The sequence below is a fragment of the Canis lupus genome, chromosome 26 (assembly GCF_011100685.1).
Source record: "Canis lupus familiaris isolate Mischka breed German Shepherd chromosome 26, alternate assembly UU_Cfam_GSD_1.0, whole genome shotgun sequence".
In the NCBI taxonomy this organism is placed as follows: domain Eukaryota; kingdom Metazoa; phylum Chordata; class Mammalia; order Carnivora; family Canidae; genus Canis; species Canis lupus.
The window spans coordinates 26,384,077-26,528,255 of NC_049247.1; the positions used below are offsets into that span (position 1 = coordinate 26,384,077).

Below are 144,179 nucleotides of genomic sequence, written 5' to 3' on the forward strand. Positions count from 1 at the left end.
TCTTGGGGCTCACACTGAGGCCCAGACCTGTGAAAATGGGGAGCACACCCTTTCTCATCTGTTGGGAGCGGGAACCCATGATCTGTTCAGGCTCAGCCTGTGGCTTCTGCTTCTCCTACTCCCGCTGCTGCCACCTTGGGGCCAGGTCCATCCGGGCACTGCCCCGGAGGGAGGGCTTCCTCCTTCCCTTCTATTCTCAAGTGACTCACAACAACCCATTCTAGACCAAGATTCCAAAAATACATAGAAAGGACATCCCCCATTAGGTTGGGACACAGAGTGTCTGCACTGAAGTTCGTGACTGGGACTGGCAGGTGCGGATCTGACTCCTGACATCTCAGGATTCCTGGGTTTTCATTTAATTATTCATAGAAGTTTCCAGAATTATGCCATCCCCTCATTAGTCATCAGTAGGAACACATATTGTTCATAAAATTGGGGAGATTTCTTCTGTTATGGCTGCACCAGGACTGGAGTATATTTGCTGAATTCTGTATTTGTATCTTTTAGAATGACTACTTGCCCATTTCCATTCATGCTAAGATGCAACCAGGGATTTTTCTTGTGTCCTTGCATTATACAATACCTGCAGAATTGGGTTGAGTAATGATGGAGTTGAAGGTCACATCAGTCTGTTACTTAGGAAATATTCTCTTTCTGCACCCCGTTAGCTAAGGTCCTGGCTGTGGCACTAAATACATGCACGTGGGAAAGAAAGGGATACCATATTGCAAATGTATTCGACAGTTTCTATTTTATATGTTTTTATGAGGAATTTGTTTTAGATTTTGTCAAAGGCTCTTTCAAGTTCTTTTGAGAAAATATGATGCTATCCATTTATGTATTACTATGAAGTCTTCTATTAAAAGGCCTGTCAATATGGAAATGAACTTGCGTCCCTGAAACAAGTCAGTCCTGGTGTACAATATACTGATGTGATGTTCAATCTCTTTTTTGATATTTAATTCAGAAGGTTTACAGCAACATTTCATAAGATTAGTCTGCAGTTTCCTTTTCTGTATTCTATTTTTCAGGTGTAAATATTACCATTACAACTGCTTTCTACAACAATTTAACTTTCCAGATCTCTCAGTGTTTGGGGAAAAAATACATAAATAAGAACCTAGCAAATGGCTTCATTTGATCTCTGAAGACTTATGTGTGTGTGTGTGTGTGTGTGTGTGAAAGTAATTGGAGCTTTTCCCTTTTTTTGGAAGAAGTTCTCAGTAATATTCCATTAGAAATTGGTCTCTTTATTCATTTCTTTTTTTAATAATAAATTTATTTTTTAAATTTATTTTTTATTGGTGTTCAATTTGCCAAACATACAGAATAACACCCAGTGCTCATCCCGTCAGGTGCCTCCCCTCAGTGTTTATTCATTTCTTTCGTGTGGAGTAGTCTTTATCTAACTGGGACATGTGCTTTTTTATCTATTATTAATAGCAGTGAACAGTAACATTTTTTGTCATTTTTCATCCATCCACACATCATTTTTTATTTTCTCTATATGTGCATCATCCTCTTTTCATCAAAAGTTAGTAACTGGCGGGAATCCCTGGGTGGTGCAGCGGTTTGGCGCCTGCCTTTGGCCCAGGGCGCGATCCTGGAGACCTGGGATTGAATCCCACGTCAGGCTCCCGGTGCATGGAGCCTGCTTCTCCCTCTGCCTGTCTTTGCCTCTCTCTCTCTCTCTCTCTCTCTCTCTCTCTCCCTGTGTGTGTGTGTGTGTGACTATCATAAATAAATAAAATAAAAAAGTTAGTAACTGGCTGACCTGTTCTATCATCTGTCATTCTATCCAGGAGTTGATGTCCATGTTGGAGCACACACTGTAACATCATCCCATTCACTGCTGTACAAAGATATGAACCCATCCCACTGAAGGTCTGGGGAAGAAAGCTTCTGACCTAAGAACCTTTGAATAAAGGGGGAGCCTCTAAGTCCAGAGACAACAGAAACCACGCATGAGCACCTCATACCAGTGAATTGCTCTGTGTCCCATGGGGTGGACGGTCAGCTGGTAATTGTGATGTTTCTGGACCAAGCCTGGAATTGAACCTAGAAGTCCATGGTGACAGAAGGTGGGACCCAGCATTCTTCCTTCAGGAACAGAAGGTCATGTTTTGTGAAGTTCTCAGCCTACCCATAACCAATGTCCTAGTCAGATTTCCCTCATTACTGCAAGATGCCTTCAGGAACAACAAAGGAATCTTTTAAAAATAAAGGTTTATTATTCACAAGACTTGGAAGTTACACAGGACCCCTTGGGCAACAGATAGAGGTCATGGATAGAGAAAGAGGGAGCTTGTGCCTTCCCCCACCAGGAGTGTAAACAGAGGCTCAGCTGACAGAGGAAGGAGTTGCAGATGAGAGATAGAAACAAAGACACAGAGAAGCAGAGAAAGACATACTTTCTTGAGTTCCAGTCTGAGTCCATGGGGGCAGGTGCACTGGGTCCTTTGTCCTTTTGCTCCCTGCTGTGGGGATCCTACTGACACCTTGCTTCACGGGAATAGTGAAAGACCCCCAAAAATCAGCTAAGAGGCTGGAACTGGCGTGAGTGACCACAGGCAGAGGGGCCAGGGGCCTGTGGTCACCGCAGGGTGTCAGCAGGGCAGTGAGGACGCAGGAGGGGGAGACAGGAAGAGGAGCGGTCTAGGAGGGTCAAACCCAGAGAGTTAGGAGCACCATGTGGCCAGGCCCCCACCCCACACCCACACCCACCCAGCCCCCATTCCTGGGCCCATGTGTGGTCTGGTCCTCCGTGTAGAGTGCCCCCTCCTCCAGGGTCAGAGCGGTCAGATCCCAGGACGCCTTGTCCTCGCTGAGGCTCTCCACAGCGTCTGCAGTTGATGGACTGTTGAGCTCCAAACATCCCTGCACAGTGACACGTGGTGTTAGCATCGGACCTGCTGTCTGCCCGGCCCCTAACCTCCCGGCCACTCGGGGCACCAAGTGTTGGGCACCATGATAGTCAGCGGCCTCTGTGCTGCCGCAGGGCCCCAGCAGCTGTCTGTCTGCCTCACCCCATCACCCCAGTCGGCTGGTCGCTGACTCCTTCCACTCCACACCACCACCTGCTTTGGGGTGACAGCTCAGCCACCTCCCAGGAGCCCCCCCTTCCTCAGCCAATGCTGGCAAAGCTGCGGGAGGCACCAGCGAACAGCCCCCTCCCCATGGACACTGCCGCAGTTGGAGAAGACCTAGGGAAACTATCTCCTTGGGAACTAAGGAAACGACACCCCACGTATCAGGATAACAGGTCGCACTTTGAAGGGGGCCCCCAGTGCCCCCAGGTTATTGTCAGCCCAGGCAGGAGCAGCCCCCCAGCCTTCCCGCCAATGAAGCTGAGTAGGGGCTGCAGCCCCCTGCCACCTCCCCGTCCTGGCCATACTCTGACCCCACCCCCACCCTCTCGTCTTCCCAACCAACCACAAGGACTGGTTCTGCTCCCAGTCAGCCTCTTTCCCTCGAAGAAGGTCAGGTCCTGCTGCGTCTGCCCACCCGGCCTGGTCTGTGCTCTGCCCTGACCTCGACGGAGTCCCCCACCTCCAAATCCAGACACAGGGCGCCCTTTTGACCCAGCGGCAGTCAGGCTGCTCCACAGGGCCTCACCCAGTGTTAGCAGGAATCCTCCCTCCTTGATATCTGCCCCTAGAGACTTCCCAGCCACGGACCCCACTCTGCTTCCTGGCAGTGGCCTGGTTGACTCTGCTGGATTCTCTCTCCCCTCCTGCAATAGTCATGAATAATAAAGTCTTTCACTTTCATTTAAAAAAAAAAGAACAGGGATCCCTGGGTGGCACAGCGGTTTAGCGCCTGCTTTTGGCCCATGGCGTGATCCTGGAGACCCGGGATCGAATCCCACGTCAGGCTCCCAGTGCATGAAGCCTGCTTCTCCCTCTGCCTATGTCTCTGCCTCTCTCTCTCTCTCTTTCTCTCTCTCTCTCTCTGTGACTATCATAAATAAATAAGAAATTTAAAAAAAGAACATTCTGAGACTTTTGAAGCCAAGACACTCTAGCCAGATTAAAGCCTGGGTGTGGTCAGTCCTCCATGGCTAGGGGACAGCAGACCCACAGCACTCTGGCAGGGGGTTTTGCTCTGGGCTTGCGTCCCCACATCTCAGTCAGGAGGGACCAGGGCTGGGGCAGCAGAGGACTGGGATCCTGTCCCTGGGGTTCATGGGGGTACTGGCAGCTGGGAAGACAGCCCCTGCCTGAGTCTGGGTCCAGGGCACACCTGCTGTCAGCCTCAGGCCCCCAGACCTCAGGGGGGTCTGCCCAGCCTACTTCCCATTACAGACACCATAAGAAGTTTGGGGTGGACAGCAGTGACCAGAATGAAGTGCTCCTCCCCTGGGGGCTGAAGGGATGAGAGAGAGCCCCCAGCTCTGCCTTTCTGTGGCTGGGGTCCTGAGGTGTGAAGGTGGTGACAGAGGTTGGGGTTCATCTCCATCTCCACTTCTTCATGAAATCCACTGTCCAGGGCACTGCAGCCTGACCTTGGACATTGAGCTCATGCTCCTCCCTGACTTCACCTCCCCCTGGGGTGTGAAGGTCTGCAAACATCCCCCCCAACACATGCTCACTGTCCTCAGCACCTTCTGTAATATTTCAAAGGGACGATGAAGAGGCACAGGTCTCACTTCATCCAATACCCATCTCACCTCTGAGGACCTTCAGCAGAGGGGAGGACTCATTTCCTCACATGCTGCCAGGATGCTGCAGGGACAGCCCCAGGGAGCTAGCCTGGACTGAGGGACACTGCCTCCAGGACTCTTCTTTCCCCTCCTATAGCTGGGGAGGTGGCCCATAGTTCTCCCCCAGGCTCCTGTCCCCCTAGACAGCCATACCCACCCCGGGGTGTGCTCACCAGGCCTGGACACCAACCTCAGGCCATCGGCATTGGTCCTGCCACTCAGGGTCAGGGTCCACCAATGCTGAGCTAGGAAATCAGTGTTTGTGCTCCTTTCCCAGATTTTCTACTCCTTCATGCACAGAGAAACCTCTCCCTACCTGAGGATCTCCTGCAGTGACAGCAGTACCCTCTGATGGGGCCCATCAAACCAGGGACTCCAGTTGCCACATTCCTCTTCCCCTTTCTCTCCTAACCTTCCTCCTCTTGCACAGGCTTGATCAGCTCCGGGGAGCACAGCCACCTCCATCCCTGCCTGCTCTGTTCCTGCTGCAATTGCTCTGCCCCAACCACATGGATTACTCAGAGCTGACCTGTCCTGTCCCCCTCCTATCCTCGGGCCACATCATCACCAGGTGGTGTTGCTTCTGTGAAATCACTGCCTGCCAGCTTGGTGGGAGCATCTTCATGCTGTGTTTTGTTTTTTTCTTCTATGACTTGATGTGCAGGACATGGTCACTCCTCTCTTGAGATAAACTGAAAGGCCCTCCTTGGAGGAGCCCCATAAATGTCCCATGTGGTGGGATAGGCTGTCTATTCCATGATTTATGTTTTGTAGACATTCCCCCTCTCACAGGAGTGCTTATTTCTGGATGACTCTTCCCTCCATGTGGGATGCTCTCAAATCACAGACACTGTATCCATGTTCTTTACATCAGACCCCGCAGGGTGCTTCACACAGTCCTTCAGGTCACTGCTGAGTGCTGGTGTCACAGCTCTGGTTATGGTTATAAACCTAGGACACTGAGGCCCCTGAGAGGGACATGTAACCAGCAGGGGGCACTGTGTATCCTCCTGGGCCTGCAAGGGGACCCTCCCAGCTGGGGGAGCCCCCCTGGCCTGAGGGCTGGGCAGAGGCTGAGCTGCCCCTTGTGCCCCCTGGTGAGACCCAGGAGCCTGGTGCCCTCAGGGCCTGGCAGAGGCTCATGCACAGTGTCTTATGTGAGTTTTCACTTCTGCTCCCTCCACTCCCTCCTGAGTCCCACTCAGAGCAGGTCATGTCATCACACTCCTCTGTGTCCTGGTCTCCTGAATCACTGATCAGATGGAGTCTGAGAGAATCTGTAAGGGGTGATAATTTTCATAATGAGCACACTTATTTGCTTGGAGACAGTGGAGAGTATACGACAAGCCTGGGAGAGAAGGGCTCGACTCTGGGGACCAGGGGCTTGTGTCACCATGGTGGCCCGGACTCCTCTCCTCCTGTTCCTCTCTCTCTGCTCAGATGGGGGTAGCATGTGACTTCTGTGGGAGCTTCCCATGTGTTATCAGCCTCTAAGAAACTCCCACCATCGATGCCCATCACTGTCCATGTCTGTGTTGGTAGATTTCCTGTTCCAGTCTGTGCTGACCCAGCCCCCCTCCCTCTCTGCATTCCTGGGAACAACATCCAGATTTTCCTGCACCCTGAGTAGTGATCTCAGTGTTGGTGTCTTGGATTTAAGAGAACTTGAATTCACACTGATTTTACTTGGAGGTAGCTTCTGGATCACAGCGTCCTTCCTCCTAGTTTTGTATTCACCTTTTTGAACACTCTGAAGAAATAAAAACTGACAAGAAAAAGATACTGAAATATTCCCAGTGATCCAAATTGAAAAATTAGCGCCTCTTGACATGGTGGTACTTTTCTCTTCCCAATATTATCTACATCAAGGTCAGAGAGTGGGCCCATTCCAGCAGGTGGAATGTTCTCCTCAGCTTGGCTCTGCCCTTCTAGGTGACAAAGCAGAAACCTTTTCTTCCTTTCCAGGCCCCTGTTCTCAGGATTGGCCAAGGTTCACTGATTCCCAGGGATGAGGCATTAGGATGTGAGATGCTGCATGAGAACCAGGCCCAAGGGGAATTCCTGGCCCATAGTGGGTATTTGAGCCATCATTTGTGGGGGCATTGGGGTCCTGAAATGTTGCAAAATCCCTGAAACTGCCCCAGGGATATTGGGTGAAGTAGTCCTGTGGATGTGACTTCCTACAGCTGACACCACTCAGGACCATGGGCAACCTTGTGAAGGCCTGTTCCTTATCCTCAGCAACCTGCCAGCACCCTCCTCACCTCTGGTACAAACTGATGCTTTGCAACAGTTGGGTGGAGGGAGATGTATTGGATGTCCAGGAAGGAGAAATCACAACATTTGCTGGAAATCCCTTTGCCAATGAAGCTGTCATGAATACTCAAAACTAGGATTTCACTTCTTCAGAGGGAAGAACAGTGAAATGGGTATTACCATAGTATGAGCTCTCTGGGAGAAGCCCTGAGTTGAGAGCTAGCACAGCCCTGACTGAACTTACTGTCTACAGCCTGATTTTCTGCCATGGGGTTGGTCAACCTGCTCTCCTTGACCATCACTGGGTTCCAGGATGAGGACAATTTATCAGTGTTGCTCAGTTGGCTTGAACCACCATGTCCCCAAGAGCGACTGCTACATGGGTAAAAGAGATAAATGTCTCCCTTCCACTCCTGTCTGACTCCATCCTCCCCTGTCCCCACCCAAGTCCCATGCCATCTCAAGTTCCACCTTCCTCCAACACTGCTACTGAAAGTCAGATAGAGGCTTTATGACAATCACCCCCTTTCTTGCTTATCTCGATACAAGCCTGATTGGTCTGATTTCAGGAGCAAATAGCTGCTCCATCATGGTGGTGTCGGTGAGGAGGGGATGCCAAGAAGAACAGAAGTCTAGCCTGTGTCACCTACAATCCAGTTAGATTCCTGCCACCCCCCCTTGGATCAACCCTCCTGTGACCCAGGATTTGCCAGTCATTCCCTGAGCTCCAGAACCTTTGGTGAGATGGGTTGATCCCTTTCTTCTCAACTTATATTCTCCCTTTAGCCCATTATTTGGGATGACATTGGATAAGCCTTATTTTTGGTAGTACCTATGGTCTCTGGTCCTATATTCACAAATCATCTCAATATTCTAGGACAATTTCCACAGAGTCCCACTTTTCTTCAGGGACAGTGCATGAAGCCCTTACCAACGCAATGAGTCAGGGCCCAGGATGTTGGAGATAGCAGATCACTAATATTTTTTTTCATATCAGCCCTCATATGCAGGACAATTTTAAAGTTGACTAAACAGTTATACATATGATGTTGAATAAGAAGAAAATAACGAGCTGCCAAGAATACAACAAATCTAAAATTAAAACATAGAGAGAGATGCAAGATAAACCCTTTCCCTACCCTCGTTATATTCTCAAGGCAGAGACAGACAGGAGAGCCTAAGGCCTGTCCCCTGTGGCTGAGGGAACCTATCAGGAGACCCTCACACAACTAGAGCAGCAACAAAGAACACAGGAACATACATGTAAGAGGATCTCTGTGATGACTTGGGACCTTAGAGCCCTCAGAACAATTATATACTTAATGTTGGTTTAGATAATCCTAGATGGATAATCACCCAGGGCAGTTGGCAGAGGCCAGCTCAGGGCCAGGTTGTGCTGAGATATCTGCAGAGGTAACAAGTAAATGTGAGGAATTGGGACCGAAACATCTTGGTTGTGTCCTCACTCCCTTGGGTATAAATAAATGTCTTCTTTGGAAGATGGGTTTGCAATTGAGGAGTGTTGGGCACGAGAGCCCCCTCCCCCATTGGTTTGTGGACTCCATTCCAAAGAGATTTTCCGTTTAATTAATTTCACAGATATTGGCATAGATCAGGATCCCTTCGAGAGTGAGACTCAGCAGTATTATGGGCAGGACTAAACGATCCAGGTACCTAGAAATGAGATGTAGTGAGGTGGAGACACCAGCTCACCCTCGGGGCTTTGGGTCATGGTGAGGTGTGTGCCCTGGACCAGCACGGGGCGCTGTGGGACTGCCATGTGGGCCCTAAGCAGCTCATTAGTGAGAAGCATTCAAACAGCCTGGGCCTTCAGGCCTGGCATAGTGCTCCCTGATGGGACTCAGCAGTTGTGTCCCCTCTGTTCTGGCAGAGACTCCCCAGGGGACTTATGTGTTGTCTCAGCAGGTGCTTCCTCCCGGAGCTCTCCCTGGGGCTGAAGCCACCTCCATCCTCCTCAGTGTGTGGTGTGAGCCAAGCTCAAGCACCAGGGCCCAGGGAGGGGCTGGGCAGTAAGTGGGTGGAGTGTATTTACATGGGCAGCCCCTCCTGTGGCAGAGGGTGGGGGAGAAAAGGAGGCATGTGGCAGCCCAGTCCACTGTGGGGACCTTGGGGCTCTGGCACCATGGCCTGAAAGCCTGTTCTCTTTGTGTTCCTCTCTTACTGCACAGGTAGGGTCAGACCTCGGGGATTATCCTGAATCACCTCTCTGTTTCAGAACCTAGAGAAAATTTACTCTATCTCTATGTAAAGGGGATCCCTGGGTGGCTCAGCAGTTGAGCGCCTGCCTTCAGCCCAGGGAGTGATCCTGGAGTCCCGGGATCAAGTCCCACATCAGGCTCCCTGCATGGATCCTCCTTCTTCTCCTTCCGCTGTGTCTCTGTCTCTCTCTTTGTGTCTCTCATGAATAAATAAATAAAATCTTAAAAAAATAAACCTATGTAAAATCCCATGTGTGTCTGTATCTGCAGCTTCCTGGTCCCAGCCAGTGCAGACCCAGCTGCCCTCCTTCTCTGTACCTCTGGGAACAACAGCCAGACTCACCTGCACCCTGAGCAGTGTTGGCGGCCAGTAAACATCCTTTTCAAGGAGAAACCAAGGAGCCCCCCAGTCTCTCCTGTACTATTACCCAGACTCAGATAAACCCCAGGTCTCTGGGGTCCCCAGCCACTTCTCTGAATCCAAAGACTCCTAGGCCAATGCAGGGCTCCTGCTCGCCTCTGGGCTGCAGCCTGAGGACGAGGCTGACTATCACTGTGCTGTAAATCATGACAGTGGGAGCAGCTCCGGATACTCACAGTGTCTCAGATAGGTTTAGAAGTGAGACAAATCTCTGGGCCCAAGGATCTTGTCTCTGAGCCTCTGTTCAGTAAAAAATAGTAATATAATTATCTGGAGATACAGAGCAGGGTGTTCTCTTCCCCATGATGATCTATCCTTCCACAGGAAAGAGAAACAGTCCTGTAATGCACATAGAGTGAGTGAAAATGGGATATCGCAGGAGACAGAGAGATGAGGTAACAGACCAGGGGCACATCGCCACTCTGTGGAGAAGATGAACAGGAATAACTACCGTGTCTCCAGGTGAACCTGAAGCCCAGTAAATGTTCATCCGCACATCAGTTTTATCATCTCATTCTATAAAATGGGACCTTTGTAGTGACCCAGTTGTGTTACTACTGATGTACCCACAGCTGGTACATTGACCATAGCCCTGGTCACAGACACAGTCTCCTCTCTGAACCATCTCCACGTGACCTTGAACCAGGTGCTGCAGACCTCCTGACAACACCCCCATCCCATCCCGCATCTTCTCCCCTCTGCTCCCCTGTCCCTCAGGCTTTGGTCTCTCTCTGGTTTTTCAGGTCTGAACCCTGTCTCCTCCTGAGGATTTCAGGAAAAAAAATGATTTTTCTGTAGTTGCCAGTCCCCAGGATCCACCTATGGAGAGCTGAATGACCAAAAATTCGGACTGCAGGAGAAACCCTTAGTGTCTCCCTCCTGTTTCTGTCTCCTGACAAGACCTGCACATCTGATAAACTCAAAATGGATAAAAGATCTAAATGTGAGATAAGAATACATCAAAATCCTAGAGGAGAACACAGGCAACACCCTTTTTGAACTTAGCCACAGCAACTTCTTCCAAGATACATCTCTGAAGGCAAGGGAAACAAAAGCAAAAATGAACTATTGGGACTTCATCAAGGTATTTATTTCATTGTATTTTGGAAGAGGCGGGAATCTAGAGGTGGTAAGGAGGCCAGTGATTGACAGCAGGTGGAGAAAGGAGGAGGGTGAGTGTGTGAGGTGACTGTATTCGTGGTGATGTCAGTCTCCTACACGGCAGTGTGATAGTGGCCACTCCACACTGCTGTGTTGTCACAGCTCAGTAAACTGTACCCGAGGGCGACAACACCATCATGCAGGCAGATTGTCATCTAGGAGTCTGGGGTCCTTGACGTGGCGCACAGTGTGACATCATCCCATCCACTTCTCCAAGGAGGTGTGACCTCGTACCTTAAATGGGGAGGACAGGAAGGTGGAGACCTGAGGGAATCTGAACAGGCAGTTTAGAAAGGGAGCAAAGAAACTGCAAAGGAGTCCCTTCATCCATTGTGATGTGTCGGAGCCTTGCCTGGAATTGTACCACAACCTCCATGGTCACAGATGATGGGAGCCAGCATTGTCCCTTCAGAAACAGAAGGTCCTGTGTTGTGAGGGTCTCAGCCTCTCTATAACCAATGTCAAGGTCGGACCTGCCCTTGTGGTTCTTGTGAAGACTGCAGGATGTCCAGCTACAACACAGGAAAATGAAAACAATAGGTTGATTATTTACCAATCTGGAAATTATAGAACACATCTGAGGCCACAAACAGGTCATCATAGTGACAGAGGTAGCCTATGGCCTCCCCACAAGGGGTGTGGACCGAGGCACATCTGACAGAGGAAGGAACTGGGGTCAGAAGCAGACACAGAGAGAGACAGAGAGACCAAACTTTTGGATCAACACTACAGTCTATTGGGGCATCATTGATTTCTTTGTCTATGTGCTCCTTGCCCTGGGGATCATGCTGACCCTGAGCCTCATTTTAATCCTGGAGAAGTATTAGAGCAGTGGGGACATTTGGAGACAGTCCCCAGGGAGAAGCCATTGAAGGGGATTCTGAACCATTTGGCCCCATGAGGTGCCGCCTCAGGAAGGCTGGCTGTGACCTGGGTGTGGCCTGTCTTCCATGCACAATGGGTGTGGGACTCACAGCACTGGGGCAGGTGGCTCTGCTCTGGGCTCCTGTCCTTTCATCTCAGTCAAGGGGGACCATGGCTGGGGCCATAGGGTGTTGGGAGCCTGTCCCTGGGGTCCATGGGGTGCTAGCAGCTGAGAAGGCAGCCCTTGCCTAACTCTGGACCCATGGCCCACCAGCTGTCAGCCCCAGGCCCCTTGCCATGACAGACACTAGGAAGAGAAAGTGGGAGTGGGGAGCTGTAACCAGGTAAGGTTTTCTCCCCCTGTGAGCTGAAGGGATGAGAGAGACCCCCAGCTCTGCCTACCTGTGGCTGGGGTCCTCGGGATGTTCAGGTGGCTAAAGAGGTTGGGGTTCATCTCCATCCCCACTTCTTCATGACACCTGATGTCCAGGGCACTGCAGTCTGACCTTGAATATTCACCTCATGCTTCTCCATGAATCCCCCTCCCCCTGGGGTGTGAAGGTCTGCAATATCCCCCCTAACAAATGCTCACTGTCCTCAGCCCTTCTGGAATGTTTCCTTGGGGAAACAAGGAGGGGCAAATGTCATGTTATCAATAACCCGCTCACACCTGGGGACCCGCAGCAGAGGGGAGGACTCACTACCACACACACTGCCAGGACGCTGCAGAGACGCCCCCAGGGAGCCAGCCTGGACTGAGGGATGCTGCCTCTAGGACCTTGTCCCCTGTCCTGCACCCAGGGAGTGGGCCCAGAGTTCAGTCCTAGGCTCCTGTCCCCCCCCCCCTACATGGCCACACCCGCCCTGGGGACTGCTCACCAGTCTTGCACACCAGCCCCTAGCCATAGGCACTGCTCCTGCTGCTCAAGGTCAGTGTCCCCATTTCTGAGCTTGGAATTCAGTGTTTGTGCTCGTTTTCCAGCTCTTCTACTCCTTCAAGAACAGAGAATCCTCTCCCTACCTGAGGTTCCCCTGAAATGACACCAACACCCTCTAATGGTGGAGGTCAGAGGACAAGGGGCTGGCCATACTGGTGGCAGGGAGGACCATGGTGGACATTTAGGGGTGCGGAGTTTGAATTTATGCCAACAACACTGAGGAACTGCCTTATCTCATTGAGGAAGACCCCACTCACTGCCTTGAGGACACCGTGTCTGAGGAAAGACTGTTCTGACTCAGATATTTAAGTGAAAAGGCTTTTGAGTCTAGATGTTTGGGGATCATTTGCACAGTGAAAGCTGAGGCGGATCTGTGGTGAGCGCTGAGGAAGGGATGGTTTGTGGAAGCAAATGCTAAGACATTGAACACGTCTGGAAAATACTAAAATCTCACATTTAACTGCTACTAAACTAAGACAACATGTAAAAAAGCAGGGAGGGAATCTTTTTTATAAATTTATTTTTTATTGGTGTTCAATTTGCCAACATATAGAATAACACCCAGTGCTCATCCAGTCAAGTGCCCATCTCAGTGCCCATCACCCAGTCACCACCATCCCCCGCACACCTCCCTTTCTACCACCCCTTGTTCATTTCCCAGAGTTAGGAGTCTCTCATGTTCTGTCTCCCTTTCTGATATTTCCCACTCCTTTTTTCTCCTTTCCCTTTTGTTCTCTTTCACTATTTTTTATATTCCCCAAATGAATGAGACCATATAATGTTTGTCCTTCTCTGATTGACTTATTTCACTCAACATAATACCCTCTATGTTTCACTGGGGTTCCCGAGGGCGCCGAAAGGGACAGAGGTCCAGAATATGTATTTGAACAAATCATAGCTGAAAACTTTCCTAATCTGGGAAAGAAAACAGGCATTCAGATGCAGGAAATAGAGAGATCGCCCCCTAAAATCAATAAAAGTCGCTCAACACCTCGACATTTAATAGTGAAGCTTGCAAATTCCAAAGATAAAGAGAAGATCCTCAAAGCAGCAAGAAACAAGAAATCTCTAACTTTTATGGGGAGAAATGTTAGATTAACAGCAGACCTCTCCACAGAGACCTGGCAGGCCAGAAAAGGATGGAAGGATATATTCAGGGTCCTAAATGAGAAGAACATGCAACCAAGAATACTTGATCCAGCAAGGCTCTCATTCAGAATAGGAGGAGAGATACAGAGCTTCCACAATAGGCAAAAACTGAAAGAATATGTGACCACGAAGCCAGCTCTGCAAGAAATTTTAAGGGGCACTCTTAAAATTCCTCTTTAAGAGGAAGTCCAATGAAACAATCCACAAAAACAGGGACCGAATAGGTATCATGACGACACTAAACTCATATCTTTCAATAGTAATGGGAGGGAATTTTTTAATATAAAAAATGTTATGGCACTTAAGACAAACTCCTGATAAGAAGTGCATGAAACAGAGATGCAGAACTGACAAATGTGGAAATATAAAGCCAATTCCCAGAGTTGATATAAGAATGTTACACTCTCCACTGGTAAATGCAAAGCTAACCTAAGTCATGGTTTTAATTTGTTTTTGTTTGACTTCTTCTTTGCCCATTTGAATGCCTTTTATTTCTTTTTGCTGCCTGATTGCTGAGGCTAGGACTTCTAGTACTATGTTGAATAGCAGTTGTGAGAGTGGACATTCCTGTCGTGTTCCTGATCATAGGGGAAATGCTCCCAGTGTTTCCTCATTGAGAATGATATTTGGGCTTTCCGTAGATGGCTTTTAAGATGATGATGAAGGTTCCCTCTATCCCTACACTCTGAAGAGTTTTGATCAGGAATGGATGCTGTATTTTTCCAATGCTTTCTCTGCATCTATTGAGAGGATACTATGGTTCTTGTTTTTTCTCTTGCTGATATGGTCAACCACATTGATTGCTTTAGGTGTTATGCTATGTGTTGGCAAATTGAACTCCAATAAAAAAATATGTAAAAAAATAAAAATAAAAATTGAAGTGAAAAATATTTGTTTTTGTTTTCCAACCATTAAATCAAATGTAATTTCCTATTTTTTTAAAAGAAGAATGCTGAGGGGAGCACTTGACGGGATCTGCACTGGGTGTTATTCTGTATGTTGGCAAATTGAACACCAATAAAAATAAATTTATAAAAAAAATAAAAGCATTCTTCTTTTTTTAAAAGCATTTTTCTTTTTTTAAATTTTTTATTAATAAATTTATTTTTATTGGTGTTCAATTTGCCAACAATATAGAATAACACCCAGTGCTCATCCCGTCAAGTGCCCCCTTCATTGCTTGTCACCCAGTCACCCCCACCCCCCGCCCACCTGCACTTCCACCACCCCTAGTTCATTTGCCAGAGTTAGGAGTCTTTCATGTTCTGTATCCCTATCTGATATTTCCATCAAAACTTTCACTGTAGTGTTTTGAAATGTTTGCTGTAATTTCCTCCTTGGAATATGTCAGTGAGTGAGTGTGTTCCTACACACTTCTCTGTCTCTGCACTTCCTAGAAACAGCCCCTATAGCTTCTTCAAAGCAGCTCCACTGTGCCCTCCTCTGTGATACCTGACCTGAAGCACACCTGGGCCCTTAAGCTTGTCTAGAACACCTTCTAATTAGAAATGCACATATTGCACATCCCATGGGGCAGGGCTCCTCCTGGATAAATCACCTTCACAACAGCAGTTAAGCAGGATCTCCACAATCCTAGCACTGGAGGAAACCATTTAGAGCAGCTGCATGAGGATCCCCAGTTCTGGACAATAGGAAATGTTCCTGTTCACCCCCCCCTTACTCCTAAAATGTCCTGTATCACTACAAATGTAGGAATACTCCAGAAGGTGGGCCAAAGAAGGAAGCCTTCCTACAAAACTCAACAGTTGAAGAAATCCCATCAGGGAGTTCCCTGGGTTCCTTCTCATCTATTATGTCCCCTAATGTAAGTCAAGATGCTGCAGCATCCTCCAAGAAAGAATCATCGAGAAGCACAGAGCCAGAAGAATGAAACAAAAACCATCAAAACTCCCAAATGTCAATTGCCATAGTCAGAAATCTGGAGTTAATTTGGCATAGGCAAGAAAATATTCTTGACAAACCTGACCACCACCCATGCATATTAATGAATCCCAGAACTGTGCCTCCATGTCAGGCTCTCAGCAGTGTTGAGCAGACACATGGTGTCTGTCCCCTTCTGGAAGAAGTAGGATTTGTCCTATTGCCCATCTGGGGTGGTCTCAGTGGTCCAGTGGAGAGCTGAGGCTCCATCCCATAGGAGCATCAACAAGCCTGAGACAGCCACTTCCAGTGGGAGAGTTAGACTCCAGTTCTTGCTGCCCCTTATTTCATCAGTCCCTGGAGGAGCTCACTTTAACCTCATCCCTCAACAGGGAGACTGAGTGGGTGGTACATGGCCGAGCTGGTCTGCACTCTTTTGCCACTGCAGGTGGCCACGGGGCCAGGGAACAGCTGAACCAAGACTCCCACCGGGCATTAACACACTGAATGAAGGATTGAGAGGCAGAGGACCTGGTCCTTCAGTTGACCTCTCGACTTGCTGGCCTCAGTGAAAACATGGATCCCAGTAGGGAGCAGAGTTTCCACCCATGCAGGAAGGCATCTCTATTCTGGGTTGTGTGTCCTCCCTGGAGTCAGCAGGAAGCTGATCCCACACTTGCACCTGTTGGGACCTAGGAGGTCCCACTTTCTCCAGCAAAGAATCAGCAGCTGAGTCCTGGGAGTGAGTGCTCCACTTCCCTGGGGCAACTGGAAAGCGGACACACACACACTCTTGGCCTTCTGTTGCACTTCCTAAGAGGATTGCCTGGTTGAAGAAAAATAGCTGGGGACCCAGAATCTCATTATATAATATCCAAAATATCCATGAACCCTTAAAAATGATCACTTATCAGGTCAGGAACCAGGAAAATCAAACCTTGAATGAGAAAAGAGACTGTACAATCGGAGAAGGACAAACATTATATGTTCTCATTCATTTGGGGAATATAAATAATAGTGAAAGAGAATAGAAGGGAAGGGAGAAGAAATGGGTAGGAAATATCAGAAAGGGAGACAGAACGTAAAGACTGCTAACTCTGGGAAATGAACTAGGGGTGGTGGAAGGGGAGGAGGGTGGGGGGTGGGGGTGAATGGGTGACAGGCACTGGGGGTTATTCTGTATGTTAGTAAATTGAACACCAATAAAAAGTAAATAAAAAAATCGGTGAATAGACAGGGACCTGGAAATTTGCAGAAACTAGCTGGACTCAGGTCTTTGTGCCAGGGTGAGTGTGTGCTTTGCAATCAGCAGGGGGCGATGTGGGACTGCCCTACTGTCCCTACTCAACTGTTTACTGAGAACTATTAACACTATGGAGCCTGGTCCTCGGGGCTGGGATCCGTGCTCTCTGCTGCGGACTCAGGCCTGGCAGAGATTTCTGAGGGATGTCCAGTGTATAATCCTCTACAATGCACATGACAGCTTCTACCCACAGCCTGGAAAGAGTGCTCCCCTGTCCTCAGTGCTGAAGGAACTTCTGGGAGAGGAGAAATGTGGAAACCAGAGAAGATTCAGGTAAGTGGAAAGAAATCAGTCCCCTGCAAAAAACCGGCCATGGGTCCATGTGGACTCCTTATTACTCTGGACTTGATCCTCATCTATGTGCTTCTACAAGAGACATCACCTCAGTCTTGTCCCATGAATACCCCAAGGATCTGTGGACAGAGTCACTATGTGGAGTGTGAATAGAGTAAAAATGTGTCCTGTGGGGATGAGAGGCCACAAAATGGGACACCAGGCCTGGCCCAAGGAAGTTGACAGTGGACAGTGTAGTTGGGGGGGAGGAGTTATCTCTAATGGACGAATTGTGTCACCACGTCGTACAATGCTGTGTCTAGGCCTGGACCCAGGGAGCACCCTTCACCTGTTTCTGAAGGATAAGGGTTGATCAGAGCAGGAAATTTGCCACCTGCTACTGCCTGTGTCAGGGCTCACGGTGGGACCTCCCCAACCCCTGGCCCATTCAGCACTGCCAGTCCCACTCCTTTAATATCCTCAGGTAGTCTTCCATGTTCCCAAATGAATGAAACCATATAATGTTTGTCCTTCTCTGATTGACTTATTTCACTCAGCATAATACCCTCCAGTTCCATCCACATTGAAGCAAATGGTGGGTATTTGTCGTTTCTAATGGCTGAGGAATATTCCATTGTATACATAGACCACATCTTCTCTATCCATTCATCTTTCTATGGACACCGAAGCTCCTTCCACAGTTTGGCTATTGCTATAAACATGGAAGACTCCTAACTCTGGGAAACAAACTAGCAGTAGTGGAAGGGGAGGAGGGCGGGGGGTGGGGGTGACTGGGTGGTGGACACTGAGGTGGGCACTTGACAGAATGAACACTGGGTGTTATTCTGTATGTTGGCAAATTGACACCAGTAAAAAATAAATTTATTATTAAAAAAACAGAAAAAATAATAATAACCTCTGGTAATGGGACCTGGGGTCTCATTTGCATACATGGCCCCTCCCTCTCTCAGAGGATGAAAAGGGGAAGGGAGAGATTAGAGGAGGTCTGCTCAGCTGTGGGGCCACTGAAGGCAGGATCAGTGATGACCTCCACCATGGCATGGTCCCCTCTCCTCCTCACCCTCCTCGCTCACTGCACAGGTGATTGGATATGGGGATGAGAGAAGGGGCCCTGGCAGGATACATGTGCCTGATTTCTCCTCTTGTCTAAAGAAAAGAACATCACTCTCTCTGTGTCTCTCCCCCTTTCAGGGTCCTGGGACCAGTCTGTGCTGACTCAGCCGCCCTCAGTGTCGGGATCTGTGGGCCAGAGAATCACCATCTCCTGCTCTGGAAGCACAAACAGCTACCAACAGCTCTCAGGAAAGGCCTCTAAACTCCTCGTAGATGGTACTGGGAACCGACCCTCAGGGGTCCCCGACCGATTTTCTGGCTCCAAATCTGGCAACTCAGGCACTCTGACCATCACTGGGCTTGGGACGAGGCTGAGGACGAGGCTGAGGACGAGGCTGATTATTATTGTTAGTCCACTGATCTCACGCTTGGTGCTCCCACAGTGCTCTGGGCCTACGGGGAAGTGAGACACAAACCTGCTGTCCCTAGAACAATGGCACTGCCTGTGCAACCCTGGCCTTAGGGCAAAGTCAGCTGCTTCTTTGATATGAACTGAGTTCTTAGATCCATCTCACTGAATTTGTTTACCCAACTCTTTTCACATTCTTTGACATTTCTCCTTGAAGCCTATCCTTGGGAGCTAGGTACTGTGTGATTTTCTTAAATTGAGCACAGATTCCTGGGTGCCAGGGTCAGCTGTCCTGAGGACAGATTCCATGACAGATCAGGGCAGAATCAGCGACCCTGAATACAGCTCTGTCTGAGTCAGGACACATCAGAAGTGTCCAGTATGTGTCCTAGTGCGAACAGCTCCATGAATGGGCAACCAAATCCTCATCTATTATGATGGTTAGACCTTCTGTGGACCCTGATCCATTCTTTGGCTCCATGTCTGGCGATATAATTCCCTGACCATCGCTGGGCTGAGGCCCGAGGAGGAGGCTGCTCCTCACAACCTCTCCTATGACAACATCTCAGGGCTCACACAGAGCTCCAGCCCTGTGGGAACTGAGATCAGAACCCCTTTCACATTTGTTCAGGCTCAGCCTGTAGCTTCTGTTTCTGCTGCTCCTGCTTCCCCCAACATGGGTCCAGGTCCTTCCAGGGGAACAACCTGAGAGGAAAGAATCCTTCTTCCCTCTGTCCCTAATGTCATTCAGCCATTTCCTAGACAAAGGGGCTAAAAGGACAAAGAAAGGTTATCTCCCACATCAGGTTGGTACACAGAGTTTCTTTGGACAGAAGTTTGTGGATTGGGGAATGAGAGATTCCAATCTCTCATCTCTCCCACCTGACTCTGATGAATCTAGGATCTTCATCCTTGGTCATTTATCTATTTCTGGAATTTTCCAGACCCATGTAATACTCTAGTAGTCTTCAATAGGAGGGTCTGTTCTTTTTGCTCATTGGGGTTATTTCTGCTGTCACTGCTGCACCAGTCCCAGAGAATATATGGCTGAATTACATATTTGGGTCTTTTGAAATAATTCTTGACCATTCCCTCAATGCTGTGATGTAACCAGTAATTTTTCTTTTTCACTTGTGTTGCTAATACTTGAAGAAAGATGTTGAATTGTAATGGCAATTAAGTTACACTTGCTAGTTTCTGAACTTATAGAAATGTACTCCACCTACCACCTCCCTGAATAATACCCTAGCTGTGGGTCTGAGTTCTTTGTGTGTAGGAGAGAGTGTATTATCACTGTATAAATATCTTTGTTTTTGTTATTTTTAGATTTTATTTATTCCTTTTACAGAGAGAGAGAGAGATAACAAGAGCAGGGAGTAGTAGATAGGGAGGGAGAGGGAGAGAATATGAAGCAGACTCCATGTGCAGTATGGAGCCCCACATGAGGCAGGTGGCCCACAGCCTGTGAGATCTTGACCTGAGACAAAACCATGAGCTGGATGCCTAACTGACTAAGCCACTCAGGTGCCCATCTCTGTTTCTATTTTGTGTGATTTTATTAAGACTTTTCTTTCAATTAGTCAAAGGATCTTTCAAGTTCCAATGAGATCATGTGATATTCATCAGTTGATTTACTAACATGATTTCTTATTTCAGAGGATTGATCATTATGCAACCTAAATCTATATCTAAAATAAATCACTATAGCCACAGGGTATGAATATATCAAGATGATAATGGAATCTCACTGTTGATATTTTGTTTAGCATCAATATTTCTTAATACTCTGCAATCTCCCTTTATCTGTATTTTATGTAACAAATATATGTGTAACTGCTACATTTATTCCCAGAAGAGTTTAAGCATTCCAAACGTTTTTTTATAAATTTTTTTTATCGGTGTTCAATTTGCCAACATACAGAATAACACCCAATGCTCATCTTATCAAGTGTCCCCTTCAGTGCCCATGACCCAGTCAACCCCATCCATGCCCACCTCCCTTTCTACCAGCCCTAGTTCTTATCACAGAGTGAGGAGTCTCGCATGTTTTGTCTCCCTCCCTGATATTTCCCACTCATTTTTTCTCCTTTCCCCTTCACCCCGATGTTTATAGCAGCAATGTCCACAATCGCCAAACTGTGGAAGGAGCCTCGGTTTCCATCGAAAGATGAATGGATAAAGAAGATGTGGTCTATGTATACAATGGAATATTCCTCAGCCATCAGAAACGAAATGTACCCACCATTTGCTTCAACGTGGATGGAACTGGAGGGTATTATGCTGAGTGAAATAAGTCAATCAGAGAAGCACAAACATTTTATGGTCTCATTCTTTTGGGGAAAATAAAAAATAGTGAAAGGGCCAGGATTACACTGTCTTGATGACCACCGCTTTGTAGTACAACCTGATATCTGGCATTGTGATGCCCCAAGCTATGGTTCTCTTTTTTAAAATTCCCCTGGATTTTCAGGGTCTTTTCTGATTCCACACAAATCTTAAAATAATTTGTTCTAAGTCTCTGAAGAAAGTCCATGGTATTTTGATAGGGATTGCATTAAATGCGTAAATTGCCCTGGGTAACATTGACATTTTCACAATTTTAATTCTGCCAGTCCATGAGCATGGAATATTTTTCCATCTCTTTGTGTCTTCCACAATGTCTTTCAGAAGTGTTCTGTAGTTTTTTTTAATTTTTATTTATTTATGATACTCACAGAGAGAGAGAGAGAGAGGCAGAGACATAGGCAGAGGGAGAAGCAGGCTCCATGCAGGGAGCCCGATGTGGGACTCGATCCGGGGTCTCCAGGATCGCGCCCTGGGCCAAAGGCAGGCGCCAAACCGCTGCGCCACCCAGGGATCCCCTAAAATAATTTTAGGTAAAGCAAGAGTGACTTCTATTTATTTAAAAAATAAGTCTTCATATATGTAGTAATGCAATATGGTATCATCATAGAACAAATAAATAGAAATAGTTTCTCTAAAATATATATATAACAAATGAAACTATGATCTCTGAAGTTTTCTTACTGTTATTTTTTGTTGTTAATTTTTATTTTTATTACATACTTTTTAATTGGAGTTCAATTTTCCAAATATAGCATAACACCCAGTGCTCATCCCATCAAGTGCCCCTTCAGTGCCTGTCACCCAGTCACCTCCACCCCCCACCCACCTCCCTTTCCACCACCCCTTGTTCATTTCCCAGAGTTTGGAGTCTCTCATGGTCTGTCTCCCTTTCTGATATTTCCCACTCATTTTTCTCCTTTCCCCTTTATTCCCTTTCAGTATTTTTCATATTTTTAATATATTTTAAATCAATTTCCAAACCTCTAAAGAGTTAACCAATAATGAATAAGCACACAAATACATATATAAGTATTATATACATATATAATAGATATATATGTTGCATAAATGAAAGAAAGAAAAAGAAAGAAAGAAAGAGAGAGAAAGAGAGAGAGAGAAAGAAAGAAAGAGAGAGAAAAAGATAAAAGAGAAAGGAGATAGAAAGTGAGAAAGGGGGAGGGAGGGAGAAAGGAAGGAAGGAAAGGAGGGAGGACTAGAAAATAAATTCATCAAACTAAGTAAAAGGAAACAAACCACCTGAACAAAAATTGGATCAAAGTCATTCCCAGACATTTCACAGGAGATGTGCAGATGGAAAGTAAACATGATCTTCTGTTCCATACAAAATATCATTTGGGAAAAGCAAATACAAACATCAAGGAGCTACCACCACACCCCTATCAGAATGGACAAAGTGTTGGTGGGAATGTGAACTGGTGCAGCCACTCTGGAAAACTGTGTGGAGCTTCCTCAAAGAGTTAAAAATAGACCTGCCCTACGACCCAGCAATTGCACTGTTGGGGATTTATCCCAAAGATTCAGATGCAATGAAACGCCGGGACACCTGTACTCCGATGTTTATAGCAGCAATGTCCACGATAGCCAAACAGTGCAAGGAGTCTCAGTGTCCATCGAAAGATGAATGGATAAAGATGTGGTTTATGTATACAATGGAATATTACTCAGCCATTAGAAACCACAAATGCCCACCATTTGCTTCAATGTGGATGGAACTGGAAGGTACTATGCTGAGTGAAGTAAGTCAATCGGAGAGGGACAAACATTGTTTGTTCTCATTCATTTGGGGAATATAAATAATAGTTAAAGGGAATATAAGGGAAGGGAGAAGAAATGTGTGGGAAATATCAGAAAGGGAGACAGAACATAAAGACTCCTTACTCTGGGAAACGAACTAGGGGTGATGGAAGGGGAGGAGGGCGGGGGGTGGGGGTGAATGGGTGATGGGCACTGAGGGGGCACTTGACGGGATGAGCACTGGGTGTAATTCTGTATGTTGGTAAATTGAACACCAATAAAAAATAAATTTATTATTAAAAAATTAAAAAAATAATAAGCACAGGGTTTTTTCTAGGGTGATGGCAATGTTCTAGAATTAGATAGCAGTGATGGTTACACAATACTGTGAAAATACTGAAAACCATCGAACTATATGGTGAATTTTGTGTTATTTGAATTTTATCTCAATAAAACAATTGCAAATTAAAAAAAAAAAAGAATGACCAAAGTGCAGTACACTGGGACGCTTGGGTGGCTCAGCAGTTTAGCACCTGTCTTTGGTGCAGGCGTGATCCTAGAGTCCTGGAATCAAGTCCTCAGTTGAGCTCCTTGCATGGAGCCTGCTTCTCCCTCTGCCTGTGTCTCTGCCTCTCTCTCTCTTTCTCTGTCTCCCTCTCTCATGAATGAATAAATAAAATCTTTCAAAAATCCAGTATACTGACACTAGCTGAAGTATGACACGAAAATGAACCATTCGTAATAGCCCCCAAATATATACCCTCTTCTCCATATGTTCCAGATTTATACCAGTCATAAATTGTGTTAGTATTATACATTTTCTCCTACAAAGCATTATAATAGACCAGTCCAACTCTGTGTTATATATCCCCAAAATCCACAACCTTAGTATGATCATGAGAAACATCTGATAACTTAAATTCTGAGACATAATACCCCACCAGGAATCTTCCACATACCCAAAGCCAAGAAGAACAAAGGAAGACTGGAAAACTCACACACCGTAGGATGTATGTTATGCAATGTGGCTACTTGACTTGGATCCCAGAAGAAAAGAATGACAATGGCAAAACCCCGTGAAACCTGCCTAAACTCTGCAATCTCATTAATATCAATGGACTGCAGTCCAGTTCTTTTTAAAATAGTACTACTGTGGTTATGCAAGGTATGAATAATCTGAGTGAAAGGTATGTGAGCATTCACTGTACTGGATTTATATTTTTTCCTGTAAATGTAAAATTATTACAGAATATAAGTTTCAACCACAAACACGTGAAAATAAAAGGATAAAAACATATCTTGTTCCCTTCTCTGTGTTTGCAAACCCCAAAGTTAACATTTGTGCTCTGATGAGTCCCAGCCCTGACTCTACAATTTTTCAAAACCAGTCCTTTGTCATTCAGTATTTTTTATTATTCTGTAAAGACAAGTATGAAAATAGTAATCACATGACCTGTCTTTCATGTAAATAGCTTATGGGTCTGGATGAATGATCTCCACAAGAGCAGCTAAGTAGGATCTCCAACATATCATTATTAGAGAAAACCATTCAGAGTAGGCACCATGATGATCTCCAGTTCTGTCCAACATGACGTGCTTCCATTCATCCTGGTCCTCTCTCTGACAACTGAAATTTCCTACACACCAGACAACAAGCAAGTAGAGACAGACTCCAGAAGGTATAAAAAGAAGGAAGACTTTCTACAAACCGCGACCATTGAAGAAAACACAGCAGTGAGTTTTCTGGGTTCCTTTTTATTCTCATTATGTCCCTTAATGTAAAACAGGATGCTATAGAAGCCTCCAACTTCCAGAATGGGGAAAAAAAACTCCCCCAAAATTAAAAAATGTCAATGATCAAGGTCAGAGAATCTGGAGATAAGTTAGCATGAGCAAAGGAAATATTTTGACAAACTTGCCCATCACCTACCCTCACACACTAATGAATTCCCCAACTGTGCAAATTTGCAGGGCTCTCAGCAGTGCTGAGCAAAGAGTTGGTGTTTATCTCCTTCTTACAGAAGCAAACAGTGCCTTACTACTCACTGCGTGTTGTGTTACTGGTTCAGGGGGAAGCTGAGCCTCAATCTCATGGGAGTATCAAGAAGTCTGGTCAAAGTGAGGCCAGTTGGAATAGTTAGCACTCCAGTTCTTCCCACCTATAATTATGGCAGTCCCTGGGAGAGTTCACTTCAACACCATCCTTTAGCCGGGAGACTGAATGGAGTTGTACCAGAGAAAACTGGTCTGCGCTCCTGTACTCAGTGCTGGTGTCAGTGGTGCCACAGAGCAGCTGAGCCTGGACACCCACCTGGCATTAACACACTGAATAAGGGACTGAGAGGGAGGGGAGCTATTCAAGTAGTTGACCCCTAGTGTCAACGAGACCAGGAAGCCCAGTGGGAAACTTAACATCTATTCTATGTAGCAGGGCTTCTCCATTCAGGCCTTTGCATCCCTCTGTGGGGTCAGCAGGGACCTTGTCCCACTCCCTCACCTGATGGGATGTAGGAGGTGATGCTCATTGCCCCATTTCCCTAAAGATGGAATCAGCAGCACAGAGAAGTGGAAATTAATGCTCCACATTCTCTGGGGCCACCGGGAAGCTGATATACACACTGCCTGGCCTCCTACTGTCCCCCAGTGGGAAGATTCAAAGATAGGATTCAAAGGAAGAGAACTGAGGACCCAGGATCTCACAATATAATACTCCCAATCTCCAGGATCCAGTGGAAATGATCAGATATCAAGTTGAGAACCAGGAAAATCTAATCCTGAATGAGGAAGAAGATCCACTGCCTTTACACAATGGCTCCTCAGTTGTTGAAATCATAGGATAGATATTTCTAGACAGCAATCATGGAATTCATCTGATGAGTGGCTACAAACACTCTTGGAACGAATGGAAAAGATAGAAATGCGGAATTGAAAGGGAAGTCATAAAAAACAATCTGAATGAAAAGTGTAGAACTAAAAAATACAATAGATGAAATGGATACAGAAAAGTCTGCACAAACTCAAGAATAGGTCACACTTATTTGTTGTTTGTTTATTGAAAGCACAAATAGGCTACATCCCTTATGCATAATTACTACCACCATGAATAGTCTCCTGAGGCTTTCACCAGGGGGAGTTGTGCACCTGCTCAGAGCTGGCAAGGCCTGAAACCAACTGAAATGGTTCCACGTGACTGTATTCTGCACCCTTGCTCACTGCCTAAGTGAGAGGTGAGAGCAGATGCTTCCTCCCTGGAGACAAACTCAGAGGCCTTACCAACCCCAAATGTCCTCTGGGAGGGAAAATACTAGCTGGGCTGAGGATCCAGAATCAAATGGAGTTAGGTGCCCATATTTGTGTAATGAATGATCAATCACATCCTTGGAGGATATCACATACTTTGTAAGGATCATTAACCAATATAAACATTTTGGAAAAGATTCTCCTTCTCTAACATTCTAGGTGAAATCATGTCACACCCAAAGAAGGTCTGTTGAGGTTCTAACCCACAGGAATCAAGAATATAACTTTATTTGAAAATAAGATTGTTACAGATGGAATTAGATATGATGAGGCCATCCTGGGGTGGACTGGCCTCCTAACCCAATATGAATGGTGTCATTCTAACAGGTCAGCCCTATGGAGACAAGGAGGTCTCCATGGGAAGAGGAAGGCCGAGGTTAAATTTTAGGGGTAAGCTAGGGAAAGGCTTCAAACCTCTAGTACACATGGAAAACACAAGAAAGAACTCCCATACTGGTTTCAGAAGGAAAATGGTCCTACCCTGTAAGTTTTGAACTTCCAGCTTCTAGGACTGGAAGATGATACATTTCTGCTGTTAGGACATCTAGTTGGTGCTGCTTTGTTATGGTACCACTAGGGCAGTAATAGCCCTAAACAATAAAATAAGTAAATATGGAAAATATCCATAATAAGTGCAGAAATACAAATTGAAAATGCAATTATTTCTCTGGAAAACTGTGTGGAGGTTTCTCAAAAAGTTAAAAATAGAACTGTCCTACAACCCAGCAATTGCACTACTGGGGATTTACCCCAAAGATACAGATACAGTGAAACAGCAGGACACCTGCACCCTGATGTTTCTAGCAGCAATGTCCTCAATGGCCAAACTGTGGAAGGAGCCTCGGTGTCCATTGAAAGATGAATGGATAAAGAAGATGTGGTCTATGTATACAATAGAATATTATTCAGCCATTAGAAAAGACAAATACCCATTTGCTTCGACGTGGAGGGACCTGGAGGGTATTATGCTGAGTGAAATAAGTCAATCAGAAAAGGACAAACACTATATGGTCTCATTCATTTGGGAAATACAAAAATTAGTGAAAGGGAATAAAGAGAAAGGAGAGAAAATGAGTGAAAATATCAGTGAGGGTGACAACACATGAGAGACACCTAACTCGGGGAAATGAACAAGGGATAGTGGAAGGGGAGGTGGCGGTTTAGGGTGACTGGGTGATGGGCACTGAGGGGGGGCACTTGGTGAGATGAACACTGGGTGTTATGCTATAAGTTGGCAAATTGAAATCCAATAAATAAAATTTTAAAAAGATGTGGTCTATGTATACAATGGAATATTACTCAGCCATCAGAAACAACAAATCCCCACCATTTGCTTCAACGTGGGTATTATGCTAGGTGAAGTAAGTCAGTTGGAGAAGTACAAACACTATATGGTTTCACTCATACGGGGAATATAAAAAATAGTGAAAGGGATTATAGCGGAAAGGAGAGAAAATGAGTGGGAATATCAGTGAGTGTGACAGATCATGAGAGACACCTAACTCTGGGAAACAAAAAAGGGGTAGTGGAAAGGGAGGTGGGTGTGGTGATGGGGTGACTGGGTGATGGACACTGAGGGGGGCACTAGACAATATGACCACTGGGTGTTACGCTATATGTTGGCAAACTGAACTCCAATAAAAAAATACAAAAAAGGTAAATATTAATATCAACATATTATCTGCTATCATCTGTGGTTAAGTAGGATGTCTTATACATTGAGGGTGAAATGACAAATTGGTGAAACAATTTTGGAACATAAATTCTAATTTCTATCAAAATATTAAATACATACATAGTTTACCTCAGTATTATATTTTCAGAATTCAATTATTAAAGAAATATTTCTACCTCACATTTAGAAATGAATATACAGGTATGTCAAGTTCAGAGTTCTTGACAATAAAAAATAATTAAAATCCAGATGAATATTTCTGAATAAAAAAGAGGCTAAATTGGGGCACCTGATTGGTGCAGTCTGTTGAACTCTGACTCTTGGTTTTCACTCAGGTCATGATCTCAGGGTCTTGAGATCAAGTGCCATGTTGGGCTCTGCACTCACTATGGAGTATTCTTAAGATTCTCTCTCCCTCAAAAAAATAAATAATAATTTTTTTAAAGTTGCCAAATATAGGATATTATCCTATGGAATAAAGATGAATCAAAATGAGAGACACCACATGTACTGGGAAAGAATGATCACCAATTATATTTTATATGTAAAACCTGGACATGGTGCAATGGAACACAAAAAGCAAGATATAACTATATAATAATGTGTGTTTGTGTGTGTTTAAAAATTATTACAGCACGTCATTTAGAGTTTTTAATTCAGAAAGGAAGTGGCACTCCTCTGTAGGAGTGAACTGTCAGTGGATGAAATATTAATTATATAGACAATTTATATAAATGTTATTTAATATGAAGGCTAGTACTGGGATGATTTACAGAACTAGACTAAAATATCTTAAATATAACAGAGAACCAATAAAAAATTGGGAGAATTAATATTGTGAAAAATGTCAATGTTACTCGGGGAAATTTACACATTTAATGCAATCCCTATTAAAATACCATGGACTTGGGATCCCTGGGTGGCGCAGCGGTTTGGCGCCTGCCTTTGGCCCAGGGCGCGGTCCTGGAGACCGGGGATCGAATCCCACGTCGGGCTCTCGGTGCATGGAGCCTGCTTCTTCCTCTGCCTGTGTCCCTGCCTCTCTCTCTCTCTGTGACTGTCATAAATAAATAAAAATGTTTAAAAAAAAATTTAAAAAAATACCATGGACTTTCTTCAGAGAGTTGGAACAAATCATCTTAAGATTTGTTTGGAATCAGAAAAAAACCCTGAATAGCCAGGGGGATATTAAAAAAGAAAACCATATCTGGGGGCATCACAACGCCAGATTTCAGGTTGTACTACAAAGCTGTGGTCATCAAGACAGTGTGGTACTGGCACAAAAACAGACCCACAGATCAATGGAACAGAATAGAGAATCCAGAAGTGGACCCTCAACTTTATGGTAACTAATATTCGACAAAGGAAAGACTATCCACTGGAAAAAAGACAGTCTCTTCAATAAATGGTGCTGGGAAAATTGGACACCCACATGCAGAAGAATGAAACTGAGCCATTCTCTTACACCATAAACAAAGATAAACTCAAAATGGATGAAAGATCTAAATGTGAGACAAGATTCCATCAAAATCCTAGACGAGAACACAGGCAACACCATTTTTGAACTTGGCCACAGCAACTTCTTGCAAGATACATCCATGAAGGCTAGAGAAACAAAAGCAAAAATGAATTATTGGGACTTCATCAAGATCAAAAACTTCTGCTCAGCAAAAGAAACAGTCAACCAAACTACAAGACAACCTACAGAATGGGAAAAGATATTTTCAAATAACCTATCAGATAAAGGGCTAGTATCCAAGATCTAAGATCTATAAAGAACTTCTTAAACTCAACAGCAAAGAAACAAATATTCCAATCATGAAATGGGCAAAAGACAGGAACAGAAATTTCACAGAGGAAGACATAGACATGGTCAACACGCACATGAGAAAATGGTCCTCATGACTTGCCATCAGGGAAATATAATTCAAAACTACAATGAGATACCACCTCACACCAGTTAGAATAGGGAAAATTAGCAAGACAGGAAACAACAAATGTTGGAGAGGATGTGGAGAAAGGGGAACTCTCTTGCACTGTTGGTGGGAATATGAAGTGGTATAGTCACTCCGGGAAACTGCGTGGAGGTACTTCAAAGAGTTAAATATAGACCTGCCCTACGACCCAGCAATTACACTGCTGAGAATTTACCCCAAAGATACAGATGCAGTGAAATGGCAGGACTCCTGCACCCCGATGTTTATAGCAGCAATGTCCACAATACCCAAACTGTGGAAGGAGCCTCAGTGTTCATCGAAAGATGAATGGATAGAGAAGATGTGTTCTATGTGTACCATGTAATATTACTCAGCCATTAGAAACGACAAATGCTCACCATTTGCTTCGATGTGGTTGGACCTGGAGGGTATTATGCTGAGTGAAATAACTCAATTGGAGAATGACAAACATTAAATGGTCTCATTCATTTGGGGAATATAAAAAAATAGTGAAAGGGAATGAAGGGAAGAAGAGAGAAATGAGTGAAAATATCAGAGAGGATGACAAAACATGAGAGACACCTAACTCTGGGAAACGAACAAGGGGTAATGGAAAGGGAGGTGGGTAGGGGGTTGGGATGATTGGGTGATGGGCACTGAGGGAGGCACTTGGCAGGATGAGCATTAGGTGATATGTTATAAGTTGACAAATTGAACTCCAATAAAAAAATTTTAATGTCATAATGCAGAAATAATTATTCAGGGGTAAATGAAAGTCCAGAGAAGTGATTAAGGACAAGACATGTTGTTCTGACAGTATGGTATTCTTTTGTCAAGGACAGAGATAAAAAGCCAAGATACATATCACAGGAGCTGGTCAACCTCACAGAAGCCCTTGACAATAATAAAAATAATCAAATAAGTCAACCTGTATGGTAACCTATGTAGAATAATTACCAGAGTTAAACCAATGACTTTTCTGGGATACTTCAAACCTTGAGCTGGGTTAAAGTGTATTATGTCCCATTAATGAAACCAGGGACAAGGTAGAAGTAAAGTTAGATAATCAGGAAATCCTGAAAAATCTCATAAAATAAAGGTCTTACTTAGTTGTCTGAGGGCATTGGTGACCTGGAAAAATGAGTGGCTCAACGCTAAACTCCACAGAGCTGACCTGCCCATTATGTTACCCTAGGTGGTGACATAAGAAAAGTCCAACTGCAAAGATCAGATACTCTTCTCGGAAGGCTGGGGAGTGACACAGACTGGGGGGCATGGAGTCTGAGGCTAGCATGGAGTCTGAGGCTAGCAGGGGGTGCAGGTGGGGTGCTCCCGAGAGTCAGGGTCTTGATCAGGAATACCAGGAAAATCTATAGCTGACTTCTGCACACTAGAGTAACCAGTGTCCTCACGATAGTTGACTATCCTGCACCTGGGTCCCCAGGAGCCACATGAGCCTTCAGCTCTGAATCACACAGGCCTCGTATTTCGTCCTCCACTGCATCTTGGAGGAAATCATCTAGACCTGATTTTCACAGAAAGATAGATGGACAGGATGATTCTACGACAAATATAAATTTGCTTCCTGAACTCAAGCTGCAGTGATCCCTGGCACCTTGTGCCTGGAACTGCCTGAGGCCTTCGCTCAGGGCTCAAAGCTGGGACTTCCCCAAGCCCTGGCCCCACATAACCCCTCCGCTGCCCACCCCCTGACTTCCTGAGGCAGAGGGACCTGACCCAGGACCAGGGAGGGGTCAGAGAGCTGAGGTCTCATTTGCATGGATGGGCCCTCCCTCTCTAAGAGGACGAAGAGGGGAAGGGAGACAGGAGAGAAGGCTCCGCTCAGCTGTGGGACCACAGAGGCAGGATCATTGATGACCTCTACCATGGCCTGGTTCCCTCTCCTCCTCACCCTCCTCGCTCACTGCACAGGTGAATGGATGTGGGGACAGGGGAAGGGGTCTTGGGAGTACATGTGGGGACATGCTTCCTCCTCTTTTTTCCAGACCCCAGCATCACCCTCTCTGTTTCTCTCCCCCTTGCAGGGTCCTGGGCCCAGTCTGTGCTGACTCAGCCAGCCTCAGTGTCTGGATCCCTGGGCCAAAGGGTCACCATCTCCTGCACTGGAAGCACAAACAACATCGGTGGTGATAATTATGTGCACTGGTACCAACAGCTCCCAGGAAAGGCACCCAGTCTCCTCATCTATGGTGATGATAACAGAGAATCTGGGGTCCCTGAACGATTCTCTGGCTCCAAGTCAGGCAGCTCAGCCACTCTGACCATCACTGGGCTCCAGGCTGAGGACGAGGCTGATTATTATTGCCAGTCCTACGATGACAGCCTCAATACTCACACAGTGCTCCAGTCCAATGGGGAAGTGAGACACAAATCTGTTGTCTCCACAACAATGGAGTTTCCTCTGCAGCCCCTACTCCTTGGCCTTCAGCTGGTTCTTTTGATTGTTTGGTATAAGCTGGAGTCTGAGATACACTCCAGGGAAGTTTGTCTACAAAACCTGACCCCACTCTCTTAAATTCAGATCCCAAAGCTTGTTCTTGGCATGAACACACGATACAATTTCACCAAATTGAGCAGACATGCCTCTGTGCCAGGGGCAAGCTGCCCCAGGGAGTGACTTCATGTAGGTCAAGCCAGAAACAAGCATGCAGGTTTTCTGAAACATGGAAACCGTTACTGTACACTGTGCCCTGGTTCCAATGCTCTCACAAATGGGTCCTGAAATTCTCCTCTATAATAATGGTTAGTCTGTTTGTGGACCCCAATCAATTCTCTGGCTCCATGTCTGGCAACTACAGATCTATGAACATCACTGGGCTAAGACCAGAGGGTGAGGCTGCCCTTCCCAGCTCCTCCTGTGACAGTATCTAAGGACTCACACAGAGCTCAAGGGATCTGAGACCAGAACCCCTTTCTCATCTGGTGGGAGAGAGGCCCCAGAATCTGCTCAGGCACAGCCTGTAGCTTGTTTTTGCTTCTCTCCTGCTGCCACCATGGACACAGTTCCATCCAGGGGCACCACCTGGGAGCAAGGGATCCTCCTTCCTTTCCATCCCCCAGTTACTCACAGTTGCCTTTTCCTTGACAAAGGGCTGCAGAGGACAGAAAGGACATCTTGCATTGGGTTGGTACACAGAGTATCTTTGCACTGATATCCATGGACTGGGACTGGCAGGTCCAGTGTACTGTCTCTCACCTGACATCTGAGGCATCCGGGGTCTCCACCCTTGCTCATTTACTGGCCTGTAGAAATTTCCACAGCACTGCCATTTTCTCATTAGTCTTAATAAGAATTTTCTGTTTTTGTGCAAACCCCCACCCCCGCCCTCCTCCCCTTCCACCACCCCTAGTTCGTTTCCCAGATTTAGGAGTCGATGTTCTGATTCCCTTTCTTTTTTTAAATAATAAATTTATTTTTTATTGGTGTTCAATTTGCCAACATACAGAATGACACCCAGTGCTCATCCTGTCAGGTGCACCCCTCAGTGCCCGTTACCCACTCACCCCCACCCTCCACCACCCTCCGCTTCCATCACGCCTAGTTCCTTTCCCACAGTTAGGAGTCTTTATGTTCTGTCTCCCTTTCTTATGTTTTCCACACATTTCTTCTCCCTTCCCCTGTATTCCCTTTCACTATTATTTATATTCCCCAAATGAATGAGAACATACAATGTTTCTCCCTCTCCGATTGACTGACGTGACTCAGCATAATACCCTCCAGTTCCATCCACATTGAAGAAAATGGTGGGTATTTGTCATTTCTAATGGCTGAGGAATATTCCATTGTATACATAAACCACATCTTCTTTATAAACCACATCTTCTTTATCCATTCATCTTTCCATGGACACCGAGACTCCTTCCACAGTTTGGGTATTGTGGACATTGCTGCTAGAAACATCGGGATACAGGTGTCCCGGCATTTCATTGCATCTGAATGTTTGGGGTAAATCCCCAACAGTGCAATTGCTGGGTCGTCAGGCAGGTCTATTTTTAACTCTTTGAGGAACCTCCACACAGTTTTCCAGAGTGGCTGCACCACTTCACATTCCCACCAACAGTGTAAGAGGGTTCCCTTTTCTCCGCATCCTCTCCAACATTTGTGGTTTCCTGCCTTGTTAATGTTCCCCATTCTCACTGGTGTGAGGTGGTATCTCATGGTGGTTTTGATTTGTATTTCCCTGATGGCAAATGAGGCAGAGCATTTTCTCATGTGCATGTTGGCCATGTCTATGTATTCCTCTATGAGATTTCTCTTCATGACTTTTGCCCATTTCATGATTGGATTGTTTGTTTCTTTAGTGTTGAGTTTAATAAGTTCTTTATAGATCTTGGAAACTAGCCCCTTATCTGATACGTCATTTGCAAATATCTTCTCCCATTCTGTAGGTTGTCTTTTAGTTTTGTTGACTGTATCCTTTGCTGTGTAAAAGCTTCTTATCTTCACGAAGTCCCCATAGTTTATATTTGCTTTTGTTTCTTTTGCCTTCATGGATGTATCTTGCAAGAAGTTACTGTGGGCGAATTCAAAAAAGGTGTTGCCTGTGTTCTCCTCTAGGGTTTTGATGGAATCTTGTCTCACATTTAGATCTTTTATCCATTTTGAGTTTATCTTTGTGTATGGTGAAAGAGAGTGGTCTAGTTTCATTCTTCTGCATGTGGATCTCCAATTTTCCCAGCACCATTTATTGAAGAGACTGTCTTTTTTTCCAATGGATAGTCTTTCCTCCTTTATCGAATATTAGTTGACCATAAAGTTCAGGGTCCACTTCTGGGTTCTCTATTCTGTTCCATTGATCTATGTGTCTGTTTTTGTGCCAGTACCACACTGTCTGGATGCCCACAGCTTTGTAGTACAACCTGAAATCTGGCATTGCGATGCCCCGAGATATGGTTTTCTTTTTTAAAATTCCCCTGGCTATTCGGGGTCTTTTCTGATTCCACACAAATCTTAAAATAATTTGTTTTAACTCTCTGAAGAAAGTCCATGGTATTTTGATAGTGATTGCATTAAACATGTAAATTTCCCTGGGTAACATTGATATTTTCACAATATTAATTCTTCCAATCCATAAGCATGTAATATTTTTCCATCTCTTTGTGTCTTCCTCAATTTCTTTCAGAAGTGTTCTATAGTTTTTAACGTATAGATCCTTTACGTCGTTCGTTAGGTTTATTCCTAGGTATCTTATGCTTTTGGGTGCAATTGTAATTGGGATTGATTCTTAATTTCTCTTTCTTCAGTCTCATTGTTAGTGTATAGAAATGCCATTGATTTCTGGGCATGTATTTTGTATCCTGCAACACTACCAAATTGCTGTATGAGTTCTAGCAATCATGGGGTGGAGGCTTTTGTGATTTTTATGTAGAGTATCATGTCATCGGTGAAGAGAGACAGTTTCACTTCTTCTTTGCCAATTTGAATGCCTTTAATGTCTCTTTCTTGTCTGACTGCTGGGGCTAGGACTTCCAGTACTATGTTGAACAGCAGTGGTGAGAGTGGACATCCCGGTCTTGTTCCTGATCTTAGGGGAAGGGCTCCCAGTGCTTCCCCAATGATAATGATATTTGCTGTGGGCTTTTTGTAGATGGCTTTTAAGATGTCGAGGAATGTTCCCTCTATCCGTACACTCTGAAGAGTTTTGATCAGGAATGGATGCTGTATTTTGTCAAATGTTTTCTCGGCATCTAATGAGAGGATCATATGGTTCTTTGTTTTTCTCTTGCTGATATGATGAATCACATTGATTGTTTACGAGTGTTGAACCAGCCTTGTGTCCCGGGGATAAATCCTACTTGATCATGGTGAATAATTTTCTTAATGTACAGTTGGATCCTATTTTCTAGTATCTTGTTGAGAATTTTTGCATCCATGTTCATCAGGGATATTGGTCTGTAATTTTCCATTTTGGTGGGGTCTTTGTCTGGTTTTGGAATTAAGGTGATGCTGGCCTCATAGAACAAATTTGGAAGTACTCCATCTCTTTCTATCTTTCCAAACAGCTTTAGTAGAATAGGTATGGTTTCTTTTTTAAACGTTTGATAGAATTCCCCTGAAAAGCCATCTGGCCCTGGACTCTTGTGCCTTGGGAGGGTTTGGTGACTGCTTCAATTTCCTCCCTGGTTATTGGCCTGATTAGGTTTTCTATGTCTTCCTGTTCCAGGTTTGGTACATTGCGGCTTTCCAGGAATGCGTCCATTTCTTCTGGATTGCCCTTTTTATTGGCGTATAGCTGTTCATAATATGTTATTAAACTCGTTTGTGTTTCCTTGGTGTTGGTAGTGATCTCTCCTTTCTCATTCATGATTTTATTAATTTGAGTCTTCTCTCTCTTCTTTTTAATAAGGTTGGCTAATGGTTTATCTATCTTATTAATTCTTTCGAAGAACCAACTCCTGGTTCTGTTAATCTGTTCCACAATTCTTCTGGTCTCGATTTCATTGAGTTCTGCTGGAATCTTAATTAACTCTCCTCTTCTGCTGGGTGTAGGATCTATCTACTCTTTTTTCTCCAGCTCCTTTAGGTGTAAGGTTAGCTATTGTATTAGAGTTCTTTCCAGGTTTTGAACGGATGCTTGTATTGCTATGTTTTTCCCCCATAGGCCTGCTTTTGCTGCAACCCAAAGATTTTGAATGGTTGTATCTTCATTCTCATTAGTTTCCATGAATCTTTTTATTTTATTTATTTATTTTTTATTGCTGTTCAATTTACTAACATACAGAATAACCCCCAGTGCCCGTCACCCATTCACTCCCACCCCCCGCCCTCCTCCCCTTCCAACACCCCTAGTTCGTTTCCCAGAGTTAGCAGTCTTTACGTTCTGTCTCCCTTTCTGATATTTTCCACACATTTCTTCCCCCTTCCCTTATATTCCCTTTCACTATTATTTATATTCCCCAAATGAATGAGAACATATAATGTTTGTCCTTCTCCGACTGGCTTACTTCACTCAGCATAATACCCTCCAGTTCCATCCACGTTGAAGCAAATGGTGGGTATTTGTCATTTCTAATAGCTGAGTAATATTCCATTGTATACATAACCACATCTTCTTTATCCATTCATCTTTCGTTGGACACCGAGGCTCCTTCCACAGTTTGGGTATTGTGGACATTGCTGCTATAAACATCGGGGTGCAGGTGTCCCGGCGTTTCACTGCATCTGTATCTTTGTGGTAAATCCCCAGCAGTGCAATTGCTGGGTCGTAGGGCAGGTATATTTTTAACTGTTTGAGGAACCTCCACACAGTTTTCCAGAGTGGCTGCACCAGTACACATTCCCACCAACAGTGTATGAGGGTTCCCTTTTCTCCACATCCTCTCCAACATTTGTTGTTTCCTGCCTTGTTAATTTTCCCCATTCTCACTGGTGTGAGGTGGTATCTCATTGTGGTTTTGATTTGTATTTCCCTGATGGCAAGTGATGCAGAACATTTTCTCATGTGCATGTTGGCCATGTTTATGTCTTCCTCTGTGAGATTTCTGTTCATGTCTTTTGCCCATTTCATGATTGGATTGTTTGTTTCTTTGGTGTTGAGTTTAAGAAGTTCTTTATAGATCTTGGAAACTAGCCCTTTATCTGATATGTCATTTGCAAATATCTTCTCCAATTTGTAGGTTGTCTTTGAGTTTTGTTGACTGTATCCTTTGCTGTGCAAAAGCTTCTTATCTTGATTAACTCCCAATAGTTCATTTTTGCTTGAATCTTTTAAATTCTTCCTTAATTTCCTGGTTGACCCTTTCATCTTTTAGCAGAATGGTCCTTAATGTTCACATGTTTGAGTTCCTTCCAAACTTCTTGTTGTGATTTAGTTCTGATTTCTAGGTATTATGGTCTGAGACTATGCACGTGATGATCCCAATCTTTTGGTATCCGTTCAGACCCGATTTGTGACCCAGTATGTGGCCTTTCTGGAGAAAGTTCCATGTGCACTTGAGAAGAATGTGTATTCAGTTGAGTTTGGATGTAAAGTTCTGTAGATATATTGTGAAATCCATCTGGTCCAGTGTATCATTTAAAGCTCTCATTTCTTTGGAGATGTTGTGCTTAGAAGAGCTATCGAGGGTAGAAAGAGCTAGATTGAAGTCACCGAGTATAAGTGTATTATGTAAGTATATCTTCACTTTGGTTATTAATTGATTTAAATATTTTGCAACTCCCACATTTGGGGCATATACATTGAGGATTGTTAAGTCCTCTTGTTGGATAGATCCTTTAACTATGATATAGTGTCCCTCTTCATCTCTCACTACAGTCTTCGAGGTAAATTTTTGTTTATCTGATATAAGGATGGCTACCCCTGCTTTCTTTTGGAGACCATTTAAATGGTAAATGCTTCTCTAACCTTTTATTTTCAGGTTGTAGGTGTCCTTATGTCTAAAATGAGTGTCCTGTAGACAGCAAATAGATGGGCCCTGCTTTTTTATCCAGTCTGAAACCCTGCGCCTTTTGATGGGGTCATTAAGCCCATTTATGTTCCGAGTTAGTATTGAAAGATATGAGTTTAGTGTCATCATGATATCTATTCAGTCCTTGCTTTTGTGGATTGTTCCACTGAACTTCTTCCTAAAGGGGAATTTTAAAAGTCCCCCTTAAAATTTCTTGCAGAGCTGGTTTGGAGGTCACATATTCTTTCAGTTCCTGCCTGTCTTGGAAGCTCTTTATCACTCCTTCTATTTTGAATGAGAGCCTTGCTGGATAAAGTATCCTTTTTTTTTTTTAAAGATTTTATTTATTTATTCATGATAGTCACACAGAGAGAGACAGAGAGGCAGAGACACAGGCAGAGGGAGAAGCAGGCTCCATGCACCGGGAGCCCGATGTGGGATTCGATCCCGGGTCTCCAGGATCACGCCCCGGGCCAAAGGCAGGCGCCAAACCGCTGCGCCACCCAGGGATCCCCTGGATAAAGTATTCTTGGTTGCATGTTCTTCTCATTTAGGACCCTGAATATATCCAGCCAGCCCTTTCTGGCCTGCCAGGTCTCTGTGGAGAGGTCTGCTGTTACCTTAATATTCCTCCCCATAAAAATCAGGGATTTCTTGTCTCTTGCTGCTTTAAGGATCTTCTCTTTATCTTTGGAATTTGCAAGCTTCACTATTAAATGTCGAGGTGTTGAACGGTTTTTATTGATTTTAGGGGGGGATCTCTCTATTTCCTGGATCTGAATGCCTGTTTCCCTTCCCAGATTAGGAAAGTTTTCAGCTATGATTTGTTCAAATACATATTCTGGCTCTCTGTCCCTTTCAGCGCCCTCGGGAACCCCAATTAAACGTAGGCTTTTCTTCCTCAGGCTGTCATTTATTTCCCTTCATCTGTCTTCATGCTCTTTTAATTGTTTGTCTCTTTTTTCCTCAGTTTTCCTCTTTGCCATCAACTTGTCTTCTATGTCACTCACTCGTTCTTCCACCTCATTAACCCTCATCGTTAGGACTTCTAGTTTGGATTGCATCTCATTCAATTGATTTTTAATTTCTGCCTGATTGGATCTAAATTCTGCAGTCATGAAGTCTCTTGAGTCCTTTATGCTTTTTTCTAGAGCCACCAGTAGCTGTATAATAGTGCTTCTGAATTGGCTTTCTGACATTGAATTGTAATCCAGATTTTGTAACTCTGTGGGAGAGGGGACTGTTTCTGATTCTTTCCTTTGATGTGAGGTTTTCCTTCTAGGCATTTTGCTCAGTGCTTAGTGACCAGAAACAAGTTGTATTGGGAAAAGGAGAAAAAGAGAGAAGAGAAAGAAGGAAAGAAAAGAGAAGGAGAAAAAAAGGAAAAAAGAGTATAAAAAGAGAAAGAAAAAGAAAGAAAGGGAAAAAAGGGTGGGGGAAGCAATCAGAAATGAAAAAGAAGAAAAAAAATACAAAAAACATGGGGGAGTATCTTCTGTTTCTGTATACTTTTAGTCCCTTGACTTCCCATCGAACTTGTTTCTAGTTGGTCTTCTGGTGGAGGGGCCTGTTGTGCTGATTTTCAGGTGTTAGCTCTTGGTGGAGCTGCTCTGTCTCCTGCCTGGTGTTGGTCTCAGCTGGGGTTGCTTACCCCGTGAGGCCCCAGGAGGAACAACCACAGTGGTGGGGCCAGCTCCAGAAACCTGGATTCAGCTCCCACAATAACTATGGAGCTCTCCATCTGCAGAGGCCTGGATGCTCCGGGGGCAAGACCGCTGATCTGCTCAGCTCGGGGCAGGAGCATCCTTGCTGTCCTAGGCTCTCCGGGCCTCTGCCTGTCCGTGGGGGAGGCTGGATTCTGGGCTGTGGCCGGGTGCCCCGGACCTGCGCTGTTGGATTCGCGCTCCAGGAGCCACGCAGCCCCCTCCACGGATCTGCTGCCCGAGCCCCTCCAAGCTGCTCTGGGTCCAGACTTGTGCACTGCAGCCCTTCAGGGAGCTCGGTGCACTCTCCTGGGTGCGCAGGTGTCTGTTAGTTTCCCAGGTAGCCTGAGGGCATCCCTGCCCTCCTGGGGTTCTGCTCTAACTCCCTGTGGGTGTTAGAAGGTTGGTGCAGCTCCTGCTTCTCTGGGATGGGGCTCTCCTGTCCTGGGGACACTCGCCCCAGCCTTAGCCAGGCTCCTCGCGGGGACCCTCCCCCTTGGATGCCTTTTGTTTCTTTATTTCTTTTTTCCCCGTCTTCCTACCTTGATAGAAGCGTGAACTCTTCTCACTGTAGCGTTCCAGCTGTTCTCTCTTTATTTATTTATTTTTTGTGGTTTTTTTTTTTTGTTCTCTCTTTAAATCTCAGGCTGAATTTGTAGATTTTCAGGATGATTTAAAGGTTATCTAGGTAATTTAGTGGGAACAGGTGATTTGGGGACCCTACTCTTCCGCCATCTTGCCTCTCCTCCCTGTTTGTTCATATCTGATAAGGAATCTACATGGGTTATCTTACCTGAGGGATCGGATATGCCAATTTTGATGGTGCTATTTTATGAGAGTCTCCAGTTATATCACGTGACCCCACAGGCAATGATGTCTGCATTTGTACACACTAAAATGATCTCAGCATGAAAGTGTCCACTATTCATGCTTCCCAGTCTGGGTTTTTATTTTCCCTTTGCAATGTGCCTGGTAATTCATTTTTTCTTGCATCTCTGATATACTTGCAATTCATTTTCTTTTTTTATTAGTCCAGATTCTAATTGTTTAGAGTATAAGGATTGAAAAAAATTTATATGATATGGAAACCTTAGAATTTCTTTCTCTACTCCGAAATCAAGTGACCCCATGGACCTGGTATCCACCTCCATTCAGCTTTGCACTTATTTGTTAAGTGCAGCAGTGATTGACAGTGAAAAGATCACAGAACCTTCTGATATTTTTTTCTGTTATATCAAGGCTCTCTATGACAATGATAGTTCTGTTCTCTAAAACACTGAGAAACCTTTTGCCATCATTCAACCAAAGTGTTGGAGGAAAACCAAAGGGAGAGAAAGATTGCATATGAGATTAAACCTTTCTGACCTCATCTGAGCTGATTACATCTGCAACATCCCCATTTCCTGATTCTGACACATCCTGAAACATGAGATGTTTAAGAACTTTTTATCACATGAATGAGTGGAGACTGGAATCAATCCACAACAATTTATATCCTCAGTTTATTCACATTTTCTAGTTTTTACCTAATGTCCCTTTTCTATTTTGAGATTCCAATCATTATTATTCATTACATTCCTCGTATCTCCTTAAGCTTCTCTTACTGTGACATTTTCTCAGGCTCTCCTTGTTTTCTGGTGTCTATGTCCACACTTACTGAGTATTATTCCTGACATCCTTCAGGACGAAGAGTTTACACCTGTTACTCAATATCCTCTGCACAGGAAAGCATCTCTTCTGTTTATGCATTTGTACAAGCAGTTAACAGTATGGTCCGTGGACATCTCCTATAGACTTGGAGTTAAAACTCAATACCATTATATTTATTTGGTCCTCAAATCTTTCCAGTTTTACTCAGTGAAAGCATTTTCAGTTGGCTCTTGAACTCCTTGACACACCCTGTCACTGTGTGTGTACCTGTGTATGCATGGTGGGAGTGCATTGATTTGCTTGTTTGTTCAGAAGGATTCTTCACTTTCTGACACTACAAGCTGATCCCTGTTCATCCTGCCTCTCCTCCTGAGAGAATGGGATTAGAGAGCATTATCTGGGGAAATGCACCATAGTGACATTATGGGACTTCACTGCATCTAATCCCTCACAGCGGAAACATGAAAGAATTCTATGTGGGAGTAAGTAACCCGAACATGCACATAGTGGTGACCTTTTCCACGTGTAATTATCTGTCTCCACCAAACTACACATGATTGCAAACTACCATCTCCAGCTAAAATCCATGACCACAGTCTTCACTCGGGCCTCCTTCCTTGATGAATCTCCATTCCTGAAGTGAGCAAGCAGCTTGCAGCAGTGCCCATCCATTTACTCAATTGTGCAATTTCAAGACACAGAGCAGCCCCAAAAAAACCATGCACCTTTTCCCCCCAGGACACACCCTTGTCTACTAGACACAGAGCTCTGTGCAGTCTCTCATGACTTTACACTTACAAGCTTCACTCACATTCAAAGTCTTGGTGGAGCAGCTTTCCCCCAAGCCCTGCACTGAGGTGGGCTCATAGGTTTGTCCTGCGGGTCCATGGGTTTGGTTACAGACTACATTCCTTCATGGGCCTCAAGCCTTATAATTGACCTTTATATGCAGACTTTAGGGCTCTGTCAAGTGTCTCTACACAGTTCAGTGAATTCTGACAGCACCATAGTGTCATTTAAGTACCATCACAGTAGCATATTGAATTGCTTTGCTCAAAAACAATTTTCTCTGTTCATGTGTACTTTTTCTTCTTTTAGCCTCTAAGAAACAGGAGATATTATTACACTCTCAAGATAATTGCTCTTCAAAAATGTAATAAAATAATCATAATACTATGAAAAATATCTGCGTATACAAATGTGCCACATATTGAAAGACATCTTAGTCAGGACCAACTGAGTGTTCATTAAATATAAACCTGTAATAAACCTCCAGGGGAAGATATCTGGTTATTATTAGTTTTTATTTATTTTTATCTTTTTAAAAATTATATTTATTTATTCATGAGAGACAGAGAGAGAGATAGAGAGAGAGAGAGAAGCAGAGACACAAGAAGAGGGAGAAACAGGCTCCATGTAGGAAGCCTGATGCAGGACTGAATTCAGGTATCCAAGATCATGCCCTGGGATGAGGGTGGTGCAAACCGCTGAGCCATCAGGGCTGCCCCCAGACCCTGAGGGCAGATGGATCAGCACAGGCTGAGACAGGGAACCTGCAAACAGAGACCCTCATTGGGGATGGGTCATTGAAGCTGGGAGTATCTCAGTTCTGGGGAATGATCAAGCCTGGGAGCTCATTCAGAAGACTGGCGCTGTTCCTGAGCAGAAAGAGCAGAGCGACACAACACCTGGACTCCACAGTTGGTTTGAGGTGACTCAGGCTTGTCTTATCCTCCCTACTGTCTCCTGGAAATGAAGGGCTGTTTATGGAAACTTTCACCCTCTTCCTGACTCTCTCACACTCCATCTGACAGTGTTCAGGAGAAGAGAGGACAGAGGAGGCTGAGGGCAGGATCTGCTCTGAGCAGACCCAAGAAGGGTGGAGGGAGGATCTGTGGGAACCCCCACAGGACTCTGCCCAGGAGCCTTTGCCAGGCCCTGACGGCACCAGGCTGCTGGGTCTCACCAGGGGCACAGGGGGCAGCTCAGCCTCTGACCTCCCTGAGGCCAGGGGTCTCCCCCAGCTGGGAGGGTCACTTGAAGGGCCCAGGGAGGTGCACAGTGCCCCCTGCTGGTCACATGTCCCTCTCAAGATCCTCAGAGTCCTGAGGTTAACATCCAGAGCTCTGTCACCAGCACTCAGCAGTGACCTGAAGGACTGTGTGAAGTACCCTGTGGGGTCGGATGTAAAGAACATGGATATGGTATCTGTGATTTGGAAGCTTCCCACATGGAGAGAAGAGTCATCCAGAAAGAAGCACTCCTGTGGGTATAAGAATTTTTTTTTAATAATAAATTTACTTTTATTGGTGTTCAATTTGCCAATTTGCTTCTTCTTTCTAGTCATTTTTCTCAGTGCAGAGTTGCTAAAAAGTTGTACTTAAAAAAGGAAGGAGGGATCCCTGGGTGGCGCAGCGGTTTGGCGCCTGCCTTTGGCCCAGGGCGTGATCCGGGAGACCCTGGATCGAATCCCACGTCGGGCTCCCGGTGCATGGAGCCTCCTTCTCCCTCTGCCTGTGTCTCTGCCTCTCTCTCTCTGTGTGTGACTATCATAAATAAATAAAAATTAAAAAAAAAGGAAGGAAAAAATGAGGGAAAAAAGGAAATCAAACGAGGAACAAAAAACAAAAACAAAAACAAAAGCAAAGCAAAACAAAAACAAGGAGGGGTATCCCCTGATTCTATATACTGTAAGTCCCTAGACTTCCCTGGGAGCTTTTCAGTGCTGCTCAGTTAAGAACTTTCTCTTCCCCTATCCTTCCAACTGGTCTTCTGGGGGAGGGGCTTCTGTACATTTTCTCAGGTTGTGCACCTTGGGAGTTGACCCACCCCCTGCCAGGTACATGGCTCAGTGGGAGCTGGTTATTCTATGAGGATCCCATTCCCTGGTGGCCCCATTCTGTCTTAGGCACAAGGTGACACAGGAAGGAACAAAAGACCGGCGGCGGCCAGCTCCCCAGCCCTGGAGCCAGCTCCAGCAGTAACTACCACAGCACCCAGTCCACACTGGGCTGGATGCTCCCGGTGCAGGGGGCACTGATCTGAACAGCTCAGGGACCCCCAGTGGCAGGAGCATCCTCGCTGTCCTGAGCCCTCCCAGGACAAGGGGAGTGCTGATTCTGGGCTGTGTCCCCTGGCTCCTTGGACTCTGGAGTCTGAGCTGCTGGAATCGTGCTCTTGGGGCCACACAGCCCCCTCCTCGTGGAGCCGCAGCCCTAGCCGCTGCCTGACCTCCCTGATGGGGACTCCCCTGGGGCTCCGTCAGTCTGCCTTCCATCCCATTAGGGAGCTCGGCCAGTGGAGTGTGATGCACTCTCCCCCAGGGCGCACTTCCTCTGTTAGTGCCCCTGGGAACCTGGGGGTTCCTCTGCACCTCCTGGGATCCTGCCTGAGTTCCCTACCTGTACACATTATGTAGCAGGGGAAGAACAAAATGGGAGACTGACACTTGTTAATTTGAGACCTATTATAAAGCTACAGTAAACAGGACAGAAGACAAATAGAGAAATACATACCACAATGTGTTACACTGTGTGTCCTCCCTGCTTTCAACAGAAGCTCAAAGTTGTCAACATGTGGGCTTCTACCATCATCTTAAGGTGAAGCCCACCTCCTTCCAACAGACAGACAGGAGCTGGTGTGGTTAATGGGGGAGGGAATGAGCTTAGAGAGACCAAGGACAGAGAGGGATGAGGCTGGGGTAGGGGACAAGGGGAAGGCAGGGCTACAAAGTGGGAGTGGGAGTGGGTGGGACCAAATCCTAGAGGATCCTCAGGGGTGAGAGGGGCTTGGGTGTGGAGCAAATAGCAGGGAGGAGTCACTGAAGGGTTTGAAGCAAGGGGGTGACCTGCCTGAGCTGAAGGAGAATCACTCTGAATATGTTGTGGAAAGGGTGTCTGGGGAATGGGGTGATAATGGTCATAGACCTTCTAAACTCTGGTCATCGTGAGTCTAGAGATTTCGTGACTATGTGCACATATATCAGGTTGGTTTGGGGACCAGTGAGAACATGATTTCTGCAACCCCATTCCAGGCATATAGAAACAACAATGAAACATCCCACTCATCTTCCAACTGAAGGAAAGCAATGGGTACAAAATTACAAGTGAAAATAATTGGGTACAATATAAACAATGTGTGAAGCAAGAAAGTAACCTGAGAGGAATTGGCAAACACAAATGCACAGAAACCATGAATTTAGGAGATACGTCTTACTTCCAAACCTAAAGAGCTATGTCTAATATTCACCAGTAAATGTTCCATCAGGCAAAGCTGTTCGTTTTTCACAAATCACTTGGTTGTCTCTGATCCCGATCAAGTTCTCACAGTATCACTTGACTTTTGAAATGGTTGCTGATCTGATGTCTTGGGAATAAGCCAAGGAGCTTACTTCCTGGACAATGTCTCAAGATCAGCAATCCCTCAAGATCCCCTACAAGCCCCTCTAACCAGCTCCACTGTCCTCTGATCAGTGATGTTTGACAGGATACACGCTTAGCTTTCATCTTTTATGGTAACTTCTCTGGTGACACATTAATAGGTTATTTGTGCACATGTTTGTCCTTAAGATAGAGAAGCATCACTTCAGAGAATGAGACCAGAGTAATCGTGTGCAGTGTATACCAATCATGGTATCTAGAGAACAGACATGGGGATATGGACAGGGGCCTGGTGCTCCCAGAGCTTTGGTCCCAGATGGGGTGGGTGCCTGTGACCAGCAGGGGGAAGTGTGGGCCCGTGAGCCCTACATATCTCGTCCATGAGGACCCTTCACTCATGGGATCCTAAGCCTGTGTGCTGGGCCCTGTGCTCCCTGATGGGGACTCAGCAGCTGTGTCCTCTCAGGCCTGGGGGAGTCCCTTGAGCAGGGACCTGTGTGTGGTCTCAGCAGATGCTTCCTCCAGGGCTCTCCCCATGGGGGAAGCCAACTCCCAACCTCTACAGTGTGGTGTGAGCTGAGGTCCAGCACCAGTGCTCAGGGAGGGGCTGGGAAATCACTAGATGGACTTCATTTGCATGGATATCTCTCTTGTAGAAAAAAAGTGGAGGACAAAAAGAGGTCTGGGGCAGCCCATCTGATGTGGGGATGGTCATCATCGCCTGTACTCCTGTCTCCTGATGTACTTCTCTCAGTGCACAGGTACGGTACAGACAGTCCTCACATACCACATCCCAGTTCCTAGGCTCCATCAGCCCCTCAGGCTCAGCTACTGGGAATCTGTAATCTGGTCGCTGCTCCATTACCCATCAATGTCTGTGTTTGCAGGTCCCTGTCCCAGCCTTTGCTGACCCAGCGCCCTCCCTCTCTGCATCTCCTGGAACAAAAGTCAGACTCACCTGCATCCAGAGCAGTGGATCCAGCGTTGGCAGCTACTACATACACTGGTTCCAGTAGAAGCCATGGAGCCCTCCCCAGTATCTCCTGTACTACTACTTAGACTCAGATAAGCACTAGGCCTATGGGGAACCCAGATCCTTCCCCTGATCCAAGGATGCCTCAGTCAATGCAGGGTCAAAGAGAGGGGATTATTTAGAGTGGACAATTGGGGCCTTTGGCCAGGAGAACAAACAAATTAAAACAAAATACTTCAATGCCATAATACTCATGTTACCTGGGTTCCCGAGTGTCATAAATCCAGAGTATGTGCTTCTGCTTTTTTTTTCTCCCGAAATGAGGACAATGATCCTTTTTTTTTTTTCAACTTTATCCCCCTCACAAGCCCAGGACCACTTCAGCAGGGGGGCAGTACTCCCCAGAATGAATTCAGCACTTCTGGAGCTCCAAGCACAGCCCAACTTTCCCTCCAAGGCTCCAGTGCTCAGGAGTGGCCAAGGTTCTCTGTGTCTTAGGTCTGAGCACTAGGATGTGGGATGTTGTGTGAGGACACAGGCCCTGGGCAATTCTAGGCCCAGAGCTTGACAGGAGCCCTTGCTCAGCCCCTAAGGCTTCCATTGCACAGTCGAGGAGAGGGGATTATTTAGAGTGGACAATTGGGGCCTTTGGCCAGGAGCTTTTTTATGGGCCATGATATTTGGGGGATGTTACACAGTTATTGGGAAAATGCTGAGCCTGTATCAGTGAAGTTGGCTGATGTGGGTGCATGAATGATCCTCTGCTACAGCTGCCACCAGGTGAGTGGGTGCCCTGAACTCACAGGTACTGAGTCTGGCTCCCTCTTCCCTTAGTCCGTATTGGAGCTTTTCCATAATCCAGGGATGTGAGAGCTGTAGACATCAAGACTAAGAACTCTCCCATGTGTACATGTGAACCCTAGAGAACCTAGGGAACCTCTTGATGAACCCAGATCCAAGGTCACCTTCTCCTGCACAAGAGTAGTAGAAACACAGGGGTTACTATGGCAATGGTATCACAACAGAGATCCTACATTGTGACCCAAGACAGCATTGAGAGACCAACCAGGGGTTCAAGCCTGAGTGTTCGGATCCTAGTGTGTTGACAGATCTTTTTCAACCACATTAGGCTGTAGCCTGAGGAGAGATTGTTCATTTACATAGAGATGCATACAACCAGGTATCATGAAGAGAACTTCTTTCCCAGGTACATGTGATAACTTTCACCCTCCACATCTTGTTCACCATTCCCCTGTCCCTGCCTATGACCAACACAGGCTCAGAATCTGGCTTCTAATGTTATGTATCTTACTAGAAAAATAATTCTTCTATTTCAGGACTTGCTTAAAATTAGATGGTCAATGAAGATACCTCCTTTTGAAGATACTCATCTCCCAATAAGAAAATAATTACATAAATTTCAGAAGATATGACTCCCACCATTGCTGGCTTGGAATTACAAGAAGGGCAGTTGTGCTAGATATATGATCCAGGAGAACCAGGTGGCCTTCATCCCAGCTCCTTCCTGTCCCTTGGTGCAATCCTAGGGGTTCAGTGATAGGTACCTGAGTTCTGGCATCTTGGTGATACTCATTTCCTCTCCTTCTTTTGAGATTGGAGCTTTGCTGAGCTCCTGAATTCCTGGGTGCTGGGTTGTATTTTCCCTGTGACCACGTTTGAACAGACCCCTTACCAAAAATGTACACAGAGAACTATTGCAATGTGAAAAGATTTCCCACATAATATGCTACTGGGAGTTTACACACTGAAAGAGTGAGGTGGCAACAGACTCCCATCAGCATGGTTAAAATTCAATACCACCTCAACATCAGATGGTGCCCAGGATGTGGGGCAGCAGGAACTCTCCTTCACTGCTGCTGGGAATGCCAAATGCTCCAGCTGCTTGAGAATATACCTGAGAAGTTTCTTACAGAGCTAAACAAACTCTTACTGATATTATTCAGAAATCATCCTCCTGGGTATTTTCCTAAGAGAGTTATTTGTGTCCACCCCAAAATATGTACATAAATGTTTATTGTTGTTTTATTGATGATTACCAAGCCTTGAAAGCAACAAATATGTCCTACAAATGGTGAATGGGTAAACAAACTGTAGTAGGTCCATACATGGAATAAGATTCAATGATCCAGAGATGTATTTTTTAGGGCACAGAAAGAAATAGAGGATATTTCCATGTATATTTCTAAGTAAAAGTAGCCAACCTGAAGCAACTGGAATGGTGAGCAGTGGGGGACAGGGGACAGGAAGCCTTGGGTATCAGCTCTGCCAAAGGTCCACATGTCTCTTGCATCCAACAGAGAGCAGTTGTGTCCCCCTATTGCTCTGCTGGGACCTCCTGTCTCCTGGCCCTTTGTAGGTGGTCCTGTGTCACTCCCTTGTGAAGTTCCACAACCCAAGTACTGTATTCTCTTTTGCTCATCTGGAACCCAGACATAGGTCAAAGGAGGAATTGCATGGCCTTAGGAAGGGAGAAGGTTTGCAGAGAACACTCCCCCATCTTGAGGATCCAGAGAGCACATGAAAAGGGTTGATAGGCTCAGGCCTGGATATAGGCTCAGGTTGCAGAGTCTGGGGTGTCTCCCCCATGGCCCGGGCTCCAGGACTACTCACACTTCTTACTCACTTCACAGGTAATTTCCAAAAACCACTAGGGGACAAAACAATACCACTGTGGATCCACTGTGTCAAATAACACTCTCCATTACAAGACTGTTGCTCTAAGTCCTCCTTATGCCATTCACGGGATCGAAGACAATGAAGTAAACGGACAGATTTATGTCACCCACCAAGACCTGGACTTCTGAATGTTGCCAGATCCTCTCTCATATGAATCCTCACTGCCTAAACTAAATCCCCCTCCAGGAAATGATCTTTCAGACATGTGCCTTTCATTTCTAGAATCAGCTCCATTGAGAACCATCCATCAGAATGCATAAGATGGAGAGGGGTCAAATCGTCCTTTTGTCACACACACAGCTCTCTTCTCTATGTACAGTACCCTAAACTCTGAGGTTTCTGGATTTCTCTGTACTTCCAGAAATCAGAGTAAGCTTATGCTCACCCACCATCCTCAGGGTCATAATCTCTGGGAGGCAGAAACCCATCACCAGGAAACACCAGCAACGTGCAGTGTGACTAAGGTCTTTTCAGCAGGGCAGCCAGGACATGTAGTGAGCACATGCTCCCCTGGGATGTGTCTGAGGGTCAGGAATCCCAGGGAATTCTCTGCCTCTGTGGGTAGGTCACTCCCTGGTCATCCCCAGGCTTCAGTGTGAGCCTGAGGCTGGTGAGTTGATTCTGGGACCCCAGCCTCAACACTATTCTCATGGTTCTCAAGGCCCATGTGGACATGGAACACACCCCCCGTGTGTCCTCAGGGCTGGACTGCACTCCAATAGTCACCCCAATGATACCACCAAGGGGGCTGGACCTCTGTGGAGAAGGCTTCTTTCCCAATTCAGGACCACAGCGACTCAATTGTCTCCAAGTCTCCACCACTCATTTGTGGGACCTTTGACAGATACTTTGTGGTGCAGGTGGTCTTGGGTAATAGAATCTCCTTCTTTTAGTCATGAGTAGCTGAATGAGAAATAACTCTGTCCACAACATGCTGGACATAAGGCACAGGGACTATGCTGTGTCCACCCTAGAGACAAATCTGAAAACAGATTGCTCTGTCCTGGAAGCTCTGTGAGTGTTTGGGGATTCCATTACTGACATAGTTCTGAAGTTTGTTAGGCACAGTCTCTCCTTGAGTTTCACTGGGCATTACTTTGGATTCTCCTGCTTGTAGAAAAAAAAATCCACAATACAAAACCCATGACCAAAAAACAGAAAGATAATTTCAGAACAAATGTATAGACTCCTATCCAACCAAGAACAGAAGGCATTCCTTTTTAATTGTTGTTGCATCCAAGTTCTTAACCACAAATTCCATCCATATTCTTTCTGCACTAAGCACTGATCTAGGACAGGTGTATAGTAATTCCACCTGCAGCCCTACAATGATGTTATCACTGAGTTTAAATCATTCTCACTGAGAGGAATATTGTGTAAAAGAGCCCATATCAAAAAAAAAAAGAGCCCATATCCATTTTAAATGCACAGTTGACTAACTGGTGACTCATACATAAACTCTGTCACTTGGTCCTGTTCAGAGCATCTTTGACATGCACTCCTTCCTTTCTAGAACTTCCAACAGGTTTGCCGCTACTGCTCTAAGATCAGTGGTACAAATACCTTCGCATGGCAAGGCTCTTACTGACTTGTGTCCATGTGCTGGAAGGACAGATATGAGGAGGGAATCCCTGCCCACTGTGTGTGGGGAACTATTGTGACAACCAAATGTAAGTAGGGACAGGTGACAAAGATTCTCAGTGTATGATCTACTAGGAATGAGTGCAAAGTATTCTACCCACAACCTGGACATAATTGCTCCCTGTCTGCTCATTGATATAAAAACTTGAGAGAAAAGAACCCTCTAGAAATCAAGGATGGGGGCAGCCCTGGTGGCTCAGTGGTTTAGTGCCACCTTCGGCCCAGGGTGGGATCCTGAAGAACCAGGATCCAGTCCCACATCGGGCTCCCTGCATGGAGCCTGCTTCTCCCTCTGCCTGTGTCTCTGCCTCTCTATGTCTCTCATGAATAAATAAATAAAATATTTTTTAAAAAAATAAATCAAGGAGGAATCACATAACCTAAGAATATACAGCATCTGCACAGACGGTTCCAAATGTCCATAGAGACCCATCACTGCTCTGAACTTGATCTTGATCCAAGAGGAGTTGGCATAGAGACACCACTTCAGTCCTGATTCAAGAACACCCAAGGGAGCTGTGAACGCTGTCACCACTGAGGAGTCTGGGTAAAGCATAAAGTTTGTCGCAGGTTATGGGTGGTTACATAAGGGCCATCTGTCCTGGCCCTAATGCAGAAGAGAGTGGACAGAGCAGTGGGGAAGCAGGAACTGTCCCTGATGGGCTCTGGTCACCATGTCACACAATAATGTGTCTGAGACTGGACACCGGGGGCACAGAGTGCCCATTTCTCAGGATTCAACAGTGCTCAGCCCTGGTACCTGCCACCTGGCACTGCCTGGCTCTCTGTTCAGGACTCACAGTAGGGGCCTTCCCATCCCTCTGGCACCCACAGCCCCTACCTGCCCGCTGCTTGACATCCTCAGTTAGAGGGACCTTACCCATGACCAGGGAGGGGTCAGAGAGCTGGAGTCTCATTTGCATGGACGGCCCCTTCCTTTCTCAGAGGGTGAAGAGGGGAAGGGAGAGATGAGGGGAGGTATGTTCAGCTGGGAGACTGAAGAAGACAGGATCAGTGATGACCTCCACCATGGCTTGGTCCCCTCTCCTCCTCACCCTCCTCACTCACTGCACAGGTAACTGGATGTGGGGACAGAGGAAGAGGCCCTGGGAGGAGACATGTGACCCTGCTTCCTCCTCTTGTCTCCAGACCCCAGAATCACCTTCTCTGTGTCTCTCCCCCTTTGCAGGGTCCTGGGCCCAGTCTGTGCTGACTCAGCCAGCCTCAGTGTCTGGGTCCCTGGGCCAGAGGGTCACCATCTCCTGCACTGGAATCCCCAGCAACACAGATTTTGATGGAATAGAATTTGATACTTCTGTGAGCTGGTACCAACAGCTCCCAGAAAAGCCCCCTAAAACCATCATCTATGGTAGTACTCTTTCATTCTCGGGGGTCCCCGATCGATTCTCTGGCTCCAGGTCTGGCAGCACAGCCACCCTGACCATCTCTGGGCTCCAGGCTGAGGACGAGGCTGATTATTACTGCTCATCCTGGGATGATAGTCTCAAATCATACACGATGCTCCAGGACTGTGGGGAAGTGAGACAAAAGCTACTTACTCATCTGCAAAGAGGGGGACACACCAGCAGTTCCTCCTCAGCATAGCCTGTGATTGTGCTTATTCTTTGGCTGATGTCTTGGGTTCAGGTCCATCCTCGGGCCCTGCCTGAGATGAGGCTCCTCCTGCCCCTTCTGTCCTCAGTGTCACTGAGAGCAGTGCATTCCTGGATGAAGAGTCTTCCTGTAAACAAACATGTCTTGTCTTTAGCTGTGACCTTCACCTCTAGCCTGCTGGATATTCCTTTTTACCTTCTGAGTTTAAAATAAATGAAACATTTTCTTTTGCCTCTGAATGTACCAAAGGACTCAACAAACAATACCCATTTTGTACGTAAGTCATTCAGCCTATTTGCATCTTATATTTTTCACTATCTGGGTATAACTGGTGCTGCCTGCTTTGTCTTATTTTCTGATTTTTCATTAAATAGATTGAAACATAAAATTATTAAATTATAAAACTAAGTTAAAAAAACTTTTGTTCTTGGAGAAAGCTAGACAAGGATATTTATAGTAACTTCATTCACAGCCTTTAAAAACTGAAAGCAAAGAGCTATCTGCCTATGGAACTTTTCTTTTTTTACATTTTATTTATTCATTCATGAGAGACACAGAGAGAGGCAGAGACACAGGCAGAGGGAGAATCAGGATCCATGCAAGGACCCTGATGAGGAACTCAATCCAGGATCCTGGGATCACACCCTGAGCCAGAGACAGACGCCCAAGGGCTAAGTCACCCAGGCGTCACTATTCCAGGTTTATATCTAATCACACTCACACCTGGACATGAATAATATGTCACCCAATAGGTGGCACTTTTCTAAAACAGAATATGTTTCATAATCTTATGATCATTGTATTACATTTTTGAAGAGGCAAATGTCTTGAGAAAGGACAAATATCTGCGGTTTCGTAGAGGATAAAAGCAGAAAAAGTACAGTGAACCGAAAATGTTTTTGATCAATGCAATTATTCTATATGATATTGTAATGGTACTTACATGACACTATGGCATTGTCCAAATTCACTGAACTCTCTACAACCACAATATAGCACTAATGTGTGCATATAAAAGTCACTTAGCATATCTGGGGCCCATGATGGGATGCAGACTGTAGGTTTGTCCTACTGTCCAAACCCATGGACATGTAGGACAGACGTGTGATCCCACCTCAATGCAGGGCATAGGAGACTGCTCCACTGAGTGACTTTGAATGTGAGCAGAGTCTGTAAATGTAAAGTCATGAGATACTGAATGTGTGCTCTGTATCTAGTAGACAAGGGTGTGTCAGGGGGAACAGGTGGAGGTTTTTGATGGGGCTGCACTGTGTCCTGGAATTGAACAATTGAGTAAAAGAATGAGTGCTGATGCAGCTCGATTCCTCACTTGAGGAATGGAAGTTAATGAAAGAGTGAGGTCTGAGTGAAGCCTGTGGTCGTGGATTAGAGCTGGAGATGGAAGGCTGGAATCATGTGTAATTTGGTGGAGGCAGAGGCAGATAATTGCACATGGAAATGGTCATCACTATGTGCATGTTCCTGGATTAGTTACTCCCACGTAGAAATCCTTGGTCTGTCAGTGACACCCCATAGCCATGAGATGCATTTTCCCAGATATTGCTCTGTAATCCCATTCTCCCAGGAGGAGAGGCAGGCTTCTTGGGAGAAATGCTTGATCCCAAGGTCAGGGATTACACAGGATGAGCAGGGAGCAGCTTATAGTGTCAGAAAATGAAGAATCCTTCAAACAAACACAAGCACATCAGCGTAATCCCACCATGAATACACAGGCACACACACACACACACACACACACACACACACAATGACAGGGTGTGGCAGGAGGCTCATGAACCAACTTGAAGTGCTTTCTGAGTAAAACTGAAAGGATTGAGCAACAAATAAATGTAACAGTATTAGGTTATAACTCAAAGTCTAATAGCTGTCCATGCTCCGTATTGTTAACCTTTGAACAAATTAATAAAAGAGGGAGAAGAGACACATCCCAGTACAGAGATTTCAAGTAAGAGGTGAAAGTATTTAGCCCTGAAGGATGTCAGGCAAAATCCACACTCAGAAAGTGTGGACAAAGTCACCAAACCAAGGAGAGCCTGAGAAAGTGTCACAGTGAGAGATGCTTCAGGAGACTTCAGAACTAAAAGCCGCAAAGACTCCAGAACTGGATCATAGAACAGCAAAGGGACATTAGGTAAAAACTAAGAAAATCAGAATAAACTGTGGATGTTAATTGTTATAAGTTGAACTGTTTATTGATCAATTCATGTGACAGAAGTTCTAAAAAAATTGTATTTAAAGATGTGACCTTTTTTGGAAATGGGTTTGTTGCAGATGTAATCAGCTAGGGTGAGGCCAGTAAGGTTTAATCTAAAGTTTCATAATTTTTTCTCTGATTGGTTTTCCTATGACTCTTCCGTTGGAGTGATGCAGAGATGTATCTCAGTATTTTAAAGAATAGACCCTAAGAATTTAACCTTTATTGTCACAGAGAAACCTCATGTAATAGAAAAAGTTTTGAATATTCTTTTATTTCAATTCAATTTCATGTCAATCCATGAGACACTTACCAAATAAACAAATGGAGCCTAAATATGGGAAGACACCTTGGGTCCCCTGAGGTAGGAGTGGAGAGATTAATTCTGAGAAGAGGGAGTCCCCTGTATAATGTAAATGTTTATATCAATCCTAATAATGTGAATAGTTATAAAATTGGACAAATAAAAAGCACAATAAATCATGTTTATCAGAGAGACACAGGAAATAATGAATTTGGGAGCTGACTGTAAAGGGGGGAAAAACAGCTAGACTGGGATGCATGAACAGTGGACACTCTTTGTTAAAATTATTTGAGTTTAGTGTCAAATGCAGACATCACACGCCAGGGCCTGTGCACTGGGGGTAACTGGATATTACAGGAGGTGCTAATACAGTAAGGACATTAGTCCCACTGTATGGATGCGAGGTTTTATCAGGTGTGAACCAAGAGTGAACTCTGGGAAACATTGGGCCTTGAACTTGAAGGCAGCCAATGTCATTATTTAATTTATTTTTTGCCAATCATTACTAAAATGCAATCTCTATCAGTACTTACACTGAAATCTTTTGAAATGTTCTCTGAATTGTCCTCTTCGGAATATGCTACTCAGTGAGTGTATCCCTACAACATCTTCCTTTTATGCCATTCCCGGAAATAGTCCTTACAATTTCTTCAAAATAGGTCCACTGTCCCCTCCTCAGTGACAGCTGACCTGATGCTCACCTGGGACGTTCAGCTTTATCTAGAATGTCTTGTAATTTTTATGTACATATTAGCATTTTCCATGGACCACAGCACCTCCTGGAGTGAGACATTACAGTAAGCAGGCACCAGGATCAGAATCATAGTACAGGCGGCTCCACTTTTTGAAAGTTCTCTTAAGGCACTTAGCTTTTATAAGACATTTCCATTAGTACCTGTTTTTACCATTGAAAGAAATCTGAAGAGGATTTTTGGGTTCTCAAAAGAAGAAACGCCAAAACAGCATTCAGCATCTGTTTTTCAGGGACCTCTCTGGAGACAGCGTACAACTCCAGCAGCATGAGGGGCTCCATCCAGCTCTTTCCCTGAGAACTACCCACAGCATCTCAGCATCAGGCCATCGGGCTTGGAACTGTGTATATTATCATATATGCTTTAAATACAATTATTTTCTACACCTGATGGTAAAATGTGACCTTTGGTATTAGAGAAGATGAGATAGCTTACTTTTTGATATGGAATCATGCAAAAAATATTGTGTATATAAATTAATGTGAACTGCTTCTTTGCCTTATGCCATTGTAACTTACTATGGTTTCTTAGGGATGATGGACTTTCAGATAGCAGGGGACACATATACTAAGAATTGGACAATGCATGTGTGTATAGATGGGTGTGGTGAGCTGCAGAAACTCTCTGGGCTCTCAGGGCTTTGGGACACATTTAGGACTATGCCTTGTGATCAACAGGGGGTGCTGTGGGATGGCCTGTGGTCCCTACACAGGTGCTTAGTGAGGACCATTTACCCAAGGGACTCTGGACCTGTGGGCAGGGATGTGTGAGCTCTAAGGGGACTCAGCAGCCGTGTCCCCTCTGGCCGGGCAGAGTCCCCTGAGCAGGGACTGGTCTCAGCAGGTGCTTCCTCCCAGGGCTCTCCCCAGGGTTGAAGCCACCTCCACCCTCCCCAGTGTGGTGTGAGCTGAGCTCCAGCACCAGGGCTCAGGGAGGGGCCAATCAGTCAATGGGTGGAGCGTATTTGCATGGACAGCCCCTCCTGTGGCAGAGGGTGGAGAAAAGGAGGCCTGGGGCAGCCCAGCCCACAGAGGGGACCAGGGACTGTGTCACCATGGCCTGGATTCCTGTCATCGTCATGTTCCTCTCGCATTTTACAGGTAGGAACAGAACGCCTCAGGGAAACTGGACACCCCTCAAAGTCACTCTTCCTGAAGTCAGAATCTTGATAAATTAGTCCTTGTTTCTTTCCCATTAACCATACTGTCTGTGTCTGCAGGTTCCCTGTCCCAGCCTGTGCTGACCCAGCCACCCTCCCTCTCTGCATCCCTGGGATCAACAGCCAGACCCACCTGCACCCTGAGCAGTGGCTTCAGTGTTGGAAGCTACCATATACTCTGGTTCCAGCAGAAGTCAGAGAGCCCTCCCCGGTATCTCCTGAGGTTCTACTCAGATTCTAATGAACACCAGGGTCCCGGGGTCCCCAGCCGCTTCTCTGGATCCAAGGACACCTCAACCTATGCAGGGCTCTTGCTCATCTCTGGGCTGCAGCCTGAGGACGAGGCTGACTACTACTGTGCTACAGACCATGGCAGTGGGAGCAGCTACACTTACCCACAGTGTGTCAGATAATGAGAAAGTTAGACAAAAACCCTTTTAGCAACAATCCTTGTCCCTGAGGCCTGTTTTACTGAGAAGCTTCTTTTTTTAAGAGTTTATTTATTTATTCATGAGAGACACACAGCGAGAGGCAGAGACATAGGCAGAAGGAGAAGCAGGTTCCCTGCATGGAGTCTGATGTGGGACTCAAATCAGGACCTCAGGATCACATCCCGAGCTGAAGGCAGACACCCAAATGCTGAGCCACCCAGAAGTCCTTATTGAGAAGCTTCTAAGGAATCTCTGGTAGGGACAAATCCTGTGTGGGGAGATCTGTCCTTGAGGAGGGAAGAGTGTCACACAGAATCTGCTGTTGCCTGAGACAGCAGGTGTCCCAGGAGCACACCTGAGGAAAGGATAGAGCCACCTGCTTACGCCCCAGGGTCTGGGATAAATATAAGAAAAAAAAAAGCAATGTTTTTCACTGTATGTAGGGGATGTGGCCACCACCAATATGATCAAATTGTCAACATTTCCATCACCTGCTGAGGAACCCTTGACATACCAGCAATCTGGCCAGCGTCCCCCCTGCACCCGGCCCTCTGTGGCCCCCAAATCCCTCCTGTCTGTTGGAAGCTCCCTCCTGTGCACAGGTCACAGGTCCTGAACCACAGAACACGTGCCCTTGTCCGTGCTCCGTTCACTGGCAAGAGAGCATGGGCAACGCTGTGGGGACATCAGCACTGCCATCTGTAAATAGGCAGAGCTCTTCATGTATATGCATGTCATCCTGGTGTGGAGGCCATGCTAATCTATCTGCAAGGTTCCAATTATAGTGCATAGGATGTTGAAATGAGAAAAATTTAAATGTTGCTATTGGCCTATAAATATTTAAGGATTTCAATTTTTTTTAATTTTTATTTTCCAATGTCTATTTTCCTCTTGTCATTTTTTTCTATAGATTTGTGTATGCTCCCTTTGTTCAATAATCCAACCAGTAGCTGTTTATTCTGTTATGAAAAATAATACTATGTGTTAATTAGAACATTTTTCAAGTATTTTGTCTCCTACACTTTGCTTTAACATTGGGGGAGGGTGGGCTGTATCTTCTTTCCATTTATCCTACTCCCCTTACCCTATTTTCCCATCACTGAGGTGTTTCCAGGGCCCCCCTCCTGCCTCTCTCACCCCATCTTCCCACAGCACAGCCTCTGAGCCCTCCTGTCTCCTCCTTCCTACCCAGGATGCCTGTCCTGTGGTCAGGACTTAGCTATCTCTTCACATCCTCTGAAGCTCATGACTTGTAGTGTGAGCATGGGACCCAGGCCCCCAGGATAAAGGCTAGTGTGTATTTATTTATTTATTTATTTATTTATTTATTTATTTATTTTCACTTCCAGGTGGTGTGAAGTCAATACATAATCTGTGTTATGTATTAATAGGTGAGAGTCTCGCCCAGGAGAGTGCCCCGAGCTCCCTAAGGGCTGCAGCGCGCGGCGGGACCCGGAGCAGCTCGAAGGGGCTCGGGCGGCAGCTCCGCGGGGGGGTTGCGCGGCCCGGGAGCGCGAATCCAACAGCGCAGGCTCCGGAGCACAGGGCACCGGGACACACCCCAGGATCCCGCCTCCCCCGGGACAGGCAGAGGCCGGGAGGGCCCAGGACAGCGAGGACGCTCCTGCCCCAGCTGAGCAGATCAGCGGCCCCGCCCGGAGCCTCCAGGCCCTGCAGACTGAGAGCTCGGAGTTCCTGCCGGAGCTGAATCCAGGTTTCCAGAGCTGCCCCGCCACTGGGGCTGTTCCTCCTGCGGCCTCACGGGGTAAACAACCCCCACTGAGCCCTGCACCAGGCAGGGGCAGAGCAGCTCCCCCAACTGCTAACACATGAAAATCAGCACAACAGGCCCCTCCCCCAGAAGATCAGCTAGACTGACAACTTCCAGGAGAAGCCAAGGGTCTTAAAGAACACAGAAGATACTCCCCGGTGGTTCCTTTTTTTGTTTTGTTTTGTTTTGTTTTGTTTTGTTTTGTTTTGTTTTTGTTTTGTTTTGCTTTTTGATTTGTTTCCTTCCCCCACCCCCTTTTTTTCTCCTTTCTTTTTCTTTCTCTTTTTCTTCTTTTTTTTCCGTTTTTTTTTCTCTTTTTCTTCCCTTTTTTTTTCTTCTCTTTCTCTTTTCTTTCCTTCTTTCTCTCCTCTCTTTTTCTCTTTTTCCCAATACAATTTGCTTTTGGCCACTCTGCACTGAGCAAAATGACTAGAAGGAAAACCTCACCTCAAAAGAAAGAATCAGAAACAGTCCTCTCTCCCACAGAGTTACAAAATCTGGATTACAATTCAATGTCAGAAAGCCAATTCAGAAGCACTATTATACAGCTACTGGTGGCTCTAGAAAAAAGTATAAAGGACTCAAGAGACTTCATGACTGCAGAATTTAGAGCTAATCAGGCAGAAATTAAAAATCAATTGAATGAGATGCAATCCAAACTAGAAGTCCTAACGACGAGGGTTGACGAGGTGGAAGAACGAGTGAATGACATAGAAGACAAGTTGATAGCAAAGAGGGAAACTGAGGAAAAAAGAGACAAACAATTAAAAGACCATGAAGATAGATTAAGGGAAATAAACGACAGCCTGAGGAAGAAAAACCTACGTTTAATTGGGGTTCCCGAGGGAGCCGAAAGGGACAGAGGGCCAGAATATGTATTTGAACAAATTCTAGCTGAAAAATTTCCTAATCTGGGAAGGGAAACAGGCATTCAGATCCAGGAAATAGAGAGATCCCCCCCTAAAATCAATAAAAACCGTTCAACACCTCGACATTTAATTGTGAAGCTTGCAAATTCCAAAGATAAGGAGAAGATCCTTAAAGCAGCAAGAGACAAGAAATCCCTGACTTTTATGGGGAGGAGCATTAGGGTAACAGCAGACCTCTCCACAGAGACCTGGCAGGCCAGAAAGGGCTGGCAGGATATATTCAGGGTCCTAAAGGAGAAGAACATGCAACCAAGAATACTTTATCCAGCAAGGCTCTCATTCAAAATGGAAGGAGAGATAAAGAGCTTCCAAGACAGGCAGCAACTAAAAGAATATGTGACCTCCAAACCAGCTCTGCAAGAAATTTTAAGGGGGACTCTTAAAATTCCCCTTTAAGAAGAAGTTCAGTGGAACAGTCCACAAAAACAAAGACTGAATAGATATCATGATGACACTAAACTCATATCTCTCAATAGTAACTCTGAATGTGAATGGGCTTAATGACCCCATCAAAAGGCGCAGGGTTTCAGACTGGATAAAAAAGCAGGACCCATCTATTTGCTGTCTACAAGAGACTCATTTTAGACAGAAGGACACCTACAGCCTGAAAATAAAAGGTTGGAGAACCATTTACCATTCGAATGGTCCTCAAAATAAAGCAGGGATAGCCATCCTTATATCAGATAAACTAAAATTTACCCCAAAGACTGTAGTGAGAGATGAAGAGGGACACTATATCATACTTAAAGGATCTATTCAACAAGTGGACTTAACAATCCTCAATATATATGCTCCGAATGTGGGAGCTGCCAAATATATAAATCAATTATTAACCAAAGTGAAGAAATACTTAGATAATAATACACTTATACTTGGTGACTTCAATCTAGCTCTTTCTATACTCGATAGGTCTTCTAAGCACAACATCTCCAAAGAAACGAGAGCTTTAAATGATACACTGGACCAGAAGGATTTCACAGATATCTACAGAACTTTCCATCCAAACTCAACTGAATGCACATTCTTCTCAAGCGCACATGGAACTTTCTCCAGAATAGACCACATATTGGGACACAAATCGGGTCTGAACCGATACCAAAAGATTGGGATTGTCCCCTGCATATTCTCAGACCATAATGCCTTGAAATTAGAACTAAATCACAACAAGAAGTTTGGAAGGACCTCAAACACGTGGAGGTTAAGGACCATCCTGCTAAAAGATGAAAGGGTCAACCAGGAAATTAAGGAAGAATTAAAAAGATTCATGGAAACTAATGAGAATGAAGATACAACCGTTCAAAATCTTTGGGATGCAGCAAAAGCAGTCCTAAGGGGGAAATACATCGCAATACAAGCATCCATTCAAAAACTGGAAAGAACTCAAATACAAAAGCTAACCTTACACATAAAGGAGCTAGAGAAAAAACAGCAAATAGATCCTACACCCAAGAGAAGAAGGGAGTTAATAAAGATTCGAGCAGAACTCAACGAAATCGAGACCAGAAGAACTGTGGAACAGATCAACAGAACCAGGAGTTGGTTCTTTGAAAGAATTAATAAGATAGATAAACCATTAGCCAGCCTTATTAAAAAGAAGAGAGAGAAGACTCAAATTAATAAAATCATGAATGAGAAAGGAGAGATCACTACCAACACCAAGGAAATACAAACGATTTTAAAAACATATTATGAACAGCTATACGCCAATAAATTAGGCAATCTAGAAGAAATGGACGCATTCCTGGAAAGCCACAAACTACCAAAACTGGAACAGGAAGAAATAGAAAACCTGAACAGGCCAATAACCAGGGAGGAAATTGAAGCAGTCATCAAAAACCTCCCAAGACACAAGAGTCCAGGGTCAGATGGCTTCCCAGGGGAATTTTATCACACGTTTAAAGAAGAAATCATACCTATTCTCCTAAAGCTGTTTGGAAAGATAGAAAGAGATGGAGTACTTCCAAATTCGTTCTATGAAGCCAGCATCACCTTAATTCCAATGCCAGACAAAGACCCCACCAAAAAGGAGAATTACAGACCAATATCCCTGATGAACATGGATGCAAAAATTCTCAACAAGATACTGGCCAATAGGATCCAACAGTACATTAAGAAAATTATTCACCATGACCAAGTAGGATTTATCCCTGGGACACAAGGCTGGTTCAACACCCGTAAAACAATCAATGTGATTCATCATATCAGCAAGAGAAAAACCAAGAACCATATGATCCTCTCATTGGATGCAGAGAAAGCATTTGACAAAATACAGCATCCATTCCTGATCAAAACCCTTCAAAGTGTAGGGATAGAGGGAACATTCCTCGACATCTTAAAAGCCATCTATGAAAAGCCCACAGCAAATATCATTCTCAATGGGGAAGCACTAGGAGCCTTTCCCCTAAGATCAGGAACAAGACAGGGATGTCCACTCTCACCACTGCTGTTCAACATAGTACTGGAAGTCCTAGCCTCAGCAATCAGACAACAAAAAGACATTAAAGGCATTCAAATTGGCAAAGAAGAAGTCAAACTCTCCCTCTTCGCCGATGACATGATACTCTACATAGAAAACCCAAAAGTCTCCACCCCAAGATTGCTAGAACTCATACAGCAATTCGGTAGCGTGGCAGGATACAAAATCAATGCCCAGAAGTCAGTGGCATTTCTATACACTAACAATGAGACTGAAGAAAGAGAAATTAAGGAGTCAATCCCATTTACAATTGCACCCAAAAGCATAAGATACCTAGGAATAAACCTAACCAAAGATGTAAAGGATCTATACCCTCAAAACTATAGAACACTTCTGAAAGAAATTGAGGAAGACACAAAGAGATGGGAAAATATTCCATGCTCATGGATTGGAAGAATTAATATTGTGAAAATGTCAATGTTACCCAGGGCAATATACACGTTTAATGCAATCCCTATCAAAATACCATGGACTTTCTTCAGAGAGTTAGAACAAATTATTTTAAGATTTGTGTGGAATCAGAAAAGACCCCGAATAGCCAGGGGAATTTTAAAAAAGAAAACCATATCTGGGGGCATCACAATGCCAGATTTCAGGTTGTACTACAAAGCTGTGGTCATCAAGACAGTGTGGTACTGGCACAAAAACAGACACATAGATCAGTGGAACAGAATAGAGAATCCAGAAGTGGACCCTGAACTTTATGGGCAACTAATATTCGATAAAGGAGGAAAGACTATCCATTGGAAGAAAGACAGTCTCTTCAATAAATGGTGCTGGGAAAATTGGACATCCACATGCAGAAGAATGAAACTAGACCACTCTCTTTCACCATACACCAAGATAAACTCAAAATGGATGAAAGATCTAAATGTGAGACAAGATTCCATCAAAATCCTAGAGAAGAACACAGGCAACACCCTTTTTGAACTCGGCCATATTAACTTCTTGCAAGATACATCCACAAAGGCAAAAGAAACAAAAGCAAAAATGAACTATTGGGACTTCATCAAGATAAGAAGCTTTTGCACAGCAAAGGATACAGTCAACAAAACTCAAAGACAACCTACAGAATGGGAGAAGATATTTGCAAATGACATATCAGATAAAGGGATAGTTTCCAAGATCTATAAAGAACTTCTTAAACTCAACACCAAAGAAACAAACAATCCAATCATGAAATGGGCAAAAGACATGAACAGAAATCTCACAGAGGAAGACATAGACATGGCCAACATGCATATGAGAAAATGTTCTGCATCACTTGCCATCAGGGAAATACAAATCAAAACTACAATGAGATACCACGTCACACCAGTGAGAATGGGGAAAATTAACAAGGCAGGAAACAACAAATGTTGGAGAGGATGCGGAGAAAAGGGAACCCTCTTACACTGTTGATGGGAATGTGAACTGGTGCAGCCACTCTGGAAAACTGTATGGAGGTTCCTCAAACAGTTAAAAATATACCTGCCCTACGACCCAGCAATTGCACTGTTGGGGATTTACCCCAAAGATACAAATGCAATGAAACGCCGGGACAGCTGCACCCCGATGTTTATAGCAGCAATGGCCACGATAGCTAAACTGTGGAAGGAGCCTCGGTGTCCAACGAAAGATGAATGGATAAAGAAGATGTGGTTTATGTATACAATGGAATATTACTCAGCTATTAGAAATGACAAATACCCACCATTTGCTTCAACGTGGATGGAACTGGAGGGTATTATGCTGAGTGAAGTAAGTCAGTCGGAGAAGGACAAACATTATATGTTCTCATTCATTTGGGGAATATAAATAATAGTGAAAGGGAATATAAGGGAAGGGAGAAGAAATGTGTGGGAAATATCAGAAAGGGAGACAGAACGTAAAGACTGCTAACTCTGGGAAACGAACTAGGGGTGGTAGAAGGGGAGGAGGGCGGGGGGTGGGAGTGAATGGGTGACGGGCACTGGGTGTTATTCTGTATGTTAGCAAATTGAACACCAATAAAAAATAAATTAAAAAAAATAGGTGAGAGTCTTGTGCAGTTTCCTGTGTTCTTAATTGTGCAGCTGTTCTTTTTTTTTTTTTTTTTTGTGCAGCTGTTCTTAAGAGACATAATGGATATTGCGATTTTCTTGGTTGGTATCACCTCAGCTACTCAGTATTTTCATGAATTAGTTGTTTAAAGGTAAAATATAGAAAAAGGTAAAATATAAATAAAATAAAGGGAGACTACTTTTAAAATAGATCTTTATAAATTAATTATGATTTTTTAAATAAATTTATTTTTTATTGGTGTTCAATTTACCAACATACAGAATAACATCCGGTGCTCATCCCGTCAAGTGCCCCCCTCATTGCCCATCACCCATTCACCCACACCCACCTTCCCTTCCACCACCCCTATTTTGTTTCCCAGAGTTAGGAGTCTTTATGTTCTGTCTCCCTTTCTGATATTTCCCACACATTTCTTCTCCCTTCCCTTATATTCACTTTCTCTATTATTTATATTCCCCAAATGAATGAGAACATACACTGTTTGTCCTTCTCTGATTGACTTACTTCACTCAGCATAATACCTTCCAGTTCCATCCACGTTGAAGCAAATGATGAGTATTTGTCGTTTCTAATGGCTGAGTAATATTGCATTGTATACATCACATCTTTATCCATGCATCTTTCGATGGACACTGAGGCTCCTTCCACAGTTTGGCTATTGTGGACATTGCTGTTATAAACGTCGGGGTGCAGGTGTCCTGGCATTTCATTGTTTTTGTTTTTTTTTACTTATATCTAATATTGATATGAAGGGAAATATGGTTAAATAAAAGTAATTGTTGTGTAAAATATTTCTTAATATTTCTCTGTAATTTCTTATAAATCATTCAATAAATATGCCTAAAGCCACATGTCAAGTGTAGGATGAAGAAGTCAGGTCTTCTAGTTAAGGGATGAAATATAATACGTACAAGTGTCACAGAGCTACCCAGAGTAGTCTGCTTGATGAGGTATAGGGAGAGGCCACACCAGGTGCTGTCTGACAAAGGAGACATTATCTGCAGCAAATAAGGAGATCAGGGCAAGAATTTCCAAAGATGAGGCTCCCTGAGGGGGGTGAGTGGTTTCCTTTTACTCAGGGTGAGGATGGATATTCAGGGAGGGGCATTTGTCAATCCAGGGCAGGGCACGTAGGATTGTGCAGGGGTGAGGAGCACACAAGCTGTGTGTGTAGCTGTGGAGTGTGAGTGAAGTGTGATCCTCGGAGGGCAGAGATGTGACATTGTGAGGACATAGAGGTCACCGGGAGATGCTCCATGGTCCTTCTGCAGCAGATGGAGCTATTGGAGGAGCTCAGAGTGACCTTGGCTGCTGGCTCTTCCTGCTGCTTGCCTCTTAAATATATGGTTTACATTTCTGTGAGAAAGAAGGAGTGCCTCTGCGTCTTGCTGGTGCTGAGGTTTAACCTCATTAACCCTGTGGGGCATGGTTTCAATGCAGCAAATTAACTCAAGGATGTGCATTAGCTCAGCTTTACTTTTGAATCAGTGCAGACAGTTCTCCTGGATCAGCAGAACTGTCTCCTCCTTTTCACTTTTTCTCTGTTTTATTTCTTTTTGGACTGAGGACACATAACTCTCTCTCCTTATGGAAGGCTCAAGTTATTTAGTCCAAAAATATCCCAATGATAAGAAAATTCAGTGTGGTATATAACGAAAGATGAATGGATAAAGAAGATGTGGTTTATGTATACAATGGAATATTACTCAGGTATTAGAAATGACAAATACCCACCATTTGCTTCAACGTGGATGGAACCGGAGGGTATTATGCTGAGTGAAGTAAGTCAGTCGGAGAAGGACAAACATTATATGTTCTCATTCATTTGGGGAATATAAATAATTTAAAATAGTTTCAATACTATTTTATTTTATTTTATTTTATCTTTTCATTCTATGAGGCCAGCATCATCTTAATTCCAAAACCAGACAAAGACCCCACCAAAAGGGAGAATTATAGACCAATATCCCTGATGAACATGGATACAAAAACTCTCAACAAGATACTAGTCAATAGGATACAACAATACATTAAGAAGATTATTCACCATGACCAAGAGGGATGTATCCCTGGGATGAAAGGCTGGTTCAGCACTCGTAAAACAATCAATGTGATTGATCATCTCAGCTAGAGAGAAAACAAGAACTGTACAATCCTCTCAATAGATTCAGAGGAAGCATTGACAAAATACAGCATCCATTCCTGATCAAAACTATTCAGAGTGTAGCGATAAGGGAAACATTCCTCAACATCCTAAAAGCCATCTATGAAAAGCCCACAGTAAATATCATTCTCAATGGGGAAGTACTGGGAGCCTTTCCCCTAAGATTAGGAACAAGACAGGGATGTCCACTCTCACCACTGCTATGGAACTGGAGGGTATAAGGACAAACATTATATGTTCTCATTCATTTGGGGAATATAAATAATAGTGAAAGGGAATATAAGGGAAGGGAGAAGAAATGTGTGGGAAATATCAGAAAGGGAGACAGAACGTAAAGACTGCTAACTCTGGGAAACGAACTAGGGGTGGTAGAAGGGGAGGAGGGCGGGGGGTGGGAGTGAATGGGTGACGGGCACTGGGGGTTATTCTGTATGTTAGTAAATTGAACACCAATAAAAAATAAAAAAAATAAAAATAAAGACAGGGATGTCCACTCTCACCACTGCTATTCAACATAGTACTGGAAGTCCTAGCCTCAGCTATCAGACAACAAAAAAGACATTAAAGGCAATCAAATTGACAAAGAAGAAGTCCAACTCTCCATCTTCACCGATGGCATGATACTCTACATAGAGAGCCCAAAAGCCTCCACCCCAAGATTGCTAGAACTCATACAGCAATTTGGTAGCATTGCAGGATACAAAATCAATGCCCAGAAATCAGTGGCATTTCTCTACATTAACAAGGAGACTGAAGAAAGAGAAATTAAGGAGTCAATCCCATTTACAATTGCACCCAAAAGCATATGATGCAAGGAATAAACCGAACCAAAGAGGTAAAGGATGTATACCCAAAAAACTATAGAACACTTCTGAAAGAAATTGAGGAAGACACAAGGAGATGGAAAAATATTACATGCTCATGGATTGGCATAATTAATATTGTGAAAATGTCAATGTTACCCAGGGAAATTTACACGTTTAAATCCCTATCAAAATACCATGGACTTGCTTCAGAGAGTTAGAACAAATTATTTTAAGATTTGTGTGGAATCAGAAAAGACCCCGAATAGCCACGGGAATTTTAAAAAAGAAAACCATAGCTGGGGACATCACAATGCCAGATTTCAGGTTGTACTACAAAGCTGTGGTCATCAAGACAGTGTGGTACTGGCAGAAAAACAGACACATAGATCAATGGAACAGAATAGAAAACCCAGAAGTGGACCCCCAACTTCATGGTCAACTAATATTCGATAAAGGAGGAAAGACTATCCATTGGAATACTTTCTCTTCAATAAATGGTGCTGGGAAAATTGGACATCCACATGCAGAAGAATGAAACTAGACCACTCTTTCACCTTACACAAAGATAAACTCAAAATGGATGAGAGATCTAAATGTGAGACAAGATTCCATCCAAATCCTAGAGGAGAACAGAGACAACACACTTTTTGAACTCAGCCGCAGTAACTTCTTGCAAGATACATCCACGAGAGCAAAAGAAACAAAAGCAAAAATGAACTATTGGGACTTCATCAAGATAAGAAGCTTTTGCACAGCAAAGGATACAGTCAACAAAACTCAAAGACAACCTACAGAATGGGAGAAGATATTTGCAAATGACGTATCAGATAAAGGGTTAGTTTCCAAGATCTATAAAGAACTTATTAAACTCAACAAGGAAACAAACAATCCAATCATGAAATGGGCAAAAACATGAACAGAAATCTCACAGAGGAAGACATAGACATGGCCAAGATGCACATGAGAAAATGCTCTGCATCACTTGCCATCAGGGAAATACAAATCCAAACCACGATGAGATACCACCTCACACCAGCAAGAATGGGGAAAGTTAACAAGGCAGGAAACCACAAATGTTGGAGAGGATGCAGAGAAAAGGGAACCCTCTTACACTGTTGGTGAGAATGTGAACTGGTGCAGCCACTTTTGAAAACTGTGGAGGTTCCTCAAAGAGTTAAAAATAGACTTGCTCTATGACCCAGCAATTGCACTGTTGGAGATTTACCCCAATGATACAGATGCAATGAAACACCGGGACACCTGCACCCTGATGTTTCTGGCAGCAATGTCCACAATAGCCAGACTGTGGAAGGAGCCTCAGTGTCCATCGAAAGATGAATGGATAAAGAAGATGTGGTTTATGTATACAATGGAATATTACTCAGCCATTAGAAATGACAAATACCCACCATTTGCTTCGACATGGATGGACCTGGAGGGTATTATGCTGAACGAAATAAGTCAATCGGAGAAGGACAAATATTATATGTCTCATCCATTTGGGGAATATAAATAATAGTGAAAGGGAATATAAAGGAAGGGAGAAGAGATGTGTGGAAAATATCAGAAAGGGAGACAGAACATCAGAACTCCTAACTCTGGGAGATGAACTACGGGTGGTGGAAGGGGAGGAGGGGGAGGTGTGGGTGAATGGGTGACGGGCACTGAGGGGGACACTTGACGGGATAAGCACTGGGTGTTATTTTGTATGTTGGCAAATTGAACACCAATAAAATAAATGTATTATTAAAAAATAGAACTGGAAGAACCAATTCTCAGACATTTATTTCTGGGCTTCTATCTTTGCCTTCCCCAGGTGAAGAAACTTCTTTTCTCTCAACACTGAACTCCTGCACCAAAATTGTTTGGTAGATTTGCCACCATGGGGGCTTTCCAAGGAATTTTGGATGAGGAAGTAAATATTACAATTTCTTGATTATATGGTGTATTTTTATCAAGTTCATGCTTATGTAGGCAAATGACAATTTTTCTGGTACTTTGTTTTGTGAATTGTTAGCAGATGTTCATACACCTGACCTGTATATTGTAGTTTATTTGCTCAAGGACATTGTCTTCTGTGCTCAGAATATGCTCTATGATCCAGCTGCTCCCTCTGGTTTCTTCAACCAGCAGCTGGAGGCTAATCATGTCCTTTTTTCTTCTCTGTAGGAATTCACTGAATCCAGTCCATGGGACTGTCACCTTCACCAAGATTGAAATCTGTGTTTTTCTCTTGTTCTGTCCTAATATCAAGTGCTTAGTTCTCAACTCCTATCTGATCATCAGCCCTCCAAATATAAAATGTTCCACAAGCAGCAATTATTGTTTTTGCCTTAGATATATTCCTCTTTTTTTATTGAATTTCAATTTGCCAACATACAGTATAACACCCTGCTCTCATCCCATCAAGTGATCTATTCCTGTTCATGGGAATCCTATTCAGGTGAATTCACACATTCATTCAAGAAACTGGTGTTGAATTTGTCCTTCGTGTCAGGCTAGGTTTTGAGCTTTGTGAACACAGTAATAACACATATACACAAAAGGAAAAAAATTCGAGTATGAGACTCTCAGCAAGGACAGAGAAATGTCTCTATGCGGCTGATACTACCTGACCACTAATCATTCTGGGTATCTGGAGCTCATTCATGCCTTAGAACCCCTCACCTCCTATAGAACGTCAACAATGACTTCCTCCATGCTCTCTCTGGAGCCTGCCCTTGGCTGTCACACCTCCCTGCTCCATCCAGGTGCCTCAGGGTAGGTGTCCAGCCCTGATCACCTGGTGTTGGTTTCCAATACTCTAGGGAGCTTCTCAGGTGTGAGTGGAAATGGGCTCCTGTCCTCACTAGGAATGGAAACAGGAGAAAGAGGAAGGCTACTCCAGGTCAGTAGATGACTAATAAGCAAAGGAGATCTTCATACAAGGCTTGTGTTGGTCAGCAGCAAGAAAAATAGATCCTCATACACATCCACTAAGTCTTATGTTTATGAAGGGGACTTCACAGGGTTGAGGCTTATACACACCACATCAACACCACATTTCTATCTCAAGGATACATTCTTGGAGCACACTCTGGAAGAAGCTAAGTCAAGGAGAACCCATCATCCACAAAGTACAGAGGTTAAGAGGTTAATAGCCTCAGAGTGCCTCGATCCAGCTTCTGGATCAGTCTGTGATTACAAATTTTTATGATATTTCCCAGCAACTGGCAATGCAGAATTCCTCCCGTGTCCTATCCACCAATTTTCTTTCTCTTTCTACCTTTCTTCCTCTTCCTTCCTTCCATCCGTCCTTCCTTCCTTTATTTCTTTCTTTCTTTCTTCTTTCTTTTCTTTCTTTCTCTCTCTCTTTCTTTCTTTCTCTCTCTCTGTTTCTTTCTTTCTTTCTTTCTTTCTTTCTTTCTTTCTTTCTTTCTTTCTTTCTTTCGATTCTATTTATTTATTCGTGAGAAACACACACACACAGAGGCAGGACACAGGCAGAGGGAGAAGCAGGCTCCACGCAGGGATCCTGATGTGGGACTCAATCCCAGGACTCCAGCATTGCACTCTGGGCCAAAGGCAGGCACTAAACCACTGAGCCACCCAGGGATCCCCAACTTTCTCATTTTAAATCTGTATTTAGGAATTTATCATTTTGGGGGGGTGCCTGGGTGGCTCAGTTGGTTAATCATCTGCCTTAAGCTCGATGTACTGGGATGGAGTAGACACAAATATGAACGATAATCAATTCAGACCCATTGCATCCCCATCTCTGCATGGATGCACATTTAGTGTATTCTTGAAGTCAGGAATCTGGTCATGGCCTGCCAATGAGACAAGATCATATTGTATACATGCTTGGTGTAAAATGTTTAAGTCTTGCTTCCTGATCTGGGTCTCTTACTGCACCCAGCATCACAATAAAAGCAGCCACCAGTGCCACTCAGCTATGTTCTCACCAAGGCACTGTAGAGGGTCAGGAGAATATTGCTCCACAAAGGGAACCTGAGCACATGGTGGGGGTCCAGGTGTGTTCATTGCTTGTATCCTAAATCAATGCCCTGGGGACTTGGCCAGGATTCTGCTAAAACCAGTAAGGATACTGAGCATTGTTACTATGCCAGTAGCTGGAGGCGCAGGTGAGAGTGAATGTCCCTCCTGGGGACACTGTTAGTGAGGACTCTTGAGTCATCACAGCCTGACAACTGGTCCCTGAAATGAGAATAGACATGTTAAGAATGAAGAATAAAGGCAGAAGGATCAGTCCAAAGTGTGGCCTCTGAAATCTCCATGAACCTGGGCAGTAGCAGAGGATGTGAGTGAGAGGAAAGGAGTGTATATCGTGCTGGGACTTTCTAAAGGTCCCCTGGCTTTACAGCTGATTTTGGTCTCTGGGATTTGTCCTTTATCTCCTCCTAAGCTCAGGGGGTTAAGGGCCTTTTTGGTGATGCATTATGCAAACTTGAGCCCACAATGCCACTTGATTTTGGGTCCTCAACCCAGCTTGTAGCTTCCTTCCCAGAAGGAGGTCTGGGGTGGTCAAAAGCTCTGGTTTTGTTCCTTGGGAGGAAGCAGCAGCTGTCATCCCTCACTCGTTCAGTGAGTACAGAGATAGGTTCCAGGCCCAGTCAGGTGGAATTATTTCAGATGGTTTTTGTTAATTTCAGTGCAAAGGGAATCTGTGCCCAAACCTGATGGGGAAGATGACATTTCTGTGTCCTTTCAGACCCTTTGTCTAAGAGGGGACTGCGGTCAGAGTCTTTGAGGACAATGAGATGGAGGATCCTTCACTCCCACCTAGCTCCCCTCCATGGATCTTGGACTCATATCAGTGAAGGCATTAACAGCAGAAGCAGGAGTCACAGTCTGATTCTGAGCAGCTCCTGGGGTTCCCCATCCAGCAGATGAGAAAGGGGTTCTGGTCTCAATTCTTGAGCACTTGGATCAACCCTGACACGCTGACAGAAGAGGAGCTGTGAGGAGATGCCTACGCCTCAGACCTCAGCCCAGCGATGGTCAGAGAGCCAGAGTTCCAGACATGGAGCCATAGAATGGTCAGGGTCCACAGAAGGTCTAACTATTATAATAGATGAGGATTTGGCTGCCCATTCATGGAGTTCTTGGTAGCAGGACACATATTGGACACTCCTGGTTTGTCCTGACTCAGACAGAGCTGGATTCAGTGTCCATTTTCTGCCATGACATGACATAGTCTCTGTGTCCAAAGAAGCTGACTCTGGCACCCAGGAATCTGTGCTCAGTTTGAGAAAATCACACAATAAATTTCTCCCAGTTACAGGTTTCATGGGGACACTTAAGAGAATGTGGAGAGAATTGCAGATAAACTCTATGAGATGGGTCTCAGAATCCAGTTTATATCAAAGAATCAGTTGACTTGGCCAAACTGTCAGGCCTGCACAGGAAGCCCCATCATTGTGGGTTTGGTAGGTTTGCTTCTCACCTCCCCCCAGGCCCGGAACTCTATGTGACCACCGAGGCTGAAATCCATGGACTGGCAATAATAATCAGCCTCGTCCTCACCCTGAAGCCCATTGATGGTCAGGGTGCTTAAGTCGCCAGACTTGGAGCCAGAGAATCGATTGGGGACACCTGAGGGTCGCTTCTCATTATCATATATGAGGAGTTTATGGGCCTTTCCTGGGATCTGCTGGTACCACTTCACACCAATAATACCGATGTTGTTTGTGCTGCTAGAGCAGGAGACAGTGACCCTCTGGCCCAAGGACCCAGACGCTGAGGCTGGCTGAGTCAGCACAGACTGGGTCCAGGACCCTGCAAGGGGAGAGACATGGAGAGGGTGATTCTGGGATCTGGAGACAAGAGGAGGAAGCAGGGACCCATGTCTCCTCCCAAGGCCCCTTCCCCCGTCCTCACATCCAGTCACCTGAGCAATGAGCGAGGAAGGTGAAGAGGAGAGAGGACCAGGCCATGGTGGAGGTCATCACTGATCCTGCCTTCAGTGACTCCACAGCTGAGCAGAGCCTCCCCTCATCTCTCCTTCCCCTCTTCAAACTCTGAGAATGAAAGGGGCCATCCATGCAAATGAGACTCCAGCTCTCTGACCCTGCCATAGCCTTGGGTCAGGTCCCTCTGCCTGAGGAGTCAAGGCATAGGCAGTGCCAGGTGGCAGGTCCCAGCATTGATTAACCTTGACTCCTTGGAAACAGATGAAAATCACCTCCTTGTGTCCAGACCCAGACATTGCATTGTGTTTCATGATGAGTGGTGCTCATCAAAGATTGTTCCATCCTCCTCACTTCTCCGTGTGCTTTGCCCTTCGTTCAGACCAGGCCAGGTGACCCAGTATGTGGTCTATTCTGGAGAAAGTTCCATGTGCACTTGAGAAGAATGTGTATTCAGTTGAGTTTGGATGTAAAGTTCTGTAGATATCTGTGAAATCCATCTGGTCCAGTGTATCATTTAAAGCTCTCATGTCTTTGGAGATGTTGTGCTTAGACCTATGCAGTATAGAAAGGGCTACATTGAAGTCACCAAGTATAAGTGTATTATTATCTAAGTATTTCTTCACTTTGGTTATTAATTGGTTTAAATATTTGGGAGCTCCCACATCCGGGGCATATATATTGATGATTGTTAAGACCTCTTGTTGGATAGATCCTTTAAGTATGAGATAGTGTCCCTCTTCATCTCTCACTACAATCTTCAGGGTAAATTTTAGTTTATCTGATATCAGGATGGCTACCCCTGCTTTCTTTTGAGAACCATTTGAATGGTAAATGGTTCTCTAATCTTTTATTTTCAGATTGTAGGTGTCCTTCTGTTTAAACTGAGTCTCTTTAGACAGCAAATAGATGGGTCCTGCTTTTATATCCAGTCTGAAACCCTGCGCCTTTTGATGGGGTCATTAAGCCCGTTCACGTTCAGAGTTACTATCGACAGATATGAGTTTAGTGTCATCATGATATCTATTCAGTCCTTGTATTTGTGGATTGTTGCACTGAACTTCTTCTTAAAGGGGAATTTTAAGAGTCCCCCTTAAAATTTCTTGCAGAGCTGGTTTGGAGTTCACATATTCTTTCAGTTCCTGCCTGTCTTGGAAACTCTTTATCTCTCCTTCCATTTTGAATGAGAGCCTTGCCAGAAAAAGTATTCTTGGTTGCATGTTCTTCTCATTTAGGACGCTGAATATATCCTGCCAGCCCTTTCTGGCCTGCCAGGTCTCTGTGGAGAGGTCTGCTGTTACCCTAATATTCCTCCCCATAAAAGTCAGGGATTTCTTGTCTCTTGCTACTTTAAGGATCTTCTCTTTATCTTTGGATCTGAATGCCTGTTTCCCTTCCCAGATTAGGAAAGTTTTCAGCTAGGATTTGTTCAAATACATATTCTGGCCCTCTGGCCCTTTCGGTGCCCTCGGGAACCCCAATTAAACGTAGGTTTTTCTTCCTCAGGCTGTCGTTCATTTCCCTTAATCTATCCTCATGGTCTTTTAATTGTTTGTCTCTTTTTTCCTCAGTATCCCTCTTTGCCGTCAACTTGTCTTCTATGTCACTCACTTTGTTCTTTCACCTCCTTAACCCTGGTCATTAGGACTTCTAGTTTGGATTGCATCTCATTCAATTGATTTTTAATTTCTGCCTGATTGGATCTAAATTCTGCAGTCATGAAGCCACTTGAGTCCTTTATGCTTTTTTCTAGAGCCACCAGTAGCTATATAATAGTGCTTCTGAACTGGCTTTCTGACATTGAATTGTAATCCAGATTTTGTAACTCTGTGGGAGAGAGGACTGTTTCTGATGATTTCTTTTGAGGTGAGGTTTTCCTTCTAGTCATTTTGCTCAGTGCAGAGTGGCCAAAAACAAGTTGTATTGGGAAAAGGAGAAAACGGGAGAGAGAGAAGGAAAGAAAAGAGAAAAAGAAAAAAGAAAAAGGAAGAAAAAAGGGAAAAAAGAGAAGAAAAAGAAAGAAAGGTAAAAAAAGGATGGGGAAGAAATCAGAAATCAAAAAGAAAAAAGAAAAAAGAAAAAAAAAACACGGGGGAGAATCTTCTGATTCTGTATAGTTTACATCCCTTGACTTCCCCTGGAACTTGTCCGTCTAGCTGGTCTTCTGGGGGAGGGGCCTGTTGTGCTTATTTTCAGGTGTTAGCACTTGGGGGAACTGCTCAGCCCCCTGCCTGGTGCAGGGCTCAATGCGGGTGGTTTACCCCATGAGGCCCCTGGAGGAACAACCCCAGTGGCTGCTCTGGAGCCCTGGATTCAGCCCCCGCAGTAACTACGGAGCTCTCTGTCTGCAGGGCCTGGGGGTTCCAGGGTGGGGCCGCTGATCTGCTCAGCTTGGGGCAGGAGCATCCTTGCTGTCCTGGGACCTTCCGGCCTCTGCCTGTCCCCAGGGTAGCTGGATCTTGGGCTGTGTCCTGGCGCCCTGTGCTCCGGGGCCTGTGCTTTTGGATTCGTGCTCCGGGCTGTGCAGCCGCCTCTCTGCGGAGCCTCTGCCCGAGCCCCTCCGAGCTGCTCCGGGGGCTGTGCAGCCCCCTCCACACGGAGCCTCTTTCTCTGCCCGAGCCCCTCCGAGCTGCTCCTGGCCATGCAGCCCCTCCGCGGATCTGCCGCCCGAGCCCCTCCAAGCTGCTCTGGGTCCAGCTGTGCGCGCTGCAGCCCTTAGGGAGCTCGGCACACTCTCCCCAGGTTGCAGGTGTCTGTTACTGTCCCAGGGAGCCCGAGGGCACCCCCGCCCTCCTGGGGTCCTGCTCTAACTCCCTGCAGGCGCCTTTCTGCCGGGAAGATTGGTGCAGCTCCTGCTTCTCTGGGACGGGGCTCTCCTGTCCTGGGGACACTCGCCCCGGCCTTAGCCCAGCTCCTCGTGGGGCCCGTCCCCCTTGGAGGCCTTTTGTTTCTTTATTTCTTTTTTCCCATCTTCCTACCTTGATAGAAGCACAAACTCTTCTCACTGTAGAGTTTCAGCTGTTCTCTCTTTAAATCTCAGGCCAAATTCATAGATTTTCAGGATGATTTGAAGGTTGTCTAGGTAATTTGGTGGGGACAGGTGATTTGGGGACCCTATTCTTCCTCCATCTTGCCCCTCCTCCCAAGTGGGAAATATCAAATGGGGAGACAGAACATAAAAGACTCCTAACTCTGGGAAACGAAATAGGGGTGGTAGAAAGGTAGGTGGGTGCGGGGTGGGGGTGAATGGGTGACAGGCACTGAGGGGGGCACTTGATGGGATGAGCACTGAGTGTTATTCTATATTTTGGCAAATTGAACACCAATAAAAAATAAATTTAAAAAAATCCTAGAGGAAAACACAGTCAACAGCCTTTTTGAATTGGCCACAGCAATTTCTTCCATGATACATCCACGAAGGCAAGAGAAACAAAAACAAACATGAATTATTGGGACTTCATCAAGATAAGAAACCTCTGCACAGCAAAAGAAACAGTCAACAAAACTAAAAGACAACCTACAGAATGGGAGAAGATATTTGCAAATGACCTTCTTTGCCCATTTGAATGCCTTTTATTTATTTTTGCTGCCTGATTGCTGAGGCTAGGACTTCTAGTACTATGTTGAGTAGCAGTTGTGAGGGTGGACATCCCTGTTGTGTTCCTGATCTTAGGGGAAAGGCTCTCAGTGTTTCCCCATTGAGAATGATATTTGCTGTAGGCTTTTCATAGATGGTTTTTAAGAAACTGAGGAATGTTGCCTCTATCCCTACACTCTGAAGAGTTTTGATCAGGAATGGAGGCTGTATTTTGTCAAATGCTTTCTCTACATCTATTGACAGGATCACTTGGTTTTGTTTTTCTCTTGTTGGTGTGATATATCACTTTGATTGTTTTACAAGTGTTGAACTAACACTGCATCCAGAGGATAAATCCCACTTAGTCCTGGTGAATAATCTTAATGTACTCCTGGATCCATTTTTTTCTTTTTTAATTTAATTTTTTAAATTTTTTTATTGAAGTTCAATTGGCCAACATATAACACCCAGATTTCATCCCGCCATGTGCCCCCTCAGTGGCCATCATCCAGTCACCCCCCTACCTCTCTTTCCACTATGGAAAGTGGAAATGGATGGATCCAATTGGCTAGTGTCTTGTTGAGAATCCTTGCATCTGTGTTCATCAGGGATATTGGTCTCTAATTCTCTTTTTTGGTTGGGACTTTGTCTGGCTTTGGAATTAAGGTGATGGTGTCTCATAAAACAAGTTTGAAAGTATCTTGTCCCTTTCTATGCTTCGGAACCCTTTATCAGAAGAGGCATTATTTCTTCTTTTAATGTTTGATAGAATTCCCTAGGGAACAAAAAGAATGCCCTAGGGAAGCCATCTGCCCCTGGACTTTTGTGTCTTGAGAGGTTTTTGATGACTGCTTCAATTTCCTCCTTGATTATCATCCTATTCAGGTTTTCTATTTCTTCCTGTTCCAGTTTTGGAAGTTTGTGGTTTTCCAGAAATGTGTCAATTTCTTCTAGATGGACTAATTTATTGGCATATAGCTGATCATAATAAGATTTTAAAATCGTTTGTATTTCCTTGGTGTTGGTGGTGATCTCTCCTTCCTCATTCATGTTTTTATTAATTTGAGTCTTTTCTATCTTCTTTTTTTTAAGGCTGGCTAATGGTTTATCTATCTTGTTAATTCTTTCAAAGAATCAACTCCTGGTTTTGTTGATCTGTTCTAGAGTTCTTCTGGTCTCTATTTCATTGAGCTCTGCTCTCTTCTTCTGCTTGGTGTAGGTTTCATTGACTCTTCTTCTCCAGTTCCTTTCGGCATGAGGTTATCTGGTGATTTTTTTTTTCAAAAGTTTTGAGGGATGATTGTATTGCGATGTATTTCCTTCTTAGGACTACTTTTGTTTTATCCCAAAGATTTTGAAGGGTTTTATCTAAATTTTCATTAGTTTTTCTATTGAAGCTGACTGTATCTTATGCCTTTTTGAGGAATATCTTCTAATTAGATTGAGTATTTTTTCTAAGGAAATTGGTGCATTTAAGCATTTTTGGACAATTTTCTTCTTCTTAATAAAGTGTACCTGTTATTTATTATTAACCTAAATTTTTCATCCTTTTTTTGGTCCACTTTTCATTACTTTCATTTCATTTCCATATTTGAGTATCATACATTTTCACTTAAATGTTTTCAAGAGGTTTATCTTATTCTGTCACTGAAAAACCTGACTGTGAAGCCCTTTTTGATAAATACAGGTCACGATTGTTGGGACACCAGGGGGCTCTGGGAAACTGACAAGAAAGAAGGACTGATGCTAAATTTCTTCACATGTGAGAAGGGCCTGAGCCTGCTCCAGTGGGACTCTGACCAATGACTCTACCCATTTGAGGCTCTCCTATGCTGTGACTCTATAACCCTCTGGTTATAAAAACTGGATGGTGGCTTTCCCTCAACCCATATGGAAACCTACAACATCTCTTCCTTCTTTCTGTGACAGAGCCATTACCAGTCCAGAATGATGTACAGAACAGTCATGGAGAATAAGACACCGTATATCATGAGTGACTCCATTCCCAAGAGCAAAAGGAAAGAAGGAGCAAGACTGTCCCCAGGTGTCATGGTGGTGCCCAAGATGCTGTGCTGTCATATTTCCTTCATTGTTTAATGCCTAATTGCGACCTTAAATGCACATGAGAACACCACCTGCTACCCGAGTGTCGCTCAGAGAGCAGATCCTGCACTCACTTACAGGACGTGGTGCCCACCACTCCACCCCCCCCAACATGTGGGTTTCCAGAACTCCCATCTGTTTCTAGTCTGCACACATGAGCATCAAGAGTACAAAATCAGCATGATTAAGGTCCCTGTACAAGTGACCAAATATCAGAGGGTGCAGTTGAGGACAGGACCCTTGTGATGGGAAGAAGAACTGGGGGCCTCCTGAGAGGAGTGAGGAGGAGTTCCTTCAAATTGGAAGACTACTGTGATTTGCAGATGACAAGTTGTTAAGTTCACAGGGGCTTCTCTGCCTGACAGTAGCCTGAGCTGTGAAAGGATCAATCTTCTCCCAGGTTCTCTGTATTTATCCAGCTTCCTCATGCCCTTAGCCATTCACTCCAGCACATTCTGCAGTTTCCTCAGACAGCTGTCCTGTGGAGGGGTGGGAGATCTGTGCCTGGGAACCTGCAAAAATCCAGGCATAGGAGGTCCATTCCCTTTGCCTTCAATGGTCTTCCCTCACCCTGCACTTTTTTACTTAACCTCCTCTCCTTTCCTAGGCATCTTCAAACTTTTGAGCTCCTGTCCCTCTGTTATTGACTTGGTTCCTCAAACACATATCACCTCCATTTTCAGAGGACAGGGTGGAAATCTTCCCTTCATCTGGGATTCCATGAAGAACGCCTCTCTCACTCCTTAACAGGCCCAGAGAGATCCTTCCCCTGCACCATGTTTTTCTATGACAGAATTTCATAATTCTGTCTCCAACTTCTCCTTCTTATGCTTGCCTTTGTCTAAGACCAGAAGCAGAGACGGGCAAACATGTGAAGTCGATGTATGGGAATAGGCCTCTACCTCATATGGATAAGGTGCATCTTCGCAAGGGAACCTTAGTTTTGTTGAAGGTCCATATACATTCCCCAGAATCCTCATTCAAATCCTTCCTCACTTGGAGAGTTCAGAGGTGGGGCAGACCCACACATCTCAGGAGAGGACTGCTGGTCTTTGACAACCTCCTTCCCTAAGGACTTACTTAGATGGTCCCCATCCTACTCAACATGAAATACCCTTATTTTCACAATCTGGCCTTTTGTTATTCAAATATCATATCCCACTGATACCTATGTGTTTAGATATTTATATACAGTTCTACCACATATATGAAAATTATGTGCTTTATGAATATATGGCTCTTGCTCTAGAGACACAATACTGAATAATTTCTGTAACTTCTATTCGTAATGGAAAAAGTTTCAGCAGAGGAACATATGAATCAATAAAATAAGGTATAATTATCTGGGAAATAATTTATAACCAGAAACTTGTAGGTTACTAACTGCACGATTCCAGCGTAAATAGAAAAAAATGATGCTTCACTGGAGTGAAATATGCTTTTTTCCCCTCCATCTTCAAATAATCCAACAGTCCTTGGTGTGTGTCAAATCTTGAGGGGTATTTCCTAGATATCATTGTTCTCAGAGAAGGGGAATCATGGTCCATTGGGAGATGGGGGAGATGTGAGACTGGAGGAGGAAGTCGGAGCTGGGGAACCAGCAGAGAAAGGCTGCTTGTAGCGAGGTTGGTGTCCTCTCCGAGGGGCCACATCCTGAGGAACCAAAGTGCTAGAAGCATATCTCTCCTCTCCGTCCTGCCAAAATCACTAGGTCAGGAACAATGAGTGAAGCTCCTTCCTCACCCGACCTATTTCTCCTTCATCTACACCAGAGAACTCTTGGTCCTTGTGAAATTCACGTTTCACAAATGACTACATAAGTTCTGGAAAACATATATCAGGAGTTTCTCAACCTGGAAAATAAGAAATGCTTTAGGGTTTTCTATTTTCCCCGTAAGAGGTGGAGGCAGCACCCATTCTATTTTGTCATCTACTTTCTCCAGTGCATACCGTCAATCATGTGAGATTGCTTACTTTAAGGTCACGGGTGCAAAGCTTCCTACAGATATTCTTTCCTGTTTCATTTATTGTTCCTACTCTTCCAAAATAAGGAACAAATTCTATCATCAACCTTCAATGGGATCTATCTAGTATCTTCTTCAGGAGTTCAAGTGGTAATGCCCAATAACAATCAGGTAGTTTTGTGTATATGTTAGTAAATTGAACACCAATAAAAAATAAATTTAAAAAATAATAATAAAAAAATAAAAAAATTAAAAGACTAGTGAGGACAGAATGACAAATTAAAAAAAATAAAAAATAAAAAATAAAATAAAAAAATGAAGACACCCCAAAAACATACTAATAAACAATTCTATTTAGGATAGCCTCAAAAGAATAAAACATTTAGGAAGAAATAAAACGTGTGAACTGAAAACTACAAAGATTGCCAAAAAATAAGCAGATTTAAATAAGTTTGAGGACACAGTGAGAATGGACTGGATGACTTAAACATACTGAAGCTACAACCATCAGCATCCAAATACATCTCCACACTCAGTGCCATCCTGCCATTTGGGCACTGCTCCCGGTTTAACTCCTCAATGTCTATGCTCATCCCCTCTTGTTCCCTGTGAGGCAAGATGTTGGAAAATAGCTGTTCATTGGACTCAGATCTTAGAAAGACAACCCCAGTGAATTCCATGGAAGTCTGAACAAAACATCTAGGTTAGGGTCCAATGTACATAGAGTACAGGACCACGAGGATTTGAATATAGGGGAGGTTGAAGAACTCCTCAGAATTGAGGAAAAGTCCATCTTTAGTAGTGTTCTCTTGATAGGAATCATCATGATGAGTAAGTAATAGAATGAGCCTTAAAAATACTAAGTATATCAGAGAAACAAACAAATTAGAATTTCTGGCTAACATTCAAGGGAAAATTTGAACTCACACAAGTCAGTAGGAGTGGAAGATACATTTCCCCTGATGGCATTATATTGTAATAGCAAATGTAGGCTGAAAAGCCTTATCACTGAGAACTATGCCCTAACAGGAAAATATATAGGCAACAACAACCACAAAACAACAGCAACGTTCAAATGAAAGAAGAATTCACATAGAATTATTTCAAGGTGTGAACCGCCTTGGTACCCTGAGAACCTCATGACCCTTACTTGTTTCAGGATGATGATAGACTTGTAAGGACCTCAGGCACCTGGAAGAAGCAAACTCAATGTCAGATAATTTTGAAATATCTGGTAATATGAGCACCATGCAATACATCAGGTATTTAATATCTGGAGGCCATTAGTGATTTGAGAAAAAGTGTCAGGGCCAAAGGCGACAAGGGGCACCTCCTAATTCTCCTGTCATGGACAGTGACATTAAAATGTCACTTGCATAAAATGTCAGTTGCATAGTCTGGACACTATCCCAGGAGTATTGGGTGATGTCAAAAAGGATGGTGAGCTAAGCATGTTATCGCAGCAGGGGGCGCTGTTGCATGGGTCCTGGGAGAACATATTTCTGGGCCAGACATCTAAGAAAATACATAAATTCTTGCAAATGGGGCAGGCAGTGTCCTCAGTGACGTGTGATTGTGCTGCACAGATGTCCCTGGAGTCTCATGATTTCTCAGTTCTGACTCACTTTCTCCTGTCACATTTCATCCTCAATCCCCATGGAGTCCTTTTCAGAGATGATGTTCAGGCAGGGGGAGATATCCTATAACTAGGGAAATTTGTACGTTAAAAAAAATCACCAGTATTGCTACCTGGGTCTAGGTTGAGAAACCCTTCAGGAGTGGAGGATTGGAATGTTAACAGCGAGTCCTCAGGGAGCAGAGTGCTGGAGATTCTCTGCCTTGCCCTGATTCTTCCCTTTACCTCTTCCCTCATCAACAGAAGTTCCTTTCACTGTTCAGTGTGTAACCTTTCCAGGAAAGCACATGAGGGCTTCGACCCACAACCTGGAAAATCTAGCTCCCTAGGTCTTCAGTATTTCAGGAAACTCAGAGATGGAGAGGGCTGCAACCAGAGTCATCATATAGGAGGAAGGTCTCAGCATCCTGTGCAGAAGAGGCCACTTGTACACGGGGACCCTTCACTCCTCTGGATGTGACAGTGATGTTAGATGAATTGGTGTAGAGAAGCCACATCAGTCCTGACTGGCCCATGAAAAGCCATGGGTTCCATGGTAGAGACACACACACACAGAGAGGCAGAGACATATGCAGAGGGAGAAGCAGGGTCCCTGCACAGTGCCGGATGGGGGGCTTGATCCCAGGACTCCAGGATCATGCCCTGAGCCAAAGACAGACGCTTAACCACTGAGCAACCCAGGAGTCCCTCACACTGAGAAATGAGAGTGTAGCCTAAAATCTATGCCACAGTCATGGGAAAGCACATGCGGGGAGACTTGTCCAGATCATAGGAGGAGAGTGGACAGAGCACTGGAGACAGGACCTGTGTCCTATGGCCAATTGATTCCCATGCCATGCAGGGTGAGGTGGTGTCAGGATGCCAGAAGGCAGTTGAGGCTTATTTCTTAGGGCTCAGGCTGGATCAGAGCTGGGAACACCACCTGGAACTGACTGTGGCCTCTGCTCAGGGTTCACACCTGGGACCTCCCGAACCACACACCAGCCCCAAGCAGCCCCTCCTCTGCCCACACCCCTGACATCCTCAGGCAGAGGGACCTGACCCAGGGCCAGGGAGGGGCCAGAGACCCGGGGTCTCATTTGCATGGGAGGGCCCCTCCCTCTCTCAGAGGATGAAGAGGAGAAGGGAGAGATGAGGGGAAGCTCTGCTCAGCTGAGGGGCCATTGAAGACAGGATCAGTGATGACCTCCACCATGGGCTGGTTCCCTCTCCTCCTCACCTTCCTGGCTCACTGCACAGGTGACTGGATGTGGGACAGGGGGAGGGGCCCTCGAAGGACATATGGGATTCAGACTCCAGCATCACCCTATTTCTCTCCTTCTTGCAGGGTCCTGGGCCCAGGCTGTGCTGACTCAGCCGGCCTCAGTGTCTGGGTCCCTGGGCCAGAGGGTCACCATCTCCTGCACTGGAAGCAGCTCCAATGTTGGTTATGGCAATTATGTGGGCTGGTACCAGCAGCTCCCAGGAACAGGCCCCAGAACCCTCATCTATGGTAGTAGTTACCGACCCTCGGGGGTCCCTGATCGATTCTCTGGCTCCAGTTCAGGCAGCTCAGCCACACTGACCATCTCTGGGCTCCAGGCTGAGGATGAAGCTGATTATTACTGCTCATCCTATGACAGCAGTCTCAGTGGTGGCACAGTGCTCCAGGCCTGTGGGGAAGTGAGACAAAAACCCACTTACCCATCTGCAAAGTGAGTGAGCGCCCCAGCAGCTGCCTGCTTAGGCTCCCCCTGGGTTTCTGCCCATTCTTCAGTTGATGCCCTGAGCCCAGGTGCATCTTGGGGACCTCATGGAAATGACACCTGCTTCATCATATCTGACCTCAGAGTCACTCACTCAGAGTAGCCCGTTGTACACAGAGGGTGTCAAAGGAAAGAGAAAGTTTTGTCCTCGGGATCAGGGACACGTTCTTTTAAGCTAGTGTACATTCACTTGTCATCTTCTGATTTCTCAGTAAAAGAAATACTCTTAGGTCCCGAAGCTATCATGGTCTTTCAGCCCCATCCCTGTTCTGCTGATGCACATGTCAGCTCTTTTTGCAGCTGGGAACATTATTGCCCTAGCTTCAACCAGAGGACGAGTTCTTCTTATTATTTGATGATTGCATGGAACACATAAATCAGAGCCACTCAGAAATATAAAAGGAAAAATAACCTTTCTAGAAAATCCCCACGTGAATGTTTATGGAGACTTTATTCAAAATTAGCACCCCTGGAAGCAATAAAAAAAAAATTACATGCTGATTTATATACCAGCTTTTTATAAAATGACCAGACTTGAAGTAATGAAGATTTACTCCAACCTGATGTATAGTCATAGAGGGTGATATTAGTCAACATTTAAAGAAATAAGTTCTTAAGTTAAAAAACATGCATGAATATTAACTGCATATTTCTTCAGGATGAATAACATATAAAAGTCTAAATTCCACATCATGGGAATTTCATTGAATTTTGGAAGAGGTGGGTATCTAGAGGTGGCAAGGAGGCCAGTGATTGACAGCAGGTGGAGGAAGGGGGAGGGGGAGTGTGTGAGGTGACTGTATTCGTGGTGATGTCACTCTCCTACAGGGCACTGGGAGTGGCCGCACCACACTGTTGTGTGATCACAGCTCAGTAAACTACCCCAGGGTCACAGCTCCTTCATCCAGGAAGAGAATGTCTTTTAGGAGTCTGGGGTCCATGACGGAGCTCACAGGGAAATACCATTCCATCCACTTCTCCAAGGAGGTGTGACCCCTTGACCCCAAAGGGGGAGGACAGGAAGGTGGAGACCTGAGGGAGTGTGAACAGGAAGTTTGAAAAGGGAGCAAAGAAACTGCACGTGAGCCCCTTAGGATGACAGAGCGTGTCCCCTGGGCTGGGCGCTCGGCTCAGTCTTTGTCATGTGTTGGGGTCAGGCCTGGAATTGAACCGTGATGTCCACTGTCATAGGTGATGGGAGACATCATTGTCCCTTCAGGAACAGAAGGCCCTGTGTTGTGAGGGTCTCGACCTCTCCATAGCCAGTGTGGAAATCGGACCTGCCCTTATGGTTCTGGAGATGATTGCGCTAATATTCCTCCCCATAAAAGTCAGGGATTTCTTGTCTCTTGCTACTTTAAGGATCTTCTCTTTATCTTTGGAATTTGCAAGCTTCACTATTAAATGTCGAGGTGTTGAACGATTTTTATTGATTTTAGGGGGGGGATCTCTCTTTTTCCAGGATCTGAATGCCAGTTTCCCTTCCCAGATTAGGAAAGTTTTCAGCTAGGACACCAGTAGCTGTATAGTAGTGCTTCTGAATTGGCTTTCTGACATTGAATTGTAATCCAGATTTTGTAACTCTGTGGGAGAGAGGACTGTTTCTTTCTTTTGAGGTGAGGTTTTCCTTCTAGTCATTTTGCTCAGTGCAGGGTGGCCAAAAACAAGTTGTATTGGGAAAAGGAGAAAAAGAGAGAGAGAGAAGGAAAGAAAAGAGAAAAAGAAAAAAGGAAGAAAAAGAAGAAAAAAGGAAAAAGAGAAAGATAAAGAAAGAAAGGAAGGAAAAGGGTGGGGTAAGAAAACAGAAATCAAAAAGAAAAAAACCACTTTGGAGTATCTTCTGATTCTGTATACTTTAAGTCCCTTGACTTCCCCTGGGTCTTGTCCGTCTAGCTGGTCTTCTGGGGGATGGGCCTGTTGTGCTGATTTTCAGGTGTTAGCACTTGGGGGAGCTGCTCTGCCCCCTGCCTGGTGCAGGGCTCAGTGGGGGTTATTTACCCCGTGAGGCCCCAGGAGGAACAACCCCAGTGGCTGCGGCAGCTCTGGAGACCTGGATTCAGCCCTTGCAGTAACTCCGGAACTCTCAGTCTGCAGGGCCTGGAAGCTCCAGGGCGGGTCCGCAGATCTGCTCAGCTCAGGGCAGGAGTGTCCTTGCTGTCCGGGGCCCTCCGGACCTCTGCTGACCCGGGGGGAGGCCGGATCCTGGGCAGTGTCCCGTCGCCCTCTGCTTCAGGGCCTGTGCTGTTGGATTTCTGCTCCTGGCCACGCAGCCCCCTCTGTGGAGCAGCCACCCGAACCCCTCCAACCTGCTCCTGGGTCCCGTTGTGCGTGCTGCAGCCCTTTAGGAATTTTGGGGCACTCTCCTGGGCGTGCCAGTGTCTGTTAGTGTCCCAGGGAGCCTGAGGGCATCCCCGCCCTCCTGGGGTCCTGCTCTAACTCCCTGCGGGCACCTTTCCTCCAGGGGAAGATTGGTGAAGCTCCTGCTTCTCCGGGACGGAGCTCTCCTGTCCTGGGGACACTCGCCCCGGCCTTAGCCTGGCTCCTCGCAGGGCCCTTCCCCCTTGGATGACTTTTATTTCTTTATTTCTTTTTCCCCATCTTCCTACCTTGATAGAAGCGCAAACTCTTCTCACTGTAGCATTCCAGCTGGTCTCTCTTTAAATCTCAGGCTGAATTCGTAGATTTTCAGGATGATTTGAAGGTTATCTAGGTAATTTGGTGGGGACAGGTGATTTGGGGACCCTACTCTTCCGCCATCTTGCCCCTCCCTCTTATTAATTCTAAAATCTTAACACCACTAATACTTTCTTGCTCATAAAATGTGTAGAATAGATGAAATCCATACAGACGACAGCACACACCAGCATACTATGTTTTGGGAAATATTACACTTATATTTATATTTTCCTTTTTCTAAGATTTTAGTTTTCAGGAACCTCTACATCTAGCATCAGGCTCAGTCCTACAACCGAGATCAAGAATCCCACCCTTAAGTGAGTGAGCTAGCAAGGAGCCCCCTATAGATACATATTTATTTTTTCAAAAATTTCATTTATTCATTAATGAGTGCTACACAGAGAGAGGCAGAGACATAGGCAGAGGGAGAAGCAAACCCACTGTAGCAGCCTGATGTGGGACTCCATCTTGGGACCCTAGGATCATGCCCTGAGCCAAAGGCACATGCTCAAACTATGAACCACCTAGGCTTCCCTAAATGTGTACTTTCAACACAGAAAGTATTTTATGTATTTATCTGAAAGAGAGAGATGGCATGAGATAAGGGGGAGCTGAGAGAGAGGGACAAAGGATTCCTTGCTCAGCAGGTAGCCCTATGCTGGGCTGGATATCAGGACCCCAGCATCATGTCTTGAACTGAAAGCAGATGATTAAACACCTGAGCCACACAGACATAATAATTTTTTAAAAATTATTTATTTAAACAAAATTTGTAAACCTATAACACCAGTGCCCATCCCATCAATGCCCTCCTTAGTGCCTGTCACCCAGTCACCCTGTCCCCTACTCTCCTCCCCTTCTGAAACCCCTTGTTTGTTCCCAGAGTCAGGACTCTCTTATGTTTTGTCTTCCTCCCAAACTTCCCACCACCCAGTTTTGCTCCTTTCCTTTATTGTCCTTTTCGCTATTTCTTATATTCCACATATGAGTGAAACCATTTGATGATTGTCTTTCTCCAACTGACTTATTTCACTCAACAAAATTCCTCCCAGTTCCATCAGGTCAACATAAATTGTAGGTAATTCATCCTTTCTGATGGCTGAGTTATATTACATTGTATATATCCCCTTTATCCATTCATCTGTCAAAGGATATGGTGGATCCTTCCACAGTTTGGCTATTGTGAACATTGCTGCTATGAACACTGGGGTGCAGGCGTCCCATCATTCCACTACATCTGGATCTCTGGGGCAAATACCCAGTAGTGTAATTACTGGGACTAGGGTAGCTCTATTTTTACCTTCTTGAGAATCCTCTGGACTGTTTCCCAGAGTGGTTGTAACAGCTTGAATTCCCACCAACAGTGCAAGAGAGTTCTCCTTTCTCCACATTCTTTCCAACATTTGTTGCTTCCTGTCTTGTTAATGTTAGCCATTCTCACTGGTGTAAAGTTGTATCTCATTGTGATTTGGATTTGTGTTTCCTTGACGACAAGTGATGTGGAGCATTTTTCCATGTGCTTGTTGGGCCACATGCAGGTCTTTGGAGAAAAGTCTGTTCATGGCTTCTGTCCATTTCATGACGGATAATTTTTTATTGGGTGTTGACTTTAAGTTCTTTATAGATCTTGGATATTAGCCTTTTATCTTATATGTCATTGGCAAATATCTTCCCAAATTCTGTAGGTGGTCTTTTAGTTTAGTTGACTGTTAATGTTGCTGCACTGAAGCTTTTTATCTTGATGAAGTCCCAATAATTCATTTTTGCTTTTGTTTCCCTTGCTTTCTTATATGTATCTTGCGAGAAGTTGCTGTGGGCAAGTCCAAAAAGCGTGTTGCTGGTGTTCTCCTCTAAGATTTTGATGGAATCTTGTCTTACTTTTAGATCTTTCATTCATTTTGAGTTTATCTTTGTGTGTGGTGTAAGAGAGTGGTCCAGTTTTATTCTTCTGCATGTGGAGGTCCAATTTTCCCAACACCATTTATTGAGGAGACTGTTTTTGTTCCAGTGGATAGTCTTTCCTGCTTTGTCAAATATTAGTTGACCATAGAGTTGAGGGGCCATTTCTGGATTCTCTATTGTTTTCCATTGAACTATGTGTCTGTTTTTGTGCCAGTTCGACACTGTCTTGATGACCACAGCCTTGAATTACAACCTGAAATCTGGCATTGTGATGCCCCCAGCTATGGTTTTCTTTTTTAAAATTCCCCTGGCTATTTGGGGTCTTTTCTGATTCCACAAAAATCTTAAGATATTTTTTCCAACTCTCTGAAGAGAATGACTCCTTAATTTCTCTTTCCTCAGTCTCTGTGTTAGTGTATAGAAATGTCACTGATTTCTGGGCAATGATTTTGTATCCTGCCACATTGCCAAATTGCTGTTTGAGTTTCACAATCTTGGGGTGGAATCATTTGGGTTTATATGTACAGTATTATGTCATCTGCAAAGAGGGAGTGTTTGACATACTCTTTGCCAATTTGAGTGCGCCTTATTACATTTTGTTCCCTGATTGCTGAGTCTAGGACTTCTAGTACTATCTGAAAGAGCAGTGGTGCGAGCGGACATCCCTGTCTTGTTCCTGATCATAGGGGAGAGGCTCTCAGGGTTTCCCCATTGAAAATGATATTTGCTGTGGGCTTTTCGTAGATGGCTTTTAAGATGTTGAGGAATGTTCCCTCCATCCCTACACTCTGAAGAGTTTGGATCAGGAATGGATGCTGTATTTTTTCAAATGCTTTCTCTGCATCTATTGAGAGGATCATATGATACTTGTCTTTTCTCTTGTTGATGTGATGTATCATGTTTATTGTTGTATAAGTGTTGAACCAACCTTGAATTCCCTGATTAAATCCTACTTGGTTATGGTGAATAATCTTAATGTACTATTGGATCCTATTGGCTAATATCTTTTTGAAAATTTTTGCATCTGTGTTCATCAGGGATATTGACGTACACTTCTCCTTTTTTGTGGGGTTTGTTTGGTTTTGGAATTAAGGTGATGCTGGACTAATAGAATGAGTTTGGCAGTATCCCATTCCTTTCTATTCTTTGGAACATTTTTAGTAGAAACGGCATTATTTCTTCTTTAAACGTTTGATAGAATGCCCTTGGGTAGCCATATGGCTCTGGACTCTTTGTGTCTCGGGAGGTTTTTGATGACTGCTTCAAATTCCCCCCTGGATATTGGCCTGTTCAGGTTTTCTATTTCTCCTGTTATAGTTTTGCATTTTTATAATAAAATATTTGCATTTTCCCAGAAATGTGGAATTCCATTTCTTCTGGATTGCCTAATTTATTGGCGTAAAGCTGCTCATAATATGTTTTGAAAATCATTAGTATTTCCTTGGTATTGGTTGTGATCTCTCATTTTTCATTCATTATTTTCTTAATTCGAGTCATTTCTCTTTTCTTTTAAATAAGGATGGCTAGAGAACCCTGGGTGGTGCAGCGGTTTAGTGCCTGACTTTGGTCCAGGGCGCTATCCTGGAGACCCGGAATCGAATCCCACATGGGGCTCCTGGTGCATGGAGCCTGCTTCTCCCTCTGCCTATGTCTCTGCCTCTCTCTGTCTCTCTCTCTGTGTGACTATCATAAATAAATAAAAATTAAAATTAAATAAATAAATAAGGATGGCTAATGGTTTATGTTTCTTATTAATTCTTTCAAAGAACAGGGGATCCCTGGGTGGCGCAGTGGTTTGGCGCCTGCCTTTGGCCCAGGGCGCGATCCTGGAGACCCGGGATCGAGTCCCACGTCGGGCTCCCGGTGCATGGAGCCTGCTTCTCCCTCTGCCTGTTTCTCTGCCTCTCTCTCTCTCTCTGTGACTATCATAAATAAATAAAATTTAAAAAAAATTAATTCTTTCAAAGAACAAACATCTCGTTTTGTTGATCTGTTCTACAGTTCTGGTCTCTACTAAATTGAGTTTTGCTTTCTTCTTCTGCGAGGTGTATGTTTTATTTGCTTTTCTCCAGTTTCTTTAGGTGTGAGGTTATCTTGTGTATTTTTTTTTTCAAAATTTTTGAGGGATATTTCTACTGTGATGTATTTCTCTCTTAGGACTGCTATGCTGTTTCCCACAGATTTTGAATGGTTGTATCTTTATTTTCATTAGTTTCTCTTTTGAAGCTCCCTATATCTTACGTCTTTTTAGGAATAGTTCCTAATAACATTGCGTATTTTTTCTAAGGAAATTGTTCTTTTTAAGCATTTTTGGACTTTTTCTTATTCTTATTTAAGTGTACCTGTTATTTATTATTAACTCATATTTATCATTCTTTATTTTTGTCCACATTTCAGTACTTATTTCCATATTTGCATATCATACATTTTCATTTAAAAGTTTTCAAGAGGTTTATCTCATTCTGTCTTTGAAAAACCTGACTGTGAAGCACTATTTTTATTTAAATACAGGTCATGATTGTGTGGACACCAGGAGGCTCTGGGCCATTGCGACTGACAAGTTAGAAGGACTGATGCCACCTTCTTTTTTTTAATTTTTATTTATTTATGATAGTCACAGAGAGAGAGAGAGAGAGGCAGAGACACAGGCAGAGGGAGAAGCAGGCTCCATGCTCCGGGACCCCAATGTGGGATTCGATCCTGGGTCTCCAGGATCACGCCCTGGGCCAAAGGCAGGCGCCAAACCGCTGCACCACCCAGGGATCCGCCCACCTTCTTCACACGTGAGAAGGGCCTGAACCTGCTTCAGTGGTACTTGGAGCAGGACTCCACCCATTTGAGGCTCTCCTCTGCTGTGACTCTATAACCCCCTGGTGAAACTGGATGGTGGCATTTCTCAACCCACATGGAAACCTACATCATCTCTTCCTTCTTCCTGTGACTAAAGGCATCACCAGTCCAGAATCATGTAGGGAACAGTCATGGGGAATGTGACCCCATATGTCATGAGTGACTCCATTCCCAAGAGCAAAAGGAAAGAAGGAGTAAGACTCTGTCCGCAGATCTCATCGTTGTGCCCAGGAGGCTGTGCTGTTATTTCCTTCAAGGTTCAATGCCCCATTGTGACCTACAATGCACATGAGAACACCACCTGCTACCCCAGTGTAGCTCAGAGAGCAGATTCTGCCCTCACTTACAGGATGTGTTGCCCACCATGCCACCCCTCCATGGTGTGGGATTCCAGAATACCCACCTGTTTCTATTCTGCACACATGAGCTCCAGGAACTACAAAGTCAGCATGATTAAGGTTCTTGTTCAGGTGACCAAATGTCAGAGAGGGCAACTGAGGATAGGACCCTTGTGATGGGAAGAATCACTGGGGGGTGTCCTGTGAGGAGTGCGGGGGAGTTCCCTCAAACTGGAAGGTTAAGGTGAGTGGCAGATGATAAGTTGTTCAGTTCACAGGGGCTTCTCTGACCTGACAGTAGCCTGAGCTTTGAAAGGATCAATCTTCTCCCTGGTTTTTTGTATCTATCTAGCTTCCTCATGCCTTCAGCCACTCACACCAACATATTCCACAGGTTCCTCAGATAGGTCTCCTTTGGAGGGGCAGGGAATCTATGCTGGAGAACCCGCAATGGTCCAGGCAGAGGAGGTCCATTCCCTTGGCCTTAGATAGTCCTCCCTCACCCTGCACTTTTTGCTTAACCTCTTCTCCTCTCCTGGACATCTTGTAACTTTTGACTTCCTATCCCTCTGTTATTGATTTGGTTCTCCAAACATGAATCACCTCCATTTTCAGAGTACAGGGTGAAAATCTCCCCTTCATCTGGGATTCCATGAAAAACGCCTCTCTCCTTCTTCAGCAGGCCCAGAGAGGGCCTTTCCCTGAACACGATTTTCTATGACAGAGTTTCATAATTCTGTCTCCTACTGCTCCTTCTTACACTTGCCTTTGTCTAAGACCAGAATCAGAGACGGGCAAATATGTGGAGTAGATGTATGGGGATAGGCCACTACCTTATATAGAGAAGATCCATCTTTGCAAGGGAACCTTAATTTTGTTGAAGGTCCATGAATCTTTCCTAGAATCCTCATTCAGAACCTTCCTCACTTGGAGAGTTCAGAGGTGGGGCAGACCCACACATCTCAGGGGAGGACTGCTGGTCTTTGACAACCTCTTCCCCTAAGGACTCACTTAGATGGTCCCCATCCTCCTCAACATGCATTACCCTTATTTTCACAATCTGACCTTTTTGTTATTCATATGTCATATCCCATCTATATCTATGTATTTTAGATATTTATATACATTTCAGATATCACAGCGTATTTCAAAATTATGTACTTTTTGAATATATGGGTCTTAGAGATTCAATACTGAATAATTTCTATAACTTCTTTATTTGTAACTAAAGAAGTCTCAGTGTTAGATCATATACATCAATTAAACAAGATATCATTATCTGGGAAATAATTTATAACCCGAAAATTATAGTTACTTGCTGCACATTTCCAGCATAAATAGACAATAAAGACGCCTAATTGGAATGAAATATACTTTTTTAAACCAACCTTCAAATAATCCAACAGTCGTAGGTGTGTGTCAAATCTTGAGGGTTATTCCCTAGATATCATCGTTGTCAGAGAAGGGGAATCATGGTCCAGTGAGGAGGTGGGGGAGATGTTAGAGCTTGGAAGAGGGAGTGGAAGTTGGGGAACCAGCAGAGAAAGGCTGCTTGTAGTAGGATGATGTCCTCTCCCAGTGGCCACATCCTAAGGAAGCAAAGAGCTGGAAGCATATCTCTCCTCTCCTTCCTGCCAAAATCACTGGGTCAGGAACAAAGAGGGAAGCTCCTTCCTCACCCTACCTATTACTACTTTGACTGCATCTATCGGAGAATTCTTGGTCCTTGTGAAATACATGTTGCACAAATGATTACATAGGTTCTAGAAAACATAAATCAGGTGTATGACAAACTGGAAAAGAAGAAAAAACATTAGGGTTTTCTATTTTCCACATAAGGGGTCGAGGCAACAGCCATTTTATTTAGTCATCTACTTTCTCCTGTGCATGCAATCATGTTAGATTGCTTATTTTAAGGTGACGGATGCAGAGCTTCCTTCTCATATTCTTTCCTGTTTCGTTACTTGTTCCTACTCTTCCAAAACAGGGAACAAACTCTATCATCAATCCTCAATGAGATCTATCTAGTATCTCCCACAGGAGTTCAAGTGGTAATGCCCTATCAAAACCAGGTAGTGTTGTCTATATCCAAAATGAAGAAGCCCCAAAAAAACTAATAAACAATTCTATTTAGGATAGCATCAAGAAGAATAAAACATTTAGGAGGGAATATAACACGTAGGAAAAAAATGTAAACTGAAAACTACAAAAGATTGCCAAAAATTAAGCAGATTTAAGTAAGTGAGAAGACACGGTGGCAATGGATTGGATGACTTAATATAGTGAAGCTTCAACCACCATCATCCAAATACATCTACACACTTGGTGTCATTCTGCCATTTGGACACCTCCCTGGTTTAATCCTTCACTGTCTACTTCTCATCCTTCTTGTTCCCTATTAGGCAAGATGTTAGGCAATAGCTGTTTATTGGACTCAGATCTTAGACACATAACTCCAGTGACTTCCATGGAACTCTGAACAATATTTCTAGGTTAGAGTCCAATGTAATTACAGTGCAGGACCTTGATGGTGTCAGTGCAGGGGAGGTTGAAGAACACCTCAGAAGTGAGGAGAGGTTCATTTATAGTAAGGTTCTCTTAATAGGAATCATCATGCTGAGTAAATAACAGAATGAGCCTAGAAATACAAAGTATATCAGAGGGACAAACAATTTAGAATTTCTGGCTAACATTCAAGGGAAAAATTGATCTCAGACAAATCAGTAGGAGTGGAAGACACATTTCCCCTGATGGCATTATATTGTCATAGCAAATATAGGCTGAAAAGCCTTAGCAGTGAGGAATGCAGACTTGACAGGAAATCTACATGGTAACAAGAAAACAACAACGTTCAAATGAAAGAAGAATTCACATAGAATTATTACAAGGTGTGAGCCACCTTGGTACCCTGAGAACCTTATGACCTTTACTTCTTTCAAGAGGATGATAGAGTGGTATGGACCTGAGGCACCTGGAAGAAGCAAACTAAATGACAGGTAATTCTGAAATATCTGGTAATATGAGCACAATTCAATTTATCATGTATTTAACTGTCTGGAGACCATTAGTTTTTTGAAAATAAGTGTCAGGGCCAAAGTTGACAAGGGCAACTCCTCATTCTCCTTTCCTGGGCAGTGACATTAAAATGATCCAATTACACAGTCTGGACACCATTCCAGGAGTGTTGGGTGGAGTCAGAGGAGATGGTGGGCTAAGCATGTTAGCACAACAGGGGGCTCTGTCGCATGGGTCCTGTGAGACCAGACTTCTGGGCCAGGTGTCTAAGAAAATACACAAATTCTTGCAAACTGAGCAGGCAGTGTCCTCAGTGAAGTTTTGTGCTGTACAGGAGTCCCTGGAGTCTCATGAGTTCTCAGTTCTGACTCAATTTCTCCAGGCACATTTCATCCTCAATCCCCATGGAGTCATTTTCAGAGATGATGTTCAGGCAAGGGGAGACAATCCCATACCTGGTCAAATTTGCATCTTAAAAATATCACCAGTATTGTTATGTGTGTCTAAGGTGAGAGACCGTTGATGAAAGGCAAATGGGAATGCCACCAGTGAGTCCTCAGGGATCCTAGTGCTGGGTGTTCTTTGTCCTGTCCTGATTCTTCCCTTTACCTCCTCCCTCATCAACAAGGAGTGTTCAGTGATGAGGGAAAAGATGCAGAGGGCGGTCATTTGTATTCCTTTGCTCCCATTATTTGCACAGGATGGTCATCACCCCAGTCATCCTGTTGCCTTATGGTTCAAGCTCTTCTTCAGGGGGCTAAACTGGAATATGCTATGATGTCATCTGTGGTAACAGATAATTTTTTCTCTTAGAAAAAAAATATTCATATTTCCATCTAATTTCTAATCTATCTATATATACATATTATATACTTGAAATTATAGTGCATAAAATATGTAACCATTAAACGTATGATAAATATCTAATGTGTTATTTTTCAAGACTATTATTCGAATGAGAGAGAGAAGGTGTGGGGAAGGGCAGAGGGGAGGAGTGTGAAATTTTAGCAGATTCCACTGTAGACGTGACAAGCAGATGTGGGGAATTGAGACCGGATGAACCTCCTAAGTTCTGTCCTCAATCCATTGGGCCTGAACAAATGGCTTGTTGTTTGGAAGCTTGTTTGTAGAATGTATGGATTCAGACTGTGTGTTCTCTAGGCCTTGAGATGGGATCGTCATAAGGATCCATAGCTATTTCCTCTTCACCAAGTCATTAGAAACACTGGCACATTTGGCCTACTTCATAGGCAAAGATTATAGCAGCAGAACAAAGACACTTGGGGTTTCAGGAACACGGGAGTCGATGGAGAGCAGCTGGTGCCCTGACTGGTATGGTTCCACTTCTAGTATGATCAGGATGACTGGAAAATGTGATATGAAATGTCTCTTAGACATTTCCCCTGAATAATGACAAAATAATTATAGTGCATATTTTATGCACTATAATTTCAATGACAAAAATAAAACCTAACAGAAAAAATCAATAAACCAGAGACAGAATGTATTTCAGATAAATTGACAACCTTCTGGAGACTTGAGCCGTCATAAATATACAGATACAAATATATATAAGAAGGAAAGAAAGAAAGGATATAAAGAGAGAGAAAGAAAGAAAAAGGAAAGAAGGAAAGAAAGACGCTATACAACGTATTTCTCAAACAAAGCACAAGAAAGAAAAAGTGACTAAAAAGTAAGTTAAAGACATTACCAGATATTTCACAGAAGGAGATAGGGAGATTTCATATAAACATGTGATATTCTATTCCATACTATCTATCATTAGGGAAAAGCAAATGCAAATATGAATAAGTTACCATTGCACACTTATCAGCATGGCCAAAATCCAGTAGACTGACATCAGATAGATTAAGAACAGAAAAAGAATAATTTAAAATAGCACCAAATTGGGCAGCCCCAACTGGTTCAGCAGTTTAGCAGCACCTTCAGCCCAGGGTGTGATCCTGGAGACCAGGGATAGAGTCCTGTGTCAGGCACACTGCATGGAGCCTGCTTCTCCCTCTGGCTGTGTCTCTGCCTCTCTCTCTCACTCTCTCTCTGTGTGCCTCTCATGAATAAAAATAAAATCTTCAAAAAAATAAAGAAAATAAATAAAGAAAATAAAATAGCACCGAATATGCATTTTCCCCACCCATACTCTCAATGATATGTCATGTTAGTATGACACATCTTCCCAATGATGCATTAAGAACATCAATTCACCTTGTGCTATTTTCCCCCAAATCCATAAAATTAATGTAATCATGTGAAAAAAATCAGATAAATCCATGTTCTGGGACATTCTACAATATACCACACCAGCTGTCTCCAAATTCCCAAAATCAAGAACAGAGAAAGCCTGAAAACTCATACATTGGAGGATTTTAGTATGTCCTTATGAATAAATGCAATGTTAATACCTGGATTGATTTTAGGCAAAACAGTGCTATAATAAATAAATAAATAAATAAATAAATAAATAAATAAACAAACAAACAAACAAACAAATTTTGAAATCCAAATTTAGTCTGCAATTTTTTCAGGATTATCACACCACTGGTAAATACTTGTTTTTATAAACATATCATAACAACACAAAATGTTACCATTAGAAAAAGCTGGGTGAAACATAGAGATCTCTATCCCATATTTGTATTTATTTCGGTAAATATACAGAATAAAATTTCTACACACAAATAAAAGAAAAAAGGAATAAAAATTTCTTCTCTCCACTCCTCTGCATTTAAGAACAGAAAGACAGACATTTGTGTAAAATTACAGAATAAAATTTTTACACACAAATAAAAGAAAAAAGGAATAAAAATTTCTTCTCTCCACTCCTCTGCATTTAAGAACAGAAAGACAGACATTTGTGCTCTACTGGTTTCCAGCCAGCCTGTAAAACTTTTCACACTGAGTTCTTGGTTATGGAATGTATTTGCTTTTCTTTACACTGCAAAGAGTAATGTAAAAATAACAATCAGGTTCTTTGTCTTTTATTTACACAGCTTGAGTGTCAAGATAAATCTCCTACCTTCCAGCAGGTCAGCAGGATCCCCGCCATTCTAGCCCTGGAAAAAGAATTCAGAATGGACACCATGAGGATCCCCAGAACAGGACAGTAGGAAGTGCTCCCATTCATGCAGGTCTTCTCTCTTACAACGGAAATGTCCTGACACACTACAACAAACAAGTATAGGAAGACTTTTGAAGGTAGAAAGAGGAAGAAGGAAGACTTCAAACAAATTGAGGAAAATTCAACAGTGCGTACCCTGGTTCCTTTTCTTGTATTAGGTCCCCTACATGTAAGACAAGATCCTGTAGGTTCCTCCAACCATGAAACATTCAAAGGCTGAGATTCAGAAAATCAAACCAGAAAACACTAAAACTCAAAAAAAAAAAAAAAGAAAACACTAAAACTTCAAAAGCAGCAACTCCTCTGGTCAGAGGATATGGAGATAAGTTGGCCTGAGTGGAGGAAATATTTGGACAAACCTGCCCATGACTTAGACACACACTAATGAATTCCCAGTGTGTCCTCATGCAGGGTTCACATTATTGCTCAGAAGAGACATGGTGTCCATATCCTCCTGGCAGGGGCAGGCAGTGTCCCAGTACCCACCCGCCATGGTGTCAGCTACTCAGGAGATAGCTGAGCCTCCATCGCATGGGAACATCAACAATTCTTGGCAAGGCAGGCCTAGTGGACTAGTTTGCACTCCAGGTTTTTTCACCCTTGATTTTGGCAGATACTGGGGAGATCATATGAACTCCATCGCTCTGCAGGGAGAATGAATGCAGTGGTACATGGCAAAGCTGGTTTGTTGCCATAACCCACTGCTGGTGGCGGTCTGAACACTGGGGAACTGAGCCTGGGGTCTTCCTGGGCCTGAAAACAATGAAGTATGATGCAGGAGGCAAGGGAGCTGGCGCTGCATTTGACCCTCCACTCTCTGGAGTCAGTGAGGACAAGGAATGCAGTGGGGAGCAGAGGATCCACTCCCTGAAGGAAAGCAGCTCCATTCAGTCCTGTGCATCCCACCATGGTGTTGGCAGGGCCCAGGAACGAGCTTGTCCCACACCCCCACCTGATAAGAGGTGGGATGTGCCAATCACTACCCCACTTCTCCAGCAGAGAGTAAGCAGCAGAGTGGTAAACATTTGCACTTGAGCTACCTGGAACTGACACGAACACCCTTCCCCTTGCTGCTGCACTTCAGCGGGGGGATCACTTGTTTGAAGAAAAATAACTGAGGACCAAGCATCTCATTATATAATAGCCATAATACCCAGGATCCAATAAAAAAAATATATGACATGTGAAGAACCAGGAAGATAAAATCCTGAATAAGAAAGGAGAATCGGCTGACACCAACACTGAGATCACTCATATGCTGTAATTATTGGACAGGTAGTTTTAGGCAACTATCATAAAATCCATGTTGTTTAAAATTACAAACACTCTTCAACAAATGGAAAAAATAGAAATGCAGAAATTAAAGAGAAATCATCAAAACAGACCAAATGGAAATTTTAGAACTGAAAAAAGATAACAGAAGCTTTCTGTAAATGACAGAAATGCAGAATTTAAAGAGAAATCAAAACAAAACAAATGGAAATTTTAGAACTGAAAAAGATAACAGAAGCTTTCTGTCAATGACAGAAAGGAAACTCTCCAGAGACACTCAAGAGTAGGTAACACTTCTTTTTTTTTTCTTAACACTTCTATTTGTTTTCTTCTTTTTTGTTGAAACCAATAATGGGCTCCATTCCTCCTACAATTCCCACCACCTTGACTGATCTGCTGAGCCTGTCAGCAGGGGGCGCTGTGCACCTGCTCAGAGCTGGCCAGGCCTGAAACCCAATGAAATGGTTCCACCTGCCTGGGCCCTGCACTGGTGCTCACTGCCAGAGGGAGAGATGACAGCAGCTGTCTCCTCCCAGGGGACAAACCCATAGCTCTCACCCACCCGAGAAACCCACCTTGGGTGAAAGCTACTAGCTGGGCTGAGGATCCAGAATCAGATAGAATTGTGGGCTCCTATTTACACAATATACCACCAAGCCCACCCTTCATCCTTGGAGCTGAGGAGGAGATAAAGGAAACATCCCAAATACAAATCAAAATTAAACTGAGAAATGACGTCACACCAGTCATAACAGCTAACAGACACAACATAGGAAACAGCAGGAGTGGGCAATGAGGTAGAGAAAGGGGAAACGTCTTGCACTGTTCATGGGTGTGCAAATTTATGTAGATCCTTTAGAACATAGTTTGAAGGATACTCAAAGTGTTAAAAATAGAAATACTCTGTGACTCAGCAATTACCCTACTGGTATTTACCCAAAGAATACAAAAATACTGAATCAAGGGGATACATTCTCCTTGAAGTTCATAGTGGCATTTTGAGCAATACCAGAGTGAGCCCAACTGATAAATGGTTGGAATATCTATCTATATCTATATCTATATCTATATCTATATCTATATCTATATCTATATCTATATATATGATGGAATATTACTGAACCATAAAAAGAATCACATTTTATCATTTGCAAAGATGTGGATGGAGCTAGGGAGTATAATGCTAAGTGAAGTAAATCAATCATAGAAAGACAAAGAGCATATAATTTCACTCATGGAGAATTTAAGAAATGAAACAATGCATCATAGGGGAAAGAGAGAGGAAAACAAGAACAAACCATTTACTCTAGAGAACTAATGCTTACTAAATGGAAGGTGGGTGGAGGGATTGGTTAAAATGTGGTGGGGCCTAAGGAGTGCACTTGTGATGAGCACTGGCTCATTTATTTAAGTCTTGAATTACTAATTGTACTCCTATTACACATTGTGTTAATAACCGAAATGTAAAGAAAAACTTAAATAAAAAAGAGACATCCCAGAGACCAGAGCCAGTTTTAAGGCCAGGGAATCTGTGGAAATTCCACAGCACGATCTTGACTCCTCTCCTTCTTCTCCCCCTCCTCAGCCACTTCCACTGATCATGGGGATCTCAGAGGCATCCATAGGAGGGATCCATCCGCCTTTCTTCTTCATCCATAACTTGTGTCTATTTTCATTTCAGGGACCAATTCTTAGATCGTGGTGACTCAGGAGACTTCATGGCAGTGTCCCCAGGAGGGACAGTCACTTTCAGGAATGCCTCCAGCACATGACTCTATCCATACTGGATCTAGGAAAAGATTGGACAAGTCTGGAGCATTTATTTATAATAAAAACAATAAGTACTGATTTCTCAGGCTCCCTTCTTGGGAACAAATCTGACTTAACCATCTCCTAGTGCCCAGCCTGAGGACGAGGATGAGTACCCCTTGGGGCTACATTGTGGTGCTGGGCCCAGTGAGAAACCAAGATGAGGAAAGGACACATACACTTTGTTTCATCAAGTGTGGATACAAATATCATGTGATTACTGACATCTCATGGCCAAATACCTGAGCCCAGAGCCCTATAAATGCAGATTGACCATGGGGAGATGGGCGTTGGGAAGGGTCTGGACTGATTTCCATTCCTGGATGAATCCTAACATTGAAAATTATATGAGTGACTCAGGAGGCATTAGTTCACAAAAACCAAAATCGGATATTTCGTATTAGAAAATGTCTGTTGGATCAGGACTATAGATGGAGGCTAAATACATTTCCTCTAGAAAAAAAAAGGAATATTAAAAGTCTTCCTTTACAGATAAAAAACGAAAAATTGAAGAAATGTTCATTTAGTATTTTCTTGATGCTTACTTTATTAGGTTGCATTTCAGTGCAATGAAACTTTGTTGCATACTTAAAAATAGAAATAATTTTTTAAAGGGAGGCCTGCTTGGTTCAGGGGTTGAACTCCTGCTTTCAGCCTGGGCCTTGATCCTGAAGTACTGGATCAAGTCCCATGTTGGCCTCACTGCATGGAGCCTGTTTCTCCCTCTGCCTGTGTCCCTGACTCTCTCTGTGTGTGTCTTTCTTGAATGAATAAATTAAAACTTTAAAATAATAAATAAATAAATAAATACATATATACATAAATAAATACATAAATAAATATCAGAAAGGGAGACAGAATGTAAAGACTACTAACTCTTGGAAACGAACTAGAGGTGGTAGAAGGGGAGGAGGGCAGGTGGTGGGGGTGAATGGGTGGTGGGCACTGAGGGGGGCACTTGACTGGATGAGCACTGGGTGTTATGCTTTATGTTGACAAATTGAACACCAATAAAAATAAATTTATTATTAAAAAAAACTACAATGAGATACCACCTGACACCACTGAGAATAGGGAAAATTAACTAGACAGGAAACCACAAATGTTGAAGAGGATGTGGAGATGTGGAACACTCCTGCACTGTTGGGGGGATAGGGAAATGCTGCAGCCACTCTGGAAAACTGTGTGGAGGTTCCTCAAAGAGTTAAAAAAAATCTGCCCTATGACCCAGCAATTGAACTGCTGGGGATTTACGCCAAAGATACAGATGCAGTGTAACTCGGGGACACCTGCACCCCGATGATTCTAGCAGTAATGTCCACAGTAGCCAAACTGTGGAAGGAGCCTCGGTGTCCATCGAAAGATGAATGGATAAAGAAGATGTGGTCTATGTATACAATGGAATATTCCTCAGCCATTAGAAATGACAAATGCCCACCATTTGCTTTGACGTGGATGGAACAGGAGGGTATTGGGAGGAGGGGCAAGATGGTGGAAGAGTAGGGTCCCCAAATCACCTGTACCCCCCAAATTACCTAGATAACCTTCAAATTATCCTGAAAATCTATGAATTCGGCCTGAGATTTAAAGAGAGAACACCTGAAACGCTACAGTGAGAAGAGTTCCTGCTTCTATCAAGGTAGGAAGACGGGGGAAAAAGAAATAAAAAAACAAAAGGCATCCAAGGGAGAGGGGCCCCTCGAGGAGCCGGGCTGAGGCTGGGGCGAGTGTCCCCAGGACAGGAGAGCCCTGTCCCGGAGAAGCAGGAGCTTCACCAATCTTCGGGGCAGAAAGGCCTCCCAGAGAGTTAGAGCAGGACTCCAGGAGGGCGGGGATGCCCTCAGGCTCCCTGGGACAGTAACAGAGGAACTGAGCCCTGAGGAGAGTGTGCTGAGCTCCCTCAAGGGCTGCCGCACACAAGGCTGGACCTGGAGCAGCTCAGAGGGGCTCGGGCGGTGGCTCCGTAGAGGGGGCTGCGTGACCGGGAGCGTGAATCCAACAGCGCAGGCCCTGGAACACTGGGTGCTGGGACACAGCCCAGGATCCGGCCTCCTCCAAGGAGAGGCAGAGGCCAAGAGAGCCCAGGACAGCAAGGATGCTCCTGCCCCAGCTGAGCAGATCAGTGGCCCCGCCCCCAGAGCCTCCAGGCCCTGCAGACAGAGAGCTCTGTAGATAATGCAGGAGCTGACTCCAGGGCTCCAGAGCTGGTCCCCGCCACTGGGGGTGTTCCTCCTGGGGCCTAAGGGGGTAAACAACCCCCATTGAGCCCTGCACCAGGCAGGGGGATGAGCAGTTCCCCCAAGTGCTAATACCTGAAAATCACACAACAGGCCTCTCCACCAGAAGACCAACTAGACGGACAAGTTCCAGGGGAAGTCAAGGGACTTAAAGTATACACAAACAGAAGATACTCCCCCATGGTTTTTTTTCTTTTTGATTGGTGCTTGCTTCCTCCACCCTTTTTTCCCTTTCTTTCTTTTTCTTTCTCTTTTTCTTCTCTTTTTTCTTTTTTTTCCTTTTTTCTTTTCTCTTTTCTTTCGTTCTTTCTCTCCTCTTTTTTTTCTCCTTTTCCAAATACACCTTGTTTTTGGACACTCTGCACTGAGCAAAATGACTAGAGGGAAAACCTCACCTCAAAAGAAAGAATCAGAAACCATCCTCTCTCCCACAGAGTTTCAAAATCTGGATTACAATTCAATGTCAGAAAGCCAACTCAGAAGCACTGTTATACAGCTACTGGTGGCTCTAAATAAAAGCATAAAGGACTCAAGAGACTTCAGGACTGCAGAATTTAGGTCCAATCAGGCAGAAATTAAAAATCAATTGAATGAGATGCAATCCAAACTAGATGTCCCAAAGATGAAGGTTAACGAGGTGGAAGAACGAGTGAGGGATATAGAAGACAAGTTGATGGCAAAGAGAGAAACTGAGGAAAAAAGAGACAAACAATTAAAAGACCATGAAGGTAGATTAAGGGAAATAAACGACAGCCTGAGGAAGAAAAACCTATGTTTAATTGGTGTTTCTGAGGGCGCCAGAAGGGCCAGAGGGCCAGAATATGTATTTGAATAAATCCTAGCTGAAAACTTTCCTAATCTGGGAAGGGAAACAGGCATTCAGATCCAGGAAATAGAGAGATCTCCCCCTAAAATCAATAAAAACTGTTCAACACCTCGACATTTAATAGTGAAGCTTGCAAATTTCAAAGAAGAAGAGAAGATACTTAAAGCAGCAAGAGACAAAAAAATCCCTGAATTTTATGGGGAGGACTATTAGGGTAACAGACCTCTCCACAGAGACCTGGGAGGCCAGAAATGGGTGGTAAGATATATTCAGGGTCCTAAATGAGAAGAACATGCAACCAAGAATACTTTATCCAACAAGGCTCTCATTCAAAATGGAAGGAGAGATAAAGAGCTTCCAAGACAGGCAGGAACTGAATGAATATGTGATCACCAAACCAGCTCTGCAAGAAATATTAAAGGGGACTCTTAAAATTCCCCTTTAAGAAGAAGTTCAATGGAACAATCCACAAAAACAAGGATTGAATAGATATCATGATGACACTAAACTCATACCTTTTAATAGTCACTCTGAACGTGAACGGGCTTAATGACCCCCTCAAAGGTGCAGGGTTTCAGACTGGATAAAAAAGCAGGACCCATCTACTTGCTGTCTACAAGAGACTCATTTTAGACAGAAGGACACCTACAGCCTGAAAATAAAAGGTTGGAGAACCATTTACCATTCAAATGGTCCTCAAAAGAAAGCAAGGGTAGCCATCCTGATATCAGATAAACTAAAATTTACCCCAAAGATGGTAGTAAGAGATGAAAAGGGACAGTATCTCATACTTTAAGGATCTATACAACAAGGGGACTTAACAATCATCAATATATATGCCCCAAATCTTGGAGCTGCCAAATATATCACTCAATTAATAACCAAAGTTAAGGCATACTTAGATAATAATACACTTATACTTGGTGATTTCAATCTATCGCTTTCTACGCTCGATAGCTCTTCTAAACACAACATCTCCAAAGAAACGAGAGCTTTAAGTGATACACTGGACCAGATGGATTTCATAGATATCTACAGAACTTTACATCCTAACTCAACTGAATACACATTCTTCTCAAGTGCACATGGAACTTTCTCCAGAATAGACCACAGACTGGGTCACAAATCGGGTCTGACAAGATACCAAAGATTGGGATCATCCCCTGCATAATCTGAGACCATAATGCCTTGAAATTAGAACTAAATCACAACAAGAAGTTTGGAAGGACCTCAAACACGTGGAGGTTAAGGACCATCTTGCTAAAAGATGAAAGGGTCAACCAAAAAATTAAGGAAGAATGAAAAAGATTCATGGAAACTAATGAGAATGAAGATACAACCGTTCAAAATCTTTGGGATGCAGCAAAAGCAGTCCTAAGGAGGAAATACATCGCAATACAAGCATCCATTCAAAACCTGGAAAGAATTCAAATACAAAGGCTAACCTTACACATAAAGGAGCTAGAGAAAAATAGTAAATAGATTCTACACCAGCAGAAGAAGAGAGTTAATGAAGATTCGAGCAGAACTCAATGAAATCGACCAGAATAACTGTGGAACGGATCAACCAACCCAGGATTTGGTTCTTTGAAGAATTAATAAGACAGATAAACCATTAGCCAGCCTTATTAAAAAGAAGAGAGAGAAGACTCCAATTAATAGAATCATGAATGAGAAAGGAAAGATCACTACCAACACCAAGGAAATACAAACGATTTTAAAAACATATTATGAACAGCAATATGCCAATAAATTTGGCAATCTAGAAGAAATGGGCGCATTCCTGGAAAGCCACAAAGTATCAAAACTGGAACAGGAAGAAATAGAAAACCTGAATAGGCCAATAACCAGGGAGGAAATTGAAGCAGTCATCAAAAACCTCCCAAGACACAAGAGTCCAGGGCCAGATGGCTTCCCAGGGGAATTCTATCACACGTTTAAAGAAGAAACCTTACCAATTCTACTAAACCTGTTTGGAAAGATAGAAAGAGATGGAGTACTTCCAAACTCGTTCTATGAGGCCAGCCTCTCCTTAAGTCCAAAACCAGACAAAGACCCCACCAAAAAGGAGAATTACAGACCAATATCCCTGATGAACATGGATGTAAAAATTCTCAACAAGATACTAGCCAATAGCATCCAACAGTATATTAAGAAAACTATTCACCATGACCAAGTAGGATTTATCCCCAGGACACAAGGCTGGTTCAACACTCATAAAACAATCAATGTGATTCATCATATCAGCAAGAGAAAAACCAAGAACAATATGATCCTCTCATTAGATGTAGAGAAAGCATTTGACAAAATATAGCATCCATTCCTGATCAAAACTCCTCAGAGTGTAGGGATAGAGGGAACATTCCTCAACATCTTAAAAGCCATCTACGAAAAGCCCACAGCAAATATCATTCTCAGTGGGGAAGCACTGGGAGCCTTCCTCTAAGATCAGGAACAAGACAGGGATGTCCACTCTTACCACTGTTATTCAACATAGTACTGGCAGTCCTAGCCTCAGCAATCAGGCAACAAAAAGACATTAAAGGCATTCAAATTGGCAAAGAAGAAGTGAAACTCTCCCTCTTCGCCGATGACATGATACTCTACATAGAAAACCCAAAAGCCTCCACCCCAGGATTGCTAGAACTCATACATCAATTTGGTCGCGTGGCAGGATACAAAATCAATGCCCAGAAATCAATGGCATTTCTATACACTAACAATGAGACTGAATAAAGATAAATTAAGGAGTCAATCCCGTTTGCAATTGCACCCAAAAGCATAAGATACCTGGGAATAAACCTAACCAAAGAGGTAAAATATCTATACCCTAAAAACTATAGAACACATCTGAAAGAAATTGAGGAATTGGATTGGCAGAATTGATATTGTGAAAGTGTAAATGTTACCCAGGGCAATTTACACGTTTAATGCAATCCGTGTAAAAATACCATGGACTGCTGATCCCTGGGTGGTGCAGCAGTTTGGCACCTGCCTTTGGCCCAGGTCGCGACCCTGGAGACCCGGGATAGTATCCCACGTCGGGCTCCCGGTGCATGCAGCCTACTTCTCCTTCTGCCTGTGTCTCTGCCTCTCTCTCTCTCTCTCTCTCTGAATATCATAAGCAAAAAAAATTTTAAAAATATACGTTTAAATAAAAAAATTTCCATAGACTTTCTTCAGAGAGTTGGAACAAATTAGTTTAAGATATGAGTGGAATCAGAAAAGACCCCAAAGAGCCAGGGGAATTTTAAAAAAGAAAACCATACCTGGGGGCATCACAATGCCAGATTTCAGGTTGTACTACAAAGCTGTGGTCATCAAGACAGGGTGGTACTGGCACAAAAACAGACACATAGATCAATGGAACAGAATATAGAACCCAGAAGTGGACCCTGAACTTTATGGTCAAGTAATATTCGATAAAAGAGGAAAGACTATCCATTGGAAGAAAGACAGTCTCTTCAATAAATGGTGCTGGGGAAATTGGACATCCATATGCAGAAGAATGAAACTAGACCACTCTCTTTCACCATACACAAAGATAAACTCAAAATGGATGAAAGATCTAAATGTGAGGCAAGATTCCATCAAAATCCTAGAGGGGAACACAGGCAACACACTTTTTGAACTCAGCCACAGTAACTTCTTGCAAGATACATTTATGAATGGAAAAGAAACAAAAGCAAAAATGAACTATTGGGACTTCATCAAGATAAGAAGCTTTTGCACAGCAAAAGAAACAGTCAACAAAACTGAAAGACAACCTACAGAATGGGAGAAGATATTTGCAAATGACATATCAGATAAAGGTCTAGTTTCCAAGATCTATGAAGAACTCATTAAACTCAACACCAAAGAAACAAACAATCCAATCATGAAATGGGCAAAAGACATGAAGAGAAATCTCACAAGGGAAGACATAGACATGGCCAACACGCACATGAGAAAATGTTCTGTATCACTTGCCATCAGGGAAATACAAATCAAAACCACAATGAGATACCACCTCACACCAGTGAGAATGGGGAAAATTAACAAGGCAGGAAACCACAAATGTTGGAGAGGATGCGGAGAAAAGGGAATCCTCTTACACTGTTGGTGGGAATGTGAACTGGTGCAGCCACTCTGGAAAACTGTGTGGAGGTTCCTCAAAGAGTTAAAAATAAACCTGCCCTACCACCCAGCAATTGCACTGTTTAGGATTTACCCCAAAGATACAGATGCAATGAAATGCCGGGATACCTGCACCCCAATGTTTATTTTTTTTTCACCCCAATGTTTATAGCAGCAATGTCCACAATAGCCAAACTGTGGAAGGAGCCTCATTGTCCATCAAAAGATGAGTGGATAAAGAAGATGTGGTTTATGTATACAATGAAATATTACTCAGCCATTAGAAATGACAAATACCCACCATTTGCTTCGATGTGGATGGAACTGGAGGGTATTATTCTGAGTGAAGTAAGTCAATCAGAGAAGGACAAACATTATATGTTCTAATTCATTTGAGGAATATAAATAATAGTGAAAGGGAATATAAGGGATGGAAGAAGAAATGTGTGGAGAATATCAGAAAGGGTGACAAAACATAAAGACTCCTAACTCTGAGAAATGAACTAGGGGTGGTGGAAGTGGAAGAGGGCGTGGGGTGGGGGTGAATGGGTGATGGGCACTGATGGGGGCCCTTGATGGTATGAGCACTGGGTGTTATTCTGTATTCTGGCAAATTGAACACCAATAAAAAATAAATTTAGTTTTTAAAAAAGGAACTGGAGGGTATTATGCTGAGTGAAATAAGTCAATCGGAGAAGGACAAACATTATATGGTCTCATTCATTTGGGGATTATAAATAATAGTGAAATGGAATAAAGGGAAAGGAGTAAAAATGAGTGAAAATATCAGTGAGGGTTTCAAAATATGAGAGACACCTAACTCTGGGAAATGAACAAGGGGTAGTGGAAGGGAGGTGGGTGGGGATTTTGGGTGACTGGGTAATGGGCACTGAGTGGGGCAATTTGCGGGATAAGCCCTCGGTGTTATGCTATATGTAGGCAAATTAAACTCCAATAAAATTTTAAAAATTTAAAAAATATAATAATAAACGCTTCTTAAACACTAACTTCTATAAATATCTCTCAGAATACTTGTTAAATATTGATCTATAAATGTGTCCTGTGCACCTACCAGCCCTTCAAACCAGCTCCACTGTCCTCTCATCAGTGATGCTTGACATGATACACGCTTAACTTTCAGCTTTTGTGGTAACTTCTCTGGTGACACATTAATTGGCTATTTGTGCGCATGGTTGTCCTTCATAGGGAAGCATCACTTCACAGAATGAGACCAGAATAATCATGTGCAGTGTATATGAATCATGGTATCTAGAGTTCAGACACGGGGGTGTGGACAGGGCCCTGGTGAGCTGGTGAAAGCCCCGGGCTCCCAGGGCTTTGATCCCAGATGGGGTGTGTGCCTATGACCAACAGGGGAGGTGTGGGCCTGTGGGCCCTACATAACTGTTCAGTGAGGACCCTTCACTCAAGAAAGCCTGGGTATGTGTGCTGGGCCCTCTGCTCACTGATGGGGTCTCAACAGCTGTGTCCTCTCAGGCCTGGAGGAGTGCCCTGAGCAGGGACTGAATGTGGTCTCAACAGATGTTTCCTCCAGGGTTCTCCCCATGGGGGAAGCCAACTCCCAACTTCCACAGTGTGGTGTGAGCTGAGCTCCAGCACCAGGGCTCAGGAAGGGGCTGGGAAATCAGTAGATGGACTTCATTTGTGTGGACACCCTCTAGTAGAAAATAAAGAGAGTAAAAGGAGACATCTGCAGATGCCCATCTGGTGTGGGGACGGTCACAATGTCCTGGACTCCAGTCTCCTGATGTCCTTCTCTCAGTGCACAGGTACAGACAGGCCTCACATACCAGGTCCCAGTTCCTAGGCTCCAACAGCCCCTATGGCTCAGATGTTGGGAAGTTTTCCCTTGTCTTTGCTCCATTACCCATCAGTGTCTGTGTTTGCAGGTCCCTGTCCCAGCCTTTGCCCTCCCTCTTTGCATCTCCTGGAAGAACAGTCAGATCCACCTGCACCCAGAGCAGTGGCCCCTGTGTTGGCAGCTACTACATACACCGGTTCCAGTGGAAGCCACGGAGCCGTCTCCATATCTCCTGTACTACTACTCAGACTCAGATGAGCACCAGAGCTCTGGAGTCCCCAACTGCTTCTCCTGATCCAAGGATGCCTCAGGGAAGGCAGGGCTCCCTCATCTCTGGGCTACAGGCTGAGGACAAGACTGACCTTTACTGTCTAATCCAAAACAATAATGTTTCTCACAGTGACACTGGCAGATAAGGACATGGGACAAAATCCTTCATCTCGGGATCTCTGGGTGGCTCAACGGTTTGGCGCCTGCCTTAGGCCCAGGGCGCGATCCTGGAGACCCGGGATCAAATCCCACGTCAGGCTCCCGGTGCATGGAGCCTGCTTCTCCCTCTGCCTGTGTGTCTGCCTCTCTCTGTCTCTCTCTGTGACTATCATAAATAACTAAAAACTTAAAAAAATTTAAAAAAATCCTTCATATCTTCAGATTCTTCTTCCATGAAAACTTAAACTTGTAATATAAGATATATATATATATATATATATATATATATATATATATATATATACTGTGTACTTACAAGTGCCACCTGGTTCATAATGAGTTTATTCTCAATTATCTCATCAGTGTCTCTATGTCCTCAGGAAAAAAAAAAAACTAAAGAAAAATAAAACAAAACACTTCAATGTTGTAACATTCATGTTACCTGGGTTTCCAAATGTCATAAAACTGGATTCTCTGCTGGTAAGTGTTTTTCTCCTGAAATGAGGACAAATAGCCTTTCTTTGACTTTATCCTCCCTCAGAGGTCTTGGACCATCTAAGCAGAGGGTGCAGTCCTCCCCAGCATGGATTCAGCACCTCTAGTGCTCAGAGCAGAGCCTTCCCTTCCCTCCCAGGCTCCAGTGCTCAGAAGTGGCCAATGTTCACTGTGTCTTAGGCCTGAGCACTAGGATCTGGGATGCTGTGTGAGGACACAGGCCCTGGGAATTCCATTCTCAGAGCTGGACAGGATCGTTTGCTAAGCACCTGAGGCTTCCATTGTGCAGTGGAAGAGAAGGGTTCAGTCAAAGAGGGAATTTGGGACCATGAACCATTTTATGGGATATGAGATTTGGGGGATGTTGCACCATTACTCGGAAAATGCTCAGCATGCATTAGTGAAGTTGGGTGATGTGGGTGCGTGAATGAGCTTCTGCTATAGCTGCCAACAGGTTAATGGGGACTCCTGTGAGTGGGTGTCCTAAGCCCAAAAGTACTGACTCTGTCTCCTTCTTTCTTTAGTCCCATTGTAGCTTTTCCATAATCCAGGGATGTGGGGGCTGTGGACGTCAAGAGTAAGAACTCTCCCATGTGTACATGTTTCCCTCCCCTAGGGAACATCTTGATGAGCCCAGATCCAAGGCCACCTTCTCTTGCACAAGAACACTAGAAACACAGGGGTTACCCTGGCATTGGTACCACAGCTCCCAGGCAGAGATCCTACATTGTGACCCAGAACAGCATTGAGGGACCAGCCAGGGGTTCATTCATCATTTTCCAGATCCAAGTGTGCTGACAAAAACAACTTCAACCACCTTGGGTTGCCGCCTGAGGAGAGATTGGTCATCCTTGCTGTAGAGCAGCATACTACCATTATCACACAGAGAACTTCTGTTTCCTGGGGACGTGTGTTAATGTCTATCCTCCACGTCTTATGCCATCACTCCCCTGTCCCTGCCTGTGACCAACACAGGCTCAGAATCGGGCTACGAATGCTTTGTATCTTGCAAGAAAGAGAATGATTGATAGTCCAGACTTTTTTAAATATAAAAGGTCAATGAAAATACCTCCTTTTGAAGATATTCATCTCCCAATGAAAAAAAATAGTTACATGGATTCCAGAACCGATATGACCCCCACTGTTGCTGGACTGGAATGAGAAGAAGGGCAGTTGTATGACCCAGGAGAACCATGTGGCACTCTGCCCAGGCCCTGCCTATCCCCTGGTGCCATCCTAAGAATTTAATGGAATTCCCTGAGTCCTGGAATCTTGGTGATATAGATTTTCTCATATATTGGAGATTTGCAAGCTCCAGAATCCATGGGTCATGTTTTCCCAGTGAGCAGATGCGAAAAGACCCATTACCAAAAAGGTACACAGAGTACTATTGCACATGTGTAAAGATTTCCCACATGATACTTCACTGGAGGATTATACACTGAAGCAGTGAGGTAGCACCAGACTCTCATCAGCATGGCGAAAATTCAATACGACATCAACATCAGATGGTGCCCAGGATGTGGGGCAGCAGGAACTCTCCTTCAGTGCAAGGGGGGATCCCCAATGCCCCAGCCACTTTGGAACATGCCTGGGCAGGTTCTTGCAGAGCTAAACAAAATCTTAGAGATAAAATAAAAATCCATGCTCCTCAGTAATTCTATAAATTAATTACTTGTGTTCACCCAAAATATGTCCCTAAATATTTATTCTTATTTTACTGATGATTGCCAATAAAAATCCATGCTCCTCGGTAATTCTATAAATTAATTGTGTTCACCCAAAATATGTCCTTAAATATTTATTCTTATTTTATTGATGATTGCCAAGCCCAGAAAACAACAAATATGTCCTGCAAATGGTGAATGGGTAAAGAAATTCTACTATGTCCACACATGGAATGTGATTCAACAATTCAAAGACATAAATTTTCAGGGCAGAGGAAGACATGGGCGAGACTTCCATGTATATTTCTCAGTAAAAGAAGCCAATCTGAAGAGACTAGATCAGTGCGCATGGAGGAATGCAGGACAGGAGCCCTGGGCTCCAGCTCAGCCCAAGGTCCACATGTCTCTTGCATCCACCAGAGAGCAGTGGTGCTCCCTTGTACATCCCCTGAGAGTGTCTGTCTCTGGGCCTTTTGCAGGTGCTCCTGTGTCACTCCTGGGTGAAGCCCTACCCACGAAACCTATACTCTCTTTTGCTCAGCTGGAGCCCTGGCTAAAGTCAAAGGAAGAGCTTGCAAAACCTTAGGAAAGAGGAAAGTTTGCATGAGAACCCTCCCCTCCAAACGTATTAGGGGAGCACAGAAAATGGGTTGGTAGGCTAGGTTTGGATGTGGGGCTCAGGATCCAGAGTTGGGCTGTCTCTACCCTGTTCCTCACATTCCTCCCTCACTGCATAGGTAATTTCCACACACCCTGCGCAACACAATTATATCCCGAGTAGGTCCGCTGAGTCGAATAACAAAGTCTCCATTACTATGATTTTGCTCTAAGTCCTTCTTATTGCATTCCCAGGATAGAGGACAGATGAGATAAACGGACAGATTTATGACACCCAACAAAACCTGGGTGATTGTTCACCCAGGTCTGATTGTTGCAAGGTCTCCTCTCAAGTGAGTCCTCACCACCAGAAACAAATCCCCCTCAGGGAAATGATCTTTCAGGCACCTGACTTTTATTTCTAGGATCAACTCCAGGGAGAACCATCCATCAGAAGTCACAAGAAGAAAAGGGGAAAAGTGTCTTCTTCTCTCTCTTCTCTGTACAATATCCTTGACTCTGCAGTTTCTGGATTTCTCTGTGCTTCCAGAATTCAAAGTAAGCCTGTGCTCACCCACCATCCTCAAGGTCACAATCTCCGGAATGCAGATCCCAAGTCACCAGGAAACACCAGCAACATCCTGTATAACTGGGATCCTGTAAGTGGGGCATCCAGGACTTGCCCTGAACACCTGCTCTCCTGGAACAAGGCTGATTCTCAGGAATCCCAAAGGCATCTCTGTCCCTATGGGCAAATCATCCCCTGACCATCCCTGGGCTCCAGTCAGCACCTGAGGCTGATCAGTACATTGATTCTGGGAGCCCAGCGTCAGTACTATTCTCACGGTTCTCAAAGTCCATGGTGACGTGGAACACACCCTCCCTGTACTCTCAGGGCTGGACTGTCACACCCTGAGTCACCCCCCCTGACACCTCCAAAGAGGCTGGATCTCTGTGGAGAAAACTCCTTTCGCAACTCAGGACCACATGATCTCCCTTATCTCCACATCTCCACCAGAAACATCTGGGACCTTTGACAAAAACTTTGGGGTGCAGCTGGCCTTGATATTGGAAATCCCTTCTTTTAGTTGCGGGTGGCTGGATGAGCAAGAAATCTGTCCTGAACATAATGGGTACCAGGCAGAGGGACTATAGCTGTGTCCACCCCAGAGTCAAGTCTGACCTCAGATTGCTCTGCCCTGGAAGCTCTGTGTGTGTTTGGTGACTCCATGGCTGACACGGCTCTGAACTTTGTAGTCATAGGCTCTCCTTCAGTTTCCTTAGCCATCACTTTGGACTTCTCTGCTTGTAGAAATAAAAACACAATATTAAACTTATGACCAAAAATCAGAAAGATGATTTTATAAAAATGTTGTAGACTCCTTTTCAAGCAAGAACAGAAGGCCTTCCTTTACAGTTGTTGTTGCATCCAATTCCTTAACCAGACTTTTCGTCCATATTCTCTCTGCACTAAGCACAGATCTGGGAAAGGTGTTTAGTGATTCCACCTGCAGCCTCACAGTGACTTCGCCGCTGAGTTTATTTATTTGTTTATTTATTTTAAAGATTTTATTTATTTATTCATGATAGTCACAGAGAGAGAAAGAGAGAGGCAGAGACACAGTCAGAGGGAGAAGCAGGCTCCATGCACCGGGAGCCCGATGTGGGACTCAATCCTGGGTCTCCAGGATCTCGCCCTGGGCCAAAGGCAGGCGCCAAACCGCTGCGCCACCAGGGATCCCTGCCACTGAGTTTAAATCAATCTCCCTGAGAGGCATATTGTGTGAAGGAGCCCACATCCCTTTTAAATGCCCAGTTGACTGAGGGGTGACTCACACATCACTCTTTTTCCTTGGTCTCTGTCACAGCAAGTTCAGCAGTCACTCCTGTCTGACAAGAACTTCCAGCATCTTTGCCCCTTGTGCTATGATGTCAGCGACACTCGCAACCTCACCTGTCTGGGCTCCTGCAGTCTTCTGACCATGTGCTAGGAAGACAGTCCCTAGGAGGGAGTCCCTGCCCACTGTGTGTGGGAAACTACGGTGACAACCAAGTGCAAGTAGAGACAGATGACAAAGATTCTCAGTATATTATCTACTAGGAATGAATTCAAAGGCTTCTACACAAAATGTGGACAGATTATTCCATCTCCTCATTGATGTACAAACCTCCGAGGAAGGAATCCTCTAGAACTCAGGGAGGAGTCACATAACAGGAGAGAACACAGCATCTCACACGGAAGGTTCCAAATGTCCATAGAGACCCGTCACTGCTCTGGACTTGATCCTGATCCAAGAATAGTTTGCATAGAGACACCACCTCAGTTCTGAGTGAAAAACACCCAAGAAGCTATGGACACATTTACCCATGAGAAGTCTAAGTAAAGCAGAAAGTTTGTCCTCTGGAAATGGGAGGTTACATAAGGGGATTCTGGACCTGGCCCTAAAGCAGTGGACAGAGCAGTGAGGAGGCACCCTTTGCTTTAGATGGACTCTGATCACCAAGTCACCCAATAGTACATCTGGGATTGGACACCAGGGGCTGATGGGGTCCACTTCTGAAGAGTCAGGGTGATTATAGCTGGGACCTGCCACCAGGCACTGCCTGTGCCCTCTGCTCAGGGATCACAGCTGGGACCTCCCTACCTCAGGTTTCTACACAGCACCTCCCCTTCCCTGCCCACACCCTTCACATCCCCAGGCTGGGGGACTTGACCCAGGGCCACTGAGGGACCAGAAAACTGGGGTCTCATTTGCATGGAAGGGCCCCTCCCTCTCCCAGAAGATGAAGAGGGGAAGGTAGAGATGAGGGGAGGCTCTGCTCAGCTGTGGGACCACAGAAGGCAGGATCAGTGAAGACCTCCACCATGGCCTGTTCCCCTCTGGTCTTCACCCTCCTTGCTCACTTCACAGGTGAATGGATGTGGAGACCGTGAAGGGGGCCTGGGAGGATGTGTGCCATTCTTCAATCTTCTCTTGTCTCCAGATCCCAGCATCATCCTCTCTTCGTCTCTCCCCCTTACAGGGTCCTGGTCCCAGTCTGTGCTGACTCAACCGGCCTCTGTGTCTGGGGCCCTGGGCCAGAGGTCACCATCTCCTGCACTAGGAGCAGCTCCAATGTTGGTTATAGCAGTTATGTGGGCTGGTACCAGCAGCTCCCAGGAACAGGCCCCAAAACCATCATCTATAATACCAATACTCGACCCTCTGGGGTCCCTGATCGATTCTCTGGCTCCAAATCAGGCAGGACAGCCACCCTTACCATTGCTGGACTCCAGGCTGAGGACGAGGCTGATTATTACTGCTCATCCTATGACAGCAGTCTCAAAGCTCCCAGGGAGCTCCAGGCTTTGGGGGAAGTGAGACAAAAACCTACTTACCCATCTCCAAAGTGAGTGAGCGCCCCAGCAGCTGCCTGCTTAGGCTCCCCCTAGGTTTCTGCTTATTCTTTAGTGGATGCTCAGGTCCAGGTGCATCCTGGGGTGCCTCCTGGGAATGGAGTCTCCTTCATCGTCTCTGACCTCAGAGTCACTCAGATTAGCCCCTTTTGTACACAACGAGTCTTAAACAATACTGAAAGTTTTGTCCTCATGAGCTGGGCCAGCTTCTTCTAGACTAGTGAGCATTCACTTATCATCTACTGATGTTTCAGTAAATGAAACACTCATAAGTCATGAGGCTGTCATGGTCCTTCAGTCCGTCCCTGCTCTGCTGATGCACGTGTCAGCGCTCTGTGCAGCTGGGATCATTATTCCCTTAGCTTCAACCAGATGACTAGTTCTCGTTATTTGATGTTGCATTGAACACATAAATCAATGCCATTCTGAAAATTATATAAAGTAAAAAAAAATCTTTCTAGAGAAAAATCCTGATATGTTTGTTTATGGATTTTTTTTTCATATTCACCTCAGGTGAAAGCATTAAGAATCTGCACACTAATTTTTAGACCAGCTTTTTATAAAATGACCAGAATTGAGGTAAGAAAAACATCCTCCATCATTATGAATATTTGTAAAGAGTGATATTAATCAACATTTAAAGGAAATAAGTTTTGAAGTTCAAAAATATGCATGAGTATTAACTGCACATTTTTTTATTTTTTATTTTTTATTCATGAGAGACAGAGAGAGAGACACAGAGAGAGAGAGAGACGCAGAGACACAGGCAGAGGGAGAAGCAGGCTCTGTACAGGGAGCTCAGCACAGGACTCGATCCCAGGATTGCAGGATCATGCCCTGTGCCGAAAGCAGGTGTTAAACCACCGAGCCACCTGGGGATCCCCTAACAGCACATTTCATAGGGAAGAACAACATATAACAGGCTACTTTCCACATCATGGGAATTTCATCATATTGTGGAAGAAGCGATAATCTAGATGTGGTAAGGAGGCCAGGGATTGACATCAGGTGGAGGAAGGGGGAGGGTGAGTGTGTGAGGTGACTGTATTCGTGGTGATGCCACCTTCCTACTCGTCCCTGTGATGGTGGCCACACCACACTGCTGTGCTGTCACAGCTCAGTAAACTGTACCCCAGAGCGACAGCTCCTTCGTGCAGGCAGAGGATGTCATCTAGGTTTCTGGGGGCTGTGATGGGGCAAAGGGTGACATCATCCCATCCACTGCTCCAAGTAGGTGTGACCCTGTGTCCCTGAACAGGGAGGTCAGGAAGGAGGGGACCTGAGGAAGATCGAACAGACAGTTTGAAAAGAGATCAAAGATACTGCACATGAGCCCCATAGTCCAGATGACAGTGTGTGTCCCCTGGGCTGAGGGTCAGTCATTGTGATGTGTTGGAGACCTTCCTGGGATTGAACCACGACCTCCATGGCCACAGACAGCGGGGGCCAGAATTGTCCCTTCAGGAACAGAAGGTCCTGTGCTGTGAGGGTCTCAGCCACTCCAAAGCCAATGTCAAGGTCGCACCTGCCCTTGTGGTTCTGGTGAAGAAAGCAGGAGGTCCTACAGCTACAACTCAGGAAACTTGTAAAAGTAAGGGTCAATTAATTATAAACCAGTAAATTACAGAACACAATTGGGGCAACAGACAGAGGTCATCATAAAGACAGAGCGAGCCTGTGGCCTCCCCACCAGGAGTGTGAACAGAGGCTCAGCTGACAGAGGAAGGGGCTGGGATCAGAGACAGAGACAGAGAGAGACAGAGAGAGACCAGGGTTGGGTGACAGACACCGGAGTCCACGGGGGCAGCATTGTTGATGTCTTCGTCCATCTGCTTCCTGCCCTGGGGACGGACAGGCTGACCCCATGCCTCACTCTAATCCTACAGAAGAAGAGGGGCAATGGGGACACCTGGAGACACTCCTTAGGGAGGAGCCACAGTAGGGGTTTCTGAACAATTTGGGGCCATGAGGTACAGCCTTAGGAAGGCTGGGTGTGACCTAGGTGTGGCCTGTCCTCTATGCCCAATAGGTAGAGGATCCACAGCACTAGAGTCCATGAAGCTCTGCTCTGGGGTCATGTTCACTCATCTCATTTAGAGCAAACAGGGCTGGGGCAGCAGGATACTGGGTGCCTGTCCCTGGAGCCCATGGCATGCTTGCAGCTGGGAAGGCAGCCCCTGCATGTGTCTAGGTCCAGGGCCCACCTGCTGTCAGCCCAAGGCTCCCAGACCTTAGGGGAGTCCACCCAGGCCCTTCCATGACATCAGGAAGAGGAAGTGGGAGTGGGGAGCTGTGACCAGAATGCAGTGCTCCTCCCCCAGGGGGACGAAGGGATGAGAGAGACTGCAAGCTCTGCCTCCCTGTGGCTGGGGTCCTGGAGGTGTGCAGGCGGGTGCAAAGGTTGGGGTTCTCCTCCATCCCCACTTCTTAATGACACCTGATGTCCAGGCAGTGCAGCCTGACCTTGGACATTCAGCTTGTTCTCCTCCATGACCCCTCCTTGCCCTGGGTTTAGAAGGTCTGCAAACATCCCTCCCAAAACACACTCACTGTCCTCAATCCTCCCTGAACATTCCCTTGAGGGACATGAAGAGGGGAAGGTCTCACCTCATCGGACACACGGTTCACCCCTGAGGACTCGCAGCAGATGGGAGGACTCACTACCCCACATGCTCCAGGGACGCTGCAGGGAAAGCCCCGGGAGCCCGCCTGGTTTGAGGGATCAGGCCTGCAGGACTCCTGTTCCCCATCTTGCACTGGGGGAGGAGATCCAGGGACCCAACTCAGGTTCCTGCCCCCCCTACACGACCACACCCACCCTGAGGTCTGCTCACCGGCCTGCACACCCTGTCTAGGTCTCTCCTCCTTGTAGGGTCCTGGTCTCAGTCTGTGCTGACTCAGCCACTGTTAGGGCCTGGGGCCCTGGCCAGAGGCTCACTCTCTCCTGCCCTGGAAGAGTCCCAGTATTGGTGATTATGATGTGAAGTGGTACAGGCAGCTCACAAGAACAGACCCTAGACTCCTCATCCATGGTGATAGCAATTGATCCTCGGGTCCCCAATCACTTTTCTGGCTCTGTTTTTGGCATCACTGGCTGCTTGACCACCTCTGGGCTCCAGACTGAAAAATAGGCTGATTACTAGTGCTTATCCAGTGATCCAGGCCTGTGGGGCTGTTAGAGAAAAACCTGCTATTCCCACAGCAGTGGGGCTCCCTATGCTGCCCAGACTTCCTGGCAAAGTCAGCTGTTTCTTTCTCTTTGGCTGAACTCCAGATCTGAGGCTCACCGCAGAGAATTTTGCATACAGTTCTGTCCCCATTGGCTTAAAATCTATCTCCCAACCCTGTCCTTGGCAGCAACATATGGGGAATTTTATCAAAATGAATTGAAATTCCTGGTGCCAGGGACTGGCTAGACAGCGGACAGAGTCCAGTATGTAAAGGAAGAACCAGGGGCACAGAATTCAACTGCATCTGAGTCAAGACACGTCAAGAAGGTCCAATATGTGTCCTGAGACTGAAACCTCCCATGAATAGGCCCCCAAATTCTCATCTACTATGATGGTTAGACCCTTGGAGCATCTGGTCAACAGCAAATCTCGCTCTCTGGCCATCTGTGGGCTGAGGACAGATGATGAAGGGACCCCCCACTAAAGCTCCTGTGACAGCATCTCAGGGCCCATGCAGATCCCCTGGCTTGTCAGAACTGAGATCAGAACCCTTTCCTCATCTGGCAGAATGGGTCTCCAGGTGTTGGTGATGCTCAGCCTCATCAGCTTTTGCTTCTGATGCTCTTGCTACTGCCACCATCAGCCCATGTCTTTCCAAGGACACCACGTGGGAATGAGGGCTCCTCCTTCACTCCCTTCCCCCAGAACTCATAGCAGCCCCTTCCTAGACAAGGGGTCTCAGAAGACACAGAAGGGCTATGTCTCCCATTTGGTTGGGACACAGAATCTCTTTGGCCTCAATTCAGAGACAAGGAGTGGTAAGCCCACTGTGTTCATCTCTCACCCGACATCTTTTTTTTTAAATATTTATTTATTTATGATAGTCACACAGAGAGAGAGAGAAAGAGAGAGAGGCAGAGACATAGGCAGAGGGAGAAGCAGGCTCCATGCACCGGGAGCCCGACATGGGATTCGATCCCGGGTCTCCAGGATCGTGCCCTGGGCCAAAGGCAGGCGCTAAACCGCTGCGCCACCCAGGGATCCCTCTCACCCGACATCTGAGGAATCTGGGGTTCCTATCCTTGGTCATTTACCTATTTGTTCAAGTTTCAATGCTATGCTATCCTCCCATTAGTCTTCAGGGGAATGCCTATTTTTTTATTTCTGCTTCTTATGCTCCTGCTGCTGATGCCATGGACTGAGGTGCATCCCAGGGAACCACATGCAAAAGAGGCTCCTCCTGTCCCTTCTGTCCTCAAAGCTACTCAGAGCAGCCCATTTGTAGACAAAGAGGCTTCATGAAAACAAAAATTTCTTGTCTTCATCAGCTGGGGACCAATTACTTCTAAGCTGATTTATATTCATTCTTTTCTTTGTGATTTGAATTAATTGAAATAAATTATTTTGCACTTGAAAATATCATGGGACCTCAGCTGTACCCAAGAAGTGTTATTTTAATCTGATATTATTATCTACATGAGTATAACTGGCACTGACCCGTTTCTAATCTTGGGGTGTTTTCTAAATAGATGCCAGTGTAAAATTAAATAAATACATCCAAACATCTGCCACAGGTAAACCTCCATGTGAATAATTACAGCAGATTCATTCACAATCACTAAAAACTGCAAGTGCCTAGAAATCCACAAGGGGATATTAATTCCAAGTTTGTATCTAATCACCCAAAGCTGGGACCGACTAAGATGTTACCCAGGAAGGGGCCCACATATAAAACATGATATGTTCATTGTAGGATCACAGTTTAATCACATTTTAGAAGAGGCAAATCTTCCAAGAGAAGGCAGACACCTGCTGTCCCTGGGGTCTACAGAGGAAAAGGGGTTGAACATGTGGACAGTCATCTTCTTATGGCAGGCCCATCAGACCACTACATTTATGCTTCTGCGATTTTTTTTATTTTCAAGCATAAGCACGGACAGCGAGTCATCTTTAGTAAGAATGGTGTCACCCACACTGACCATGATATTTTAGCGGAATTCATGTTATCCCTTCCCTCTGAGTCCCAGGCCTGTTCACAACGTCCCCTCACCTACCACAGCTGCCTTTCCTGGCTGGCACGTTTCCAAACCAAATACACGGGACTCCCCGAATTGGAAACTGAGACTAGCAGCTCTGAAGAGGGCAGTGATGTGTGCAGAAAGCAACCCTGGGCTCTGGCTTCAAGGCAGGAGCCCTTCCAGATCGAGTGGACACATTTCCTGCCATCAGGGGGCAGTATGGGTTTGGGAGGTTCAAGATCCTGAGGGATGCTGGCAATGTCCCTACAGGCTTGTGAGGGTCAGGACCCTGCTCAGATCTGTCAGGTGTGTGATCTGATGACATCTGTGATCAGTTATGTCTGCTGCCCTGGCTGAAGCACAGGGACAGTGAGTAGGAACCACTGCCCTGACTGCAGGTTGTCCACAGTCACACTTGCCACCTGTGGGGTTCTATCCAGGACCTGTCTGGAGATGCACAGAGAAGGGGGTCTCCTCTGTGACCAGAAGTGTCCCCTCTCCCTGAGGAGGGCAACTCTCCACATGAATAGCTAGTTGTATGGATTGAGTCTTAGGAAGACCTGAGCCTTCATGGGGCAGAACTGGTTCTTCTGTTTCCCTTCTCACCCTAGAGCCAAGGATGGGGACTGGACCAAGGGAGGCATATCATAAGTGTCTGTTGAGTCTGAGCTGAAGGACTCTTCCATGGAAGATGAGATCTGGGACAGGGCGTTGGGCAGACTCCAGGGTAGTGGATTCAGGGGCTTCATTCCATGGTGGGACACAGAGGGGCAGGAGTCCTGGGGGGACACCTGAGAAATCAGAAGTGGGGCCTGAGGACTTTCAAGCACTTGCAGGTGAGCTCCATAAACAGGCTTTGGTGCAGGCACCTGGGGAGGCTGTGTCTGCGTGTGAGAGATAAAGACCGTGTACAGCCATGAGGGAGGAGCAGAGGCTGCGAATCTGAGAGAACTGACTTCTCAGTCTGCCCCTCCATTCTTGTTAAATACCAACCTTGGAGGAAGCAGATGGGTACGAAGGTGCCAGCCCATCTCAACACTGTGCTGAGGGTATAAGACCTGGGATCCAAGGCTCGGGTGGGGCCTGAAGGACCAAGAGCTGGTGTCTCCACCATGGACTGGATCCTGTCTCCCTCCTCCATGTAGTCACAGGTCAAGTGAGGAGAGTGGTCACTGTGTCCCAAGACCCAGCATCTTCCAAGCCTTACCCCTGTACCATCCCTTCCATCAGTTTATCACCTGCCTCTTAACTGGAGCCCTAATAAGAAATTATTTCCTTTTAAGATATTTTTTATTTATTTGTGAAAGAGAAGATGAAGAAAAGGGAGAGGGCATAGCAGATTCCTTGCTCAGTGGGGAGCCAAACACATGACTCCATCCCAGTACACCAGGGTCATGACTTGAGCTGAAAGATGATTAACCAACTGAGCCACCCAGGCACCCCCTAATTATAAATTCCTAAACACAGATTAAAAATGATTAAATTGGGGATCCCTGCATGGCTCAATAGTTTAGCGCCTGCCTTCGGCCCAGGGCGAGATCCTGGAGTCCTGGGATCAAGTCCCACAACAGGCTCCCTGCATGGAGCCTGCTTCTCACTCTGCCTGTGTCTCTGCCTCTCTCTGCGTGTGTGTGTGTGTGTGTGTGTCATGAATAAATAAATAACAAATTTAATAAATAAATTAAAAATAAATAAATAAATAAATAAATAAATAAATAAAATGAGAAATTGGTGGACAGGACACAGGACGAAATCTGCATTGCCCGTTGTTGGGGAATATTGTAAAAAGTTGTAATCACAGACTGATCCAGAAGCTGGACTCAGGCACTCTGAGGCCATTCAACTCTGTCCTTGTTTGTAGATTGTGGGTTCTGCTTGACTTAGCTGCTCCCAGAGTGCGCTCCAAGAATGTATCCTTGACATAGTGATGTGGTGTTGATGTGGTGTACACAGGTCTCAACATAGTAAAGGCCTCTTCATAAACATAAGACTTAGTGGATGTGTGTGAGGATCTATTTCTCTTGCTGCTGACCAACAGAAGCCTTGTATGCAGTCCTCTTTTGCTTATTCGTCTTCTACTGACCTGGAGTAGCCTTCCTCTTTCTCCTGTCTCTGTTCCCTGTGAGGACAGGATCCATTTCTGCTCACACCTGGGAAGCTCCCTAGAGTGTTAGAAACAAGAACCAGGTGAGGAGGGCTGGAAACCTGCACTCAGGCACCTGGAATGGAGCAGAGATGTGTGAAGGTAAAAGGCAAGCTGCAGAGAGAGCATGGAGGAGGTCATTGTGAGGTTCTGTAGGAGGTGAGGCTTTCTAAGCATTCTGTGGGCTCCAGATACCCAGGATGTTCACTGGTCAGGTAATACCAACCACGTGGAGATGTTTCTCTGTGACTGTCTTTCCTGTGTGCCCCACATTTGAATTTTTTCCTTTTGTGTATATGTGTTATTACTGTATCCACGAAGCTCAAAACCTAGCATGACAGCAAGGACGAATTCAACACCAGTTTCTTGAATGAATGTGTGAATTCACCGGAATAGGATTCCCATGAAGAAGAATAGATGACTTGATGGGATGAGCACTGGATGTTATACTATATGTTGGCAAATCGAACTTCAATTAAAAAAAAAGAGGAATAGATCTAAGGCCAAGACAGTGACTTCTGATTGTGGAATATTTCATATTTGGAGGGCTGAATTGATCAAATAGGAGTTGGGAACTAAGCACTTGATATTAGGACAGAACAAGAGAAAAACACAGACTTCATTCTTGGTGAAGGTGACAGTCCCATGGACTGGATTAAATGGGTTCCTGCAGGGAAGAAGAAAGGACATGATTAGCCTCCAGCTACTGGTGGAAGAAACCAGAGGGAGCAGCTGGATCATAGAGCATATTCTGAGCACAGAAGTCAATGTCCTTGAGCAAATGAACTACAACATACAGGTCAGGTGTATGTACATCTGCTGACAATTCACCAAACCAAGTACCAGGAAAATTGTCATTTGCCTACATAAGCATGGACTTGGTAAAAATACACCATATAATCAAGAAATTGTAATATTTATCTCCTCATGCAAAATTCCTTGGAAGGCCTCCATGGTGGCAAATCTATCGAATAATGTTGGTGCAGTGTTGAGAAAAGAAGTTTCTTCACCTGGGGGAGGCAAAGATAGAAGCCCAGATATAAATGTCTGAAAATTGATTCCTCCATTTCTCTCTTTTTTTTGACAGTGTGGGGTGCTGTAAACGTAGAATCTGCAAAATGACATACATCATGCTTCTGTCAAGGTAGCTATTAGAGCAGTCTTTCCTTAAGATTTTATTTATTTATTCATGAGAGACACAGTGAGAGAGACAGAGATATAGGGAGAGAGAGAAGCAGGTTCCCTGTGGGGAGGCCCATGTTGGACTCAATCCCAGGACACCAGGATCACCCCCTGAGCCAAAGACAGCCGCTCAAAGGCTGAGGTACCCAGGCGTCCCAGGTGATCTTTCTCTAATAACAACCTGAAGAAGTTGTTTACGCAATATATGGCACAGTTGGTAAAAACTCTTTTCTGGAAGCGAAACTGATGGAAAAGTAATAATGAACATTCAACCAAAATCACAGACCAATGAAGTGGTTCAAAGTGTGTATGTTCTTCTCTGGGGTGAAAATAGTTGCCATTGATGTACATTCCTGAACCTCCTGAGATTGGAACACCTCTCGAGAGTGAGATACAAAAGAATCAGGTACAATATACTGGAATCGCCATATCTAGAAATCAGATCAGAGATGTGAGAATAGACAGGGACCTGGCAAGTTGCAGAAACCAGCAGGACTCAGGTCATTGGGCCAGGGTGAGTGTGTGCTCTGCAACCAGCAGGGGGCGCGGTGGGACTGCCCTGTGGTCCTGACTCCACTGCTGACTGAAGACCATTCACACAAGGAGCCTGGTGTTGGAGGCTGGGCCGTGTGCTCCCTGCTGGGGACTCAGGCCTGGCAGAGATTTCTGAGGGATGTCCAGTGTATAATCCTCTACAATGCACACGACAGCTTCTACCCACAGCCTGGAAAGAGTGCTCCCTGGTCCTCAGTGCTGAGGGAACTTCTGGGAGAAGAGGACTCTCCAAACCAGATAGGAACCAGGTAAGAGGGAAGAAATGAGCCTCCTGCACAGATCTGGCCATGTGTCAATGTGGACTCATCACTGCTCTGGACGTGATCCTCATATATGTGGTTCTACAAGAGACATCACCTCAGTCCTGTCCCATGAACAACCCAGGGATCTGTGGACAGACTCACTATGTGGAGCATGAATAGAGTAAAAATGTGTCCTGTAGTGATGGGAGGCCACATAAGAGAACACCAGGCCTGGCCCTAAGGAAGTTGACAGTGGGCAGTGTAGTGAGGAGGCAGGAGTTCTCTCTAATGGACTTGTGTCACCATGTCGTACAATGCTGCGTCTAGGCCTGGACTCAGGGAGCACCCCTCACATGTTTTGAGGAATAGTTGATCAGAGCAGAAAACTTGCCACCCACTACTGCCTGTGTCAGGGCTCATAGCTGGGACCTCTGCACCCCTGTCCCATGCAGCCCCTCCCAGCCCTACCCCCTTAGTATCCTCAGACATAGGGACTAGGGTCTTATTTGCATGGATGGCCCCTCCCTCTCTCAGAGGATGAATAAGGGAAGGGAGAGATTAGACGAGGTCTGCTCAGCTGTGGGTCCCCAGAAGGCAGGATCAATCAGTGATGTCCTCTGACATGGCCTGGTCCCCTCTCCTCCTCACACTACTCACTCACTGCACAGGTGACTGGATATGGGGAAAGGGGAAGGGATCCTGGGAGGGCACTTGGGCTCTGATTTTTCCCCTTTCCTGTGGAAAAGAGCATCACCCACTCTGTCTCTCTCCCTTGCAGCGTCCTGGGCCCAGTCTGTGCTGACTCAGCCAGCCTCAGTGTCGGGGTCCCTGGGCCAGAGAGTCACCATCTCCTGCTCTGGAAGGACAAACATCGGTAGGTTTGGTGCTAGCTGGTACCAACAGCTCCCAGGAAAGGCCCCTAAACTCCTCGTGGACAGTGATGGGGATCGACCGTCAGGGGTCCCTGACCGATTTTCCGGCTCCAAGTCTGGCAACTCGGCCACTCTGACCATCACTGGTCTCCATGCTGAGGACGAGGCTGATTATTACTGTCTGTCTATTGGTCCCACGCTTGGTGCTCACACAGTGCTCCAGGCCTGGGGGGAAGTGAGACACAAACTTGCCATCCCCACTGTGATGGGGCTGCCAGTGCAGTCCTGAAAGTTTGGCCAAGTCAGTGCTTCTTTTTTTGTGTGATATAAACAGGCGTCCGAGACTCCCCTCAAGGAATTTATCTATAATTCTTTCCACATTCTCTTAAACTTCTCCTTGAAGCTTGTCCTTGAGATTAAGAAACTGCATGATTTTCTTACATTGAGCACAGATTCCTGGGTGCCAAGGTCAGCTGCCCTGAGGACAGAGTCCATGACAGGTCAGGGCAAAATCAGGGACCCACACATCAGGAGTGTCCAATATGTGTCCTGCTACCAACAGCTCCATGAATGGGCAGTCAAATCCTCATGTATTTTGATGGATAGAACGTCTGTGGACCCTGGTCCATTCTCTGGCTCCATGTCTGGCAGCTCTGGCTCTCTGGCCATTGCTGGGCTGAGCCTGGAGGATGAGGTCATGCGTCACTGCCCCTCCTGTGACAGCATTTCAAGGATCACATAGAATCTCAGATCCTTAAGAATGGAGACCAGAAACCTTTTGTCATCTGCTGGGAGGGGGAGGCCCCAGCAGCTGCTTAGGCTCAGTGTGTGGCTCCTGTGTCTGCTGTTCCTGTTGCCAACATGGGTTCAGGTCTATGCAGGGCTGCCAAGGGTCTCAGTGCTACTCCTTCCCTTGTGTCCCCAAAGATACTCACTGTAGCATCTTCCAAGAAAAGAGGCCTCAAAGAAAAAAGAAAGGCCTCAAAGGACACAGAGAGGTCATCTCCCCCATCAGCTTGTGACACAGGGTCTCTTTCTACTGAAATACATGGACTGGGGGTGGCAGGGCCAGGGTGCTTATCTCCCAATTGACCTCTGAGGAATCCAGGATCTCCATCCTTGGTCATTTAGCTATTTCTGTAAATTTCCAGACCTGTGGAATCCTCTGATTCATCTTCAATACAAATGCCTGTTCTTTTTGCTCAGTGGGTGATTGCTTCTATCACTGATGCACCAATTCCAGAGTATCTATATCTGAATCATAGATTTGGATCTTCTGACATAACTCCCTTTCCATTCCCATCAATGCTGAAGTCTAACCAGGAATTTTTCCTTGTTCTCTTGCATTTTCTGATACTTGAAGAAAGATGTTAAGTTTATTTATTTATTATTTAAAGATTTTACTGATTTATTCATGAGAGACACAGAAAGAGATAGAGGCAGAGACACAGCCAGAGGGAGAAGCAGGTTCCATGCATGGAGCTCAATGTGGGACTCTATTCCGGGATTTCAGGTTCACCCCCTGGGCCCAAGGCAGGGGCTAAACTGCCGAGACACACAGGGTTCCCCAAGATGTTGAGTTTAATGGTAGTTAGGTCACATTTGCACATTCCTGAAATGGTAGAAATGTCTTCCCCCAAAAACCCCCATTAGCTATTTTCTTCAGTGTGAGACTGATTTCTATGTCTGTGCAAGAAAGCAAGTCATCATTGTAAAATTTCTCTGTTTCTATTCATGTGGTTTTTATGAGGACTTTGCTTTCACATTAGTCAAAATTTCTTTCAAGGTCTAGTGAGATCATGTAATTTTACTCTGTAAATTAATTAGTATGACTGTTCTTAGAGCAATTATCTTTATGAAAACCCACTCCATATCTATAATAATTCACAATGGTTATAGGGTCTGAATATATTAGTCTGATATCACAATGTCACTGTTCATAATTTATTTAGAACGTTTGAATCAGTATTTCTTTTTTTTAGTTCACAGTATTCCGCAATCTTTCTTTTTCTGTATTTTATGAGTCATTTCTATGTATCCCTATTGTCTTTATTTCCATAAGTTTAAAATTTCCATTGTTTTCAATGTTTAAAATGTATATATATATATATATATATGTGTGTGTGTGTGTGTGTGTGTGTGTGTGTGTGTGTATGACTTATTTATTTTTAGAGAGACAGAGAAAGGGAGAGAATGAGTTGGGGAGCTACAGGGGGAGAGGAAGTGAGGGAATCTCTAGCAGACTCCCCTCCCCCCAAGTGCTGAATCTAACATGGTGGGACTCGATCCTATGACACTGAGGTCATGACCTGAGATAAAATCAAGAATCAGACACTCAAGCTCTTTCCTGGCTGGAACGATGGAGGGTGCAGAACAGAAGAAAAAGAGGGTTCCTGCTGTGCCAGAAACTCTTATGAAAAAGCAAAGGAATTTTGCAGAGTTGAAGATCAAGTGTCTGCGAAAAAACTTTGCCCCAAAGATGCTTTCAAAGGCAAGGAGGAAGCTTATCTATGAAAAGGCTAAGCATTACCACAAGGACTATAGGCAGATGTACAGAACTGAGATTCGAATGGCGAGGATGGTGAGAAAACCAGGCAACGGCTCTTCTTCTTTTCTTGTCTTTTCTTTTCTTTTCTTTTCTTTTATTTTATTTTTTTATTTTATTTTATTATATTATATATTATTTATTATAGTCACAGAGAGAGAGAGAGAGAGAGGCAGAGACATAAGCAGAGGGAGAAGCAGGCTCCATGCACCAGGAGCCTGACGTGGGATTCGATCCCGGGTCTCCAGGATCGCGCCCTGGGCCAAAGGCAGGCGCCAAACCACTGTGCCACCCAGGGATCCCCGGCTCTTCTTCTTAATAAAGTGTACCTGTTACTTATTATTAATCCAAATTTTTCATTCTTTATTTTTGTCCACATTTCATTACTTATTTCCATATTTGATTTTCACACATTTTCATTTAAAAGTTTTCAAGAAGTTTATCTTATTCTGTCACTGAAAAACCTGACTGTGAAGCACCTTTTTGAAAACACAGGTCACGATTGTTGGGACACCAGGGTGCTCTGGGCAGCTGACAAGGAAGAAGTACTGATGCTAAACTTCTTCACATGTGAGAAGGGCCTGAGCCTGCTCCAGTGGGACTTGGACCAATGACTCCCTCCTTTTGAGGCTCTCCTGTGCTGTGACTCTATAACCCTCTGGTTATAGAAACTAAATGGTGGCTTTCCCTCAACCCATATGGAAACCTACAACATCTCTTCCTTCTTCCTGTGACAGAGCCATTACCAGTCCAGAATAATGTACAGAACAGTCATGGGTAATAAGACCCCATATGTCATGAGTGACTCCACTCCCAAGAGCAAAAGGAAAGAAGGAGCAAGACTGTCCCCAGGTGTCATGGTGGTGCCCAAGATGCTGTGCTGACATATTTCCTTCATTATTTAATGCCTAATTGCGACCTAAAATGCACATGAGAACACCACCTGCTACCCCAGTGTCACTCAGAGAGTAGATCCTGCACTTACAGGAGTGGTGCCCACCACCACCCCACCACCCCACCATGTGGGATTCCAGAACTACCACCTGTTTCTACTCTGCACGTATGAGCACCAAGTGTACAAAATCAGCATGATTAAGGTCCCTGTACAAGTGACCAAATATCAGAGAGTGCAACTGAGGACAGGACTCTTGTGATGGGGAGAAGAACTGGGACCTCCTGAGAGGAGTGAGGAGGAGCTCCCTCAAATTGGAAGACTACGGTGATTTGCAGATGACAAGTTGTTCAGTTCACAGGGGCTTCTCTGACCTGACAGTAGCCTGAGTTGTGAAAAGATCAATCTTTTCCCAGGTTCCCTGTATCCATCCAGCTTCCTCATGCCCTTAGCCATTCACTCCAGCACATTCTGCACATTCCTCAAACAGCTCTCCTCTGGGGGGGCAAGGGCACTGTGCCCGGGAACTTGCAATAATCCAGGCATAGGAGGTCCATTCCCTTTGCCTTCAATGGTCCTCCCTCACCCTGCACTTTTTTGCTTAACCTCCTCTCCTCTCTTGGGCATCTTAAAGCTTATGAGATCCTGTCCCTCTGTTATTGACTTGGTTCCTCATACATTAATCACCTCCATTTTCAGAGGACAGGGTGGAAATCTCCCCTTCATATAGGACTCCATGAAGAACACCTCTCACACTCCTTAATAGGCCCAGTGAGATCCTTCCCTGCACCACGTTTTTCTATGCCAGAATTTCATAATTCTGCCTCCAACTCCTCCTTCTTATGCTTTTCTTTGTCTAAGACCAGAAGAAGAGACGGGCAAACATGTGGAGTCGATGTATGGGGATAGGCCACTACCTCATATGGATAAGGTGCATCTTCGCAAGGGAACCTTAGTTTTGTTGAAGGTCCATATACATTCCCCAGAATCCTCATTCAAATCCTTCCTCACTTGGAGGGTTCAGAGGTGGAGCAGACGCACACATCTCAGGGGAGGACTGCTGGTCTTTGACAACCTCCTTCCCTAAGGACTCACTTAGATGGTCCCCATCCTCCTCAACATGAATTACCCTTATTATCACAATCTGACCTTTTGTTATTCAAATATCATATCCCACTGAAACCTATGTGTTTTAGATATTTATATACAGTTCGGATACTACCACATATTTGAAAATTATGTACTTTATGAATATATGGCTCTTGCTCTAGAGACACAATGCTGAATAATTTCTGTGACTTCTTGATTTGTAATGGAAAAACTTTCAGAGGAGGAACATCTGAATCAATAAAATAAGGTATAATTATCTGGGAAATAATTTATAACCAGAAACTTGTAGGTTACTAACTGCACGATTCCAGCATAAATAGAAAAAAATGATGCTTCACTGGAGTGAAATATGCTTTTTTCCCCTCCACCTTCAAATAATCCAACAGTCCTATGTGTGTGTCAAATCTTGAGTGGTATTTCCTAGATATCATTGTTCTCAGAGAAGGAGAATCATGGTCTTTTAAGCAGATGGGGGAGATGTTAGAGGCTGGAGGAGGAAATCGGAGCTGGGGAACCAGCAGAGAAAGGCTGCTTGTAGCGAGGTTGGTGTCCTCTCCGAGGGGCCACATCCTCAGGAACCAAAGTGCTAGAAGCATATCTCTCCTCTCTGTCCTGCCAAAATTACTAGGTGAGGAACAAAGAGTGAAGGTCCTTCCTCACCTGACCTATTTCTCCTTCATCTGCATCAGAGAACTCTTGGTCCTTGTCAAATACATGTTTCACAAATGATTACATAGGTTCTGGAAAATATATATCAGGTGTTTCACAACCTAGAAAAGAAGAAATGCTTTAGGGTTTTCTATTTTCCCCGTAAGAGGTGGAGGCAACACCCATTCTATTTTGTCATTTACTTTCTCCTGTGCATACAGGCAATCATGTGAGATTGCTTATTTTAAGGTCACGGATGCAAAGCTTCCTATGCATATTCCTTCCTATTTCATTCCTTGTTCCTACTCTTCCAAAATAGGGAATAAATTCTATCATCAACCCTCAATGGGATCTATCTAGTATCTTCTTCAGGAGTTCAAGTGGTAATGCCCAATAACAATCAGGTAGTTTTGTATATATCAAAAATGAAGAAGCCCAAAAGCATACTAATAACCTATTCTATTTAGGATAGCATCAAAAAGAATAAAACATTTAGGAGGGAATATAACTAGTAGGAAAAATAAAACATGTGAACTGAAAACCACAAAGATTGCCAAAAAATAAACAGTTTTAAATAAGTTTGAGGACATGGTGGGAATGGATTGGATGACTTAATATAGTGAAGCTACAACCATCAGCATCCAAATACATCTCCACACTCAGTGCCATCCTGCCATTTGGGCACTGCCCCCAGGTTAACTCATCAATGTCTACTGCTCATCCCCTCTTGCTCCTTGTGAGGCAAGATGTTGGACAATAGCTGTTCATTGGGCTCAGATCTTAGAAACACAACCCCAGTGAATTCCATGGAAGTCTGAACAGAACATCTAGGTTAGGTTCCAATGTGCGTAGAGTGCAGGTCTATGAGGATTTGAGTACAGTGGAGGTTGAAGAACTCCTCAGAATTGAGGAAAAGTCCATCTTTAGTAGTGTTCTCTTGATAGGAATCATCATGCTAAGTAATAGAATGAGCCTTAAAAATACTAAGTATATCAGACAAACAAATTAGAATTTCTGGCTAACATTCAAGGGAAAATTTGAACTCACACAAGTCAGTAGGAGTGGAAGACACAGTTCCCCTAATGTCATTATAATGTAATACCAAATGTAGGCGGAAAAGCCTTATCACTGAGAATTATGCCCTGACAGGAAAATATATAGGCAACAACAACAACAAAACAACAGCAACGTTCAAACGAAAGAAGAATTCACATAGAATTATTACAAGGTGTGAACCGCCTTGGTACCCTGAGAACCTCATGACCCTTACTTGTTTCAGGATGATGATAGACTGATAAGGACCTCAGGTACCTGGAAGAAGCAAACTCAATGTCAGATAATTTTGCAATATCTGGTAATCTGAGCACCATGCAATATATCAGGTATTTAATATCTGGAGGCCATTAGTGATTTGGGAAAAAGTGTCAGGGCCAAAGGTGACAAGGGGCACCTCCTGATTCTCCTGTCCTTGGCAGTGACGTTAAAATGTCACTTGCATAAAATGTCAGTTGCAGTCTGCACACCATCCCAGGAGTGTTGAGTGGTGTCAAAAGGATGGTGAGCTAAGCATGTTAGCGCAGCAGGGGGTTCTCCCAGCATGGGTCCTGGGAGAACATGCTTCTGGGACAGACATATAAGAAAATACATAAATTCTTGCAAAGGGGCAGGCAATGTCCTCAGTGAAGTGTGATTGTGCTGCACAGATGTCCCTGGAGTCTCATGATTTCTCAGTTCTGACTCACTTTCTCCTGTCACATTTCATCCTCAATCCCCATGGAGTCCTTTTCAGAGATGATGTTCAGGCAGGGGGAGATATCCTATAAGTGGGCAAACTTGCACATTAAAAAAATCACCAGTATTGCTACCTGGTTCTAGAGTGAGAACCCCTTGAGGAGGGGAGGATAGGAATGCCAACAGTGAGTCCTCAGGGAGCAGAGTTCTGGGGCTTCTCTGCCCTGTCCTGATTCTTCCCTTTACCTCCTCCCTCATCAACAGGAGTTCCTTTCAGTGATGAGGGAAAAGATGCAGAGGGGTTCATTTGTATTCCCTTGCTCCCATTATTTGCACAGGATCGTCATCACCCCAGTTTCCCTGTTGCATCATCGATTCAAGCTCTTCTTCAGAAGGCTAACCTGGAATATACTATACTGTCATCCGTGGTAACTGATTTTCACTTAGAGAAAAATATATTCATACTTGCATCTAATTTGTAATCTATATATATATACATATTATATATTTGAAATTATATTTCGAGTTTATCTTTGTGTATGGTGAAAGAGAGTGGTCTAGTTTCATTCTTCTGCATGTGGATGTCCAATTTTCCCAGCACCATTTATTGAAGAGACTGTTTTTCTTCCAATGAATAGTCTTTCCTCCTTTATCGAATATTACTCAGCTATTAGAAATGACAAATACCCACCATTTTCTTCAACGTGGATGGAACTGGAGGGTATTATGCTGAGTGAAGTAAGTCAGTCGGAGAAGGACAAACATTATATGTTCTCATTCATTTGGGGAATATAAATAATAGTGAAAGGGAATATAAGGGAAGGGAGAAGAAATGTGTGGGAAATATCAGAAAGGGAGACAGAACATAAAGACTGCTAACTCTGGGAAACGAACTAGGGGTGGTAGAAGGGGAGGAGGGCGGGGGGTGGGAGTGAATGGGTGACGGGCACTGGGGTTATTCTGTATGTTAGTAAATTGAACACCAATAAAAAATTTAAAAAAGAGAAATTATATTTCAAAAAGTATATAAGCATTAAACACATATATTAAGGGACGGCTGGGTGGCTCAGCAGTTAAGGGTCTGCCATTGGCTCCAGGTGAGATCCTGGAGTCCCGGGACCAAGTCCTACATTAGGCTGTATGGAGCCTGCTTCTGTCTCTTTCTATGTCTCTGCATCCTTCTCTGTTTCTGTCATGAATAAATGAATAAAATCTTAAAAAAAACATATGTTAAATATATAATAAATTATTTTTAAAGACTTTATAATTAGTGTAGAAGAGAGAGAATGTGTGGGGAAGGGAAGAGGGAGAGGAGAGCGAAATTTTAGCAGATTCCAAGCTGAACAGGTAGCTGAGAACAGTTCAGCTGAGCTGAACAGGGCTAGATTTCAGGTCCCCAATATCATGACCAGAGCCAAAACCAAGAGTGGGATGATTAACCAACTGAGCCGCCCAGACACCCCAAAGGAAATACATTTTAACTAGCCTCTTTATTATCTAATGCCTATGATGATTCTCAAAAGAAAAATGTGAGTCAATACTTGTTAGCAAAAAAAGACAATCAGATACAGGGAGACTCACACAACAGCAACAACGAAGAATCCAGTAACACACAAGGTAATGAGGGAAACCTATGCAGAAGTGTAATGACCTGTGGACTTATGGGATACTCTGGGGATCTGTAACCTTTAACACTGAATTTAGATGGCCCTAGATTGGTAATCACCCCTCCACCGGCAGAGAACAACTCAGTGCCAGGTTATGCTGAAATCACTGTACAGGTGACAAGTAGTTGTGGAGAATTGAGTTCGAACCTTCTTAGTTCTGTCCTCAATCCATTGGGCTGAACAAAATGGCTTGTTATTTGGAAGCGAGTTTGCAACATGTATGGAATTAGGCTGAGTGGTCTCCAGGCCTCCAGATTGGATCATCATAAGGACTTTTACCACCAACGCTGGTGTCACTCCAGAGCAGAGTTATTTCCTCTTAACCGAGTCATTAGAAAAACGGGTGTATTTGGCCAACTTCATAGGCAAAGATTATAGCAGCAGAACACAGACACTTGGGGTTTCAGAAACACCGGAACTGATGGAGAGCAGCTGGTGCCATGACTGGTATGGAATCACATCTAGTATGACCTGCCTGACTGGAAAATGTGATGTAAAATGTCTCTAAGAGAAGATGTGTCCCATTTCCCCTGAATAGTGACAAAAATAAAACCTAACAGAGAAGATCATTAAACCAGAAACAGAATGCATTTCAGGTAAATTGCCAAACTTCTGGAGAGTTGAGCAGTCATAAATACACAAAAACAAATCTATATAAGAAGGAAAGAAAGAAAGGAAATTGAGAGAGAAAAAAAGAAAGAACAAGGAAGAAAGAAAAAAGGAAGAAAGGGAAGAAAGACGCTATGCAACGAACTTCTCAAACAAAGCACTAGAAAAAAAACTCAATAAAAAGTAAGTTAGAGACATTACCAGATATTTCACAGAAGGAGATAGGCAGATGAGATATAAACCTGTGATATTCTGTTCCAATTAATATATCTTTAGGGATAAGCAAATGCAAACATGAATGAGCTACCATTGCACACCTATCAGAATGGCCAAAATCCAATAAACTGGCATCAGATAGATTATGTACAGAAAAAGAATCATTTAAAATAGCACCAAGGGGCACCGTCCCCCACCCATATGCTCAATGATATGTCATGTTAAAATGACAAATCTTTGCAATTATGCACTAAGAATATCAATTCACTTCTGTGCTATTCTTCCCCCAAATTCATCAGTTTAGTGTAATCATGAGAAAACTTCAGATAGCGGCAGCCCCAGTGGCTCAGCGGTTTAGCGCCTGCCTTCAGCCCAGAGCCTGATCTGGAGTCCCGGGATCGAGTCCTGGGATCGAGTCCCACATCGGGATCCCTGCATGGAGCCTGCTTCACTCTCTGCTTGTGTCCCTGTGTCTCCCTCTCTCTTTGTGTCTCTCATTAATAAATAAATAAAACCTTTAAAAAGAAAAGAAAACATCAGATAAACCCATATTATGAGACATTTTACAAAATACCAGACCAGCTGTCTCCAAATCACCAAAATCAAGAACAGTGAAAGACTGAAAACTCATACATTGGAGGATTTTAGTATGTCCTGATGAATAGATGCAATGTTGTTAGTTGGATTGATTGCAGGCAAAACAGTGTTAAAATAAGTATGTAAGTATCTTGCAAGAAGTTAATGTGGCTGAGTTCAAAAAGGGTGTTGCCTGTGTTCTCCTCTAGGATTTTGATGGAATCTTGTCTCACATTTAGATCTTTCATCCATTTTGAGTTTATCGTTGTGTATGGTGAAAGAGAGTGGTCTAGTTTCATTCTTCTGCATGTGGATGTCCAATTTTCCCAGCACCATTGATTGAAGAGACTGTCTTTCTTCCAGTGGAGAGTCTTTCCTCCTTTATCGAATATTAGTTGACCATAAAGTTCAGGGTCTATTTCTGGGTTCTCTACCTGCATGGGTCTGCATGATCAGACCCATGATAAAATCTTAAGGAAAAAAAATAAGACAAGGAATTTTATTTTATTTATTTTTGTGTTTTTTTATAATACATTTATTTTTTATTGGTGTTCAATTTGCCAACATACAGAATAACACCCAGTGCTCCTCCTGTCAAATGCCCCCCTCAGTGCCCATCACCCACTCACCCCCACCCCCCGCCCTCCTCCCCTTCCACCATTCCTAGTTCATTTTCCAGAGTTAGGAGTCTTTATGTTCTGTCTCCCTTTCTGATATTTCCTACCCATTTCTTTTCCCTTCCCTTCTATTCCCTTTCACTATTATTTATATTCTCCAAATGAATGAGAAGATATAATGTTTGTCCTTCTCCAGTTGTCTTATTTCACTCAGCATAATACTCTCCAGTTCCATCCATGTGGAAGCAAATGGTGGGTATTTGTCATTTCTAATGGCAGAAGAATATTCCATTGTATACATAAACCACATCCTCTTTATCCATTCATCTTTCGAGTTAAAAATAGACCTGCCTTACGACCCAGCAATTGCACTGTTGGGGATTTACCCCAAAGATACAGATGCAATGAAATGCCGGGAAACCTGCACCCCGATGTTTCTAGCAGCAATGTCCACAATAGCCAAACTGGAAGGAGCCTCGGTGTCCATCGAAAGACAAGGAATTTTAGAAAATGTTTTTAAATATCTATTCAAATGAGAGCCGAAGTCATTCCATTTTCTTTGTTCTGTGCTGATGTTTTAGCCAAAACTCCCATGCACAATCTCCCTCTAATAGACACAGATAAATATACTAGTGATTCCACCTGCATCTTTACAGTGGCATTATCATTGCGTGTTAAACAGTGTGATTGAGAAGCATTTCTAGAAAAGAACATTCATTCAAGTGCACAATTGACAAAGGGGGTGACCTATACGGAAAGTCGTCTACTGGATTCTTGTCAGAACTTCTGCAGCTGTGACACTGTCCTTCCTAGAACTGCCAGCAGGTCTGCCCCTTGTGCTCTGAGGTCAGTGGCACACACAGAATCACATGGCAGGGTTCCTGCAGACTTGTGTCCATGTGCTTGGAGGACAGATCTTAGGAAGGAGTCACTGCCCACAGGATGGGGAGAATTATTATTTTAATTAGGTTGAAACAATGAGAGATGACAACGATGCTCAGTGTGTAATCTTTCCAGGAATGCACACAAGGGCTTCTACCCACAACCTGTAGAATCTCACACTCTGGCTCTTCAGGATTTCAGGAAACTCAGGGAATGGGAAGGGCTGGAAGCAGGGGGATCATACAGGAGGAAGGTCTCAGCATCTCGTGCAGAAGAGGCCACGTGTACATGGGGACCAGTCACTCCTCTGGATATGACAGTGATGTCAGAGGAGTTGGTATATAGACATCACCTCTGTCCTGAATGGCCTTTGAACAGCCAAGGGAACCGTGGATGGTTTCACACCGAGCAATTAGAGTGAAGCCTAAAATCAACACTGTGTGATAGGAGGCCACATGATGGGCTGCATGTCCTGATCACAAAGGAGGAGGAGAGTGGATAGAGGTCTGCAGGCAGTACCTGTGTCCTCTGGCCATTTATCCCCATATCATGCATGTGGAAGTGGTTTCTAGATGCCACATACAGCTTGAGGCTTATTTCTGAGGGATCAGGTTTTCTTAGAGTTGGGAACACCACATGGCATTGCCTGTGCCCTCTGATCAGGGTTCACAGCTGAGACCTCTCCAACCCCTGGTCCCACACAGCCTCTCCCCTGCCCACGCCAGGTCAGCCTCAAGCAGATATACCTGACCCAGAGCCAGGGAGGGTCAGAGAGCAGGGGAGGGGTGTCTCATTTGCATGGACCGCCCCTTCCTCTTCCAGAGGATGAAGAGGGGAAGGGAGAGATGAGAGGAGGCTCTGCTCAGCTGTGGGGCAACAGAGGCAGGATCAGTGAAGACCTCCACCATGGCCTGGTGCCCTCTCCTCCTCACCCTCCTCACTCACTGCACAGGTGACTGGATGTGGGGACAGGGGAGGGGCCCTGGGCTTCTATATGGGATCCTGCATTCTCCTTTTGTGTCCAGACCCCAGCATGACCCTCTCTGTGTCTCTCCCCCTTGCAGGGTCCTGGGCCCAGTCTGTGTTGAGTCAGCCAGCCTCAGTGTCTGGGGTTCTGGGCCAGAGGGTCACCATCTCCTGCACTGGAAGCAGCTCCAACATCGGTGGAAATTACGTGAGCTGGCACCAGCAGGTCCCAGAAACAGGCCCCAGAAACATCATCTATGCTGATAACTACTGAGCCTCGGGGGTCCCTGATGGATTCTCTGGCTCCAAGTAAGGCAGCACAGCCACCCCGACCATCTCTGTGCTCCAGGCTGAGGATGAGGCTGATTATTACTGCTCAGTGGGGGATAATAGTCTCAAAGCACCCTTGGTGCCCCAGGCCTGTGGGGAAGTGAGACAAAAACCTATTTAGCCGTCTACAAAGTGAGTGAGCACCTCAGTAGCTGTCTGCTTAGGCTACCCATGGGATTCATTTTTTAAAAGTTTTTATTAATTTATTCATGAGAGAGAGAGAGAGAGAGAGAGAGAGAGAGAGAGAGATAGGCATAGGGAGAAGCAGGCTCCATGCAGGGAGCCCGATGTGTGACTCAATCCCAGGACCCCAGGATCACGCCCGAGCTGAAGGCAGATGCCCAACTGTTGAGCCACCGAGGCCTCCCCACCCTGTGGGATTCTATTTATTCCTTGGCTGATGCCTTAGGCCCAGATCCAGGTCGATCTTGAGGACCCTTCTGGAAATGACAGCTCCATCATCATCTCTGAACTCAGGGTCACTCATTGTAGCCCATTTGTATACAGAGGGTCTCCAAAGAAAGAAAAGGTTGTCCCTGTGGCCTTGGACAGTTTGTTCTAGGCCAGTGTACATTCACTTACCATCTTCTGAGTTCTCAGTAAATGAACCCCTCGTAGGTCATGAAGCTGTCATGGTCCTTCAGCCTCATCCCCGCTCTGCTGATGCACATGTCAGCTCTCCATGCAGCCATGCTCATTACTGGCTTAACTTCATCCATATGACTAGTTCTCCTTACTATTTGATGATTGCGTGGAACACATAAATCAATGCCACAACAAAAAGTATGAAAATTAAAAAAAAATAAATCTCTAGAGAAAACCTCCCATGCTTCTTTATGGAATGTTATTTATAATCACATCTGAATGCAATAAAAACTCTGCACATGGTTATTTTTTAAAAGATCTTAATTATTTATTTCTATGTAGGTTCTGCTGCTAGTTTAGAAGGTCTATAAATCTGTGCTCAAGGAACGCTGATTGCTCACAGCTACCTACAGAGCATTTCCATGGACCTTTCACTACTGTGTGGATGGTTTCTAACTCTCTTATGTGAGAGGCTAGTTGAAAGCTGCAGGGGAGAAATGCTGGCTACTTATATTTCGGTACAGCGCGTTTTCCCTGGTCTTCACCTAGAGTGGAGTTAGGTTCGAACTCCATTGTTGAGAACCTTGCGAAAAGCTGTATTCAGGGAATGCTGCTTTCTGAGAGTTGAGCTCAGGGCCTTTCATCGGGCCTCACACCAACTGTGGACTAGGATCTAAGTTCCATATGAGAGAGGATTTTCTGAAGCTGCCTACAGATAACACTTGTTCCTCAGAGCTCAGTAGACTGCATTTACCTCGAGCCTCCTCAGCTTCTTTTGATATAGGTCCTAATGCAGACAGGTGAGAGGGTAGGAGATAACTGCACTGAAGGGACTCTGTTCACAGATTGTCCCTCCTTATATGAGAGACTTGTCAAAAGCTGCATTTGGGGAATGCTTCTTTCTGAGCGCTGAACATAGGACCTTTTCATGGACTGCCACATGTACTTGGATAGCTTTCCAGGTCCCTTATGTCAGATGCTTTTTTAAAACCTTATGTATACAATGGAATATTACTCAGCTATTAGAAATGACAAATACCCACCATTTGCTTCAATGTGGATGGAACTGGAGGGTATTATGCTGAGTGAAGTAAGCCAGTCGGAGAAGGACAAACATTATATGTTCTCATTCCTTTGGGGAATATAAATAATAGTGAAAGGGAATATAAGGGAAGGGGGAAGAAATGTGTGGGAAATATCAGAAAGGGAGACAGAACGTAAAGACTGCTAACTCTGGGAAACGAACTAGGGGTGTTGGAAGGGGAGGAGGGCGGGGGGTGGGAGTGAATGGGTGACGGGCACTGGGTGTTATTCTGTATGTTAGTAAATTGAACACCAATAAAAAAAATAAAACCTTCCATCAAGAAACAATGGTATCCCAGAATTCAGGGTATTCCATTTCCATGGAGGCTCCACGTGTACTTTTGATATATATTACAGGCTCATGGATTAGAAGAATTAACACTGTGAAGATGTCAAAACTACCCAAGGGCAATTTACATGTTTAATGCAAACCTTATCAAAATACAAAGGACTTTATTCAGGGAGTTTCAACAAATCATCGTAAGATTTGTGTTGATTCAGAAAATACCCCGAATAGCCAGGGGAATATTGAAAAAGAAAAGCAGAGCCAGAGGCATCACAATGCCAGATTTCAGGTTGTACTACAAAGTTGTGATCATCAAGACAGTGTGGTACTGGCAAAAAAACAGACACATGGTTCAATGGAACAGAATAGAGAACTCAGAAATGGGCCCTCAACTCTATGGTCAACGAATATTCCACAAAGCACGAAAGACAATCCACTGGATAAAGGACAGTCTCTTCAAGAAATGGTGCTGGGGAAATCTGGACAGCCACGTGCAGGAGAATGAAACTAGACCACTCTCTTTCACCATACACAAAGATAAACTCAAAATGGATGAAAGATCTAAATGTGAGACAAGATTCCATCAAAATCCTAGAGGAGAACACAGGCAACACCCTTTTTGAACTTGGCCACAGCAACTTCTTCCAAGATACATCTCTGAAGGAAAGGGAAACAAAAGCAAAAATGAACTATTGGGACTTCGTCAAGGAGCTGAAAAGTGACAGAGGTCCATCAAGGTATTTATTTCATTGTATTTTGGAAGAGGTGGGAATCTAGAGGTGGTAAGGAGGCCAGTGATTGACAGCAGGTGTAGGAAGGAGGAGGGTGAGTGTGTGAGGTGACTGTATTCGTGGTGATGTCACTCACCTACACAGCCCTGTGACCGTGGCCACACCACACTGCTGTGTTGTCACAGCTCAGTAAACTGTACCCCAGAGCGACAACACCTTCATGCAGGCAGATTGTCATCTAGGAGTCTGGGGTCCTTGATGTGGCGCACAGTGTGACATCATCCCATCCACTTCTCCAAGGAGGTGTGACCTCATATCCTTAAATGTGGAGGAGAGGAAGGTGGAGACCTGAGGGATTCTGAACAGGCAGTTTGGAAAGGGAGCAAAGAAACTGCATATGAGCCCCCTCATCCATTGTGATGTCTCAGAGCCTTGCCTGGAATTGTACCACAACCTCCGTGGTCACAGATGATGGGAGCCAGCGTTGTCCCTTCAGGAACAGGAGGTCCTGTGTTGTGAGGGGGTAAGCCTCTCTATAACCCATGTCAAGGTCAGACCTGCCCTTCTGGTTCTTGTGAAGACTGCAGGAGGTCCTGCAGCTACAACAAAGGAAAATGAAAACTATAGGTTGATTATTTACCAATTTACCAATCTGGAAATTATAGAACACATCTGACGCCACAAACAGGTCATCATAGTGACAGAGGTAGCCTATGGCCTCCCCACAAGTGGTGTGGATCGAGGCACATCTGACAGAGGAAGGAGCTGGGGTCAGAAGCAGACACAGAGAGAGACAGAGAGACACCAAACTTTGGGGATGCACACTGCAGTCTATGGCGACATCACTGATTTCTTTGTCTATGTGTTCCCTTCCCTGGGGATCGTGCTAACCCTGAGCCTCATTCTAATCCTGGAGAAGTAGTAGAGCACTGGGGACATTTGGAGACAGTCCCCAGGGAGAAGCCATTGAAGGGGATTCTGAACCATTTGGGCCCATAAGGTGTAACCTCAGGAAGGCTGGGTGTGACCTGAGTGTGGCCTGTCCTCCATGCACAATGGGTATGGGACTCACAGCACCGGGGCAGGTGGCTCTGCTCTGGGCTCCTGTCCCTTCATCTCAGTTAGGAGGAACCAAGGCTGGGGCCACAAGGGCTTGGTAGCCTGTTCCTGGGGTCCATGGGGTGCTGGCAGCTGGGAAGGCAGTGCCTGCCTGAGTCTGGGCC

The 144,179-nt window shown here is 44.6% G+C and overlaps 1 long non-coding RNA gene and 5 gene segments (V, D, J or C); all 6 read left to right on the top strand.

Annotated features, from left to right (window-relative positions):
- Positions 1–18,180: 18,180 nt before the first annotated feature.
- On the top strand, positions 18,181–18,711 carry LOC100685445. The segment is given in 2 exon segments: positions 18,181–18,271; positions 18,383–18,711. Coding segments are annotated over 2 exon segments (387 nt in total).
- A 12,726-nt stretch (positions 18,712–31,437) lies between these two features.
- LOC119869140 lies at positions 31,438–46,823 on the top strand. The segment is given in 3 exon segments: positions 31,438–31,598; positions 31,712–32,046; positions 46,695–46,823. Coding segments are annotated over 3 exon segments (618 nt in total).
- Positions 46,824–52,075: 5,252 nt separating this feature from the next.
- Positions 52,076–52,867, top strand: LOC606893. The segment is given in 2 exon segments: positions 52,076–52,193; positions 52,308–52,867. Coding segments are annotated over 2 exon segments (474 nt in total).
- Positions 52,868–57,046: 4,179 nt separating this feature from the next.
- LOC119869141 lies at positions 57,047–57,575 on the top strand. The segment is given in 2 exon segments: positions 57,047–57,103; positions 57,223–57,575. Coding segments are annotated over 2 exon segments (399 nt in total).
- A 26,475-nt stretch (positions 57,576–84,050) lies between these two features.
- On the top strand, positions 84,051–85,709 carry LOC119877559. The segment is given in 3 exon segments: positions 84,051–84,210; positions 84,299–84,633; positions 85,545–85,709. Coding segments are annotated over 3 exon segments (558 nt in total).
- Positions 85,710–92,483: 6,774 nt separating this feature from the next.
- LOC119877608 lies at positions 92,484–101,721 on the top strand. Its single transcript, XR_005379415.1, has 3 exons — positions 92,484–92,726; positions 98,506–98,760; positions 101,587–101,721. It is a non-coding gene; the product is annotated as an uncharacterized LOC119877608 (long non-coding RNA).
- The last annotated feature ends 42,458 nt before the right edge of the window (positions 101,722–144,179 follow it).